The sequence below is a fragment of the Amyelois transitella genome, chromosome 5, assembly GCF_032362555.1.
Source record: "Amyelois transitella isolate CPQ chromosome 5, ilAmyTran1.1, whole genome shotgun sequence".
NCBI classification, from domain to species: Eukaryota; Metazoa; Arthropoda; class Insecta; order Lepidoptera; family Pyralidae; genus Amyelois; species Amyelois transitella.
The window spans coordinates 12,890,533-13,034,711 of NC_083508.1; the positions used below are offsets into that span (position 1 = coordinate 12,890,533).

At 36.8% G+C, this 144,179-nt stretch overlaps 5 protein-coding genes and 1 non-coding gene across 6 annotated transcripts; 5 read left to right on the plus strand and 1 right to left on the minus strand.

Annotated features, from left to right (window-relative positions):
* Window positions 1-706: 706 nt before the first annotated feature.
* LOC106139023 (uncharacterized) lies at window positions 707-52,284 on the plus strand. The gene is made up of 6 exons (XM_060944358.1): window positions 707-846; window positions 28,914-28,981; window positions 45,697-45,753; window positions 47,146-47,325; window positions 48,192-48,383; window positions 48,898-52,284. The coding sequence occupies exons 1-6, from the start codon at window positions 839-841 to the stop codon at window positions 51,126-51,128; spliced, it is 2,736 nt and encodes a 911-aa protein (XP_060800341.1). The 5' UTR covers window positions 707-838; the 3' UTR covers window positions 51,129-52,284.
* On the plus strand, window positions 21,161-21,242 carry Trnas-uga (transfer RNA serine (anticodon UGA)). The gene has a single exon. It is a non-coding gene; the product is annotated as a tRNA-Ser (tRNA).
* A 6,252-nt stretch (window positions 52,285-58,536) lies between the features above and the next one.
* Window positions 58,537-59,766, plus strand: LOC106139021 (uncharacterized). The gene is made up of 2 exons (XM_013340355.2): window positions 58,537-58,818; window positions 59,168-59,766. The coding sequence occupies exons 1-2, from the start codon at window positions 58,675-58,677 to the stop codon at window positions 59,309-59,311; spliced, it is 288 nt and encodes a 95-aa protein (XP_013195809.1). The 5' UTR covers window positions 58,537-58,674; the 3' UTR covers window positions 59,312-59,766.
* Window positions 59,767-70,988: 11,222 nt separating this feature from the next.
* LOC106139019 (uncharacterized) lies at window positions 70,989-82,923 on the plus strand. The gene is made up of 11 exons (XM_013340353.2): window positions 70,989-71,076; window positions 77,207-77,269; window positions 78,168-78,383; window positions 78,609-78,698; window positions 78,880-79,104; window positions 79,534-79,740; window positions 79,823-80,627; window positions 80,707-81,137; window positions 81,301-81,420; window positions 81,562-81,759; window positions 81,872-82,923. Exons 1-11 carry the CDS (start codon window positions 71,040-71,042, stop codon window positions 82,864-82,866), a joined length of 3,387 nt encoding a protein of 1,128 aa, XP_013195807.2. The 5' UTR covers window positions 70,989-71,039; the 3' UTR covers window positions 82,867-82,923.
* A 1,218-nt stretch (window positions 82,924-84,141) lies between these two features.
* LOC106139022 (rhomboid-related protein 2) lies at window positions 84,142-96,778 on the minus strand. Its single transcript, XM_013340356.2, has 6 exons — window positions 96,629-96,778; window positions 87,787-88,213; window positions 87,159-87,314; window positions 86,575-86,750; window positions 86,096-86,292; window positions 84,142-85,829 (listed from the first exon to the last, which is right to left on the minus strand). The coding sequence occupies exons 2-6, from the start codon at window positions 88,135-88,137 to the stop codon at window positions 85,723-85,725; spliced, it is 987 nt and encodes a 328-aa protein (XP_013195810.2). The 5' UTR covers window positions 88,138-88,213; window positions 96,629-96,778; the 3' UTR covers window positions 84,142-85,722.
* An 11,300-nt stretch (window positions 96,779-108,078) lies between these two features.
* On the plus strand, window positions 108,079-110,266 carry LOC106139018 (odorant receptor 10a). Its single transcript, XM_013340352.2, has 4 exons — window positions 108,079-108,205; window positions 108,703-108,871; window positions 109,228-109,439; window positions 109,620-110,266. The coding sequence occupies exons 1-4, from the start codon at window positions 108,079-108,081 to the stop codon at window positions 110,264-110,266; spliced, it is 1,155 nt and encodes a 384-aa protein (XP_013195806.2).
* The last annotated feature ends 33,913 nt before the right edge of the window (window positions 110,267-144,179 follow it).

A 144,179-nucleotide genomic window follows, 5' to 3' on the forward strand; every position in this document is an offset into this window, starting at 1 on the left:
AAGTACAATGATTGAGTACGTATGTAGTATGTGTGCCGTGTGGTTCCCGGCACTCCCGGTGGGATTCTTTTTTAGGCGATAGGCTAGCACCCTGTCACTATTTGAATCTCAATTCTATCATTAAGCCAAATAGCTGAACGTGGTCATTCAGTCTTTTCAAGACTATTGGCTCTGTCTACCCCGCAAGGGATATAGACGTGACCATATGTATGTATGTATGATTGAGTATGAATGGAATGTACGTGACTATATTAATGTGAGAAGTTACTATCAATAATGTGTCGTAACTAATATTAATTTGAAGTTTGTGGTCGGACACTCAAATTCTTCCACTGATTTCATATTACCTATGTATATGTTAGGTTAATGTTCTTCTGTTCTGTTGTTATTCTTAGCTAATCTCGTATAGGTTTTAATTTGAAGTCTCACTTAAAAAAATGTGATTTCATTCATAATGCAGATATTTGGAAAACGTTTTATTTTGAATTAATCTAATGCGCACGTAAATTAACTCATAATAACTAATTCCCAAAGATTACAATTAGACTGCTCAAATAGTCAATACCATATGAAAGCTATGCAAAACCAGTGCTAGCTAACAATCGACCCAAAAAGTGGTCAATCTAGCACATTGTATCTCGTATGATGATCATGTCGGCAGGCTGCAGTGCGCAGCTCGGGGGCGGAGCCCCGCGGCCGGCCGGCACTCCAGTCTCGACTCCCCGAGCGTGCGGTCGACATGGCGCTCCGTTGACGCGACTCGCGAAAATACGTGTCTGTGCTGTGACAAACCTTTCAATCAACATTACTCACTGCGCGGATATTTAATATCTGCAAGATGTACAGGTGAGTTTGTTTTTTTTTTTTTTAATTTTCCGCCGTGGAAGTTCAGTTATTTGCCAGCCCAAGGGAACTCTTTGGATGGTAGCCATGGCTACAGACTCGTGGGCGGTGTAGTCTCCCGTTTTCCGATCGAGCTATTTTATTTTGCTATTTTATGAAGATTTCCGTGCTTTTGTTATTTATTTATTCTTGTTTCCGTTCCGCTATTAAGGGATGATTTAAGCCTATATTCTGTTGGATTATAAGCAAACAAGCAACGACGTTACCAATAGTTTAAAGTGTTGTTATTAGAAATGAATTCGCTTTAAGTTTTTTAGTACTTACGATAACAGTACATACGATAAAATTGTAAATAATTTTTAGTTTTAATTTTTTATAAGATTATTAATTATATAATATATAGATGATTTATTAATTTCTTGCTAAAATTAATACTTACATACAATATAAATACCAAAAGCACTTAAATAATTCAAATAATTCTTAATGAAAACGATTAGGTTAATATTGTTAATGGGTTTTCAATTACGACACAGCTAACCGCAAACTATTTTACCGTTGTTCATATTACTTGCCATAATTAAAATATCAAGTTAAAATGTCATCTAATTAAATCATTAAAAATATTACACATAGGGTTAATCCTAATCCTATCCCGTCTAGGGTTAAACTTTATTATCTATTTAACGGGCATCCTTAAAATAAACTAAAATATTAAGCTTATCTATTAATAAATTTTGAGTTACTCTCCTTAAAAACCTATAGTTATTAACAATTATTATTAATGATTATTAACGATGTACGATTATGAAAACTGATCCCAATAGAATTATTTTATCATCATAATTTCGGCTCTAAGGTTCTCTACTGCTGAACATAGGGGAAAAGGGAGGTGGAAGTCATTGGAAGAGGCCTATGTTTAACAATTTGATTGATAGTTTTGATTTAAATGAGACAGTATTTACATTTAAGAATATGAGTTGAGACTTGTGAACGATAAATAAATATGATTCCCTATAATCAAACTTAGAAAATTTACTCAATTGGAACTTTCACATTGCATTATACTATTTACAAATATACGGATATTATTAAGTCGCTAGGTGACCACGGATCATTATTACATGATCCGAAACGACCGAGATAAAATAAAATAATAAATAAATTATATGCGCGTTTAATACCTGTGTTATTCACCTGATCTTTACCTCCCGAGATTCGTTTTTCGACATTTCTATCACCTCTTTGTCCAGTCTTTGGATGTTAGGGAAGATAAATAGATATTAGATAGAAATCTAGGAATGACTACTAGAGCAGTGTTCGCCTCGCTGGTCGGAGTCGAAGGCTGTGCCGCTTCGGCCGCGTGAAGAATGTTAATTAGTAACGCAATGACCTCAACTGAGTCCAATGCAACAGTCTGCACCGTCGTTAATTGCTGGTAAAATCATGATCATCATCTGTGTGATACATTTCGCTCGTTTTTCATACATTTTTTATTTCTTATCAAAAGCAAGCATTTTAAAGTACAAAGATTATCTACTATACAAAAAGAAAATTGTTCAAATTCAAAACTTTTATTCATTATTATGGGACACTTCAACATCGCTTAATAATTGTAATATCTTTTGGTTTCACAATATTGGTTGTCGTAAAATAAATTACTTAAAACTAAGTTTACTGCCGCTTCTTAAGCTTTTGATGTCTTCCGGTTACAGAGAAGAATATTTTTATAATTTTGGCATGTAGTGTCCAAACATTTTCAAGAAAGAACATGGTTGATATGACTTTACCAAAAAAAAAAAAATACTAAAAATGAGGAGGAACAGCGATACGATGAGAATGATAGCGACATTATATGCTCGTGTGCATATCGTATCGAATCGAGCCAGTTTTCCTTGGTATCGGAGGTCGAAAAAATTGCAGTCAAAGAAATATACTCCTGTCGCGTCATAGCCTCCATTGTGACGGGTTGGTGAATCATCACAACATCAGTGTTATCGCACAGGGATGTGGTAAAGATAATGTTCAGCTTTGAACTAAGCTGAGAGTTGAGTTTATAAGCTGTCATGCTGCTCTGAAAACGAAAAAATTGTGTTTACCTGCTGCGTCTCCCAGCATCGATTATAAAAGTCAAACAAGGAAGAGTCTTTTAAACTTGTGTTTCTTTTATAAGGAGAAAGTCATAGTAACCGGTTACTATCTGAATCTCAGTTCCTTCATTTAGCTATCAAGCTGAACGTGGAGTCTTTAAGACAATTGACTATTCCTTAAAGTATATATGTTTATGATATTGACTGTTTTCTGTATCATCTTTGCGTGTGATGTAATGATCCCAGATATTTTCTTTCCATCAATACAATTTGATACAAATTTTGCTTATAATATTCATCCCAATGATTCGAAATTGCAAATGTAACTTAGTAATTAGGTGCCGTATTGTTCCCGGCACCAATACAAAAAAAAAGGGGACCACTCCATCTCTTTCCCATGGATGTCGTAAAAGGCGACTAAGGGATAGGTTTATAAACTTAGGATTTCTCTTTTAGGCGATGGGTTAGCAACCTGTCACTATTTGAATCTCAGTTCTATCATTAAGCCAAATAGCTGAACGTGGCCATTCAGTCTTTTCAAGACTGTTGGCTCTGTCTACCCCGCAAGGGATATAGACGTGACCATATCTATGTATGTATGTATGTAACTTAGTAATTAAAATACAAATATGACTCATCGCCGTTTACCCCTCAACCTTGGATAGAGAAAGCTGAAAATTTTCACAACTTTGTCTTCGGCCACTATTTAAAGGTAAAAGCTATTTAAAACTGAAAGATCAGTCGGTTTTTCAATGTAATTAAGGATTCTTACAATAACTACATAAAACGGAACGTACTGCAAAACGAATTCGGCGAGCAGGATATCCATTCGTAATTACAATCAAATTTCTATTGTCTGTTTTTAAAAACGTGAGACCGACATTCCTTTCCACAAGCGCTGTTAAATTGATTATGTTGTCAATAGTGGAGCCACGTGCGTTGGCTTAGGCTCGGCCGCGGTCACCGCATCACGTCTCCGACTTAGAGACATGTCCAAACAGACAGAGCCCAAAGTTTTGGGGGTTTTTGATATTAAACTATTTCTTTGATTGACTGTTACAATCTTTAAGAAAAAAATCAGAGCAGTCTGTACTGCGTAGGCGCAGCGAAATGATCGCGCTGCAGGCTGAATTGCTCAAGCCACTCAGGGCCGCTAGAGGAGCGAACGATGCGCGAGCGCACATTGTATGCAGATCTGCACAATGACGAACTCGCAACATATAGATGCATTTATCTTTTATGGTATTATCGCAACTTGAAATGAATATGATAAAAATACAAATGTCTTTATTGTATTAGTTTTTGTAGGACTGAAGACTTGTTCAAAGTATAGGACAGGCTCTTATATATTTTGATTTTATAACTTCAAGTAATACTTGACACTGACGTGCTGTAAAAATATTTGGCCATTTTTAAGAGTGACTGTCTGCCAATAAGCCAAGTGTTTTTTCCTTATGTCGCCTCCTACGAATAAAACAGGATGTTGATCTATTCCAATTTGCCAGTAACGGTGAGCTGTCTATCAGTTATTTCTATTTTTTTGGTATAGTGTCCCATGTGATTAGCGTCTTATGTGACGTCCTTTAGATGGAAAAAGTAGCTAGGAGCTAAGATCTTACTTAACCATAATATGTCATGTCCCTATTCTAGTTAAATTTGACACGTAACGAAACTTTGTTATACAATTAAAATGGCAAAATTAGTGCGGTGGCGCGGCGAATATGAAGTGGACACGCGAACTCTTGCGCAACGTAATTGTTGGTGCGTCGTCGGCCGAATCGCGAGTGATCCACGTCAATAAATCCATTGGTGTTGCAAAATAACGTAAATACAGAAGAAGACTCATCGTAAGTCACGTACTCCATTGACAAAAGATGGTGGAAGAATTTGCATTGTTTATGAGTCGGACTTGAATTCCTGCACTTTGGTTACTCATCTTTCGGCTATTATTAGGACAATGGAGTCAATACAGTCTTGCTCAGAGCAAGTTCTGATAAAAGTATAGATAGAGGAACAAACTTGACTAAGAATTTATTTAGCAAACAACAAAGGATACATCTCTTACACATACTATTTTTTTACACTGTTATGTCTTTGCTTACAAATAAGTTAAAATTTAGGAGCGCACTTTAAGTACTTGGCACTCTAATTGGATAAAGATAAATTGTTGTCTCTATATCTGGCGCTTCACGGATTAATCTTTAAGGAGGATGAAATAAGAACAACGTTAGAAATATGTAGGTATATATATTAAATCGAGTCGATATAGTACCGTGAACTCGGCATGGAAACCACAATATTCTAAATCGCTTGCGAGTGTACATACTGCTAAGGTCCTAAAAGGAAACAGCCTTTGAGTTGGGTCCTTATTTAAAAACCTATTGTGTTTGAGTTACTTTCTTTTTTTCTGTTCAATAAAGATTTTAAAATATATCATAAATGTAATATTACATCGACAAGACAGTCTCTATATTATGCTACCTCTGTTTAATCGTTCTTGTGTTCCACACCTCTTGTTTGTATTTTGAGTGTGAGCGATGGTTGGTGTCGTAAGCCTGCAGCTCCTCGCCTTGCATGGTAATTCTGTCTCCTAGCAACAGCGCACCGGACACTGGCGCAAGCGCATCGTGCGCATTACGCGTGCGCGATAATGTACAGTCACGAGCGTTAATGGCCTTTTCTCATATGCAATGTTATGTGAACATGTCTGTACATGACCTATTAGTAAGCACGTATCACTTGATACAAACATACATATAATCAAGTATTTATACCTTACGGGATAGACCGAGCTAACAATCTCACTAAATACTACATTTATTATTTATTATTAAGGACGTCCTGGTAAAGGGTCAGGTCAAAAGTACCCGAAACCGCTGAGCTTGCATGAAGAGAGTTATGAATGTGGATGAAGCGAAGGAAATATGCAGAGATCGTGGCAAGTAGAAAGAGGTAGTCTCTGCCTACCCCTCCAGGAAAGAGGCGTGATTTTATGTATGTATGTATACTATATAAGATATTATAAAGCCCCCTTATTTTTTTTGTCTGCATTTATGCGCTAATCTCGGAAAGTTGTGGTCGGATTTTGTTCCTGTTTGAAATGTTGGGAAGAGAGTTTTCTGAAAAAAGTTTATGACTTTATATGCTACCCGTGGGAAGCCGGGGCGGGTCGCTAGTATGATAACATAAGGATGATTGGTATTGTGGAAGGATTATAGGGGAATTTATTTTTTATAAATATAGGCAACGCTGTTAGTGTACGCAACAAATATTTAAAGGCTCATTATAAATTGGCCATAAATGTGGTAGCACAATTTTCAATACTTATGAATTGTTATATATTTATTTACGTATTTACTCAATAGGAATTTCAATTTTAAACACACACACACACACATGAAATATAAAATTATAATGCTGAAGCAGTCTTCCTAACAACTATTACAAAAAGTTCAGCTATCTCTCGTAATAAAAGCAGCCTCGCCGAAGGCTGACTGATACCATGAGGTAATATTTCACGCACACAATCAGAATTGAGGACACAACCGTTCCACTCGGATGTCACGGTATGTTGCCGAGTAATTATACCACAATTATACAGACAGAAATAGACTCTGCGGGCGCAGATAACGAAAGAACCTCTTACGAATTTCGGCTATACGGGACTGTTATCTTTTTCAGTGAGGTACGGTAACAGGCATACTGATTTTTTCAAAAAAAATTAACAAAATATTAGCACGGCTAATGTTTCACTTTGATCATATAAGTTTTCAAGCTACGAATTAATCTTTAAGGTGAGAGCAGTATATATTTTTATTAGAAGAGGGATTTGCTAAACACTGCTGGAACTGTAAACACTAGAATTAACTCTCCGCATTTTTAGACTCCTATACATATAGGTAATTTGGGGATTTTAAAGGTAAATGTGCAATATTTGAGATTGCGTGCAACACAATACTCCTCATCTTAATGTCAGGCATGTTAAAGTCATACGCCCAAAAATACAAAGAGAACATTCTAATATGCTAACATTTTCTATTGGCCTACTTAACTAAGCCCAAAATCAGCTGGTCGTATAACAAATGTACCAACAGGAATGCGTGGCAGTTTGTTTGTGGATTTACCTGTCCGAGCCGCGTCAGCCCAGGAATGCGCTCGCAATTATGTTATCAATCGCTGGTGGGTTAACTGCAAAATAATGATGTTAAAGAAGGGTAGCTCTTGAGATAAAGATACAATTTTACGCATACATAAATATTTCACAATTTTTTTACGGGTACGTAAAACTTCTTCTAATCTTTTCTAGTATTGGTATCTAGCTTTCATATCTTCGCACCTATAATTCAATTCGATTATTATCATTTTAACGATATTTTATCTCAAAATTATTTCTTGATTCAACTTCTATAACAAAGTTCATCTACTTATTTATAATTATTAAGGCGATTTAAACCAACGTCTTGGCTAAGGGTCATTTCAAGAGTACCTAAAACCTGAATTTTAATAGGTACTACGAGAATTTTATAGAGAGAGTATTATGATATAGTTCAATTTTGGGAACTCATTATGTCATAGTCATAGGCAATGATCTAATTATTTCTCTTCATTTCTGGAGTGTCTGTTCCATGTTCTTTTTATTTTGAGTTGATCGTGTTTACGATTTGTTTTGGCGTCGGTTTAGCCTAGAGTTTGCTATTGTCTTCCTTGTTCATGTTAAGATTACAAATATTGGGTTACAGAAATGTAAATATATTAAATCGTAAAGGTTTTAGGATCGCCTATGTATCGCGTGAAAAATTTCATTCAAATTCGTTCATCAGATTTTCCGTAAAATAATAAAATGACATTAAAAGTTCTCACTTACTTATAGACTTTTGCATTTATAATATATAAATATAAATGCAAAAGACATAGACCTATAAATGATATAGAATATACTTATAAGGTTTCTTTACGTGTAAGTGAAACAGTACTTTCAATTGATTGATTTAATCTCTATTAGACCCAAAGCTATTCTGTTTGTTATTAAATTATATGTTAAGTTCGATAGTAAATGAAAATGAAACTTCAAATCATAACACCTATCCCAAATATCTGACCTTTTGAAACTTTTACTGTATTTGTCTGCAAGATGTTTTCACGTGACTCTTTATCTAGCGACAAAACTATTGTTTTTTGTATGTCAACACTTCAAGAAACAAAGTCACCGATATTTGCACAAAAACGGAGACAAATATTAGCGAATGAGGTCAAGTTCTTTCCGCGAGCGTCGTCCGCGAGTCACCGAGAGAGGTACAGTGGGCCTCACACAAATGGGTACCCCTACAGTACGAAGGGTACTTTTCTATGGTCCCATTGGAAAGTGTATTTTACAGTGAGCCCAAGTCATATATACCAAAGAATCTTTTCTGCTTGATTGCTTATCACCATAAGAGAAGCTCGTAGTGTTACGAGGAAATTCTCAGGAAACTGTGTGTGCAGCCATGACCCAAAAGGTTGGATTCCATGCCATAACCCAATCCAGAATTGTAGTCATAGTCCAGAGAGATTAGCATGCAGGAATTAACTCCTGGAGGACAATTTTAAAAAATATAAAGTACTGAAATTGCTTAAAATATTATGTTAATTTTATTGTCCCTTATTCTCTAACAAAGTGTGGAGATAGTGAAAAGTCCATATTCCGCTATCTTGAAGACGTTGTCTCGTTGCTGACTGTACCAGCTAATCAGCAGTGTGCTCTATCTTGAACAAAGCTGTCTGCAGCCAGCTATACTATGTTATGCTTCCTGGGTTCGTTCTTGGACTTTCAGAAAATACTAAGCCAATAACTAAAGAATGTGTGTAATGCCGGCGAAAACCATGTCTTAATTTTCGGCTTTAAGTTGACGTTCAAATGACAGTATTTTCTTCCTAGTTAATTTATACCGATGTAAATGAAAATTTTTTTTATTTAGATTTAGACAAAGAGTGAAACAATTTTCCAAAAGATACGGTAAGGTATGTTTAGAGCCAGATTGTGACCTAAATACGCACAGAATTTGAACATTGTTCAGAAATCTAAAATATTTGCTCTTCAAAGTACATATTTTGATGTTATTTTTTGGTGAAATAATTTATTTTATTTGTTGCGCAAAAAGTCATGGATGTGTTCAGATTACTTTTGTTTGTTTATTGTAAAGTTATCATACATTAGAAATGGTCTGCGGACATTTGTGTCGAACTGAATTAAATATTATCGCATTCGTCTGTGAAATATTAAAATTTTCCACGCGCGAAAACAGTTAAGTTACTACACGTTTATGTACTTTTATATAAGTTGTAAATATTGGCAACTAGTGACCCGCCCGGAGTTCGCATGGATAGCATTTTCAGATATAAACCTTCATCAGAAAACACTCTTTTCAACATTTCAAACAGGAACAAAATCCGTCCACAACTTTCCGAGATACATTTTACATTTCCGAAGCACATATATACCGACAGAGAAAATAGGGAGACGTACCGTAAGGGAGTAACTTAAAGTATAGTAAAAAGAATTTATATAATATAATAAATAACAAAAAACAAGAATATGAATAAGTAGGATGGTGTTCCCGAAAGGGTAATGCTGGCTGTAAACAATGTGCTACACAGCCATTTTACCGGGATTTTTTTAAGAGAGAGATTATATGGATTTTTTGTTCTACTAAATTTCATTGCGTGCTTTTAATTTGGCTTTAGACATAATTACGGAGGTTTCTTCTGACTGTACTGTGTATGATTATTATTTGAGTGCTGAAGATGACTGATTAACGATTGCATCCGGATTCACTCGACGTCTGTTATGACGAGGTCATTGGGTTACCGCTAGCTGTGACTCAGTCACCAGGGGCTTGAGTCTGATTTAATATTGGCTCAGTCAGGTTTTGTCTTGCGGAAATAAAGGTTTTGAAACATTATGCTATATGTTAAATTATATATTATTTATATTAACTTTGATGGCGCAATATATTATTATTATAACCTCGTGAAATAAATGAGATAAAATAAGTGAATTAAAGGCTATGAGCCATTAATCCATACAGATATACGAGGCTTTTCCATCTTTTCAAAACTGTTGGCTCTGTTTACCTAGTAAGAGATAAAGACGTCTTCTTCTTACGAAATTATTCAACAAGTTGGTTGTTCTATTCCAGCATATGTTTTTGATATTATAAATCATAAGAACTTTTTTTAATACCTATTCCGAAGGTTCACATCGTACCGACAAAATGATGTAGCGGGAGCGATGATTCGGCTCGACCGCCACCAAAGTGTGGCGCCATCTCTACGCCACTCGCCACAATGATAATGCAGGTAGGTAAACTCCTTACAACTGTTATGAGAATATTGAGAAAAAGGAATGGCGCTGTTATACATGAGTATTGTTTATGTACATTGCACAAGATATCTACGCGGAAACAATTGTAGGGAGATTCATACTATTTATTGATGCGGTGTGAACCGCACGGCATTCGTTCCCCAGACTTAGGTCCTAGTGGCAGCGCCGGCCGCTCATGAATCACTGACATACTTTTACTTGCCATACTAACCATACAAACAATTCATTTGCGTTTATTTACCTTCTCTCCTTGGCATGATTTACGGCTTCCGTCCCCAGCGGAGGTTCCGACGGTCCTCAAAATAAACTATGTTTAACATTCAGTTAATTGGCAGTCGGATGACTGGCGCATCTTGTCGATGCAACGTTGAATTCTTAAGACTCATCGTACCTAATGTAATTTTGACCTAGTATCACGTCTCACTTGTTAACGAACAACTTGATTAATGAACTAATGATTCCGGTACCTGTCAAATGAATAGAAATATCTTTATTGTGCGATTATAGAGATCTAGAACATTGGTAACGATGGTACCAGTAGTAATTTTTAAATGTGTCGCAGTGTTCAAATTTGTTCGTACAAATAGAATTACAAAATTAATTTAAAGATGTTGTAACTCAAATAAAATAAAAAATTTATTTGAGTGTAGAATTGGGATTGTTTTCGTTTAAATAAAATATTTGATTGTCAATTGATTCCTTACGGTGTGGGCAGAGATCGTAACCGCTGCATGACACGCGCGACGCCGTTTTTATCGCGCGCAAAATATTCATTTTTTCGCTTTTTATTACTACTTGTGACGAGACAGCGATAGCTTTTTGCGCCATGCTAAGGGGTCAGCAGATTTAGGTAGCTGGAAGTAGGTATAATTATGATCTAAAATAGGTTAGTTTATTCTGCAAAAGTCGTGGAGTTTAGCCAGTAGTCGCTGCGTGTAAAAATCTGATTGTATAAATGATCGTAGTCAAAGATTAACTTCAGGCTCTCTCTAAAGATGTAAATACACAATCAGGACTGGAAGAAATCCCTCACAGGGATAAGTCCGTCCTTGTACATCGTTATTTTTAATGTATTTTTATGTACTACTTAAAATATGTTATGTACAATAAAGTATTTACAAACGAACATAAAGATGATGGTGGACCTGTGCCCTGAAGCGTTAATACCTCAGACGTGCATCCAGGAACACGCCAAGATGATAGTGCGAGGGAGAGAGACTGTAATTTTCAATCTATACTTATTAAGTAACCTATTATTATTCATATTTATATAATTTTCTATTTTACAGTTATCGCACTACCCGTACATCCATCTCAGTTTGGTCCAAAGGTTCGACTGGCAGAGAATGCCTTGTGGCATTAAGTCCACCTGTTGTACATTTTACGTGCATGAAGTCTAAATAAATAAATAAATAAAGCTGAATAGTTTGTTTGTTTGTTTGAACGCGCTAATCTCAGAAACTACTTACGGTTCGAATTGAAATTTTTTTTTTGCGTCGAATAGACCATTTATCGAGGAAAGCTTTAGGCTATATAACATGACGCTGCGAGCAAAGAAATAATGGAATATGTGACAAAAAAGAGGAAAATGATTAATCCTTGAGTGCTTCAATAATGCCCATAAGAACTATTCCCCGCGGACGAAGTCGCCGGCAAAGCTAGTATAGTATAGAAGACTGTAGTCACCACATGTACTATGTGTTTTAATATGTGTTATTCAAGAGTGTGTTTTTCCACGTGAACGCTAGGAAGAGGAGTCAGAACAATGCCTCCGATTGATATCAAGTCTTAGCAATTTTTATGCTATTTCAGTCCAATCATCTGCATAGTTCCGTTAGATAACAATCCCAGATGATGAATGGCTTTGTATGACTTCTAGGTACATTAAAGTTTGAAGTTTATTTTGTATAGAACCAGAATCAATTCTTACCACTGAATTTACAATAGTAGTCCCTTGACGGTGACACTTTAAGCATACGAAAAAGTTAATTTAATTGTTAAAATAAAATAAAAAACCTTCGTAGCATTCGCGTAGCACCCTCTGCATACAGGGAAGACATCAACGCGCTCTAAATAATACATAGTTATCATCAAACATTGGACGTAGTTTTAACATTTATGAGTCTTACGCAGGTTAGTTTATGCATTAATTTAGTTTATTTTATATTTTGGTGTATTTTTTATTACATATAGTATCGTACATTTTCTCGAACTTACTTCGAGGCTAACTCAATCTGTATAATTTGACCCGTATATATCTATTCATATATAAATGACATTCTCAATTTGTAGGTCTGTTTATTATCAAAACTAGCCCAGCAGTTAGACAGTGAAAGCACACCAAACAAACAACAAATAAACAAACTCACTTTCGCATATATTATTAGTATGGATATGGATTCGCCGGCGACAGATTGGAAAGTAAAATTGTAACACCCTCACTTTCTCGCGTGCGTCCACGGCTCACATATAGAGGATACCATTTGCATATTTACTGCTGAGTTCAGAGCGACGGTGGTTGAGTGGTTAAGGCGCCTGAATAAAAAATGTGTGATACACAGATTCAAATTCTATTTACTTAGAGGTACACTCTTACAAATTATTGTACATAATAAATAAAAGAGTTTGCGACCAAAACAACCAACCATATTAATATACAGTAAGACACATTTTACGTCTTTATCCTACAAAGGGGTCGACAGAGCCAATAGTCACAAAGCTCAGCTAGATGTACTAAAACCAAAAGTTGGAAATATAATGCCTTTTGAATTTTACTAAAAATCTCATCATAATTCACGGTGTTGAGTCACTAACAGAAGACATATAAAAAAACTGTTGTATTTTTAAATATTAATAAAAATTAGCTTCCACTACAAATCCAAAAAAATAGTCAATATATTTTCGTGAAGTTTCGTCTACCCCGTTAAGAAAAAAGACGTGATTTAGTTCCGCTTATCTCACAAACTTGTCGTTGCTCAGTCACGTAAGCCTTATCTCCTGACTCATCGCCGCAGCTAAATAACCCAGTTCAGCTCATATGTGAGGCACGTCTGCGGAAGACGCGCAGCTTCGAGCCCAGGGTTTTCCTGGCTCTAGCTCGTCCTCCTACCAACTGTGATCAGCATACATCATGACCTATTGTTTATTAGAACTTCTATTTTCCTATTAGTTCTAAGACGTTTCGAATTTAGGTCAAGAGTACACGATGCCGTGTGGTTCCCGGCACCAATACAAATGAGAATAGGACCACTCCATCTCTTTCCCATGGATGTCGTAAAAGGCAACTAAGGGATAGGCTTACAAACTTGGGATTCTTTTTTAGGCGATGGGCTAGCAACCTGTCACTATTTGAATCTCAATTCTATCATTAAGCCAAATAGCTGAACGTGGCCATTCAGTCTTTTCAAGACTGTTGGCTCTGTCAACCCCGCAAGGGATATAGACGTGACCATATGTATGTATTTCACGATGCATGAAATGAGTTTGTTGTAAATATGAATGAAGCGGTGTAAATGTGGAATAAGGTCTGCAGGGACGTGAAATGAGAAAGAGGGAAAGTGGTGTGGCGTTTTGGTAAAACGTCGCAAGTAAGAATATAATAGAATAGAATTATTTCCAAAATTGGATACAATGTATCACTTATTGACGTCACATCACTTAAATTTAATTGTAACTACTACCGCTTCCAAAGCGCATGTGTAGAAGAAGCGGCGGAACAAGCTACACTGTAGCATACTAAGAGAGATGTGATAATTTAAAAATTGATAGAATATAGACAATATTTATTAGAACTAGTTTACCAAGTTATAGGTCGTGGGTTTAGCTATAGATATGAGATCCAGCAGGAAGTCGATAGAAGATATCGAGCTACTTAACTTGGAGAACGCTGTAGTAGTCCAAAGGCCAAAACCAGGTGCGCGTACGCGCTTTATAGAGCTCTTGGGCTGTGAAGAAGGGCGCCGGGGAGACCGAAGCGACACGACGTCACAGTGGAAATATGTAATTTCTGTACCTGGAGAGAGGTGCGCGCGCGCTTTGATGTACGTTTTGAAAATCGTACGTAGTAGAAGTAATTTAAACAAATAAATCAAGTATTTATTTGTGATGGGCTGAGTATAGGTCGAGAGATGAGGAAAACGTACAGTAACTTGAAATTCTGCGTGAGTTCGAACAAGGTCGCGGATCGACTGCCAAAGTATTGGCTGCTAGAGGTCTACACCTAAATAGTAACTATTACCATGTGCCGTGTGGTTCCCGGCACCATTAGAAAAAAGAATAGGACCGCTCCATCTCTTTCCCATGGATGTCGTAAAAGGCGACTAAGGGATAGGATAAACTTGGGATTCTTGGTTTAGGCGACATGCTAGCAAACTGTCACTATTTGAATCTCAATTCTATCATAAAGCGATACAGCTGAACGTGGCCTATCAGTCTTTTTAAGACTATTGGCTCTGTCTACCTCGCAAGGGATATAGACGTGACCATATGTATGTATGTATGTACCATACATATTATATTAGATAGAGTAAAAATAAATTAATAACATTTATATGGAGTTGGTTAACATTACGGATAAAATCTACATTACGATGAGTTCGCCATGTCATCATCGCAGACGCAGGCGCAGCGGGATTGTTAGCAAATGCTGATTTCACCAGGGAGACCGATGCGTGTCGGTCTTATCTGAAATCATTTTTTATTGAAATCTGGTGATTTATGAAACAACTGTACCATTTTTTTTTATTCGGGCCATGAAAAGCGGACACGACAAATGAAATAGATGTTTTCGATAAATGTTCTTGAGAGTATCCGAAACCGCCGTGCTTGTATGAAGTGAGTTATGAATGTAGATGAAGCGAAGGAAGTATGCAGATCTCATGGCAAGTGGAAAGATGTAGTTTCTGCCTACATGTTCTTTTGTAAATACATTCATATCATCACGTCTTTACCTCCTGCGGGGTAGACAGAGCCTTGAAGCGTTAACGTGGCCACGTTCAGTAAATTAAAGTATATACATATATGCGGTGTAGATAGAGCCCTCAGTGTTGAAAAACAGCTGTATGGCTTAGTGATGAAATTGAGATTCTAATTTTGAAGAAGAATCCGAAGTTTATTAGCCTTTTCCTTACGGTGAACTCGGGTAACTTTAGTCTTTTTTAAGGTAACATTGCCCCACGTATTTTTCGTTATTTTTCCCTTCAAGTACCTACTTTAATGATTATTTTTCTTTTGTATTTTATATCAGTAATTAATATTTCGACACTGATTACTACTTTTCTATCGATAATTTGATAGAAGTAATTAAAGAAATAGCGTGGATTAATGTTACCCTGAGAGGCCAAAGTTACCCGGATCGACTGTAGTCGCATTTTACGAAATCCATAGGTAGATATGGAGTGATCCTATTCTTAAGTTCCAGAAACCACACGACAATTAAAGTAGTTATCTTATATTACAGGCAAAGGTTGTAGTGTATACCTAATTTATCTAACGAATACTCGATAAAGTTTTATGCAAATCAAGAAACGTAAATAAAAAATCCGAACCGTGCCTTTCTCTCCTCGTGTTTTAATGAGTTTTTGACGACGGAACTGTATGTAAGACTCCAATCAACATAATGTAGGTTTCAGGCCGCGGTAACGGCCCGTGTACATAACGGATGATTTAATTGCAAAAATTTTTGGTGAGTCAGCGCTCACTGAGTCGCGCGTGCACCGATGCAACGTTGCCAAAATGGCGCTTACCTCATTGAGTCGTATTTTATAGTGAATTGCACTTTCTCGGGTTTTATATATATATACAATACAATCACGTGTGTTTCCCATTGGGATAGGCAGAGACTATGACGTCATTTGATTTGATTTGATTCATTTGACGTCAACCAATGTTGTGAAACCAAACGTTTTGACAATAATTAAGCGATATGAAGTATCCTATAATAATGAATAAAAATTTTGAATTTTATGGATTTCCACTTGCTACGATCCTTACAGACATCTCCCGCTTCCTCCACACTGATTATTCTTTTCATGCATATTCGACGATTACAGGTGTATTACCTACTCCTAATATCTCCCTTTTTCAAGACATATTTCATTATATTTTTTGCTCGGGTTATTTTTCAGTAAATTTTGCCCGTAATGCTTATAATTTTACCGCTAAATCAGTTTTGATGTTTGTGCGGATAGACGGAGTTAAAACCCGAGGTCAAACACACACACATAAAGTCACGTCTATATCCCTTGCGGGGCAAACAGAGCCAACATTCTTGAAAAGACTGATAGGCCATGTTCAGCTGTTTGGCATAATGATAGAATTGAGATTCAAATAGTGACAGGTTGCTAGCCTGTCTCCTAAGAAAAGGATACCATTTTTATTAGGCTATCCCTTAGTCACCTCTTACGACATCCACGGGAAAGAATGGAGTGGCCCTATGCTTTTTTGTATTGGTGCCGGGAACCACACGGCAAACAATAATATTTTTTTGGAATTCCCGCGAAAGCACAGAGCAAAAGACGATTCTGAGAAGAAATGAAGAAGCACTTTTCTCGATTAAAAATGTCTCAATGTTTTAGTGAAATTAGATTTGGAGATAGATATTGAAATGCCGGCTTTAGTACGATTGCAAGAACGCTGGATTGCGGCGAGATTATATCGCAGACTGTTTACGTAAGACCGCTTTGTGCGACGGCCGTTCTGAAAATGTTCATGCTGTTTAACTTCGACGTCTGTTCTGTGCATTGAGTGTGTTTGCTCACAGTCGGGATTCGATTTTTGAATAATCAAGTCTCAGGTTTCCCGCTTGGCGCTTGAGAGGAAATTGTACAGAGCGCGGAATGCCCTACTCTGCCGTGGTCTGCTTTGCTCGGTGGGAAATTATGATTTACTTCGGAGATGCCGCCGTGAAATGTCTGCGCGTGATGAGATTCGTGATTTAATTATAGATGGCAGTTGATAATATTAGGGCTTATTTTTATATTTTTTATATTTTATTGTACAAAATACAAACTGTATTTATACACAATAGGCGGATTTAGGTACCTTATGATTGACTTTGAATATTTGTCGATTCCATGTGGTGCGCCTATATTTTCATTACAAAGGGTGCTTACTATTAGGCGATGGACTGGCAACGTTTTTGATTCGGAGGTTGTATAAATGCTCCAATCTGTGGAAACTTTAATATCGCGATTTAGTTTTATCGCTGTTATTGGCTGACAGCGTCGCGCGATTGGGTGTTGTGACTTTTGGCGTACAGATGTCGCCACGGTATAATTACGTGACATGTGTTTTGTGCGGTATAGTTGTGGCGAAAACTCTACGCCACTCGCCACAACATCAAATCACACAACAACTGTCAGTCATCGCGAAGAAATTGACGCGCTCAACCAATAGCAGCGAAGAATCTAAGACGCGATTTCAAAGATTTCACGGATTGGAGCTATATATACAACCTCCGACACAACATCGTCGCAGCCGCGGCTCCCCAGGCATAACACCTAGCCTGGCGGAAGATCTTCCCTTTGGTGGCGGTCGAGCCGAATCATCGCTCCCGCTACATAGTCAAATTCAAATTCAAACTTTTATTTGCATAATATGAGTACAACAAGGTCTTAAATATTATGAATAACAGATCTTCATATTTACCCTTTCGGATGTTGCAAACATTTTTTATGTATTAGTAGACATACAAACTTATACATAGAGGTACCTACTTAGTATCACATTATAATTTTAAATCTAATTAGAATTGTTTAAACCTAGTATTGCACAATTTATTTTATTTTATACTGATTTCTGCTGGTTTATTATAAGTAGTTACTTATAATCGTGCGAAATAGTATATATAAGATGAGGAAAGCACTCAATATGATAGCATTTTCAATAGCATTTATGCTCATTGTAATGCCACGAAGACCTACTTTTCAGTCTTCCGAGACACCGAGGGGCCTGGCCGACATTTCACTCACGATTATTAGCACTTGCAATTTGTCTACCACGGCAGGCAGACTAGATAGAAAACTTTCTGAGTTATGTCTTGTATTTAAAAGTTAATGCCTATCCAAATTAAAATCAATTGACTCGCCTAAATCTAAAACAATACTTATTAAATGGATTGCAATGCATTGTGAAAGAAAACTGTTCTGTCAAAAGAAGTTTTAGATATGACCTAATTATTTAAAATGAATTAATCCATCATGATTTTTTTTTAAATACACCAACAGTTATCGAGTTATGTAGTCTGTTTAACTTTTATATAAAGTATAGAATTTCTTAAAGCCCTGAACATCAAGATCAGAATATCCTCTTCGGAGACTGCTTAATGTATCTAGTAATAAAAATACCAACGCTGTGATAATCGACTCGCAAAACTTACTAGCATATATTCGCATTATAACGAAATAAATTCCATCCCAATTCATCCCTGGGGCGTACTGGGCGAGTTCGGACGTATGTAGTACTTAGTTGGATGTACGGGTGCGATTTATAAAGAAGATAATGAGTCCAGGGCCGGACGGGGAGCCTCGTCTAGTTTTTGCGGGTATAATGAAGTCACGTACGCGGTTGAATACAGAGGAATTCGCTAGCATTACGCTGTGCGTCTCTGTGTACACGCCCTAATGGGATCACGTGAATTATTCATGAATTTTTATTTGAAAAATTCAACGCGAAAGATCGATTTAAGGTTTTAGGTTTACTTGAAACAGCTTACGAAGACTATAAGAATATGTATGTTGTAATATAGATATCAGACGTGGTATCTATAAGTGACTAACTTTGCCTAACGAGCTGTTTTGTCATGGAGGCATTTGTCTCTATCGATGAGTTACAGTAGATAAGACCCGCTTGTGCATAGCCCCTCAGGATGTGAAGAAATAATGTGGTCTCTTTATCTTTGAAAGGATACCATTTTAAAAATTCCAATTATTTTTCCAATTTTCCAGTGAGACTTGAACCCGGGACCCCTACATCACAAGGTAGAGATGTTACACGTTTAATAAAGTACAGAACAATTACGTATTCATCTCGGCCCTAGCAACAGCCAACCCATACCGATGTAATATAGTAGACTATGAGATGAAGGGAGAGATTATTACGCGATAACTATGTTGGTCTGTGTCGCTAGGGTTGTGGCTCTCTTGAAAATAATAGTACATACATACATATAGTCACGTCTATATCCCTTGCGGGGTAGACAGAGCCAACAATCTTGAAAAGACTGAATGGCCACGTTCAGCTATTTGGCTCAATGATAGAATTGAGATTCAAATAGTGACAGGTTGCTAGCCCATCGCCTAAAGAAGAATACCAAGTTTGTAAGCCTATCGCTTAGTCGCCTTCTACGACATCCATGGGAAAGAGATGGAGTGGTCCTATTCTTTTTTGTATTAGTGCCGGAAACCACACGGCACAGAAAACTGGCCTTTTGATAAAAATATGTCTGGTTGTGATGACATTCAAACATACATATAATCACATCTTACAGGGTATAGACAAAGTCATCAGTCTCGAAAAGACTGAAAGGCCAAGATAAGCTGTATGGTTCAATGATGGAATTAAGTCATGAGAAATTTTGTTTGCATTGCACCGTATTACCAACGTTAATTTAACGTGATCAACTGTTAAATCTTGAAGCAAAATTTAAGAAGTCTATTGTACAATTAACATGTAGGAAGTATAGTTATTAAGCTATTTATTCCTACAGAAGATAGAAGGAAAAAAGAGGAGAAAATAATCAGATTAAAATTACTATATTAATGAAAATAAAAATTAAGAATCTTTGACAATAAAAATATTTTCGGACATGTCTCTAACAAACAAAATAATGGCAACTGTTGCTATGGCGTATACCAAGAAGGTTGCCTACAAATATTTAGTATCTTGGTCATTATGACACACTTTTCTTCATGTATTTTTGAATAGTTTAACGTCAGCCCTGGGAACTAGTTTAAGTTGAACTAAGAAAAAAAAACTGACAAAAGAAGCGCATGCGATCATCGCCGCGCGCCGCTGCGCTGACTCAACTGTTTGGCTCTGTCTGGCCCTGTCTTTGTACAGCTAGCTCACAATCTGCTTTTATAATAGTGTTCTTTCTTTATCCTTTTATTCACAATTTAGTGACACACACTTATAAACTTGTAATTATTCTTGTAGGCGATGGTCTAGCAACCTGTCACTATTTGAATCTCAATTGCATCATGAAGCCATACAGTTGAATGTGGCCTCTCAGTACTTTCGAGACTGTTGGCTCTGTCCACCTCGCACGAGATACAGACGTCACTATATGTATATATGTGTTTAAACGCATAAAGTCAATAGTCACGAGACTCGTAGGCCACGTATGGAATTGAGATTCAGAGATGTTGAAATCAAGCTTGAAAGAATAATCCAAAGTTTCTTAAGATCTTTTTCTTAAATAAATGAACTTAAAATTTCTTCTTGGGATAATGTCCGTCATTATAAGTTATGTATTTTCATTATAACATGACAATTCTGTGCAATAAAGATGATACAAACAAACAAACAAAAACTGCGCAAGTGAGGAAGCAGCTGGTATATACTCACTTTTGTCTTTGCTTACTCACTTTGCAATAGACGTATGCGCAAAATTCCTTATTCCCCTTTTTCGATTTCCACGGGAAAGAGATGGAGTGATCCAATTCAAATGTGCCTATGTAACACGGAAATATGAAAGCGAAAGTAAACAGCTAAAAACAGGAACTGAACTACTCACCTAAAAAACTCTGAAAGCAGACCTTTTAGAGCAGTCGCGAACAATAACATTTCGATTACCAAAGAAACACTTGTATCAATAAAGTATAATTAAATAAGTAAGGTCTTCGTCTCTTTGTTCATCAGCTGCACAGCTGAGGTGTCCGAGTGGTTAAGGAGTTGGACTTGAAATCCAATGGGTTCTACCCGCGCAGGTTCGAATCCTGTCCTCAGCGATCAGTGAATTTGTTTTTGAAATTTATCTTTCATTATTTGATCCCTTAATGTGCAATTAAAACTACCTTTAAAATAAAGCCTAATTATTATTTAATTATAAGAGAAAGCTGAAATTTTGTTCCATAATGTGATAGCGGTGCTTAAAAAAGTCAGCAGACGATCTCATGTTATCAGATAGGAGTGCCTTTTTGACACCTTTATTACGCTTTTTCATTAAGGATATTTGGAATGGAAGGGTAGTCTAAGGGTAGACTAGCGTATATAGCTCACATTATTATTTGTCATTAAATTAATAACACTGAATTTCTTACTTATGTACATAAGCTTGTGTGCTAATCAATGCTCTTACGGTGAGGGAAAACACCATAAGGAAAGCTGCACATTCAGGCACATGGAGGATCCGATACCGGTTAGATTTACCTGCAAAGGTAGCGGAGGTCAAGAGCATTGATTAGTATAACTTATCAATACTAGCCCCTTTTAATTTGCGGCGTATGTGATTCGTATGCTCTTTGAATTTGCTTTATTATATTTGAAAATATAGTTTTTCTCAGTAATGCTATTGCTGAGAAAAACTATATTTTTATTACTCATCTCATGTGAAGATATATAAGTGTTGGAACGCAAATTACCTACGTGATGTTCTCAAGAATGTTATGAATAGCTGAGTCACGGTTTTGCTATCGTAACTTGGCGTGAGTGGCGTCACAAGCATTCCCTTCCCGGGAATGTGGCCTGAAGAGGCGGGAATTCTTGGGAAATACCGGCAAGATCTGAATTTGTAATAGCTGTTAATTCAGACACTATTCAATAGAGATTTCACATTAGGTTAACTTTAAAGAGGGTGAAGATTTCTAATGAATAGATAAAGTTCGAAATGATTTTCTAAGGAAAAGTTCTGCATGATGTACCTAAGCATAATGCATAATGTCCTGTTCTTCACGAGAATTTATTTGATTTTAATTTACAAAAATTGTTTTCCGGAGGATGTCCCAAAAAGTAGCTTATGTTGCTTTCAAATAAACTATATTTTGCACCAAGTTCCCACAAAATCTTTTGTAGATTTAGTGTAAAGAGACACAAATAAATTAGTTACTTTCTCATTTATAACATTAGTTTGAGGAATGATTAATGACATGTTATTGCGTGTATTAAGTATGTTAACGCCTAGCACAGTGCACAGTACGACCTGCCTCGGTCTCCTCCGCTCTGTGTCGCAATTCCCCGTCGTCGCCAAATCAATTTGTCGGAAATGTTTGCGACGCGAATGATAAATGTCCGAGATTCGACGTCTTTGGCGCCTTTTTACTCCGCCGCACGTCATGTTCCCAAAGATGGATCGTTGTGGGCTTGACAATTTATTGCTCTGATCGCATCTATTCGATGTTTTTTATTTACATATCTGGGACAACAAATAGGAATAACTCATTACTCAAATATTTTTTCCGAATACAGCTTTATCTTCGTAGCTTCACTAAGTAGTTGTTCAAAGATTGGACAAAGTACATGGTGCGCGTTTTTCTAAATCAACTTCTGTAGATTTAAATTTCTCCAACCTTTACCCCGAGTTCTTTTGTAGGAAATAACTGTGAATCTGTCAGTGCCGTGTGGTTCCCGGCACCAATATAAAAAAGAATAGGACCACTCCTCTCTTTCCCATGGATGTCGTAAAAGGCTAGGGCTAAAGGCTAAAGGCTAAGGGATAGGCTTACAAACTTGGGATTCTTTTTTAGGCGATGGGCTAACAACCTTTCACTATTTGAATCTCAATTCTATCATTTAACCAAATAGCTGAACGTGGCCATTCAGTCTTTTCAAGACTATTGGCACTGTCTACCCCGCAGGGGATATAGACGTGACCATATGTATGTATGTATGTATCTGTCAGTATAAACCAACTGTGTACACCAATTAATTAAGCCGACACGGCGCTTGCGGCTCGCGCTACGTTTTGAAACACATGGGATTTGTAAGGTTGCAAATTAAATTAATTTATAAGCAACTCCGGTAGTAGTTGTAGTTGTATGTTTGTTTTGTCATACTCAATTAATTGAGTTTGAATTTATTGTGTGTATGTTAAGAAATACATAAATGTGGAAAAATATATATTTGGTGCTTTGTATACATTTGTTTTTTCATTGTATTTTTTTACCAGAGCATACAGATTTTACTACCACTATTTCCTTATCTTATTTCCATCGTTAAGCGATGCAGCTAAACGTCGACTTCGAGTTTTGCAACCATCGACTCTGTCTATCCTGAAAGGAATAAAAAAGTTCCCTTATATGGCTTCTATTTTACGTTGAAATATATGTCAGTCACCTTATCCTACTATTATTATTAATGCGAAAGTTTGTATCAGAATGTCAGTATGGATGTTTGTTACTCTTTCACGCAAAAACTACTGAACCGATTACGATGAAATTTGGTATGTAGGTAACTGAAGACCCAAAATAACATATAGGCTACTTTTTATCCCGGAGTTCCCGCGGGGTTGATAGGGTTTCCATGCGGACGAAGTCGCGGGTGGCCTCTAGTTATATATATATATATATATATATATATATATATATATACGCGACGAGGTGTGTATGATCGACACATTCGGTTCACGCTCGTGAGACCCCAAGTCAATATTTGACTCCTGAATTTTGGCGGCCCATGAATAAAATATTAACTATTCGCAATGTTTGAACATACGAGTATGTGCTATATTATTATTTATTCAGGTATATTTTCACATCGAGTTCAAACAGTTATATATCCGGATTAAAATGAGTTCTGAGAACCAAAAATATCTGGTAATTACTACGGTCATACAAAATAATTAAAAATATACATTTGAATATCTACATTGAATATTTATAGATAGGTGATAACTATTTAAATTCTATCCTATTTTATATAATACTAGCTGTGCCCGCGACTTCGTTCGCGTGGAATTGTGATTTTGGGCATCATTGAAGCGCTCAAGGATGAATAATTTTTCCCGTTTTTTTCACATTTTCCATTATTTCTTTGCTCATAATAGTTGCAGCGTGATGTTATATAGCCTAAAGCCTTCCTAGATAAATGGTCTATTCAATACAAAAATAATTTTTCAATTCGCACCACTAGTTCCTGGGATTAGCGCGTTCAAACAAACAAACTCTTCAGCTTTATAATATTAGTATAGATTAAAAAAAGTTATTCTAAATGACAGACTAAAAAGATAATTATTTAAATTTTGACCCCTAGGAAGGGTTCCTATCACGCCGGGAAAATATACACATAAAATGTGTTTTTATTATAAGAAGTAGGTAAACAAAAGCAAATGAAGCTACAAGGGTCCAGAAGTATGAATATTGCTTTACAGCACATCCTAAGTTTTCCCTTTTGTTCATGATAATAAATTATTATTCAATTATAATTTTGTTATCATCAATTTCATGTGGTGTAAAAAAAGAAAAAAAATATTCTTTATTGCAGTAATCTTGGTTTCAATAATTATGCAAGGTCTTCCCAGTAAAATGTAAAACCATTGTGAATCAGTTGATATTTTTATAGTTTAGCATTGAAATGTTAAAACATTCCACTTTTTCATGCCCCGACATGATATAATACCCGCCGGTTGCATGTTGTCATGCCTGTGTTCGACGCAGCGAAGCCGCAGGTGCGAAATAACATTAGACACGTAACAATTACAGGCATTTTCAGGTCTTTGCCCCAGAACAGATCGATACATATAATAAAACAGTAAAAAAGACATTTCTGTACGTTAACATACATACATACATATAGTCACGTCTATATCCCTTGCGGGGTAGACAGAGCCATCAGTCTTGAAAAGAATGATAGGCCACGTTCAGTTTTTTGACTTGATGATGGAATTGAGATTCAAATAGTGACAGGTTGCTAGCCCATCGCCTGAAAGAAGAATCCCAAGTTTATAAACCTATACCTTAATCGCCTTTACGACATCCATGGGAAAGAGAAGAAGTGGTCCTATTCTTTTTTTATTTATACCACACGGCATGTTGACAATCCAACTAATATTAATATTATAATATTGTTTGTTGCCTCTTCACGCGTTATCTACTCAACAAATCTTCTCGAAATTTCTCGTTTATATAATTAACAGTCTGAAGAAGGAACTTTTGTTCCGGTAAAAGCTAGATATAGTTCCCGTGGGATTAGTGAAAAGCATTCTTTAGTAGGTATCGCTGAAGTCGCGCGGGCGAAGCTGCAGTCAAAAGCTAGTATCTACATAAAAACAAAACTAGGCGATGAAGAAACAGTTGTAGCATAAGAATTTGGAAAAAAAAACTCGGTCTATTTGTCTGTATGCTCGCTTAACTGGATGGATTTAAATAAAACGTTTTTTAATTCATACATACATATAGTCACGTCTATATTCAGCCAACAGTCTTGAAGAGACTGATAGGCCACGATCAGCTGTTGGGCTTTATGATATAATTGATATTCAAGATGACAGGTTGCTAGCCCACCTATTTTAATTAAAGGTATAATAGGTATTAGGCTTCGATAACAGATAGACTAGGCTATATATGATTTAGAAAACTTAAACACTTGTTGAACTATGATGGTACTAAACACGAGAAATGACACCCTAAAGAAAAATAATTTAGCCACGTGAACGAAGTCGCGGACATCGGCTAGTACTAAATGTTTGTTTTTGATTGCGGGTGAACAAACTTGCTGCTCCTGCGCCGCCGGGTGTAATCAGCAAAAAGCAGTTCTAATTTGGTCGCATTGTGGAGCCGTAAAAAAGTGATTGGGTCGGCATTCCTGGGTGTTGTCCCAGCGGCGAGGCGCCGGCGCACCGCTACTCTGCAGGGCTGTCAGTCTCGTGGAATTTACATGGAATGATTGGAATTACATTATTTTTTTTAGATTTTTTTAATTATTACAAAGTCACTGTTTTTATGTGCTCCTACTGAACCTGACTTGGGTTGTGCTCGTTCGCGTGCGAATTGTAAATAAATTAAATTCGTTTAGAAGAAAATTGTGCTAAAACACAAATATAAAATTTTCATTATTTTAGTATTACAAACTTAGCATGAAGTGATGGAGTGAAATTGAAACTAAAATTTGTTGCAGTGCTGACAAATTATCTTTGAACTTAAACTTTAGAAGTGGTTATTTTCGTGGTTTTATTGTCAACCCTATATCAATAAGAATTAAGTTTTGATCAGTAGGTCAACGCACCCCGCCCCGCGTATTGGCAGCTCAGCAATTTGCTTGGTCGGTTGTCCCGGTATATAGAATTCACACTTACAACCATAAGAACCACGCCATGAGATTTTTATTATAATAATATGTATGTAATGTATAAACCTGTACCATTCGCGGATGTCATACTACAAAGCTTGTGCATATTCTATTGAAGGTTTCGCGCTAAAGAATTCTTTAAAATTACACACATACATATATCACGCCTCTTTCCCGGAGGGGTAGGCAGAGACTTCATCTTTCCAATTGCCACGATCTCTGCATACTTCCTTCGCTTCATCCCCATCTTCATAACTCTTCATGCAAGCTCGGCGGTTAAAAAAGTTAAATTAATAATTATTCATGTAAAAAATATACATACTAATACACATTTTATCACGTCTTAATACTTTATGGGATTAAATAATGAAATTAAATTGTAGACTTACTTATATGGCAACACTTCAGTATCGTGCCGATTTTCTTTCTCGCGCGATTAACAGCTCATTCTGTCGCTGAGGCGGTATTGTCACTTTATTTGCATTTGCTAAATATAGGGGAAAATAATCTTAAATTCAGATTTTATTACTAATTTTTTTTTAATCAATCCTGTCTTTCTTAGGTACTTTTTAATATTCCCTTTTCTTACTGGACAGGGTTTTTGTTGCACATACATAAGTAGTATATAATTTTAGTGACACTAGTATTTAACTAGTCAACCGAGACAATAGCCGTTGAGCTGCGCACGAGTGAAAGGTATAGTGATTCTTAGAACCGTCGCCGGCCAGTGTCACATGCCAATGTTTGAACAGCCATCCATCATGTTATCATGTACCGTACAGTACGATAAAACAGATTTAGCTGTCTGCGATTTGAGCTTTTCGTTCGAGGTCAGAACTGGTCATTACGTTCATTTTATTTTACGTCATAGACATTTATTTAGTCGCCTTTTACTTTTATACGAAGGGATATAAAACAAGGATCTGACATACCTATCAACGCAAACTATTGAGGGGATTTCAGTTATTTTATACTAGTTTTAACGTGTAGCTTCGCCCAGCGTATTCGGAGTCACCTACAAAAGAATTAAGGTTTTTCCCAAAACCCACGGGAATTATATTCTTACCCCGGTATAAAAAGTTCCTTATGTCTTTCCCCAGAATCATAATTTTCAAAAAGTAACGCGTGAAGAGACAACAAACAACCAAATAAACTTACTTTCGCACAGATACATACTCGTATTAGACCTGTTATAATTCGAAAAATTATGTTTACAAATTTGAGCGAGCATAGAGTTAAACATGATTTATCAGTTGACAATAACACAACACTCTAAATAAGTCTCATTTAATACTCGTTTGTCACTACCAGTGCCCAGCTACTATACCACTAGGACTTTCTTTATTGCACACCGTAGCATAATTAATATAATTTGGATATCATAAACACATCATTGATTTATAAAATATTATGTAAAGTTTGGCTGCGTGCTTTTAATTAGAATGTTTGAGTTATTGTTGATTAGGTAAATTATTACCTTTAAAAACATGGTTACAAATACGACGAGTTAATTCCATTTTGTATACCTGGTTATCGAACAAGAAAAAAAAACCATGTTCGCATCTGTTTTTCAAAGCTAGTGTATGTATTTTTATCTTTACCTTCAATGTTTTACCTTGTCATCGCGTCAATTTCCACTCAACGGATGTCTCGTCTCGATTATTCATGATTGCGATTGGCAAAGAGTGTGTATCAGCTTTCACACGGAAGGCAACAATGCGATGGGCGCCGATTATCCTATTCGGGTCGTCCGATTGGAAAATAAGCTACTGGCAGTTTGACGGATGGCTGTGGCACGGATCCCTCGCTGGTCGGCTCATCTTATTGAAATGGATGGGTTTCCGACGCGGCCACTTTCACGAATTTGAAATGACAGGGGGCAGTTAGACCTAATTGAATTTTTCTTTTAGGTATATGTACTTAGTATGTATATGGTGAACGTGACTTTTGAGTCCTGATATTATTAATGATATTAATGATACATACATATAATCACGTCTATATCCCTTGCGGGGTAGGCAGAGCCAACAGTCTTGTAAAGACTGATAGGCTACGTTCAGCTATTTGGCTTTAAGATAGAATTATTATTAATGATGTGTTTGGTTTAATCTAAGTATGTTAAACTTTAAAATTTGTGAGATAATTTGGATGTTTGGTTGCCTCAAATATGTATATTGGCAGATAGGATAATTTTTATGCCAATTTGAACTAGGTTTTCAATAAATCAAACAATACTAATTTACAAAAAAAAATTGAGAAATAATAAAGAACTAGACAGGAATCCAGTGTCTAACCAAAAATGGAAAAAGCAGGCAATAAGCGACCTAATTGTTTAGGTACAAATATATCCTATATACGATTGATTATGAGCAAGCTAACTGATGTTCCGTTTGTTCCAGGCGTAGTGGCGCTATGTGGCGCGCCGGCTTCTTGGCTCTGAGTGGACTGTTAGCCGCTGCCTTAGCTGGTAAGTGCAGTTTTAGATCCCAGATAGAGGTGGAACTGCAGAGTAGAGAAAGTAATTGAGATACAGAACATATTATATTTACAATGAGAGGACATTGACTTCTCTCAATCTACAGTTTTTCTTCGGCACTATACTCAGAGTATTATGTATTTTACTAAGTCATCTGCTGCAAATTGTATAATATACTATATTTAGTGTTATTTATTTCATCCATTTTCGCGGCTCCACAGTGCACCCTCCGCTTTTGCTAAATTAACAACAAAAAATATCATATTACCGGTAGCGTATAAAAATTCTGTGAAAGAATGATTCACCGACCCTAAAGCCTATAAAATTCGAGAGGCTGCTTGTGACGTCACAGTTGGCTACGAACTGAGCGGGTTTTCCGGACAAACGGACAGACTTCTGCATCATAATGTGAATATTATAATCTGTGGTTTTTAGGGAAAACCCGGCGGGAAAATGATGGCATCTCATTATTGTGGTCACAGTTTTTAGGAAAAGAAAAAAAATAGTTTGACGTTAGTGCAATTTTGTATCATAAAAGCGTGTTTATAATTTTATATGAATTAAATTTGCTAAGTTTACTGGTAATTTTAAATAATTTACTTATTTCTGAAGAACAAAAATGTATATTTTATTTAATTTAAGAGTGCAGTAAATGACCTCTGCTATCAAAATCTGTTTATTATACATACATACATAAAATCACGCCTCTTTCCGGAGGGGTATTCAGAGACTACCTCTTTCCACTTGCCACGATCTCTGCATACTTCCTTCGTTTCATCCACATTTATAACTCTCTTCATGTAAGCTCGGCGGTTTCGGGTACTTTTGACCTGACCCTTTACCAGGACGTAAAATCAGTTTATTGGCGCGTAATAAAATTAAATATACTGTAGTGTGTGTACCTATAGGATTGAACACCTTTTATCGATTGAATTACCTGCTCTTGTTTACTTATATTTTGGTTTCGCCTCAAGAATAGAATATGATTTTATTTTTAAAATTGGATACAACATTTAAGTGATGTGGATATTAGATTTAAGTGATGTGACGTCAATAAGTGATACCTTGTATCCAATTTCGAAAATAAATCTATTCTATTCTATTCTATCTTTTCCCTGTTACCAGTTGCACCTCCCGCTTATACACTTCGCTGTGGGGTTTGCTAAAGATTATTAAAGACTCGAGATAGCTCAAGACTAAAATAAATGTATTTTTAATTCATCCTCATTATGTATTTATGTGACTCATTCGGAATTTTTGTTTAAAAGTTGTTACGTTTTATTTTAAATTCGTTTGTTGCATTTTAATGTTTTTGCATATTGCAGATTTGTTTAAATACCATGAGCTAATAGAAACATCTCAAACCTTTACCTATAAATTTGCGTGACTGAGACAAAATACGGGGTGTTTACAAAAGCCTACATATTATGAGTTAGATCAATGGCGTGGTAGATAACAAACAATAAGATTTAATCTGATTACCTTGCTAACATAATAACATCCCTTATCGGGGTATGTGGAGGCAAAAGTCCCGAAGGCTAAACATAACATAACATATAACCACGTCTATATCCTTTGCGGGGTAGATAGAGCCACTTTTAGCTGTTTGGCTTAATTAGTGCAGTGCTTGGGGAGTTTGACCTCGGACTCCAATTACAGTCCATGTATTAATGTGAGACCTTCTGCATTATGTTTTATACATAAATTACTAAAAAGTTTACCAATTTTTTTTCGTTGCTTTTTTGTTTTTCTTAATTTGACACTAATTTCAAGAAATTGTCAATTTTTTCCATTTTAAATCAAAATATTTTTATAAAATATTCATAATTTAAGTAAAATACATTTTAGAAAACATCTTTCATAGACACCAGGTAGTCAAAAAAGGGCCGTAGAAGCAAGGAGCAGTCAACAAATGTTACTGTAGTTTCTGAAGATATTGATGTACTAGTTCTATTAACTGCACTAACTCCAAACGACCGTGAAATTTATTTTCAAAAGCCACCTCGAGGAAATGTTGTACAGAAATTTTTTTCATCAAAAAGCTTAGAAAATACATTACCGAAATGTAAAGAGCATATTCTTTTCGTACACGCTTTCACTGGTTGCGATACAACGTCTGCTTTTTTCAATAGAGGCAAAATAAGTTCCTAAAAATTTCGAAAAATGCAAGAGTTTACATGGGGCTGCTGAAGTATTTAAAAATGTTGATGCAGATCCTGACAGAATTTTTGAAGCTGGCGTTGCATGTATTTTGGAATTATACAGTGCTCCCAAAAAAGTCCAAGATTTGAATATATTGAGGTTTAATTCTTTTCTAAAGGGTACAGCCAAAAAAACCGGTGTTCAATTGGCATCTCTTCCACCTACGTCTGATGCAGCGTTTGAACATTTGAAAAGAGTATATTTACAAGTGCAGATATGGTTAGGTAATAATATTTCTGTTGAAAATTGGGGTTGGAGGTACGTTTCTGATAAACTTGAACCAATACTGATGAAACAATCGCCAGCTCCAGATAATTTACTTAAAATATTATTTTGTAATTGTAAAAAAGGATGTGGTAATGCTTGCGGATGTCGAAAAAGTGGTTTATACTGCACTTCAGCGTGTTCACAGTGCAATGGTGACAGTTGTTTTAATGCATCTCCTGTCTTAAAAATAAGTGAAGTAGAAGAAAGTGACGAAAACGGAATAATTGAAGTTTAATCATTTTAAGCATGTATGAGAGGCGAACTAAATAATTTTTTTTTATAAACTTTTTTTTTACAATTATTGTTTCATACTATTACTCTTTAATATTATATAAAAGAAATGTATTTATAACACGATTTTTACACTACATTACTTAGTTGAGCTCGTAATGTATCATATTATATGCCTTAATTTATTTATTTTATTATTAAATAAAAAGCAACGATTTTTAATTGGTAAACATTTTAATATACCTTATCAACAATACAATCCAACAGGTTTCATAATAATTCGTTGACAGTAATTGGATTCCGAGCTTTTTCAATTCTAGATGCTTAAGGCACTCCACTAAATGATAAAATTGAGATTCAAATAGTGACCGGTTGCTAGCTCATCGCCTAGAAAAGAATCCCAAGTTTAAAAGGGATAGGTCCCTTAGTCGCCTTTTACGACATTTGTGGTAAAGAGATGGAGTGGTCCTATTCTTTCTTCTATTGCTGCCGGGAACTATACAGTACCCGGGAATCATATGACACCGAAGGCTTTATTTAGCTATATAGCTTAATAACGGAATTAAAGTTTAGAGATCATCTTACATATAATATAATTACTACAAGAATCTAAGCCAAACTGCAAGTTTCACTTTCATTAATGTGTTCCGAAACTTGGCATCATTTCAAAAGTAGCTCAGTAGGCGTTAGCAGGCTAGATGATACACTGTAGATAGAGAGACGGGTATGTCCATATCGATAAGACATTCCATCAGAGTCGAGATGTCAGCCGGTCGGTGGTGGACGTAACATGGTATGTAGCTAGCGTGCGCATCGAATGTGACATTCTATAATATATTTCTTTTTAAACTTCATGTTCTCCTTTGTCATTGCCAAATCTGACGGCCTCTGTGGCGCAGCGGTAGTACGCTTGTCTATGACACCGGAGGTCCCGGATTCGAATCCCGGCCAGGGCATGATGAGAAAAGAACTTTTTCTGATTGGCCTGGGTCTTGGATGTTTATCTTACTATTATATATAAGTATTTATTATACAATAAAGTATCGTTGAGTTAGTATATCGTAACACAAGTCTCGAACTTATTTTGAGGCTAACTCAATCTGTGTAATTTGTCCCGTATATATTTATTTAAAAAAAGTAATCGTGTAAAGTTAGTTCGTCTTTTTATTTTAATTTCTTACTATATTTTTAGTTGAAAGTAATTCAAAGTTTCAAAAGTATAGACGGTAGTGCTCATTTAGTAAAACTAGCAAAATAATAACGGAAATAATTTAGTATGCGATATCATACCTATTAGAACTTGATTCTACACGGTATCTTCTGTAGAAATAGGATCAAAGTGAAAAGTGAAATTGGAATGTCAACGCAAGAACAGCTTAATTGCAGGGTTGCTTTAATTAATACTTCGCTCCGCTCTCAAATTGTTACCTACAATTTGCTGAACAGCCGCGCCAAATTAGTAACACGAACTTTGGACGTTCTTTTATTTTTGAGTAGTACAAATAGTGCTGCTAATTTTATTATTATTAGACCTTTTGATTTACTTTCTTTGATTCCTTCCTGCATTGACAATTTGAAATTAATGTTTTTAGGTTTAGTTAATCTAATGTGACAATATGTTTAGCATGTATCCATGGAGTGTACTTTTAAGACTGGGCCTGATATTTTTGATGGCATATGAAGTTACAGGATAAGTTTTGTCAATATTTGATATAGCTATACACTCCACTACTTCCACTTTTGGCGGGAAATAAAGAGATGACGTAGACTGACGAAAATGATTATTTAGATTAGCGGTCATCCAGCGTCCAGTGGCAGCTACCTACCATGAAGCGGCCGGCTGAGTCATGCGAGGAATGTTGTTCGGCAAGCCATGCCCCACCCCCCACCCCCCTTCCCCCCGCCCGCTCGCTAGCGGACACATGGGAATTGCATGCTTATCTACATCTATGTGCCATTTCTGTCAGATCCCATTAGAGCCTCTCCCAAAGGCTCATCCTCACACATATCACGTTTTTACTCGGACGAGGTAGGCAGAGCCAATAGTCACTAGGCTAGTGGGCCTAATTTACTGAAATTCGGAGGCTGTAATAGGGAATGCTTTTTTGTTTAGCAATTGATATATCTTTGCAGGGGTCTATCAATCTATTGTAGATTATGACACATCCAACCGGTTGCCTGAATGTGCAGATTTTTTCTAGCTTTTTTCAATCGTAACAGCGTCGCTAAGCGAAGTGATGCCGCAGAAAACGGTAGGTATTTACTAGTGTAGATACACCCTTAGTTAGTTAATCTAGATACTATCTCTAATAGTTTTTATCGTTGTTTGTTCCCTCTCTGAATTATTCTTTTAACGACTTTGTCTTATACGGCGCAATGAAGAGTTTACGACGGTGTCAAATATTGATGACATTGTTATTTTCACCCTACTATGTTTTATGGCATAATTTCATCTTTCTTGATTTATATAATACTCAAATATAGTATGGTAGGTACCTTTATCAATCTTTATCTCATCTTTATTCTTAGTTTGCTGAAATTCTCTGTGATTCTATTTATCAAAACAATTTTTTATCTAGGTGTGAGAAGCTAAACCTTAAGAACATACTTGGCGGTTTAATATATATTTTTTTATATATTTGGGTGACCAATTGGTTACAATTATTAGCTTATAAATATTTAATAAGAACCAATTACAGGTCTTAATTTTTAATAAAAACAGTATAAAAATGAATTTTCATAAATATGAACGGAGAAATGGAGAAGGTCAAATATTTGTCGATCCGAAAATATAATGAAACTCACGTGGGCGAGACTGCGAGCATTAGACATAGCTATACAAACGAAAGACCTGTTAAGGACCCTACAAATATTGATACGAGTATCTTTTGCTTCGAATATGTCTATTTTCATCTGGTAGTCATGGTGGCGTCCCCGAGAGAGACTGTACCCCGCCCAGCGCCCGCCACTCCAATTCTGGGACGAGGGTCTGACGCCTTGACTTATCTAGTTCATTGGATTTAGAAGCGACATGTTATTATATACTCAAACATGTCCTTTTTGTTGGTTGTCAAAAGCTTGCCGCGGGCGAGCGATTTCTTGGGCAATACAATTTATAAATTTAATTTAATAAAATTTAATTGAATGGGTTTCTTTATAATAATTGATTATTTGTAGTTTACATAATCAAAGTATTTTAAGTGTATTTCGAGTTATTTTTGTATACAACTTCCAATACATAAAACATATATACTACTGCCATTTCAGAAAGTTAATCTTTAGGCTAAGATTCAATACCTCAAGACCTACTCATGACTTAACTGCTTAAGAGTGCCAACCTAGTAATTTAGTAGATTGAGGTCGCCCATTTCCAAAATTCGAACATAACTCGGTATGTATGTTTTTGTTCTTTAACGTAAATCGGGACAAGTCGTGAAAATCGCCTATGCGAGTCAACAGTCGCCAGCGCTTGCAGGATACAATTATGATAATTACCACGCGGATTCGCTAAGTACTATTTCTGCATGCCCTGTCACAGCTTCCAAGAAAACGTATGTATATCCATTACAAGTGTTACGTGTTGGGATTGCTGTTGATTGCCGATTAGGCAAGCGACGCGTGCGCAGACCGCCGGCGCCCGCCAGGTAATAACTAATTACCTTGGCTAATTTCCGCCATGTGTATTTTATGAGTTTCATTCAAACCAAACACAAAAAATTGAAATTATTTGCAATCAAGGATACGAACATTATTTTCTACATTTATAACGAAAAATAAAAAAATAGTGCCGTTTGGTTCCCGGCACCAATAAAAAAAAGAATAGGACCACTCCATCTTGTTCCCATGGATGTTGTAATAGGCGACTAAGGAATAGGCTTAAAAACTTAGGATTCTTCTTTTAGGCGACGGGCTAGCAACCTGTCACTATTTGAATCTCAATTCTAACATTAAGCCAAAAAGCTCAATGTGGCCTATCAGTATTTTCAAGACTGTTGGCTCTGTCTACCACGGAAGGGATATAGACGTGATTATATGTGTGTAATAAAAATATAAATATTCTTTCAATACTACATCATTTTGACATGGAAAAAAGCCTGGGTGACAATGGCATTCTGGATTGGGTGTTTCAGGTTTTTAAACAAAGCGGCACTAGTCCCACCCCCGCAGTCATTGCCAAGGGAATCTTACCCACATTGGATCATGGTAACACATGCAGTTACTTGAATGTGCAGATCTTGTTACGATGTTTTCGCGCACCTCTTAATTAATTTCCTTTATACTTATTTGAGGTTATATCTGATCTATTTTCATTAGTTTTACTAAGTTTTCACACGCTACGGACATACATACTATCACGCCTGCCTCTTATTGGGATAGACAGATACTATGATCCTAACGGACGTCTCTCTCTTTCTCGACACTTAGACTCTTTGCAAACATAACTTGATTACGTTCATTTCTAACATCTCCTTTAAACCATTTGCAATTTTAATAAATTTCTATAAGATAACGACGCAAAAACCTCTTCAAATATTAGTAACTAGCTGTACTCGCGACTTCGTCCGCGTGGAATAGTTATTTTGGGGATCATTGAAGCCCTTAAGGATGAAAAATATTCCCGTTTTTTTTCACATTTTCCATTATTTGTACGCTCCTAATAGTTGCAGCGTGATGTTATATAGCCTTAAGCGTTCCTAGATAAATGGTATATTCAATACAAAAACAATTTTTCAATTCGAACCAGTAGTTCCTGGGATTAGCGCGTTCAAACAAACAAACAAACTCTTCAGCTTCTTAGTATAGCGAAGACTGATGTTAGAATTCCACCATTAAGATTGAGAAAACCTCATTACACAATAAATGGACTTCCTCAAGAAGTACCTCTACCGGCTGTCGGGAAAATTCCCAACTCGACCTTTACGCCCTTCCTCGACGTTAATGTCTTTACCAGTTCTGTGTCGCCAGACTTAATATGTCTAGCCTGATTCATAGCTAAATACTTTCATAGTAATAAATAGGTGAAAGTGGCGTTGTAAGTGTGACTAACATACATACATGTAATCACGTCTATATCCCTTGTGGGATAGACAGAGCCAACTCTCTTGAAAAGACTGATAAGCCAAATACAGCTATTTTAGTGTGACTTCACTATATTGTATGTGTATTTTTATAATTGTACACTTGACCCACGACACTCGTAAAGATCTGAATCCTTCGCATCTCACCCCGAACCCGGATTACCTGTGTAAGCTTCGCTACGTTTTGATCTAATTCAATTTATCTATTTCTATTCAATTAACTGCTTGCTACACTTTGCACGAAAAGTTGGCTTACATTGTATAGTTTTTAGAAAAAGTTCATGCCTCCTAAAAAGGAAAGCAGACTGTTATCAGCACTTAAATAGTACGTCCTTACCTCTTAAGTGGTAGACAGAGCCAATGGTTTAAAACTTACTTATATTTTACTTGTATATGATTTTTACAACCATTGCAGTCGCCAGAACACCGATGTCTGAAAGAATATAATAAAAAAAAAATGTTTATGCCTATATATACCTACGCTTTGTGTTTAGCAAATAATTGAGCAGAACGCTTATCACATAGAAATGTCTATTTATTTATTTCCTCAAGTTTTCCTCCTACAAATTCAGATAAATGTTGTGATGTGGTTGGTTTGGTCATGTGGAGAGGACGAATGAAAGAAGGTTGATTAAGCAAATATACAAGGAGAGTGTGGATGGAAAAGTGGGAGTGGGAAGGCCTAGACGAACGTACCTTTATCAAATTAAGGACGTCCTGACAAAAGGTCAGGTCAAGAGTACCCGAAACCGCCGAACTTGCATGAAGTGAGTTATGAATGTGGATGAAGCGAAAGAAGTACATATACAGTAATTATGGCAAGCGGAAATGTAGACTCTGCCTACCCCTCCGGGAAAAGGTGTGATTTTACGTACCTATGTATGTTTGTGTGAAATTCAGATAAAAGAAAACGTGAATCATTATTATTGTAGCAATATATGTAAATTCTTGTTAATATTTACAAATGTGTGTCTTGTCTATCTGTAGGTACGTGTGCTCCTCAGTTCAGAGTTATCGGCCACTGGCTCCTAACAATACCCTTGTTTGCTGACGTGAGTCATTGCGATGATACCGATTGTCATAAACATGTACCTGTGTTGCTACTGGAGCGAACTGTTCAGTTTTCATGTATCAATCTTGGTTATTAAGATTATAATATAACTCATATTCAAATTCAACATTTTTAATTCTATATTATGAGATACTTCAATCATTTAATAACTGTCATATCTTTCGGTTTCACAATATTGGTTGACGTAAAATAAATTACTTAAACTTAGTTTACTGCCGCTTTCAAGCGTTAGTGCAAAAGAAGCGGTAACTGCAGCTTCTGCGGTTACTGCTTCTTTTGCATAAGCGGTTTTCTTCAATAATGTCAACTTCGAAATTATCCAAAATTAGAATAGAAATTTAGACGAGAGAATACATGCTCTGGTCATAGTCATGGGCTATGGTCATTATCCCTGAATCTTAACTTCATCATTGAGCCCTTCAACTAAACATGTCTAATTCTCTTCAACCCTTACAGAGATAATTTAGAGAGACAGATGGGACTATGAGACGCTGACTGAAATTTCATCCCTTTGTCGTAGAAATTAAACGCTCCTTTTTGATTCCAGTGGCTAAGATGTGGAATGAACTGCCTGCGTTTATATTATTCGATAAGTCCTGTCCGCGAACATTCAAACGTAGAATAAATGGGTATCCATTGGATAGGCATGTAAAATCTTCGTCTTCATCGTCACTTACCACCAGGTGGAGATGAAAGACAAATGCCTCATCCAATATTGAATATTTAGTTTATTTTTATTGTAAAATACAAATTGTTGACTGTATTGGATTTATACAAAAAGTATTATACATCATTAACCACTATAGAAAAAGTATTACACATCATTAACCACTAAGTATTCTCACATTACCGCTTGTAACTAGAATTTACCAAAGTATTCTTTTTCTGCAAAGTCATATAAAAGGTGCTCTCCTGGCATACAAACAGGGAAATGCCAAAACTCTGATATCGTAACAAGGGCGTAGGCCGCTATCGATCGTCCGTGGCAGCCCGTACCCGGCCCGCTCACCAGCCGCGCCGCGCCGTCTGTGCCCGTTCCATCACTGCTTCCGCACTGAACTTGGATTGCTCAGCGAAGGTCGCTGCGCCGATGGGCAGAGTTCATGGCTAACGGGTCGCCGATTTCAGGCGGTCTCCCTGTATTGTGGTACGGAGAGATGTGTTCGTTTTATTGGGAGCGGAAGGCTTCGAATTTTGACATTCAAATAATTTGTAGCTGTCCTGCGATGTTTTAACTCTTTGAAACTAGCTGGTTAGTAATCCAGGCATTTCAATGCAATAAATAAATAAATAATAAATAAATATAAATAAATATATACGGGACAAATTACACTGATTGAGTTAGCCTCGAAGTAAGTTCGAGACTTGTGTTACGAGATACTAACTCAACGATACTATATTTTATAATAAATACTTATATAGATAAACATCCAAGACCCAGGCCAATCAGAAAAAGTTCTTTTCTCATCATGCCCTGGCCGGGATTCGAACCCGGGACCTCCGGTGTCACAGACAAGCGTACTACCGCTGAGCCACAGAGGCCGTCAAAATCAATGGCGTGATTGGGCCTATACTTACCTTTATCTGTTTGATTCAAAATACTACAGATCGTTCGCGACTCCGACCGCGTAGAAAGAGACATCTCGGTAAACACATTGTCTAATAAAGAAACTGTAGACATATAAAAATACGTACATTTCTGTTTTGGAATATAACTTACCAATTAACGGGCTGTTGAAATTTCAACGCAATATAAAAAACGCAAATTGTTATCAGGGAAATCCATAACTTCTTACTTTACAATGGAGGCTTAATAATTTATTTTATGATTATTTATATTTGTAAACATATTAGTCACAAATAGAGAGAAGTCATCGAAATAGGTTTGTATAAATCAAACGAGGCTAAGTCCACATCACGTGAGGCTATAACGGTAGACGAAATGACTCACTCGTCACAACGCTATGTTTCCATTTAGCGATAGTCATAGTTTTAGTAAACATAAGACTAGTATTGCTAGGCTTTGATTGGTTGCCATCTAGCGATCTCGCACGCTTTGGTATCCGATTTACCGATATAATTGTCTATGATATGGTTCACTTTTGTATGTTTGTATTATGATGAAGCGAAGGAAGTATGCTGAGATCGTGGCAAGTGGCGAGAGGTAGTCTCTGCCTACCCCTCCGGGAAAGAGGCGTGATTTTATGTATGTATGTATTATTGTATTTAGGTGCCGTGTGCTTCCTGGTACCAATAAAAAAAAGTATAGGACCACCACTCCTTAATTTTTTCCAAAAATTTTACTAAAAGTTATGAATCTCCGAAAATCGTCACTCGTGTCGCGTGGTTGTGTGGTTCCCGGCACCAATACAAAAAAGAATAGGACCAATCCATCTCTTTCCCATGGACGTCGTAAAAGGCGACTAAGGCTTTTAAACTTGGGATTCTTTGTTAGGCGATGGGCTAGCAACCTGTCACTATTTGAATCTCAATTCTATCATTAAGCCAAATAGCTGAACGTGGCCATTCAGTCTATTCGAGACTATTGGCTCTGTCTACCCCGCAAGGGATATAGACGTGACCATATGTATGTATGTATGTATGTCGTCACTCGTTATTCATACATATAAAGCCAATGTCACTATATATACATAATTATAAAAGCCTCAATTTCACTCCACCACGCCCCAATATGCAACATTGTGTATGTAGGTCAGATATAAATGAAGATATATGGACAGACATACGAACATAACTAATTCAATGAATGCTTTGAGGACCGCCGGAACTTGGTAACTTGACACACTAACTTGTGACATTGTAGTGTGCATTCATTCATTTAATGCTAGCATTGTCAACTAGTTAATTTATGGACAATGGCGAAGATATTCTTAATAAATAAATATATACGGGATAAATTACACGGATTGAGTTAGCCTCAAAGTAAGTTCGAAACTTGTGTTACGAGATAGTAACTCAACTATACGATATTTTATAATAAATACTTATATAGATAAACATCCAAGACCCAGGCCAATCAGAAAAAGTTCTCTTCTCATCGTGCCCTGGCCAGGATTCGAACCTAGAACCTGCGGTGTCACAGACAAGCGTAATACCGCTGCGCCACATAGGCCGTCAAGGAAATATTAGAACTGTATTCAACAGTGAATGATTTGAGTTGATTGAACATGAGTGAGTCACTGCCCTGCCTCACCGGCTCCGCAGCGTGACTATGATCGCGTGACTGCAAACATTTACACCTATTTGTGTAAATTGGCACGATTTGAATTACAATAAAACCTGACCTCATGCGCTAATGCCTTTATCTAGTCACCATTTTTCAATTAAGGCTATATTTTTCAAGTATTGTATACATACATACATATAATCATGTCTGTATCCCTTGCGGGGTAGACAGAGCCAACAGACTTTAAAACACTGAAAGGCCACATTTAGCTGTTTGACTTAATGATGAATTGAGATTCAAATAGTGACAGGTTGCTAGCCTGTCGCCTTAAAAATGGCAAGTATATAAGCCAAGGAAAGAGATGCAGAGGGCCTATTCTGTTTTTTATTGGTGCCAGGAACCACACAGCCAGTTCAAGTATTGTAAATTAGTATGTCAGAAAATAACTTCTTATTTTGTTTTTAATGTCTAATTAACTTGTTCTTGTGACAAAGCAAACGTATGTTTACGTTTACATGTCGGTCAGAAAATATTCTATGAAACAAAAATATTCCTAAACAGGTTGGCTACAAATATAAGCCAAAGAATTAAATTTCCTTTCACCTGTCTGGTTTCTGAAATTTAAGCTTTCATACGACCTTAGATGATATAAAAGCAGAAATCCTTCATTTTCTATGTATGCAGTTTTTATCAAACGACACCGTCCAATCGAAATTTCGCTCAAAATGCACCTTGCCCTATTTTAAAATAAAAAAAAACTTGAATATATGATTTGTGCGATAAATTTAAACTTGCTTTGTTTCGAACAAGAAATAGTTAACTTACTATTACACAAGACGATTATGTCACATTTCGCCGGCGCGGCGCCGCGTACACTTATCATTCGGGAGAGGGCGGCGAGCCTCGTGTGTGACTCGCATGCGACTACAATTCGTATGCGACTTGCATCCGGCGTTGTACGAGTCGCCCGCTTGTTAATTGTCCCTTACACCACGTTTATACATTAGTTGCCATGCAAATATATTGTGAAGCAGTTGTCTTGTATAATTATATATAGTATATATACGTATGTTGTGACTACACAATATTTTAGGTCCTTTGAGCCGGATAAAAAACAATGTTACGACCCGCTGCTGACCTGCACAACTTCGGTTGCTTTTTTTTATTATTGACAGCATGAATAATTTAAAATATCTAAGCAAAGAAAAATTAAGCAATTGATTAAAAAAAAATAATGCATTGGTAACTTTGCATGTTCTGTCATTTCTTTCTACAGTCGTCATTTGTTTTCTATCAAATTACTTTAGCTCCAATGACGTTTTGTGGCGCGTTGGTTAGTTGGAGTATATCGAATGTCTATTATTCACTGACAAAAAAGTAGAAAATTCCCAAATATTTACACAAAACGTAGCTCTATGATAGCAAACGTGGCGCATTATAAATACATCGTCACATGACCCGTGACGTAATTGTGCAGCAGACTAGCACCCTCTTTTTATTAAAAAAAACTCAAGTGAAAAACGGGGACAATATCCCTTTCATCGGGAAACATGATGAAAAAGAAAAGGGACGGGAATGGGGAACATGGAAACAAATTTCCGAGCACTCCGAGTGTATTCAGCGAGATTCGTAGCATAAATCAAAGGAGAGCGTAATGGCGGACGGACGAGAAATAGCTTCGCATTATTTATTCCTTTTTCGTGTGAAGGGTACCTCTCTAGGGTTGCCAAATCAAAAATCAAAAATTTACCAAAAAAAATATAATTAAGATGAATGTGATTGGAAAAAAAATATTGTGGTTGTCAATTGCTTTGCATTGCGCGCAGTTTTTTAAAATGTGTATGAGTGTGTGTGTGTGAAATAAAAAAAAAATTATGAAGGAAATATATACGAAATTATTAATATCTTTGCGCTGGAATAAAAGATGATGATTACACTGCCAAGACGTTTTTGTTTTCTTATTTTAAATTACCTATGGAACTTTTTGCTATTCAAAATCGGGAATTTTCTTTTATTACGATCTCTGAAATATTGATTGCATAACCGTTAAGGAAAGGATATAAACTTTGTACTCTGTAAAACATCTGATTAAGTCTTTATCTTAAAACTTATACAAACATTACACGTGTCTTAGTCTAAAAAAGTATACATAGAAGGACTGTTGCCATATAGTTTCTTGAGGACATACTACAAAGTCACCCTGACTGTTCAACAAAACAGCATGACAGAATTTCATCTGAGCTGAAGCACCCACTTGACCGCCACCCCTCTTAACCCTCCTGAGCTCTCCACTTTTGGGGATCAAACGTGTCCCTCTAATAACAACTCTCTTATTATCCCGCTAAGGAGGAGAAACAAAAAGTGTCAAAAGTAAACTTTCACTGGTATTGGTCTTGATTTGCTACGCCCGTTTCGTTTTTAAATTATATGACAAATCACACAAATTAAGCTAGTCCTAAATTATACCCATTTTTGCCTATAAGCAAGCAAGTGCCGTGTGGTTCCATGCACCAATAGAAAAAAGGACTACTCCATCTCTTTCCCATGGATTACATAAAAGGCGACTAATGGATTATAAACTTGGGATTCCTCTTTTAGGCGATGGGCTAGCAACTTATCACTATCTGAATCTCAATTTCCATTCAGTTTTAATTCAAGTTCTACTTACAACGCAAGGGTTATAGACGTGTCTATTAGGTATGTTTTAATTAAATCTTTTTACGTAACATATGTATTTTTTTCTCATATTATTCAGACATTCTGCTTGTAATCAATGATACTTTACTTCCAATAGGCTCTGCAGGCCACAACCGCGTAGTAATGATCCGCAGTAATTGCCTCGCAATGTTTTGATCGTCCATTCTCGAATTATTATGCCATTACTCGTGTGGAGTACAGTTGCTTATAATTTGTTTAAAATAGAAACACAGGCAGATAATTTTTATCATATAGCGACATAAAAATAACACAAAAGCTACAATACAATAGAATAGATCTAAATTGGATACAAGGTATCACTTATTGATGTCACATAACTAATAATGGAATTGAAATTCAAATACTGACAGGTTGCTAAATTATCGCTGCAAGAAGAATTCCAAATTAATAAGCCTATCCCTAAGTCGCCTTTTGCGCCATCCATGATGAAGATATGTAGTGGTCCTATTCGTAGGTGCCGGAAACCACACGGCACATTTATATACATATAATAATATTGGAAGTGGAAAACTATTCACAAGATCCTGAATCATGATTCATGTAATAAAGTAATTCAAAATTCAAATTCAAAATTTTTATTCATTATTATAGGATACTTCGTATCGCTTAATAATTGTCAAATAAATTACTTAAAACTAAGTTTACTGCCGCTTCCAAGGCGTCAGTGCAGAAGAAGCGGTAACAAACTGCACTGCAGCATTTTCTTCAACAACGTCAACTTCACTGGTCGATCTGATCGAGATATAATGTCTACTGGATTATTTCTTAGCGGTAAAAAAATTGCGATTAATCCGGATACTGACAATTATATCTCGTTGACTGTACCGCGTGTTTTACGAGAGGTCGTTTACAGGAGTTTGCGGGCTGTATAAGCTGTATTGGATCATTATTACACTTTCGTGTAATGCGACCTTCGCTGCTGTAAAAGACAGCCTGCTCGCTCGTAAAGCCTGGTTTTGGATCGTAATTTGTTTCACTTTTTGTTTTTGTTTTGTTAATATGACAGATCATATTAGATATTATGTGTCAGAATACATATGGATCTGATCCAAGACCAGGACGTACCACCATACGGCACTATATTCCTTGCGGGGAAGACAGAGCCAACTGTCTTCAAAAGACTGATTGGCCACGTTCAGTTTGGCTTAATGATAGAGTTGAGATCCAAATAGTGACAGGTTGCTATGTTATCAATCATCCCAAGTTATTGAGCATATCCCTTAGTCACCTTTTATGAGATCTATGGGAAAGAGATGAAGTGGTCCTATTCTTTCTTTGTCTATTGGTGCCGGTAAACAGTGCATTTATTTAGGACATGGCTTCTTACATAAGAGAACAGAGATGTGAATGACAGGACGAAGAGTTTAGGAGTGAAGCATGTAAATAGAATAGATGATAATTTACTTCTTATTATTCTTCTACAAATGTACTGGGAAACTAGTATAGATGAGATACATACATATCATCACGCCTGTTTCCCATTGGGGTAGGCAGAGACTATGGAATTCCACTTGCTTATATTCACTTCACTTCACTTGAATATAGATGAGATGATGACAAAAATATTGCATCCTACACAATATTGTTTATCACGATAAGAAAGATCAGTATGTTATTGATTTTCAGCATAACATACATACATACAAATAATCACGTCTATATCCCTTGCGGGGTAGACAGAGCCAACAGTCTTGTAAAGACTGATAGGCCACGTTCAGCTATTTGGCTTTAAGATAGAATTGAGATTCAAATAGTGACAGGTTGCTAGCCCATCGCCTAAAAGAGGAATCCCAAGTTTATAAGCCTAACCCTTAGTCGCCTTTCCGTGGGAAAGAGATGGAGTGGTCCTATTCTTTTTTTTGTAATGGTACCGGGAACCACACGGCACATTTTCAGCATAACTTTTATACAAATAATATATTTTTTTAACAATTTGTATTTTCTATTTCAGGTCCACTTGGTCCGCTTCCGACAAACATAACGAGTTTGGAACTAGGCATCAAAGAAGGTGGGTCCATAGTCCAGTTTTAGATCATAGGTACACTATCATCATCTAAATCATGTTTGATGATCATTGCAATGCTTCATTATTCCACACGAGGCGGATAGAGCCTCATTTATTACACCTGGTTGCCGCATAATTTTTAACATGTTTTTAATGATCATACATACAAAACATACATATAGTCACGTCTATATCTCTTGCGGGGTAGATAGAGCCAACAAACAAGGCCACGTTTAGCTGATTGGCTGAATGATAGAATTGAGATTCCAATAGTGACAGTTTTCCGGAAGAAGTTTATAAGCCTATCCCTTAATCGCCTCTTACCACATCCTTGGAAAGGAGATGGAGTGGTCCAATTCTTTATTTTTCTATTTGTGCCAGGAACCATACGGCGATAATCATTTATAACCGATAGAATACAACAACAACAATTATTATTATTTTAAAATTAAATTATCGTTATTTTAAAGTACCCGGATGTACTCGGGTGTAATTTGACACCTCAAAAGACATCAGTACCTAAAAAAATCAAAATGGCCGCCGAGGATAACCAATATAAAACTCCAGTTAATGTTTAAGCAGAATCAAACTGTAAGTGCATGTATTTTGTATTCAACGCAATGCAATATTTGCATACAATTTGTATGTAAATATATCTGAACTATGACACCGCTACACCTTGATTGCGATGCAAATGCAATAGTCACTATTTTCATAATGTTTCTTCTAGGATCACTATATTGTTTTTTTTTTAATTTAACTTGAGCCTTCACAAACATCTGTCCAATTATTAGTTAAGAGTTTTCCGGCTTGTACAACGTTATGGCGTTATTTTCTTCATCATTTTTCCGATACATTACTCGCAAATATTTTATTTCAGGCACGTAGAGAGCTAATTGGCAACAAATTTATCTCTAAGAGCCACTTTCTTTTGCCGTTACGCACCCATTGTAGGCACAGAATCCATACCCTTAATCATTCATTCGTTCATATAATCACGTCTATCCCTTGTGGGGTAGACAGAGCCGGTAGTTTTCAAAGGCTGATGGGCCACGTTTAGCTGTTAGGCTTGATAATAGTATTGAAATTCAAATAGTGACAGGTTGCTAGCCACCAAGATTTCAAATTTTCTTGTTTTAAGCATGCCGTTGTTTGTTATCGAAAATATTGTCAATATTATTATATCAAAATGTCAGTCTTCTTTGGGACTATTCGTTCTGTTTGTCCCGTGAGGATTAAAGAAGTTATTTAATATAATGTACCTAAGTATCGTCCCCGCTACCCCCATATACGTCGGCAGCTAAACGACAGAACTGACATCATTCATTAGTTTCTGAACAATTAAATTATTTTGAATTCCATCATTGACAATTATGTTATTCTGTAAAATTCCAGGGAGTTGCTCGGTGGGCGACGTGGTCTACATGCCGGGCGATGAGTTCGTGGGCTCCAGCCCGTGTGAGAGGTGCAGCTGCGACGGTGGCGCCATCCACTGTGCCAAGCAGCGCTGCGAACCCAGGCCCGGGTGCAAGGCGCTGCATAGACCTGACCATTGCTGTCCTACCTACCAATGCGGTTAGTTTCATATATTTAGTTTTAAATGGTCGAGTGTATTTCTGGCAAAGAGACGGTGGTCGAATAGTTAAGGCATACGAATGAAAACTACATACGTACAGTCACGTCCACAACCCTTGCGAGGTAGACTGCCTGTCCCTTAGGCGCCTTTTACCACATCCATGGGAAAGAGATGGAGTTGACCTATTTCTTTTTGTATTGGTGCCGGGAACCAAACGGCCCCGAATAAAAACTGATGAACAGAATCAGATTTTATGAGTTTTTCTAAGTTATGGTGATTGCTTATCCATACTCTTGTAACTAGAGAAAATATTATAAATAAATAATAAATATATACGGGACAAATTACACTGATTGAGTTAGCCTCGAAGTAAGCTCGAGACTTGTGTTACGAGATACTAACTCAACGATACTATATTTTATAATAAATACTTATATAGATAAACATCCAAGACCCAGGCCAATCAGAAAAAGTTCTTTTCTCATCATGCCCTGGCCGGGATTCGAACCCGGGACCTCCGGTGTCACAGACAAGCGTACTACCGCTGAGCCACAGAGGCCGTCAAATATTGTCCGGAAACCTACACAATCAAGGTACGTTACTATGATCAAATAGTTAAGGTAAGATAACCTTGTGTTGTTGGTCAGATGGGAGTCGCTGCGTATTAAAGCCTGACAAAATCGGCTAAAATTTTGTCAGGTAAGTGACAACACACAACATGTTGTCACAACCGAGACTAACGCCCGACGGATGTTGTTGAAAATTATACTGAAAATGCCTAACCCGAATAAATGTATTTCTTCATGACATCACTTTATTATAACTACTGAATATTGAGTGTAATTAAATCTTCTTTACATCACAGAATGCGAGCAAGAAGGTCGAGTGTACGGTAACGGTGAGAAGTTGGTAGACCCTGCAGACCCATGCCGCGTGTGCTACTGCCAGGGTGGGGAGGTGGTCTGCCGCAGGATCGCCTGCTTCGTCAGGGATGACTGCCAGCCCAGGCTGGTGCCGGGCCGATGCTGTCCAGAGTATGATAACTGTCCGCTCAGAGGTGGGTACCTTTTTGCTATTTTTACGTTTCTTTGAAAGTCTACACGTTATACGTTAAGATGATCTGGAAGTCGTAGATAACAGATTCAGACGACTATTCGGCGATGACTTTGGCTTAACGCTATTAAAGGGGGAAAATATATCAAGATCAAGATAAAATCAAGGAAGACAACTTCGTATACTTATCTCATATTTTTATAACAAAGGTTTTATTTTATCTAAAAGATTTAACTAATACTTTTGAGCTCTTTTGATAGTATTTTATGTTATTTTTTTTATTTCCTGCAAACGACAAAATCAATGATCAACTAAGTTATAATTACCGTTACTGATCTGCTTTTCAAACGGTGAAAATTTTATGTGCGAAGCGATAGGAGAAATAAAGTGTGAAAAAAGTAACATTGATATGTGTTATATAGCATTATGTGATATATTAAAAGACATCAAATGCTTGGTTATTTCAAGTTTTTGGTTGTACAATATTTGTGTATTTATTTGATAAATGTTAATTTCAGGTGTTACTTCTATTCCTGGAATGGCGCCAACAATATCAAGCACCCCAGAAACAAGTGAGGTTCCTGCTCCCGTTGTGCCTAAAGAAAATATTGAGCAAAAGATTACTATCAAGGAAATTACGCCCGTGTCAGAAATTCCAGTCATCACAGAAGTAAAAATAAAAGAAATCTTGCCTTCTCCAAGCATAGAAGTCGCAGAATATTCTTCATCGAAATCTCCGTTAATTCCAAGAGAAGCCACTACTGAAAAAATTGCTACATTGAAATTAGAATCGACCGAGACCCCTGTAGTAATCGAAATTCACAAAACATCTGTACCTGCTGTAATTTCTTCTGTGGCACCTGAAATAACTTCAGCCAGCGAAAGCCTATCTGTGAGCAAAAATGATGATGCAAATCCTTCTAAAATAAGTCTGTCTACGCAAGATTCTATTAACAGTGAGATCTATCCATCCAACTTGCCCAGTCTTGCAACCCTGATATCATCTTCTTCTTCTGCAGCATCGGAGACACCAGAGCCTATATTTACCAAATCACCCATCATTATAGAAGAGGAAGAAGCACCGATTGATCATAATCCTGCATTCCCTCCTTTGCCTGATGATTTGTCCGTTCTAGCTAATCACGATGATGAAATTGTTTCTGAACAAAATATGGATAGTGATCATGTATCTAGCGTTCAAGAAGCTGAAAATTTTGCGTTTAGTACAACATCTAGTCACGCTCCATTAACAAAAGAAATTCAAACAACCACGCAATTTGTAGATACGTCTACAGCATATGAGAAAACTTCTGAAGAAAATAAAGAATTAACAAGTATACGAACTGAATTAACGAGCACTGCAACGCCGATCGTAAAAGAAAATTCTATGCTTAATCTCAGATCTGCTATACCAACTGAAATTTTAAATTCACCTTCGTTTGTACCTGAAGAGATAACAGGTGAATTAGACGAAATAGAATCAACAACGACTAGTCAATCGGAACCTATTGCTTCTACATCGGCATTTGTTGCTACTTCTACCACAGCCAGTAATAATATTGGGGCATTTATTACTACTGTTAGTACGAATGAACTTAAAAATTTATCAACCTATTCTTCAACTTCTGATGATATATCAACATCAATAACAACGACTTCTACTGTTAAACCAGAAGAAGTGACCTCTTCTACTGAGAGATCGAAAATTTTACAAGAACAGACTACGAGTTCTATAGTTAGATCAAATATTGCTACTGAAGTAACATCTCATACTGAAATTAGTTCATTGCCTGTTGAAACTAGTGACCAAAATCCTCATGAAGCCCCAGACAATATTGTTAAAGATAAAATTGACGTATCTACATTAGGTACCACACCTGTAGATGATGTATCACCAACTAAAATATTCAGTATTGAACCAGAAGTTATAACTGTATCTAAAACAAACCATGCAGCTACTGATAATCTGTCAACGGAAATAATAGAAACAACAGAGTTTGTTTTGACAACATTTGGTTCATCTGAAAGTGCCACAGATGCAGTAGAATTGATAAAAATATCACCGGATACGGAAAAAAGCGCCGCTTTCATCGAACCTGCTGTAGAAACGAAGAAAAATAGCGTATTGACAGATCTTATTAATTTGGTAGGTGACGTCGCTTCGATCAGTGACCATACAGACGAAACAGTAGATACTGCGAGAGCCACAGCTGCGTCTACTGTTTCGGGGAGCATATCTGATTCAGAAGAACTAATACCCGTCAACGCTGGTTACAAGAGCAAAAATAGAAATTGGAATCTAAACTCAATCACTGAGATTCCGCCAAAAAGTAAAAATCAAGCGGCAATTACTAAACAAAAAGTAATTGAGATTGAAGATGAAGATGAAACGGAGAGTATTACAGACCATTCTCCCCCAAACGACAGGGTTGAGCCGACGACGCGACGACCAATCATTGATAATGTTACTGATGACATGGTAGCGGACAAAACTAACAAAACTGACATTGAAATTATAAAGCAAACTTATGTGCCGACAGCTGGTAGTCGTCCTACTAAAGTAGTACTGAAACAAGAGAAGTCTACGCAGGATACATCAATGAAAACTAATCCTACATCGTCGCCCATAGTAGATACAACTGCTGATCTGAAAGTTTCTGCACCCAGCGAAGTGGCGTCCGTTGGAACTCCTTCTGAAGTCAGTGAGAGGAGAGAATCTCTTACGAGTACTGCAAGTTCTGCGCAGTGAGAACCTAAAATACTTCAATGTCGATGGAACCTCAGCTAATTAGCATTTGTAGTGAATAAGTTTCGTTCTTGAAACTGTAAGTTTACGTAGAGACTATTAGTTTTATGAGTTATTATACGATAGCCCTATCGTGAAACGTTAATTGTATTCCTTGTCAATTCCTACCCCTCCATGGAAATAACTTCCTCGGGGTTTAATTATTACTCGTAAGTAGACGGCCGGCAACGACCGGTCTTATCCAATGTGTATTAAATGGACAAATTGTTAATAATACAAACTTACGGTAAGGGCGCGTGATTAGAGGTTGGGCGCTCACGCGTCGATCGCATGTGTCAAAGTGTAGAGATTAGTCCATAGCTCTGTGTTAGGACGTAAGTTATTTATTTGTTTAGTGAGAGAATCATGAGTGATCGATATGTAAGCAACTAAGCTAGTCACCGGGGCGCCTCGCCGCGGGCGTCCCTCGCCGCGTTGCCATTATACTAGCTACGTATATAAAGACATGACAAACAGACATTGCCCTCGGCATCCCATAGTTTTAATTCATGAGGTGGACGATGAACAAACCGCCGCGATGCGCGTCGGTCGCAACTAACAAAATTTGGTACAAATCGAATTTGATATATCAACCTTATGAATATACATTTAGGGGTAGTTTTAGAGTAATGAATGTGATCGCACATATGTCTATTTATTGCACTTGATGGCGGTGTACCGGATGGGGTCTGATTGGAAGGTCGTGGTCGTGGAAGGGCGCGTGTATTTCGGTCCGGTACAAGTGGAGGGTATTACTTATATTAAATCTAATTTGAATTTCTTATGCTTCAGTCGGTTTAGATTGCTCAGTTGACCATTCTTGCCCATATTTTTTGTACCAGTACCTTTATACACGCGCAAACGAAGGCTCAATGTAGTGTAAGTTATTTATTGTACTACATCGACAAGGGTGTCTGTGAATGGGTCATTTCAAATTTTGAAATCTCTACAAGAAAATTGAGGGGCAGAATCAGAATAATCTGATTGAATTTATCAGTAGAGACTTTATTCCTTTACTTTTACAGTATTTACCTAAATACGTGAATGTTACTACGTCAATATTGCATCATTACCTTTGTTGACGTTTATGTCAAATTTGTTTAATACTGGATTTGATTAAAACCTATTTTACAGAGTACAATAGGCTATGTAAACATTTTAGTGTTACAGACATAATTTGCTTATACGGATATTTAGTAGCCTTTTGACAGCTTGATAAGATTTGGTTGTGGTTAGTAATGGTGCATTCATAGAAATGCCATATTGACAATATATTAATGAGGCGTCGCCGCCTTCCATCGCACGAAGTTTTCTGCATAATTGTAAAGCTATCAAAAAAAAACTCAGAATTGATTTCTTAATGTAAATTTAATTTTAACATTTTGTGAAGTAATAACTTAGAATTCTATGGATGCACCATTACCCATACTTAGTTATGTTTTCGTAGGCCCATCTATAGACATCGACTGCATCTTGTACTGCGCTGTGCGCTTGCGCCTGTTCGCTGCGGCTTCTTGCTCCGGAAGACTGTCTCTTTTCCCGGGCAATAAGCGCATGTGCTATTTAAACTGTATTATTTAATTTTATTGTTTTTTTTTACAAATAAAAAAAACTAGACTGAATGTTGTTGGACTGTTTTATTTCATTTCCTTAAACGACCTTTAGTGTAATTCAATTAAATGTTTTCAAAAGTCGAACTTATATTAGGCTTAGTTAATGAAATATACTGGACCGATTTTGATTAAAGACTCCGTGTCTTGTTCTGTATTAATCACAAAGAGATGGGAACAATAAGACATATTACTTTCAGTATGATTCAGTTATTAACTCAATTTCAGTTTACAAAAATTTTCGGTTCCGAAGGAATATATAGAAAAAATGTGGATAAACGTAAAATATTGGACTTGGTTACCTAAAATTATTGGAAGGAAAAAGTAAATTCTCAGCGCCTGTCAGATAATAAAGTGCAATGTCCGTTTGAAACAACATTGAAATCGTCGACTCTACTGCAGTACTCAGTGCCGAAACCTGAAACTGTACTGTACTACATACATATTCACGTATATATCCCTTGCGAGGTAGATAGAGCCAACAGTCTCGAAAAGACTGAGGGCCATGTCCAGCTGTTTCGCTTCATGATAGAATCGAAATTCAAATGGTAAGGTTGCTAGCTCACCTCCCACTAGAGGAATCCCAAGTTTATAAGCCTATCCCTACTGTATTCTCTCTCTCATCTCTGTGTATTCCTTCGCACCCTCCACTATATCGCTTCGCGGCTCGGATTCTGCCTTAATATTTAAAATATATAAGCACATTCCAACAATTGAGTATCTCTAATCTTTATCTATATTATCATAGGCTCGTCTTGTCGTCCAGGAAAAGTAGAAGGCACGAGACCGTGCTGGGAGGTCAGCTGCGCATTGGACCGACTAAATAAAGTCTATTGTGGGCAAGTCTATTAGCCAGTGCAGTAGCATAACATCGAGCAGAGAAAAATGGCCAAGCATCGTGTGGAGCACTTCATCTGCGTCCACTCTCAAAGGCTTTATAATGTTATCACAATAAAAATACTTATTTCGAATACAATTCAGCGGAATGGCGAATACCATTGTGTGTTCATTAGCGGTGCACAGAGATGCGCACGAGTGTTGCAATCGCGGCCGTGACTCGTTGCGCAAGCGCAGTCGGCGTGCTGCCTGACCCCTGATCCGCGAGCTGGGAGGCTTACAGAAAATAGTTTAATTTGACTAGGCAAGGTGGCTATGTAGTAGTCGAACGGTTAAGATGTCCGAATGAAAAAGCGTGATAACATGTAGGTGTAGGTTCTTAATCTACCGTGGTCAAGTTATTTTTGAGACAGTGTTTTGTTTGCTCTTACGGCGAGGGAAAAGATTTTGAGGAAATCTGCACATTCAACAAATAGGTTAGGTCCGCTTGGCTTGGGAATGGTTGCCTTGAGTTGAGTCACTTCGTATAAAAACCTGCCTTACCAATCCAGAATCATGGTTAGTGTGTACCCCTGGATCCTCTCCAGAGAAGAGAGGATATAACCTGGACTGGAGAGTAGATAGGTACTTCAGAGAGAAATGAAAAAAAATAGCTCAATTCTTTCACTTCTAGAGACTTACCGTCACAAATAAACAATCTTGGAGTAATCACCCATTGGAAAGGGGTTTGGGTCATTGCCTCGATAATGTCCCACGTACGATACAGACAAAACATCCGCTCTTTCCCTCGTACGAGTATAATATAATCTCTATTATTTGCAACACGCAGGGTTGTTTACAAACAACGTGTTTGTTTTCAGTATGTTTACTAAGTATGTCAGTACTTGGATTATCATTTATTCATCCATATAATCACGACTATATCCCTTGCGGAGTAGACAGAGCTAGGAATCTTGAGAGACTGATACCTAGGCTACGTTCAGCTGTTTGGCTTAATGATGCAATTGAGATTCATATAGGTCAAATAGTGACAGGTTGCTAGTCCGTCGCCTAAAAGAAGAATCCCAAGTTTATAAGCATTTTCCTTAATCGCCTTTTACGTCGTTCATGGGAAAGAGATGGATTGGTCCGATCCTTTTTTATATTGGTGCCGAGAACCACACGGCACTTTGCGTAATCAGATACCAGATATTCCACACGTCTCTTCCTCACGCCACGGTGCGTTACGGTGTGTACGGAAGCGGATACTAGCGGCGTTTCCAGCTTGTTGACATCGCTAATCATGTCAGTCATTAATTACGTAATTAATTGCACCGGTTGCGATGTGTGGGAATCATTTACGGTATGTATATACTGCAACTGATGATAAGATCAAAAGTTTGTTATGTATAGTATCCAAAAAGTGCCGTGTGGTTCCCGACACCAATAGAAAAAAGAATAGGACCACTCCATCTCTTTCCCATAGATGTCGTAAAAGGCGACTTAGGGATAGATTTATAAACTTGAGGTTCTTTTTTTAGGCGATGGTCTAGCAACCGGTCACTATTTGAATCGTAATTCTATCATTAAGCCTTACATTTACAATGTGGCTTTGAATTTATACTCATAAAATAATATAATATACATACATACATATGGCCACGTCTAAATCCCTTGCGGGGTAGACAGAGCCAACAGTCTGAAAAGACTGATAGGCCACGTTCAGCTATTTGGCTTAACGATATAATCATAAAATAGTTAATATTGACAGCATATTGCTAATGAATTTAGACAACCATATAAATAATCGTCATGTCTTTGAGGGGTAATTAGGCCATCAGTTGCCAAATAGTCAGTGCAATGACAACGCTATCATTGTAGTGTCAGCGTATTGTAATCCATGACCAGTGCGAGCCCTATAAGGCTCGGGGCACGCGGTCGAGGGCAGGCCTCACTTTCAGTACCTCACATGTAAGTGCAAACGTCGATGTTTCAAAACATACATACATAAAATCACGCCTCTTTCCCGAAGGGGTAGGCTGAGACTACCTCTTTCCATTTGCCACGATCTCTGCATAATTCCTTCGCTTCATCCACATTCATAACTCTCTGCATGCAAGCTCGGCCTGACCCTTTGTTTTAATATGCATAATAAAAGTTACCGATCAATTTATCAGGCGGTAAAACTTCTTTTTCGGCGATGGGCCAATAACGTGTCACTATTCGAATCTTAATTTTATCCCTTTAGTGCCGTGTGGGAACCACTAGTACAAAAAAGAAAAGGACCACTCCATCTCTTTCCCATGGATGTCGTAAAAGGCGACTAAGGGATAGGCTTATAAACTTGGGTTTCTTCTTTTAGGCGATGGGCTAGCAACCTGTCACTATTTGAATCTCAATTCTATTATTAAGCCAAATAGCTGAGCGTGGCCTATCAGTCTTTTCAAGACTGTTGGCTTTGTCTACCCCACAAGGGATATAGACGTGACCATATGTATGTATGTATGTATGAAAGAAAGCCATCAGTTGCCTCCCATTTAATTCCCAAAAACCTGCCCTAGCTACGCCTTACGCCTTACCTAGCTACGCCTAAAGTTAAAAAATGCTATCGGGAACACATCGAGAGACGGTATAAACATTATCTGTGTACACATTCATACCGTCTTTTGTGTAAATTTTATTAGTGTTAAGATGTTTATAAACATTGGATTCCTTGAATGGTATTTCCGAGAGACTATGAGAGTGTGTAAAACATTCACTGTAAACATTGTTATTAATATTTTTATAGGAAAAACCATTTTTAAAACTGCTTTTTTAAAGTACTAACCTCGGTTTTAAATTAATTATTATCAACCTTCACGGAATACCAACTTGGATCTATAACCATATATAAAGGTAAGTATTTCGAAAATTGTTGAGATGATTTTGCTGTCTACCCCGCAAGGGATATAGACGTGATTATATGTATGCATGTAACTATAGTATTAATAAAAAAATAAGATTCTTATATATGTATCTCACAAAATAAAAGATAATAGAGAGTTTGGATTCTTAAACAACCATACATCTTAAAATTGGCCAAGTTTGAACGGAAGCCATTCATTGTCAGGAATTATTTGTTCTCGTTGATTCATTAAAATATTACCAGAGCTCAACATTCGTTGTAGAATAAGGCTGCATTAATGATGACGATTCATTTGGCACTAGGCAGCCTCCGATCAAGCCGAAAATCATGTTTGGGAGGCCTTTACTATTATCTATATAAGCAATGCTGAAAGAATTTAAATTACCTACACTTATTATACGAGTATACCTATATATTATATTTACATAATGTTATATACACTTTAATAATCCCTCATTTGACGCTTCGTTTTCTTCATTCTTTAAAATCTCTGTGGATGCTGTTTTTAAAGTCACTACACTAAATTCTTCAAGTAAATTCTCTCTTACAAGCAATGACTTTGAACGTTAATCAAAATCTATAGATACTAATATTATAAAGCTGACGAGTTTGTTTGTTTGTTTGAACGCGCTAATCTCTGGAACTACTGGTTCGAATTGAACAAATATTTTTGTGTTGAATAGACCATTTATCGAGGAAGGCTTTAAGCTACATAACATCACGCTGCAACTATTAGGAGCGAAAAAATAATGGAAAATGTGAAAAAAACGGGAGAAATTATTCATCCTTGAGGGCTTCAATGATGCCCAAAATAACTTTTCCACAAGGACGAAGTCGCGGGCACAGCTAGTATTTTATAAATCATGATTCTTGTTGTGCTATTTCGTGATTCGCCTTTACATTACGCATTTGTACATGACTAGGTTAATAATTCAGAAATAGTTGACAAATATAAGAATATGAATTTCATTTTTGATCTTAAGTTAAGATTTGAACATTTGATGGGAGTCCCATAAGTGTGGAGCCACTAGCACAGCGAGCGGTACGCAAAGATATATTAATCATAAATTCATATGTATATCTTTTGGAGAGTACTTACCTCTTTCACAAAAGAAAAGTAGATATTCAGAGTTTTCCATGTTTTCACTAAAAACACAGATCTAATACTCATAAGGCTAGCATTCCTAGTCAAATAAAAAAGTAGGTATCTTCAGAAACTTACTGTATTAACCTTTAGAGGAGATAACCTAAATGTAGTATGACATCTTCTCACTGAACGCTACTTTATATATCTATATATAATCGGGCTATACTTACATATCAAAGATATTCAAAAAACCATATGATAAGCACATCTCATAGCCCCATAAAGATCACCAGGATTGCGCAGGCTTTGGTGAAAGTGGTGCGGAGGGGGGCGGTTATATGAGGCGGGACGGTGCGCGCGCGCCGCACTCAACACCACAGGTGAGGACCATTGTTTATACCCTGGTTTCCTATAGCGGGGTCTACTGCGCGATAATTTTGTCTTATTTAAATATCGAACATGTTAAAAAAAAGGGACTGTCATTGTTGATCATTATTCAAAATTCAATTTAGAATTAATTCGGCGCGATGGTTTTATGTTGTTTTCAAATATCGAACAAGTTCAAAAAGAAAAAAAAGGACTGTCAAAGGTGATAACAAACTTAGTTTCCAAATTCGATTTTGAACATGTTCGTTGTTTAAAATTTGACTGTTGATTCATAAGTGAAATGTGTTAGTGGTCAAAATGTGATCGTGAGTGAACGTTTGATATGTAGTTAACTCTGCGTTTATGTAACATTGTTTAGATCATGCGCGGTTCGAGAAAGCTCTTATCATTAGCATACAAACTTTCCGTTTAAGTGTTATAAATTGTTTCAATTTAATGTGTGTAACAAATCTTAAGAATTTTCGGCTTTTTGTAGACTATTTTAAACCACATGTTATATTTTATACCACACAGAATAGAAACTTGAAAATATATAATCGATTTGTAAAGTTATATCACCTAAATATTTTACATATAAAAATATCACCACTTAAACTGTTACTATAACCTTCATGTGACTAATCATCTTGAGAATTCCCTTCAACACCTAACTCATCCTTATTCTCTCAGACTCGTGACCACGGTACAGTGACCTGAAGATCAGCCATGCAGTCGTTCCTGGTGTGCCTGTTGGTGGCGGTGGCGGTGGCGGCAGCAGCCCCGCAGCGGGAGGGAGCCGCCTTCACCAAGGAGGCCATTAAGCAGGCCCAGAACACTTTCCTTATCCCCAAGGACGCTGAAATTCAGAAAGTGAGTACAGCAAAACCGGTCAAGCAATCAAACAAAATAAATCCAAAATTAATAAAATTTGTTTGAGGCAAGTTGATTCAATACAATCTTGATGCTTCCTTGTAGAAGAATGCGGAATCTCTGAGAAAAAAAAGATGAATAACAAAGCGCACCTATAACAATTACGAAAAATTACAAAAATATTTTGGCGTTTTAAATATTTAATAAAATTTTATTTCAACGGATTATAATATATATATATATATCTGTGTGTTTTTCATAAACTTTCGTTCAAACTGTCACATTTCTTTTGTTGTCTCGCAGAAATCCGCGAGCTGATTCTCATTATTTTTTTCTTTCTATATTCTAGGTCCAAGAAGGTATCGAACTGGCAGCCTACGAGTCCATCCCTGGAAATCAGAGAATCAATCTCTTCGAGATCTTGGGCGACCAGCTTCCTTCTGAAGTGATCAACAACCTGCAGGGCCAGATTGACCAGGTCGGAAGACAGTAATTCACCAGGAAGATAGCCACCAGTAACGGAATCAGATCCTACTATGTAGGGCAGTTGTTCATTTGCCGCCGAAATTTGATTCGTATCGGTCAATTCAAAATTAAGAAGAGTGAAGTAATTTTTAAAATAGGAGATGGCCAGTAATTGAACATAAAAAATAAATTTGAAAGAGAATAAACTTTCGAAGGGATTTATCAATATCTAAATTTGAAATAAGAATATAAAGTTTAACAAAAAAATAATTTTGAAAAAAGAATGTTCTAGCTTTGAACAAAATTAAAAATATTACGGATATGGCGTATGTATGTAGATGTGTCATCAAAGAGAAGGCCCGTTACTGGTGCAACGGCGGAGACGCGGTCGTCTGTTAGTATTAATTTATTGGTTGTGCAATGTGCAGTACAAGGCAGTGAATGTGATATTGTGTAACATCTCTTACTTTTATATGTTTGTACATAAGTTAAAAATAAAATGTTCAAATATTGATGTTTGTTTTGGCTTCACTAAAGTTAAGATTCTCATATTTTGCATGAGTGTAGTTCCACAATAAGATATATTTCACACACTACTTCACAAAATTCCTCTTATACCTAATAGAGTTCTTTTGTTTTCTCTTTTAGTCATTTTCTTATCTTTTTATATGAAAAATACACAATTAAAAAATGAAAGCGTAAAATAGTTAATATTTTAGTATAGTTTGATTTTTCCCGGATTTCTTAGCATTTATTTATTTAGGCACATAAAAAAAAACTAAATATTTCACGTCTTAAAATATTTCAAAACTAAAAATCTTATCTCCTAAATCTAAAACCAGCCACTATAAAATTAGAATCAAACCAAACATTCGGTGATCATAACGATAACGTGTGACATAACACGCTTATCCGAGCTAAATATTCATGAAATGTCGAAAGCCTTAATATAAGCGATACATCGGCAAATCCGGGTGTGAAGTTACGTCATTTGTTGCCACAGAGCAAATAATGAGCGCTTCTCGCTGTACAACTTGAAAAACTAGATTGTAGTTCACAAAGCGAAAAATTAAAAAAATAAACAACTTCTCTTTTGGAAGATGAGATAATTGAATATAACAACGATAAATTCGAAAGTTTCTAAGGATGTTCGGATGTGTGTTGTTACTATTTCACGCAAAATCTACAAGATGAATTTCGATGAAATGTACTTAATACTAAGGACACGAGTAGAATATAATCTGGAGCACATACGGTACTTTCTACACTAAAATTTCCACGGGAGCGAAGCCCAGGGGTGCAGCTACATTAAAGATAAGTAAGAAGATGATTCAGGAGTCGATGACAGGAAGACGAACCGACCACCGCCTGCCTTCATTGCTAGCAATCGAAAAAAATTGAAAAGCCTTCCGTTGTACGGCTTAATGATGGAATTGGGAATCTATATACTTTTACGCATCAAAAGCGTAGATACATACCTTACAGACTAACTTACTTTAATTTGATATGATGCGCTGTCGTTTACAAATAAAACCACTAAAGCCTTCGTCACACGTACGTTACAAGTTACGTGACCGTTACGACATCGGAACTGCCTCGAATCATAATCGCTTGATACTTTTGGAGAAAGTAGATTTGCTAAATAAAGATAGATAAATTTTGTTTGACAGTTTGATATACTTATCACAAATTATTTGGTCACAAGTAATCGACAAAGTCCTGGTAAATGGTCAGGTCAAGAGTACCCAAAATTGACGAGCTTGCATGAAGAGACTTATGAATCGAAAGAAGCGAAAGAAGTAGGTATGCACAAACAATGATCCCGGCAACAGACTTGCATTTAGTTTATAACTGTGTCCAAATAGGTTGTGTAATAGACAATGAAATGGTAGACGTTGACGTTTCATAAGGGCTAGTTACTGATCGGGCAACTGATCTGGGACATAAGAACGTAATGAGAGAAGATAAGGTAATTATTTTGCAATGTCTAATCTTTTATTTATATATTTATGTACATCAAGGAAAATAAGAATATAACTTAAAATAAAGAGAAATTTAGTACAATTTATGCTCAATAACTAGCGTCTTAGAAAAGAAAATAAGGAAAACAAAGCAAATTATGTAGCGCAAATATACCCTCTGCTAAACAAACTATTGTCAAAAAGTTCTGGTAAAAAGTCAGGTTAAAAATGTTATTGTGAACATTTCTTAAAATTTAAAGAGGGATGGTGGCAAATGGAAAGATAATTTTAACAGCTTGTTGTATTAAAGAAAATAGTATCGCCTACACGCTAACTCTTAGCAATGACGAATTTAGTAGTGATGAACGAATATTTATTTGGGAGTAATCTCATGGAATTACAATAATAAACATAACATAATGATGATGATGAATAAAAACAAAGAATAGGACCACTTCATCTCGTTCCGATGGATGTCGTAAAAGGCGACTAAAGAATATATGTGCATAGGGGCGTGTTGGTCCCGACATTAATGTATGGGAGTGAAAGTTGGGTATAGCAAAAGAAGCACGAAAGCAGAATAAATGCAGTGGAAATGAGAGCTTTAAGGAATATGATGGGTGTGAAATTGAGTGACCGGATATGGAACAGCGTGATAAGGGAATGTTGTGATGTGAAAGAAGATGTAGTTACAGGAATAGAAAAGGGTATCTATGTTAAGATGGTTTGGTCATGTGGAGAGGATGAGTGAAAGCAGGTTAACTAAGCAGATATACAAGGAGAGTGTGGAGGGAAAGGTCGTAGTGGGAAGACCTAGACAAACGTATCTTGATCAAATTAAGGATGTCCTGGTAAAGGGTCAGGTCAAGAGTACCCGAAACCGCCGAGCTTGCATGAAGAGAGTTATGAATGTGGATGAAGCGAAGGAAGTATGCAGAGATCGTGGCAAGTGGAAAGATGTAATCTCTGCCCACCCCTCCGGGAAAGAGGCGTGATTTTTATGTATGTATGTACATACATACATACATAAAAATCACGCCTCTTCAATCTCCAATCTCTCAAAATCGATCTCTTCAATCTGTGTAATTTATCCTGTAAATATACATATATATACAGGATAAATTACACAGATTGAGTTAGCCTCGAAGTAAGTTCGAGACTTTTGTTAACAACAATTCTATATTTTATAATAAATACTTACCTATATAGATAAACATCCAAGACCCAGACCAATCAGAAAAAGTTCTTTTCTCATCATACCCTGACTGGGATTCGAACCCGGGACCTTTGGTGTCACAGACAAGCGCACTACCGCTGCGACACAGAGGCCGTCTATATAATATAGGCATTATTACTGGCCATTTCATACAAAGTTGTGGATAATTGCGTTAATCGGCGTGAGATTGAGACTGCACATAAAACTTTTCTTTGTTGATTAGCGAATCTGGGTCAGACAGACAGACACACCGGCGGAAACTGTTAATTAATTAAATGAAACTAATCAGAGAGGAACACCTTAGAAGTACTACCTTATGGGAGGCCATGCGCGCTGCGTACGCGCAGGGCTTTGAGGTAATAACCATGCAGAGTCCAAGGGTTATTTATTTAGGGTTGTAAAAGGCAACTAAGGAATAGGCTTGTAAACTTGGGATTCTTCTCTTAGGCGATGGGCTAGCGACCTGCCACTATTTAAATTTCAATTCTGACATAAAGCCAAACAGCTGAACGTGGCCTATGAGTATTTTCAAGACTGTTGGTCAGTCTTCCCCGCAAGGGATGTAGAAGTGATTATATGTATGCACGTTTCCTAATAAATTCCCTCAAATAAAAACTTACATTCTCAAATTTCCTATAATATATATCCATAATAACCTAGGAAATCATTATGATTTCCTAGGTCAGGTCGAGAGTACCCGACAACGAGACCGTTGCTTGTATAAAAAGAGTTTGAATGTGGATGAAGTGAAAGATGTATACAGAGATCTTTGTAAGTGGAAAAATATTTGTGATCATGATAGCCAGATAAGTTATCACCAGTCACATCTGTCACATCTTAATATGTAGTCTCAGTCTAAGTATCCCTCCGGGAAAGATCCGATTTTGTGTATGAATGTATGTACGATTTCCTGGCAGGAAGTCAGCGCTCTCTGCGTATACGCACTCAGTACGCCGTACCGGGAACTAACGGCGGCGGGTCTGTGTCTAAGCGTAATTACTTTTTAATTAAAACAAAAAGTATTGTTGTAATAGACCCGGTAATAAGACTAAGTGTCGCGGCTGCATTGCTGCTGCCATTGGCTTCTCACTTTGTTGCAAATATTTCGCTTTTACGGTGTTCCTGTGGTTTCTAACCGTTTGTTTTTTGTATGTTTCTCGGATTACTTTGAATTGATATCTTGTCCTATAAGATTCAAAGGCGCAAGAACGAAAATAAGAGACAAAGTAATCTTTTCTGAACGTGCCGAGGATCTGGTAGGTCGGTCAGAATAACACCAGGTTTTTGGATGTTCAAGGCGTCTTGTCTCGTTGTTGTCTTGGTCGAAATTAGGTTGTCCTTTTTTTCATTAATATGTCAGTCAGTTTTGTTCATCTTAAGGTCAAGTTAAAGTGTCTGTCTGTCCATGGAGGCTGAACGGCTGCTGCAGTATGTTTTCCTAATTACTTTGAATTGATATCTTGTCCAATAAGATGTCCAAAAGCGCAAGCACGAAAAGATAGGCAAAGTCATATTTTCGTAAAATAAATATGAAACGAATCTAACTATTGGCTAGTTTATTCAGCTTTAAGACAAGTGATTGGTTCAAGTCCCAATAACAGACAATCTGCATAGTCAATTAAAGAAAGGATCAGTTCATGATCAGTTCTGAAGGAGGTAGTTTTTAAATATATAGAGAAAACGGAGCGTAACAGTTACTGCAACATACTATGAAGGTTTGAGCTACTTACATGTTTGGGTTCAAAAGAAATTATTTTGAGCACACTGCAATGCAATCCAAACTTTTTGACTGCGATGTAACCACGAATAAGGAGTAGGTCCTAAGCATAGATCGCGAAAGTTGGTAAGATTGTATGGATATTTGTGTTTGTTACTCTTTCTCGCAAAAACTATTTAACGTTTTTTGATGAAAGTTAGTACACGGAGAGAATATAACTTAATATAACACATTTCCCAAGAGAGCGATACACCGGGTCGCAGTTAATTCTTCTAGTAATTAGTTGTGCAGAAGTGCAAATGCGGCCCGCATGCATACATGTTTGTTCATGTGAAAATATGACATAATGACTGATTCACTTATATGTATGTATTTAAAATATTGTGGAAGCGATGGCTGTGGGTTCTAATTTAGATTTTCTACATTATGTTCGTATAAGTTATCAGTCACGGTTTTAAACAATATGACAGATTTAGAAAAACCTCCCGCATGCGCATTTAGAACTTCTTAGACACTCATTTTCATTTAAAGATGAGCTCATATGTAATGAATGTAATAGTCAAAAGTTTTAAATCTACGTATCGTTACAATTTCTACACACTGCGCATGTACGGCGACATCTCAAACGTCACACGCCGCCAGCCTATCACAGCGCGTATGCTTAATAGCTATCCTACTAATATTATAAATGCGAAAGTTTGTAAGTATGTCAGGATGGCAGTATGGATGTTTGTTACTCTTTCACGCAAAAACTACTGTACTGATTACGATAAAATTTGGTATGCAGGTAGCTGAAGACCCAGAATAACATATAGGCTACTTTTTATCCCGGGATTCCCGCGGGATTGATTCCACGCGGACGAAGTCGCGGGCGGCCTTTAGTATTTAATATTTCACGGATTGGAGCACAAATACAACTTCCGACTTAACATCGTCGGAGCCGCGGTTCCCCAGGCATTACACCTTTGTGGCGGTCAATAACGAATTACTATAAAAAGTACTATATTTTTCCTAAGTGACGAATGAATATCTCAAGCGAAGCCGCCTACTAGCACTAGTCCACGAAGAGGTAAACAGTAGGAATGTGAAAAAAAATCGATTATGGAAAAAATCGATTTAAAATCGATTTTTTTTAAGTAAAAATCGATTTTATTACGTGATTTTTTTAAAATTAATAATCGATTAAAAATCGATTTTTATAATCATACAATAAATGCACTCCGAAATTACGTTTTTGTCTTCTGGCTTGGAGCCCGGAACGCGAACTGCCAAAGAATACTATCATAGCTCCATAATATTACATTAACGCCATCTTTGCATTCTTTCTGTGCTCTTAAAACAGTTTAGATGATTAATTTACTTTATAGACGGGCTCTGTGGCGCAGCGGTAGTACGCTTGTCTGTGACACCTGAGGTCCCGGGTTCGAATCCCGGTCAGGGCATGATGTGAAAAGAACTTTTTCTGATTGGCTTGGGTCTTGGATGTTTATCTATATAAGTATTTATTAAAAAATTATAGTATCGTTGAGTTAGCATCTCCTAACACAAGTCTCGAACTTACTTCGAGGCAAACTTAATCTGTGTAATTTGTCTCGTATACATTTATATTTATTTATTTATTTAATCAAACATTCTCTAGATGGAATTAGTCGATGAACAGTATTTTACCGACATTCGGTTGATATTTTATTCATTATTCGTTGCTGAAACTTCATTTTTCAAACTTGATTGTTAAAAACTTTAATTTGTGTTGATTATATAAGAACTTACTGTTTCTATTGTTTATTTTTAATGAATAAATCTATTGATATAATTTATATGGCGTTTATTTTGACATAAATTGAAAAATTAGGAAAAATCTATCAATATAATAAAATCGATTATTTTCTTAAGAAAAATCGATTATTTGTTAATCGATTTTTCATACTTAAAAAATAAATCGATTATATAAAAATCGATTTTTTATCAGCAATGTCACATCCCTAGTAAACAGTAATCGCGAGCCACACTCGGCCGAGACCGCTCCGCCGTTTTTGCGTTACCTTCTCTGGAAATAAGATAATTATCATCACATACTTAATTATAGCGATGCCGCTGGCGCGCCGCCTGCCCCAGGGCTGCCGGTGTGGAGGGACACTAATAATATCAATTTTCCAGGCCGTTTTGTAGGTAATCTGTAACATTATGTTGTTACACTAGCAGTTAGCAGGGACGAGTTACGACGAGGGTAGTAAACGTTTCCACACATAGGTAAAGTGAGATGAATGGGCTGAAATTAAATAAATCAAATTTATTCTTTCATTAGTCCTGGTGAAATAATTGAGGGCGGTGTAATAAAGTTTTGACGGATATAGAATAGAATCTTTATTTGCTTTTGATAAGGGTTTACAAAGGGTGTAGCATTGAACATATTATCTCCTGATCTGCCATTAATTTTAGCATGCAAATAGTACAACATTACACATAGACAGACAGTAAGATAAGAATAGTAGACAGAGCCAACAGTCATCAAAAGACTGAAAGGCCACGTACAGCGTAATTATAGAATTAAGATTCAAATAGTGACAGGTTGCTAGCCCATCGCCTAAAAAGCGAACCCCAAGTATATCCCTTACTCGCTTTTTACAACATCCATGGGAAAAAGGTGGAGTGGTCCTATTCGTGTTTCTATTGGTATCGGGAACCACATTAATCACTGTCTTCATACAAGCTCGTCAAGAGAGAGGTGAACGTGAATGAAGCAAAAGAAGTGTGAATGGATCGTAGCGAAAAGATGTGGACTTGACCTACTACCCCTCTGGGGTGGAAGTGTATGTATGCTATGTATGTATTATGTTTAAACATTTATTTATCCTGCTCTGCGCCAACGCCAATATCCTGTTTGGTTTCCTTCCACCCAAAGGTTGATTGGGTGAGACTGCATTAAGGATAAGTCCGCCTCTGTACCATCTCTATCTGCTTTGTGCTGTTTTGTATGTTTTACTCTTATGGTGCAATAAAGAGTTTTATCTATCTATCTATGCTCATAAAGGAGCCTGAAGTGCTCTCTTCAGATGGGATCTCGCGGCAGCCCTGAGCCACGGGCAGGCGGCGGCGTGTGTCCACGCATTGCGCGACTGCCAAACACTTTTTATGTCATCGGGTACTCCGAGATACTAAACTACCACCTGAACTGTTAGCAACCACATCGCTTGCATTGTGAGGCAAATAGCCAAGCTTGGACTTATGATATTATGGAAAATTTTGCGTCGTCGTTTCCAGAATCGTGATCAAAGATGGACGGCGGGCAGACTAGAAAGACAACCAGGACTGAGGTCTTCTCGCGCCCTTCTTCAGAGCCCGGGAGCCTTATATAAGCGCGCGCTCGCGCCCCGGGCCCCCGCCTTTTGACTACTTCAGCGCTCTTCAAGTTAAGTAGTTAGCTATCCTCTGACGGCTTCTTGCTGGATCTCGTGACTATAGCTAAACCCACGCCTTTTAAAATATTTTCAAATGTAGCCGTAATAAAGGTTGTAGTTATTCTATAGATCTTGATATTATTTCTCATTACTTAACGTCACAGCCACACGTTTATACATTCAGTCAGAAAAGTATCGGGAATGGATTATTTATTTATAGTTCCAAATTCAAATTTTTGTTTTTTTTGTTGTTGTTAGATTGGCACAACTGTTTTCCATTTTGGCGCGGAGTTTGAGTTGCATCTGTTGTTTACATTAAATACAGTGCTATTTTTAGTTATATCATATCTAGTGTGTATTGCTAATTTCATAATGGATAAAAACATCGAACAAAGAGTTTGTCTTAAATTTTGCATTGCCAATGGAATATCGTGTTCGGAGTCACTGAAAATGTTACAGAAGGCTTACGGTGAATCGACTTTATCAAAAACTCGTGCTCATGAGTGGTACAAAGCGTTCAAAAGCGGTCGAGATGTGATGGAAGATTTGCCTCGCTCTGGTAGGCCATCAACGTCTGCAATTGAAGTTAACATCGCAAAAGTGAAGGAAATAGTGACTGAAAATCCTCATTCAACTTTGAGAGAGATAGCCACCGAACTTTCTGTATCTCACGAGTCGATCCGTACCATTTTAACTAATAATTTGGGTATGAAACATGTTGCCGCTCGGCTAGTCCCAAAAGACCTGAATTTTTTTCAAAAACTCAATCGCATGAGGGTCGCTGAGGACATGCTAGAACGAGTCAATTCCGACCCAACATTCATGAAACGCATTGTTACTGGTGACGAGACGTGGGTTTACGAGTTTGACATGCAAACAAGTCAACAAGCTTCGGAGTGGCGCCTTCCAACTGAACCGAAACCGAAAAAACCACGCCAAAGTCGTTCAAAAGTCAAAGTCATGTTGACTGTTTTCTTTGACTATCGCGGTGTTGTGCACTCGGAATTCATGCCGGAAGGTCAAACGGTAAATAAGGAATATTATTTGAGTGTTATGCGGCGTTTAAGAGAGCAAATCCGACGAAAAAGGCCAGATTTGTGGAAAGAAAATTTTGCACCATGATAATGCACCTTCGCACAAGGCCATCATTGTGAACGAATTTTTAACCAAACACTCAACAAATACCATCGAGCAACCACCATATTCACCAGATATGGCTCCAGCCGACTTTTTTCTTTTTCCTAAACTCAAATTACCACTTCGTGGCACCCGTTTTCAATCGGTAGAAGACATAAAAGAGAATACGCGGCGAGAACTGACCTCAATTCCGGAAACAGCGTTTAAAAAATGTTTTGATGATTGGATTATTCGTTGGCGTAAGTGTATCGTTTCTAAAGGAGCATATTTTGAAGGTGATAAAATAAATTTGGATGAATAACAAACAGTTTGTGTATTATTGATCTTTTCCTGCTACTTTCTTGACAGAGTAGTATGTGGTTTCAGGTTTTTAATATAGGACCACTCCATATCTTTCTCATGGATGTTGTAAAAGACAATTAAGACAAAAAGCACTTTAACAAGTGCTAACTTTTAACAAATCTATACAAGATCCAGACTGATTTCACAGATAGTGAGTGACAGTAGGGTGGTGACCTATCATTAAACTAATATTAATTTTATAGGACTCCTCCGTAGTTACTTTAGCGGACGGAGAAAGAGCCGGAATCATTTTTATTTCATGTCAAAAACCTGAGCACTAAATAAACCGTGTTTCTGTCACCTGTTAGTTCTACATTACCTCTTGGACGTGACATGACTAAGCGGTTTTACTTGACCAATAACACAGACCTCTTGTGGGGGAGCAAAGGTTAGAAGCTCATTTATAACTAGACTTGCCCGTAGCCTCACCCGCGTTGAGAAAATTTTCTTTTTCCTGGCAAAAATCTCGATTACATTTTACCCGGAAATTCTCTGCAGTCTGGGGAGTGCATTTAAACTATGATCCTGGAAAATCTACTCACTTTCGTCTTTCACAAAGTTACTTAATACTTACATATAGTTTACATACATAAGTATATCTAGCTGTTAATATATACTCCAAATAAATAAAACGGGAATCTCAAACCTTAGTGGTTTCGCTATGCTAAGTTAATACCTACTTAATGTTTTGTAAGATCTTTCATACAATAATAAAAAAAAATAAAAATAAAAAATAACAAAGAACCTGCGACGGAACTGGTCCAGCTTAGACTTCAACATAATATCACTATAATGCGGAAAAAAGCAGTAATACACAATTGCTTTGTTGAGTGAGGTTTAAGGGAACATTATTCTTATTGAAGGGGACGTCGAATCTTCATCTTCCTGAAGTTTCTTTCTTCATCTTTCTTTCTGCGGAAATTCGACAAGGAACCGACTCGGAGTTCCTTGTCGAGAAAATAAAACAAATATATAAAAGTTTAACATACATAAGTATATTATAGTAAGCTATAAATATAAACTCCAAATAAATACATAAGTATAATAGAAGTTAGACGACCTCTATGGCGCAGAGGTAGTGTGTGCCTGTCTGTGCCACAGTTCGAATCCCGGCCAGGGCCTGATGAGAAACGAGCTTTATCTGAGTGGCCTGGGACTTGGATGTTTATTTATACTTATAAGTATTTATTATACATATACCTTTGAGTTAGTATCTCGTAACACAAGTCTCCAACTTACTTCGAGGCTGACTTAATCTGTGTAATTTGTCCCGTATGTATTTATTTTATTTATTGTATTATATAATTGAAATATCTTTCCTCACTGAGCGCTCATTTCATTTCAATATCGTAAAGTATCCTGAACCCTTATGTGATTCCTGATGTGTTGTTTTATATTAAGTTGTATTAAAAGGTTGTAATCCCATGAACAGCTGAGAGGACAGTGACCGCTTGCCATGGAGGCATTAGTGTACTCAACACATGTCTATGTGTACTCTTTAATTAGATAAGACATCAAGTCCATCGAATCATAACTGCGGACATACAATTTTGATTGCATATCGTAATTTAATTGCCTCACGATAATAAGGTAGAACCTTCATCGGCAGGCTGTTTGCATTCAAACTTTCTTAATTGATATTTATCAGAATATAACTTAATGTTCTGATATAACTTTTAAGACTGCAAAGCCTACTACAAAGGTAACATGTATACGAGTAAACAAGCAATGAAATCATAGAAATGAAGCAGTACTGAAAAGAAAATGGATCTGCGACCACAGAGTTTAATAACTACAGTCGTCAATCCCCTTCAGTATTTCCGTTGATCTTGAACCCAAGAGCACTTGCCATCTCTAAACTTAAAGCTCTTTGGTTCCCCATAACCCATGGCTTCACTACGTCGTTTTGAAGATCAGTATAGCGCGGAACGCCGTCGGCGCCGCCCGCTCGCCGTCTCCCGCCGCCCGCCGCCGCCGCAGCCGCCATGCTGCTCGTCCTGGCGCTCGCCGCCGCATGCGCAGGTCTGTGCGATGCAAATCCCGGTCGACGACCCCAGTGATATATGCGAAGGATACGCGCCTATATGACCAGACCACTTTTATTGCCTTCCAACTCATTTTCGAGATCAATTTATGGGTTTGTCTGAGACGGTTTGGGATCGCCAGGTACTGTATTGTGTAGTAAGAGGTTTCTGTGGGATCTTTAGAGGCGGTAAATCTCAATGTTTTGTTGTAGTGTTTCTGAAGCATCTTCGAAGTTGTGGCCGTTTTTAAATCCTTGCATCAGATAATAGTTTTATGATCTCTACGATACAGAAATCCTTGTTTCTTTACATATTTTAAAATGTGTAGATTTTATCTTTATTTTTTTTTATTACTGGGAGAAGTAACAATATCAAGCAATTATATTAAAGCAAAATAGTATTTTTATGGCTACTTAAATAACGTTTATTCTACCCTTATTTCTGTCTAGGTGTGAATTTGCTCAAATATAATAAACCTAAGAATCTGATACATGATCCGTATAAAACGAAATCAATTCAAAATCTTCATTATTGTTTTCGAGAAAAATAACATAATTCAAATACTACGTTCACCCGAGATAATATGCGTTTTTCGGGCTGATGTTATATGTCATTTTAATTTTGACTAAAAATTTGCTAGCTAATTTCACAGAAACGTTAAATAAATGATACTTTTTTGTTTGCGGGTGAAGTTCATGACATAATCTTGTGACAAATAATAATCTTCTACAGTTTTTTTATTTCCAATACAGCTGTTTTAGTTGTATCAGACATAAACCACGTTTAACTTCTAGAATAAGTGCAATTAACTTATTCAGTACATTTTTGTGATAAATGTAGCATGAAAACTTATCTATGTTTTACTTTAAAAAAAATATTACAAAATTTTACCCCACTTTTTATACGAACATAAAATGAACATTAACCTTTTGAAATAATTTGATAAAGTTTTATTATAATATCCTTAGAAAATTAAAAGCTTCGCCGGCAGCTTTGGTTTGCACGCTGCAAAGCGTTACGTTTGAAAGAGTTCAACGCGCGATCAATAGCGAGTTATTGCTGATACCGATTTGTAAGACTAATTGGCCATAATATCGAAGTCTACTATTTTTATTAAATTATTCACTATTTCTTAATTAATATAGCTTTTACGCTTTACTGTGAAAGTGAGAGTTTAGAAAATAATTACTCAAAAAGGGGTTACCACTGCTGAAATATTTTGCTAACCAATCCAAGCGAAATCACATAAATACTTACGCAATTTTCGCAATGAAAAGAAAGAACAAACAAAAAATATATAATTTCAAAAACCAATAAAGCATACAACACTTTGTATAACTGAAATAAAGTGCATTAAACGTGACCTCCGGCTTAAAATGCGACTATAGCGCTGATTTTATTACCTCGCAAGGTATACACATTATGTAAATTACTGAAAATGCTAACCGAGAAAAGACTAGAGAAACATCAAACTATTTAACCGTACCAGTGACCTTTCTCCTAAACTGGTGGCCCGGTTCAGTGCCTCAAAGACGCGCCGGCTCCATTCAGTAAACGCCAAGTAAAGGACACTTTTCTAAGACATTAGCATGACCTACTGCTTGCTACATCATTGACAGCTGACTCACAGTTTGTAAGAATGTGTTATAAATATTCGTGATCTGTGTAAACTATTACATACATACATACATATAGTCACGTCTATATCCCTTACGGGGTAGACAGCGCCAATAGTCCCGAAAAAACTACTTGAATTTTCGTTTGCAGTTTTATATAATACTAGCTGTGCCCGCAACTTAGCGCTCGTGGAATAGTTATTATATGATAGGTATCATTGAAGCCCTCAAGGAAGAATAATTTTCCCCGTTTTTTTTTCACATTTTCCATTATTTCTTTGTTCCGTATAGTTGCAGCGTGATGTTCTATAACCTAGAGCCTTCCTCGATAAATGGTCTATTCAATACTAATAATCAAAAAATGATTTTTCAATTCGAACTAAACAAACTCTTAAGCTTTATAATATTAGTATAGATATTTTTTATTTATTTTTCACAGCATTCTCGTTTCAATGTTAGAGGAGGAGTTTTTTATATCTAGGATTCGGTTATAAAATTATAAACGGATTTTTATAAAAACGGGGCTAATGAATGGACATCAGATTCCGAATTATTACTATTTCAGTATAACTTATTATGAAAATACTAGTATTTCCTACTGCACGAAGTCAATGATATGACCTTAACATCAGCGAGAGAGTCAATATTTATTTATGTGGGAAACTGGCGCCCACCGGCGGAAAACATTACAATACAATAAATGGCGGAGGTTGACCACCTCTCTTCCCACGACATTGCCCGAGAACACATTAACTGGATGACCAAACTGAGAAGCCCACACGGTTATTCACTATTTAAACATTAATTAATTGCAATAAGTAATGGTGAACAGTGAAATAAGAAGGACATCATTTTCGCAAAAATTCAGCAGCAATTTAATTCCGCAAATTAAAAGCAATGTAAAACTAGGTTTACCAAACACGTACTATTGTAAAGTACTGAGAACCACGAGGCACAAAAATAATTGAGAGCGGAATCTTATCAATCTTAAATCTGGCAAATAAAGTTTATTTAAAAACCTTACTCTGTAAAAAGTATTTTAATTTTAAATCGAGAATTTATTATTTTAACTGATTTTATAAGCAGCAATACTGGATCTATTGTTCGGTATGCATATTTTAAATTTCCTCATAAATTAATGGCATAAGTGGTCGAACTAGAAATGGCACAAAAGCCGTCATTCATAAAACAGAATTCCGTAGTTCTGTGTGTCGATAATGTATGCAAATGCGAGGGTCCGCTATCCACCTGTGGCATTCTCATTCTTCTTCAAATGTAGACTCTCGCTAAAAGTGTTAAGAACGTATTTTCAAATCGTTTTAGATGGAAGACATGTATGTTTGCTTGTTTAGAATAGGTAAACGGAGGCAAGTGTCGTTTGTTGCCATAACCGTCGCTAGATTTGATTCAACTACGATATTTGTTTATTTGACATGTAAAATGAAACCTATAAAATAATCTGCTCTTACGTCGAAGGAAAATGACGTGAACTTTTAGGCAACTGGATGTGTAACCATGATCCAATTATATAGGTTTGGGTTTTCTGGAAAGGCTGCGGATCTGATAGGTGTCGCTTGGGGTAACCTGACTAACCCAATGCAGTGCACAAAGGCGGAAATATTGTAAAAGTATTTTGTGTACCAAGCCGCGGTAAACAGCTTGTACTTTAATTATTTATTTTTACATTAGTATGAAGATTAAGTATAAAAGCACAAGTGAGTTTGTTTGTTAGAATGCTGCAGTGCAGTTTGTTACCGCTTCTTCTGCACTGACGCCTTGGAAGCGGCAGTAAACTTAGTTTTTAAGTAATTCATTTGACGTCAACAAAGTTGTTAAACCATACGACAATTATTAAGCGATATAATAATATCCTATAATAATGAATAAAAAATTTTGAATTTTGAATTTTTTTTTTTGAATTTGAGATCTTCACGCTCGTTTGTTTGTTATCTACTGAACTTGAATATTTTGTTGGAGCTTCATGAAATTTCACGTTTGTATAATTTTAAACATATTACAATATTATTACAAGTTAAAACTAAATATAATTCAACCGTATCTAAAAAAAAGAACATAAATAAAAAACCTGTATTATTTTGTTGAGCTGTGGGCAACAGCTAGTTTCACATAAGTTTTCCAACTGCACGTACTGTCACTCGATACCTCGCAAACTCTGCAATCATGTTTGTTTTGTTATTAAGATTATACCCGTTTGCTGAGTATTTCCTTTCCACCATCCACACACCGCGCTGTTTATAGGTTTAGTGTTTGTCATTACGCAACTTGGCAGTTGTTATATGGAAATTAATGTTTGAATTTATGTGTGTATTAGTGCGTTGACCACAGTGCCCACCCAGCCGCTGAGTGGAATTGCTCTTGAATTATTTATATGTAAGGGAAAGATGGTTTTATTTAATTCTTACGTCTTATTCTCAAAGGATATATGTATACATTTCTTTCATCAGTGTATTCTCTATAAACGTCTTAATTGTTGTATCAGATTTTCTCATTTTCAGCATCTAACATTAAGTATTTAACTTTTAAGTTGCATCAACCTATGAACCTCTCCCATAAACATTTGTACCAAGGACATGCAGCAGGAGCGATGATTTGACTCGACCGCCACCAAGGGGAAGATCTTCCGCCAGGCTAGGTGTGATACCTGGGGAACCGCGGCTCCGATGATGTCGAGTCGGAGATTCTATGTGATGCTCCAATCTGTGAAATCTTTACTTGCGCGATTTAGACGCATCGCTGTTATTGGCTGATAGCATCGCGTGGCTGTTGTGACTTGTGGTGTAGAGATGTCTATTTCTGTAAAAAAAAAATATCAAGATTAGTTCAGTAATTTTTGATTGGTAAAAACAAAAGTAAAATACTTTTCTTTACATAAAATTAGTAAATCTACATTGATAAGAGTTAATTACTACGAAAAATGTACCGTTAGTGGGTGGGAATGTCTGAGTGTGACCAGACAATGGCGGGGTCATCGAATGGGGTCCGAAGTGGAGCGGAAGCCCCCCGGGCCCTGGGAACCATTGTCCGGGTACTGTTACGCTGGACGGCGACCTGGGAATCGGGGGACGAGATATTATTGGTTTATGAAATTTTTATTCTAATTTAGTTCGGTGTTAAAGATTTGTACAATTTGCACATCCTCTTGTGTTCATTTCGATCTCTATGGTTTTATATATTCTTTTTAAAGGTTTACATGAGCACACATACTGGTTGCTGCGACATATCGCAAATGTGAGTAGCTATCTGTAGCAGGCAGCAGGTCGCAGCGACCTGACCTGACTTGACCACAGGCCACCCACCGCCACGGCCCCGCGATTGCGAGTTTACGATTATTCCTTTATAAAGATGAACGCAGAATATACCGTGCCTCACGCACTGCACGAGTAGTCCTTACATTGATGTGAACGCATGAGTTTAGGTCTACTAAGATTTGCACTCGCTTCGCTCGCTAGGTCAGCAATAATAGTTTTGGATACACATGGTTTTTAGATAATTAAGCCGGGATGTAAAAATAAAATAATGTGTGTTGGTAAAAATAAAGAAAACTACTACTAAAAAAAACCTTAACTTTAATTGCGTCTTAATATCATTGTTGTGAAAATTAACAAAAGACGGTCGTAATTTTTGGTCTCTTAAAATTATTACTTTTTTGTAAGCAGCCAGTGCGTTAATTAAACTATACATTTTTAAAACAGATGTGACTTCATATTTCAAAAAATTCGATCTGTTATACTTTTTTTTACGTAAATTAGTTAAATATAACATGATGATTTTAAAAGCGGAACAAAGTGACAAAAATAGCATTTACATAAATATTATATATCAAACGATAATATTGCTAACGTTTAAGCACTAATAACAGGTAAAGTATGTTGTTAGTCTGTTTGTAGTGTTGGGTACCGGTGCGGCAGACTGGCCGGCTACTTTTTGTCGCTTCGCGGTCACGTGACGGGGTGGATCCGATTCACGTCGTTCACACGGCATCCTTATTTCGCCCGGTATATTTTATATGTCATTGAGTTGAGTTGCTAGTGCTGGCAGGAAGAAAAAAAACAAAAACATTTGGTTTCTTTTATTTTTGCTTTTTTTTTCTGGACTTAACTTCGTTTCAAGCAAAGACGTTGTTAATACCGGTTACAAGTTGTACACATACGATGTATTTATATGTATGTGCCAAACCTACATTAGGTACAACGTGATGTTAGGTTAGTATACAATATCAGTCTGCCTTGTTTTTCTGACATTATCTTATTGTTCATATTTTATTTGTATATTTTAAGCAAAGATTGGCTTAAATTAATTTTTTGCTACGTCTGTCGAACATTAATTCCCACTCTCAGACTTATCAAATAGTATCACTTTTGGTATCTAAAAATTTGTAAGGCGCTTATCCTAAACATTTTCACTGGGTCATTTTAATCACAAATTTTAATGTGTTTGAAATATTTGTTTTCATTTTTTACTTATTATTGTGTTGTCTTTTCTCATTTTCAGAAGTATACGGAGACAGCTCTATCAGTTCATACAAACAAAAGGATAGAATCCTCCGAGCAATAGGTAATTAAAATATTTACAACTTGCTTCTGAACGCAGCACTCTCGCGATGAACTAAAATTCCCGTTTCCGTGGGAAATATATAAAAAAAAACATATTTCCATACGTAGCGTGACGCTGACCAAAAGTAGCGTAACAAGCAGACAGACTTTCGCATTTAAAATATTAGTATTTGATTTGCCTAGGTTAAAGTCAATGACCAGGGATCAAAAGTCAAGAATCCAGGCAAAATTCTTGAAATTTGTTGCTTTGTTCTCTTACACTGATTGACATCGTTATTGTTACAGACTGATAGGAATTTTTGTGAACTAGTTAAAGTTTAGACAATGACGCCATCCGACGAAAGAATTCAGGTGGGGTCATAGCTCTGACGGCCTCTGTGGCGCAGCGGTAGTACGCTTGTCTGTGACACCGGAGGTCCCGGGTTCGAATCCCGGCCAGGGCATTATGAGAAAAGAACTTTTTCTGATTGACCTGGGTCTTGGATGTTTATCTATATAAGTACTTATTATAAAATATAGTATCGTTGAGTTAGTATCTCGTAACACAAGTCTCGAACTTACTTCGAGGGTAACTCAATCAGTGTAATTTGTCCCGTATATATTTATTTATTTATTTATTATAGCTTTTACTCTAAATTCCGAAAATTGTACGTGTACGCCTTCTTGACTTGGTAAATTCGAGGTGAAATTCGAAATGGTAAGGTCGAATTAAAAAGTAACTCTGCTCTGTAATTCGAGAGCAATGCACTGCGATTCGGCTCGTATAAATGCAAGATTAGCAGAGCCAAGGGTTGTTGATGGAGTAGCTGGCTAAGTATTTCCACTTGCCACGATCCCGACACAGTTTGAACCGTAATAGGCGGTTGAAGGAAGTTAAAACTAGTGTAAAATGCTTCCAGGCACTCCGGACCTTCCCCACAGCTGCCTGTACGAAGGGCGCTGGTTCACCGACGGCTCCGTGGTGACCACGCACGAGGCCTGCCTGCGGTGCGTGTGCGCGCGAGGAGCGCTCGCGTGCCGTCGCCGCGCCTGCGCAGTTCTGCCGGACCCTCCGCCCAAGAGATGTCACGTGCTGCATAGGAGGGGCGCGTGCTGTCCAGAGCTGCACTGCCCTAGTAAGTTCAATCTTTCATCTGAGTATACTTTTTTATTTCTCCTAGCGTAAAACGCGGTTATATCCTGAACTCTCTGGAGAGAAGCCCGTCTTAGAAGGATTCAAAGAAAAGCCGAGGTAGAAAATTAATGTTACTTACATTCAAAACTCGTCGTCTTATACATTTTGCCTGATATGTTTTACCAGATTCGACGAAATATATAATGAGGTTATCTTGTAATTGCAGATAGTGTGACGTTGATGGAACATGGTGCTTCAGCTAGATTTGAAAACGATGATTTCTCCGACATTGCTACACCCGCTTCCACAGCTCATGGTAAGTTTATTCATGCTTCATTCAATTCACTACCCCATTTATAACCCAATGATTCGTGATTGGAAGGGAGCAAATTTTAGAATAAGAGCTATACAAATAAATCTCATAAAAACCTATTCCGAAGTGCATAACCTAAATTGAAAGATTAATTTGTAACTGATAATCATTTGAGTGTTTCCAGCGTGCGTGGAGGGGGGGACGGTGTACTCGGCGGGGTCTGCCATGGAGTCCACGACGGCCTGCGAGCAGTGCTTCTGCCTGGGGGGAGCCAGGAGGTGCGTGAGGCCAAGATGTCTGCCGCCGCCGCCAGGGTGCCGCGCGAGGCCATCAGCTGGAGCCTGCTGCCCGCAGCGCTACTACTGTGACCATGTCAGCACGAAACCACCAGAACGGAAGCATTTACATGGTAATTTATACAAAGGTATTCTCATAATTGCCACCTTGACTGGCTGCATCGTCCTCACCGCACCGTCTCTTCGTAATATTGAACCAAGGAGATTCAAAGTTGATCCAGTTTTGATTTCTGGTAAATACCAATTTTAGACTTACTGTATCTTTCATTCAAGGGAACTATTTTAGTATACAATCGCGTGTCGGGCTGAATTCAAATAACGCGGAAATATTTTTTCTTTTTTTAACTTTTCGCTCCAGATTTCTTTGGAAAGAAACAGATTTATGAGCTCGGTCAAAAAAAGAGGGGTTTTAAAAGCCACTTTAATAGCGCAATTAACGCTCTTAGTGCTATAAATTAACATCGTGTCAATTAAATTAACCTGTTGCGATGTTATTGTAGTACCTATATAATAAATACAACATATTTTAAATGTAATTTCAGACTGTGAAATAAAAGGAAATTGGGTATCGGAAGGCGAGCGAGTGGTATCAGCAGAAGAGAGCGGAAACTGCACCCGATGTTTCTGTCTGCGAGGGGCGGTGTTATGCCAGCCGCTGGCGTGTGCGCCGCCCTTGTTGGGCTGCAAGCCGTTGCTGAGACCTGGTCAATGCTGTCCCCATCAATACCACTGTGATCACACCCAGCAAGGTTAGACTAAAACAAAAACAATTTAAATACAAATAGCAATAACATTATTTTTTTTATATACAAACCTATTAAAAAATTCCAGATATTGCAACACCCCACTTACATCTTCTATCAGATAATGCTTTAATAACAACAAGGAGTAACGATCGATCAATTCATCCCTCAAAACATACCGAAGTTGAAACTACTACCAAAGCTGTCACGACAACAACAAATACTACTAAGGAATTTCCAACGACTGTAAAAGAAGACACGAAAACCAGTCCAATACCTACAACAAAAGTAAAGAGGAAGACAAATGAGCCACCACCAGCTACTTCTAATAATAAGCAAGTAAATAATGTTACTACTACAACCAAAAGTGTGAAATTGACAACGCGAAACCCGCCATCCACAATACCATTAACCACTCTTGTAGAAGACATAACAACAGAAGAACCGACAGAAAAACCTTCAATGGAGCAAGCAGAAGGAACAGTAAAGATCATGATAAACGGTACAATCAATTGTACAGCTGAACTGTCATCGACATCAATACCTTTGAATATTTCAGCAAACGATACAGAGAAAATTATGAAGGAATCTATGCCTCGGATTCCAGATATCGAAAGAATGGATGTGGAAGCCCAGACTACATATCCCAATGATATAATCACAGATAGAAATGCCGCCGGTGGATTTGATGAAAATGAATCATTTGTCATAAATGTCACGAGTTCATTAAGAACAAACACAAGTTTAACCACTTTAAGACCCGTTGTGTCAACCTTTTCTAAAATTTCAATTCCTGAATTATTATCAGAGACAAATAATTCTAAGAAAACGAAAGGTGATTACGATTACGACTATACCGAACCTACATTACCACCATCACTTCCTAATCTTAAGTGAGTACTTAATATCAAATAATAATAATTAATTATCTTGTTTACGGGCAGTTTATGAAATTATTATTTTTAATTCCAGAATAATTCCATTTGTAGCAGCAGACGCAGTAGTTGATGATGATGTCTCATCGAAAGATTCAATACCATTTCCGATCTTAGAAAGAGAAGATAAATTTCCAGTGTATTATCCTTCCGTTGAATCTAAAGGGCCAACTTATGCAAATCGAAGGGCAGATAAATATCCACCAACCCAGTACCCTGTATTTGTTTCTGAGAAAATGGATTCGTATCCAACATCGTCTCTGGATATAGATTTATCTAATTCTGCTTATCCTACTGGTCATGATTTGCTAACATCACTGCAAGATTATGCAGTTTCAACATCCATAGAAAAGCACAATTTGGATATCAACAATTTAAAAAAAGTAACAACCAAACCAATTTCGAGTACTACCTTCGCAATCAAAACTCCTGCTGTGAATCTATTTTCACCGCCAGTTGAGACTGAAGGTAATTCAATTGATAATAAATCTACTGACTAATAATGCAAAAGTAAAAATGAACTTTTTCGAACTAATATTTTTGGACTGAGGAGTATCAGTTTAGTATTTTATTTATTTTATTTCTTAATTTTTTTTCCATTGCACAATACATTTAACTGTTTATTTTCTAGGTGGTTTTGTTCCAAAAGGTCCAGGCATAATAGATGAGTACTACGCAGTATACCCAAGCACTAAAACCCCTCCTTCATTGCCACATCTCACTACGTCTATGCAGTTGGATATTACTAAAGGTATAAAAACTATTTACACAGATGATTTTTATAAATCTAAATATGAGTATAAACTTAGCAACGTAGCCCATTAATTTCTGTATCGGCATCACTTGTGCATTTTTCATTTGATCGAATAACTTCAAAAACTTGTTATTTTAGAACATGAATGTGTAACCGGCGACGGCCGTCACATCCCTGAGGGTGATTCCGTCAATTTGGCATGTTCAATTTGCACATGTGCATGGAGTGAGCTCCACTGCTCCCCACGACCTTGTCCAACGTCACCGGGCTGTAAGAGAAAGCCCGCCAGCATCAGTTCCGTGGATTTGTGCTGCGGAGAACTTGTTTGTGACAAAGGTGTGTTTTGATATGACTACGCTTTTATTAATGAGATTTTTCAATGTAAATATTAATTTTAAACCAAAATAATTGTAATCATTTTTAACTTTCCCGATTTTATTTGATTCAGACAACACAACAACGCCGCAAGTTTCTACGACTACGGAAAAGCTTAACATATCTTCAGCATTTCCTGAAAACAATAGTGATGTCCAGAAAAATATAGCTCTAAATAACAAGATTGAACTAATCAACAATACCGTAAAAAGTATTGATAAGAAAACAACTGTTAATAATACGCAAGATAATGTTACTATTAAAAATATCACAAATATTGAAGAATTTGCTAAAGTTACAAACGTTACTGAAAAGTCACCCACTCTTTCTACGACATCAAAAGTAGTCTTAACGACTATGAAACCTACGCAGGCGGAAGTTAATGAAACAAAAAATTACTCTCAGGAATATGAGGAAGAGGAGGAAGATGAAGGATATTTTTTCGGAAACGTCTTGAAGTATATACTTAGCGATAACTACGATACTACGATTGCACCATATAAGAAGAAAGCTTCTACTCTGGTTACCAAAACACCTGATATAACAAAGCCAACAACTCCTTTCATAACAACGACTACCAAGAAATTATCACCGAAACCAACGATAGCCCCATTCGTTCCCATGCCTCATCACCACATCCCATATGCACCACCAAAGAAAACGTTTCAACCGAACACAGTAAATCGAATTGACCATTTAGTTCTCGGAGAAGCGACAGCGATCAAACGAACCACTCCACGGCCAATAACAACGTCCTTAAAACCGAAGATCAGCTCTTATAAGCCATTTAACCTAAGCAGAGTGACAACACAAAGACCTATTGTCACAACGAGATTTACAGAAAGTACGAAAAAAGAAGAACCAGCTGTTCAATATACACCAGCTATTGTTTCTAAACAGCCTCCTAGCGGAGTTCCCGGGTTAGGTCCCGGCCTTTTAAAACTGGCCGGTTGCAATATTTACGGCAGAATGTACAGAGTTGGAAGAATTATAGCTGAGTTGTCTACTCCATGCCAAGAGTGCTGGTGTTCGGAGATCGGCGTGCAGTGCAAGCAGCTGGCGTGCTGAGAATAAAAGACTTCAATTTCGCCAGTACCTAGCCAAATTAATTTCATGCTGTATCCAAAAGCCGATCGAAGAAAGCCGATCGAAGATTTCTTTTGCTGGCTTCTGATTTGAAGAGTTCACTGTTTGAACCGAACCAAATACGAGGTGGTGGCTGAAACTCAATCTGGTCAAGCGTAATACAATATGTGCAGTGCACATTTACTAACTTTAAAATAAAATAGATTTTACTCGTAGAAGCAGCAATTTATGATTAATACTTAATTTATTTAATAGATATATCATCCATAAACGAAAACGATATAGGTACTGGTTATATTTGCATTTATTATACAGGGCGTGATGTGTGCGTGTGATATGAGTGCAAGTACCGAATATTGATTGCCCGATAAAGTCACATCCATAGTTTTGATCTCATTTTCATTATCTGAATATTATAGAGCATTGCCGTGATTATATAATACCCAGGCCATACAGCCATTGTCGCTTGCACGTAGAATATTATTTGAAGTTATGAACGAATAGGTAAACGAGCAAGTGTTTGGCTTGTTCGCGATTTAAACACTTCATTAAGTCACTTTTCTTGTAAAAGCAAGCATGTGTAAGTACAATATTTGATCAAGTAACTTAATACTCATGAAACGTCGAATGGCCATCGTATTATTTTTAGTAATCCGTTGATATTATTATCAAAGTAAGATGTCTGCCTGTTTTCCGTAACACATTAATTGTGATGAGCGAATGCATGAAGCTATTACCTACTTGCCTCAGTATTGAATAAATTTAGGATTAAGAGTGTGTGCTTACATTATTCAACTCGATTTGATACAAAGGATATCTAATCTGGTTAGGCAAAATTAAATTCTTAGTATGATGATTATTATACTAAAATTATTGTTATAGAAAATCATATTTGAATTGTGCAAAGTCTATAAACAGAAATTATTATGAAATAAAAATTATTGTCATAAAAACTGTAATTTCAGCAAAGGTCAAGACTAAAAGTAAGAAATTAAATGAAAAATTATTTCACTTGAAATTTTCTGTATATCGAGCATCTGTTGAAAACAACTCGAGTAGAGTAGGTAAGCTTTAATAGTATTAGTATGTACGAATATTTTCATAAGAAATAAATTATTTTTACACATCAGCATTTTATTATTGAAAATCTAATAATTTCATGAAATTTTGTGGTCAGATCGGTTGAAAATCCTTGGCAATTATGTGCACACGGCACTTCCATTACGGTAAGGTATTAAAAAGGCATAATCACTTTATAATAATTTAATATCGCAAGAAGATCACAAGAAGCGTTTCCAAAAATGGAAACAGAGTCAAAAGCATTTCTACTGCAGTGTTACAAACAGCATATGGAGCAAGTTAATGAAACATTGTATATTTGAATATAACAATTTCTATATATGTTGATACACATTTACGTTTATATATATATATTATGTTAGTGCAAAGACAAAGAAGTTTAAATATTAAGGTATTTACAGATATTTGACCGTTTCCATACCCGAAATGAATTAATGATATGTATATTCATCTAACTGTATATATTTAAAAAATAAATCATATGTGTGAATTTACTTCTGAAATTCATTGCTTCAGTTGTATGTAGTCATTATTGAAAACTAAGCATGACATAATTTTGATAGATATAAGGATTCTGAGATGTAAATTGACCATTGTTAACATGACCAGAGGAAAATAATTTGTCCTCATCAATTAATGAAACAATACCTTAATGTTAATAACAATCAATGAAATAGTTATAAGAAATGCTTGTTTTCGAATTGGCTCAAATAGTACGCATGTGTTAAGTTATTAAGATAATATTGAGCACCAAACGGATCTGATTAAGATCAACCTTGACGTTAGTATCAATTTTCGCGCAACTACTTACAAGAAATTAGAGGAGTCACAAAATATATTTAGTTGTTCACAACACAAACTTAATCTACTATGACACAAACTTTACAAAGTCCTTACAATAAATCACCAGCCGTAACAAAATAATGTTTTGATTCAAAACAACTTGATGATTTCATAGAAATCGTTATTAATGAGACAATATATCTTACTATAATATGACTTATTACTATATTTTGACATTACTACAGTAAACAGAGTATACCTTAATTCATTTAATAACATTGACTTAAGTAAGGGTGTTATCAATCCCATAAATGTAGGCACCGATAATTATGGTATTCTTTTTCAATACAAAAAAGTTTAAAAATTCAATGATACAAATTATTCAATTGAGTATGCCAGATACCATGATTTAAAAATATACTATAACTTAGATATTATAGTAACAAATATCAAAGAAACAGATAATTCCTGATTCGTTTTAAAGTCCTTAGGTACGGTAGGTACTTATTTTGTACAATTCAATAGTAATAAATTCCAAAAGGAAGACAAGTAGGAATAGAATTATTGTGGAACTATATTTAGAATTCATCCATGTTTACACTCTAAATAAGCTCTTTTCGTGGTTGAGAACTATGAGGTGATTATGATAGAATCTCAATTCTATTAGAAATGGCTGCAGGACGGAAATTCTGAAAGCACATTTCCTAGAAAGTTTAGATACAGTAAAATTCAATTCAAATTACCCTTACATGATTGTATAACATCCTATCCTGTTTTCTCAACGGATTTAAAGGGCTCTAATCTAAGAATTTTTTACTGCATGAGCAGTATTTGTGGTTTTCGTCATCCCCGTCAGTTAGTCATAGAACCTAACTAACGAGACGTGTGTGTGATTCTCTTGTTCTCTTGTTTCTATAAAGCGCAAGATTCTTGTCCAATTGACATGTAACGATGCAGTTATCCATCACTTTCTTACTATCTCGTGTAGTACAAGCCGGCCGAAATCACAGCCGCTGTTAAAATAGTTGCGGAGAATGCTCGAAATAGACGAATATAGGTTTTGTCTTCATTATCTTTGTCAGCTGTAACAAAAAAAAAGAAATTTTCTAATAAAAAACTACGTCGATGTACATAACTATTCATCACACTTCCTAACATATGGCGTGATACTAAGCAAACCGACGTTTAATGCACTTTAAGATTTTTGCAAAACCCCAGTACCTCTATAATACCATTTTCAAATTGACTATTGATTTTTAACAAATTTAAGAAACACATTTAAATATAAATAATAATAAATTAATTCATTTCATTTTTTATTTATTTCCGATGACGTTAGTATTCTTACCTTTAAAAATGATAAAAGCAAGTGGTATCCCAATAGCGGCACCCAACACATGGGACGACCAGGCCACATTGTCCTGCTGCGAGCGGAGCGCCCCGGGGCTGGTGATGGGCCCTCGCATCAGCGCCCAGCAGGTCTCCGAAGCGCCGAGGACGATCACGCTCAGCGGCCGGAACCACCACAGAGGTATGTGGCCAAACCTGGGGGTAAATATTCGCATAAGTCTTTGGATATGATACAGGAAACAATATTCCTAAAGGTTTGCCAAAATTCGAAGAATATTTGATAAACTTCATGTCATAAAACAAAATTGATTTTTCATTTAATTTAAGTTAAAAACTGATCAGATAAAACCTCTGACCAACTTTATGGCCAATAAAAGTGCTCTATGTGTAAATGTCAACTCATCATCATTGTAGGAGACTGAGCAAATGTGCCGTCATGTACATTTGCCAGTTAAATAATCAAGAACGTCAACTTACTTGAGACAGACATTGGGTAGATGGGCCGTTAGCAGGGCGTACACGGCTGCAGATGCGCCCACCACCCTCACTTCGGGCTGCAGTAACCCAGCGCCGATCCCGCCAGCCACGACACCACCCACCCACACGCACATCACTCGCCACCACGATTGCTCGTACTCTAGCCGCCAGCCGACCTGGTAACAATAAAAATAGTAATTTGAATTTCCATAGTGAATTTAGGCTGAAGGTTAGAAATGTATGAATAGCATGAAGGGGAAAAAATACTCTTAATTAAGGAGAGGCAAGTAACAGGGAAAAACATTATGGAATCAACAAACTATGCATGCATGCACGCAAAGAAAGAAATAAAGCAAACAGATGAGATAATACAGATAAAACAGTAGCACGAAAAGAAAACATGCATTCAACAATATTAAAAATGCATTAAACAATGCATTTTTGATCTTGAACTAATACACGTTAAAAGACTAATATTAACAGATAAAAGTGAGGATATTGAAAATGTCAATGATACCTGAAATGATTCTTAGACACAACGATCATACAATTATGGTTGACATTGAAACATGATATCAACTCACAGCCATAGCGACAACGGCATTCAAGGCGAGATGGACAGCATTAGCGTGCACCAAGCCGTAGGTGACCAGCCGCCACGGCTGGTGCCACCACTCCCGCCCAGGAGTCCACTCCAGCCATTCGCGGCAGTCTTCAGGCACGAACAGGTGGATACTCACCTAAGACATAAAAATGTTTGAGATAATTTATTAGATCTCCAAAAATGGGAACTGCCGGGAACCACATGGAACCAATACAAAAAAGAATAGGACCACTCTATCTTTCCCATGGATGTCGTAAAAGACGACTAAGGGATAGGCTTACAAACTTGGGATTCTTTTTTAGGCGATGGGCTAGCAACCTGTCACTATTTGAATCTCAATTCTATCATTAAGCGGAATAGCTGAACGTGGCCATTCAGTCTTTTCAAGACTGTTGGCTCTGTCTACCCCACAAGGGATATGACCTGACCATATGTATGTATGTACGCATCTCAAAAAGAGGCTATTATGTAACAGGGTAAGAGGACTATCATGATGCTTATAATAACTATATCTTAGCAAATATGTTGTCCAAAATATTGATATGAAAAAATTATAAGTCGCAGACATCGTAGTGACTGATCATAGAAAAAAAGGAAATGATTCTCACCAAGATCATGATCATGGAGAATGTAAAACATGGCGGCTTGATAGCATTTATTATTTTGTCTTTGGTCTTCTCAAACTTTGATATGCTCTTTGGTTTATATTTTACTTTATTATCTTTCTCTCTGCTGATACTTAGAGCCACTTCATGAGGCTTAGTTTTAAGAGGCGTGAAGTTCGCGGGATGGAGAAGACATTTTTCTTCTGCTTCGTTGGTGCGAGTGGTACGGCCTTCTTCGTCTTCTAGCCAAGCTCGAGCTGGTGAAGATTCCTCTGGCAGAACCCTTCGACATTGATGAATAGGTACTGCTTCGGGGTTCAGCCGTTGGGACTCGCACTCCACTTTCGGAGTCATGATGTGGGATCCAGTTCATCATACTCCGAACTCAGGGAGGAGACAAATGGACGCTATACCATGTCGAACGAAGTTTCTGAAATGAGATGTTTTACCTGAATATCCAGAATATATACGTGTGCAGACTGCAGGAAAATTCGCGTGATGTCTGAATTTGTAATGGTATTCCCGAAGCTGAGCAGGAAATAATAACTTCATGATAATTGATTTACTAGTAATTATAAAATTTAAGTATTTCACTCATAATTTTACAACCAAATAAATTTAAGCTACCTATCTGAATACGACGAGTGAGTCAGTGATCAATGTAAAGTTGTACACTGAAATCAGATCTTGGCGGGACGAGGTGGACATCCGTAATTGCTTAAGACGTCTTTTTGATATCAATCCATGGTGAAGTAAAACTAGTAAAGTTTATTACGGTATCCACACTATTGCCGTGTGGTTCCCGGCACCAATACAGAAAAGAATAGGACCACTCCATCTCTTTCCCATGGATGTCGTAAAAGGCGACTAAGGGATAGGCTTATAAATTTGGGATTCCTCTTTTAGGCGATGGGCTAGCAACCTGACACTATTTGAATCTCAATTCAATCACTAAGCCAAACAGCTGAGCGTAGCCTATCAGTCTTTTCAAGACTGTTGGCTCTGTCTACTCCGCAATGGATATAAACGTAACCATATGTATGTTTCCACACTATTCATTACAGAGTAAACAAATATGCAAATGTCTGTCCGATTTTGAAGAAATTTCTTATGAATTCAGTTCATAACCAGAGGTTAAAGAAAGTCTTCTTATCTCTTGGAATTATATGAATTGTAGTACAGAATAATATATTTTACTATAAACTAGTATAACTATATTATAGAACAGTAACATGGGGATTCACGTGTTATCTAGCAGGAAACTAGACATTGCATAATAAATTGTCTATTTTATTTATGAAGCAGACACCACAAAGCTATTTATATTACTGAACACTAATTACATAATAATATGATAACAATGAATCGTGAGTGTGATCTGTGTGACAGACAGAGAGAGGTTGGATTATTGTGTTACTAGCTTTTGCGTGGAGCTATGCTCCCGTAGGAAAAAAATGTAGCCTATGTCACTCCTGAAGATCTGTGTCATATCAATTTCGTGAAAATCAGTCCAGTACTTTTAAGTTTACGTTTTACGTTACAAACATACAAAACACAAATCTATTCTCTTTATTAATAGAGTGGAAAAAAAAATGCTTTGAAAGAATCCAGGGCAGATTGGAATTGTAATAGTTTTACTTCCCAGACCTATGTACTTCTTTTTTCATGAATGTTGACAAGGCTTTAACGTCATCTATCTCTCTTTATCACTGTGGTTAATCGAAAATGCAAAAAGAGAGGCAAGTCTTTCATGGACGCACCCACAGGCTGCCTCTGAACACAAATCCGGAGTGCGATTCAGAAAAAATTAAAAACACATTTATTATTCGCCTGGGTCTTTGACATTTGTCCGTATTAATCTATAAGTTTCGTGAAGAAAGAAAATAAGTAATCCTTAACACAAGTCTCGAATTTGTTCGCACGTAAATTTGTTTATTTTATTTTCACTTTAGATTCCTTATTTAATGATTTAGGTGTATATTAATGAATATGATGCTGGTAGCGATAAAAAATTGTATTAGACTGTTAAAGCTAATCACGAGGAAGGCTTGTTAAATCTCAAATCAATCATTAAGCTATAAAGCTGAATGTTTCAGTCATTTCGAGACTGTTTATCACCCTGTGAGGGATAGATATATGTGTTTTCTCTCGAGTAAACGTAGGCCTTAGTATTTCTTAGTTTTATCATAATTCGTACATTAAGTCCCACATTATAATTTCAATATTATCTTGCGAGTTCTGAATGAACGCTATGATAAACTACGCAGAACTTTCATCGTAAATCACTGTCTGTCTCTAAATATTGTTATCAGTTTGCTACAAAAATAATTATTTACTTACTATTTTTTCACATGTCTGGGATTTTCTTTTTTAGGACTCCTTTGTTCAGGTCTACTTCCGTATAAGGAGGAATTGGAAAAAAATAAGATTAATAAAAATAATTGAAATAAAGCAGTCTTTTACTAATAATAATTCATTTCCCTACAGAAATTTAAGGATAATTGTGATAATCGCAGGCACAAGATTGGAAATGCGACATGCGCCATTTTGACATCCGTGTCAGTTATTTCAGTTAGTCGTTTTAAAATTAAAAAAAGCTGAAGATAACATAATTAAGTACCTAGATAATTTAAGGAAGATACTTACGAGGTTGGAAATAGTATATACCTACTTAATTTCAAATGAAGAAAAATGAGGTTGTATGTCAAAAATATTCTGTAGCGTGAGCGACGATTAGGGCTCTACCGCCACAAAGGGAAGATCTTCCGCTAGGCTAGGTGTTATGCCTGTCTGTTGTTATATATATGTGTTATACTATTATTATCGCGATTGTGTTTAGCATACGCGCTGTGTTTGGCTGGTGGCGTGTGACGTTAGTGATGTCGCCACAGATCTATTAAATCTCAGGCCTTGCTCAGCTCAGGCGAAGGTAAACATTAAATTGTTTCCGAAGAAAGCCCTCAGGAAAACGATATTGACAAGTTTAAAAAATATAACGGAGACTTTTTAAATCTATAATTTTAATTGCAAAGCACCTATGTGTTCAAAACTTAGAAAAAAAAACAGTTTTTGTATTAAAACTTGTACGTGATAAAAAAGCACGTGTCACAGGAGCGCAGTCGCAAGCAGATCATAATAATATCATAATAAATACGATAGCAACAGCTTAGTATGCAAAACGAGACGCCTCGGCGCCTTGTCTGCAGTAGTTGGCTGCCAAGATCTGACAACGCGTGGAGGTCTGATGCTATCTGAAGGTCACGTCCACCTGACACAGGTGCACAGCTGATTGTTACCTCTCATTTTGGGTGTATTATTGAAACTTATTAGGTAGGAGATGGTCGAGCCAAAAAGTAGTTGCCATGAGAGGTGAGGATGCAACCGGGACGAGATAAAATAAACTTTACAAAATTTTAATAAAAAGGCCTTTCGTTATCTTCACGATCTTTTATTAAGCGTGAGATCTGGATATAATTTATATTGAAAGTAATTCCTCTGTGACAAATGCCCAGGTTCAAGCGGACAAAGCCGAAGAATAGAAATAGCTATAGATATAAATAGACCTAAAATGAATTATTATCACGTTCAACAACTACGTACAATTTTTGGAATATCCCCGTTACTCCGAGTATCTAGTTCAGTTTGGTTATTGATTAAACTATTAATAATTACGATACGGTCAGTTGACTCACCTCAGACTATTCATAGCTGCAGTTGCCGAGAAATAGTGCACAGACGGCGAGACAACCAGGAAAAGGTCAAGTTTACACGCTATACTTGTAACCGCAGTAAAAATAACTTGTTACAAATTAACTGAAATTTTAAATTTTTGAATACCACGAATGTAGAGTAAGTATGCGCTTGCGCAGGTGTAAGTTAAGAATGAGCATCACAGTGGCGACACCCGCCTAAAACTACCTGGATTCCTAGGTATTAGGTATAAGGGTAAGAGCGATTAAGTTTTCGCTTAAGAAGCAATTACTATTGTTCATTATTTATACCTGTAGAGTGGACTGCAATGACTAATTTTTAAGTACAATGTTAGTACGGTACAGTCGGAATAATATAAATGTTAAATTTTTGTATTCGTGCTCTCACTTACAGATCACAGATTTTCGTGAGAGTGATTGATAAGGCTTCAGCTTAAAAAAAATGTAAGTACTAACATGATACTACTAACGTAATAAAACTGTTTTGTCCCGTAAGTATATATATAACATACCTACAATCACGTCTACATCCCTTGCGGTTTGGACAGAGCCAACCGCCTTGAATAGACTCCAAAGGTCACGTTTGATTTGAATTGAGATAAAAAATAGCGACAGGTTTCTAGCCCATCACCTACAAAAAAATTCCAAAATGACTAACCCTATCCCTTAGTCGCCTTTTATGACATCTTTGGGAAATATGTATATGGACTCCTCCATTTTTATTCTAAAGTGCCGGAAAACCACACGGCACCCGGCATTTCTAGTTATTTACGGAGGTAACTTGTTTTTTAAGACAGAAAGTGGATCGTTTGTACAGAAAGCATAGGCGAGTAATCAATCCCCTGTAAAATTCTATTTCGAGACGAAGTGTTTACGTTTACAAATAAATACTACACGGCCAGATGTTTTCATTCTCCATTTTGAAGAGGTGAATGTTACAACTTAATCTATATTAAATTTAGTTTATATCCCTTGTGAAATAGACAGGGCCAACAGTTTTGAAAAGACTGGTAGGCCAAGTTCAGGTCTTGACTTAATGATAGAATTGAGATTGAATAGTGACAGGTTGCTAGCCCATCGCCTAAAAGAAGAATCTCAAATTTATAAGCCTATCCCTTATACGCCTTTTACTTATATATTATTTTAATCTAAATTTTCCTTTCAAATAAGAAATACCCATTTAGCAACTGGTTGCGAAACTCATTTGCCAAAGCGGAAAAAGTAATTTTTGTTGGTATATATTGGTAATTGCGTATAAAGAATAAGAAAGCCTACATCGCAACCAACGGCCCCAATAAAAATTCCTTTTTCACAACCGGTTGCGAATCTGATTTGTCACGGCGACCGAAAGGTAAATTTGGTTGTATGTAAATTGTGCCCTATCTGGCAAAAGCCAGTGCTAGTATATAATTTACCTGAACCAATGCACATAATGCATTATACTCGTATATGATATAATACCTACAGATTTTTCCTCGTGTTCGTGCAGACATGTGTCGAATCATAAATTCCCAATTAATTACAAGTACCAATCGAACTGATAGCAGTTAGTTGGTAATTAAGCTATTTATAATTATTGTCACCTCAATAATAGAATTCAATGTAAGTATTTAATTTGTTTACTAATATTGCAGGGATTCCTAATATTACAAGTTGGTCGCGGAAAATGGACATTTGTTAAATATTTCTTGGTAATGTTGTGTTTACAAATACAGATGGGATTACAAATGGAATTTCTGCACATTCTCAGAACAGAATTAATCGCAAATCAATCATGTCATGTGTTATTTTGGCAGAGAAGAATAAAATCTAGATTGCTAGTGAGTCCTGTTAATAGCATTGGAATGGACAAAAGATGCATCAAAGTAAAACAAACTAGCGGAAACGTGTGTGATCGAACATAAGCAAAATTAAGTAAAGTAAGTGAATTAAGTAGATAAGTGACGATAAGGAACAGATAATAATAAATACGGGAAAGATAACACAGATTGAGTTAGCCTCGAAGTAAGTTCGAGACTTGTTTTACGAGAAACTAACTCGAGGGCACTATATTTTAATATATACGCTAAAAAGATAAACATCCAACAGCCAGGCCAATCTGAGAAAAATCATTTCTCATCATGCCCTGGCCGGGATTAGAACCCGGTATCTCTAGTATCACAGACAAGCACACTACCGCTGCGCCACTAATACAGAAGAGACGTACAGAAGAGAGATAGACAATAAAGTGACAGGAATAGAAAAGAGAATCCTTTGATGGTTAAATAACTTAACATACCTACATTCAAGGCGAGTATAAAGCCTAGCCAGTTGTATTTCTCAAAGTATCAACATACATACATATAATCACGTCCATATCCCCTGCGGGGCAGACATAGCCAGCAGTCTTGAACAGACTGATATGCCACGTTCAGCTGTATGGCTTAACGATAGAATTGAGATTCAAATAGTGACAGGTTGCTAAAAGAAGAAGCCTTTTACGACATCCATGGGAACGAGATGGAGTGGTCCTATTCTTTTTTTATAGGTGCCGGGAGCCACACGGCACCAATAAATATAATTATCAATGTTATCAAAAATTATTTGTGGTCTAAAACAACCCCGTCTGAAGCCGGTGGCGGCAGTCGTTGAACTATCGATTCCCGCGCGTGCGTCAAGTGGCCGCCCGCCGGGTGCGGGCTGCGGGTTCGGTTGTCGGCGATGACATTATAAGCCAGACAGTTTTTAACAATATCATCTATTTTTGGACAAACTTCACAAAAAAAAAGGAGTCATAAAATAAAATTATTTTTCAATCTCACTGACGGATTTACAATCCGGTCAATTTAGCCGTAAAAAATTTACCCTACTCGTATTGAAAAAAAATCTTACAAATGTAAAAATTTTCACACTATTTCATGGTTTATGAACCATAAACCATGAAATAGTGTGAAAATTTTTATGGAGATGGTTACGGTAACCGCTTGACAATCGCATCGCACAGACGTGAGAATCCTTCATTTCAGCGACATTATACTAGCTTTAATAATTCTGTGGAGATTAGTCATTGGTTTTCTACTTCTACATAACAATATATTCTGTTCCTACATAAATTTAACTCCATTGTAATAAAAATAAACAAACACTTTCAATCTTCCTAATACACAATCGTTGCGTTGCTTCGTCAAACACCTCTACTATAAGGTTGCCCTTATTAAGGTTAATCACCCGTAATGAAAAGCTAATGGGCAGTCACACACACGCTGGTTTTCGTGCGCGCGGAAATGGCCGTGTTTGCTTGCCGACTAAATTAACCCTTTGGTGCGACACGCGGCACAGAAAGTCCCAAGGGACCCATCGTTGATTACTGCTGTTTTTTTTTTTGTAACATTTGATGTATTTGCTATGGTGAATTCGGTAATAGTAGACAATATGTAGGAGAACCGCGTAAGCTTGTGCGGTTACGTCTCTTGGAAGTTTAAAAAAGGAACAAGTAAAAGAAATTCTGGACAGGCGTTATGAAAAATTATATAAAATTAAAAAAAAATAATAATATTACGATAGTGCTGTAAAGGTTTAATAGAGGCGAGCAAAGCTGCCGGTAAAAGCAAGTTTCCAGAAAATATAACAACTCTCGTTATCCTCAGGCAGCAAGGCATATAAACTACGAAGTAAATATTGCAGATAAAGATAAGATTTTGATAATTAATTAAATTATTTTTATTATTTGCTGCATGATAAGATTACCTTTGATATACTTAAAGTAAAGATTAGTTCGTCTGCACATCTTAACTAACTATATAATTTTTTATTACACAAAGCCATTGTTATAACAAACAGTAGATAGTGAAAGTTTCTTCTTATCACTCTAAACTACAAACGTGTTAATAATAACATACATACATATAATCACTTCTATATCCCTTGCGGGGAAGACAGAGCCAACGGTCTTAAAAAGACTGATAGGCCACGTTCAGCTGTTTTGGCTTAATGATAGAAATTGAGATTCATATAGTTGTCGACAGGTTGCAAGCCCATAGCCTAAAAAAAGAATCCCAAGTTTGTAATGCTATCCCTTAGTCGCCTTTTACGACAACCATGGGAAAGAGATGGAGTGGTCCTATTCTTTTTTGTATTGGTGCCGGGAACCACTCGGTACTAATAACCATTTAAGATTTAATTAACTGACTAACATTATAGTGCACAGGAGACTAGATTTAGGGATTAGAATTTTGGCATGTAGTTTTCGTTAAGATGCTTGGAGGTGAACTAACAGATTATTTCCTGTTACACCACCGGGTTCGGAAATTAACAAGAAATTAGTTTTACGCGGGTGACAGAGCCTGCCCTGTTCAGATATTAATTTTAAGTCCAGTTCCTTAATATTCTTAAAATTTGTTTAACATATAAGCACCTTGATTACATTAAATAATAGGTTATTGTTTGAAATAGAATTGTGTCTAACAGATATCAATAAAATTAGGTTTTCGTGACCCTTATTTCTTTATTTCGGTCAAAAAACTGTCTAGTCACCGCACAACAGGTGGTTTCCCTTGTAATCGATGGTGGGCCAGAGTTCATAGATTTAATCGGTGTCCCCGAATTTTTGTATGGAGGGCATTGTTATACTATATTAAAGCCAGGCCCGTGCTAACAAACACATTATTACATTCATACATACATACATACATACATAAAATCACGCCTCTTTCCCGGAGGGGTAGGCAGAGACTACCTCTTTCCACTTGCCACGATCTCTGCATACTTATTGAAGACATTAAAAAAAATTAATTGTTAGTTAATTAGTATTAGTCTATAACTACATATTACATTCAAATTTATTAAATACGGTGACCGGCATAGTTTTTTAGTTCGTAGTCCGATAGAGGTGAACAATGAAATTTGTTTCGTAGGTAAAAATGAATTTTAAGCTCAATTATTCCTTTTGTTAAAATTAGTGTGGGCTCAATAATTTCTTTTCTTAAAATCGGTGCCGTGTGTTTACCGGCACCAATCATTAAGCCAAACAGCTGAACGTGGTCTTTCAGTCTTTTCAATAATTTAATGGCTCTGTCTACCCCGCAAAGGATACAAACGTGACTATATGTATGTATGTATGTACTACATAAAAAACCAGATTAGATACGATAACTTACCAGTAAATTCCAAAGATGATCCTATTAAACTCACACACGTCACGTCAAACCGCAAAATGTTTACAAAACACAGAGCGCGTCCGTTCCCTGCCAAGATATAATGAACAATTCACTAGAGGCAGTGCATCGTATACCTAATCGCGCGTTATCAGTGTATCAGATGCGACGTGCCTCTGCGCTGATAACAAACAGCTGACTGCCGAATGCGTGGAGGGTTAAATGTTATCACGCTTTCAGTGAAACGTATGAAGGAATGTATGTATGTATGTATAGATTTGCCGTGTGGTTCCCGGCATCAACAGAAAAAAGAATAGGACTATTCCATCTCCTTCCCATGGATGTCGTAAAATGCGACTAAGGGATAGGCTTATAAACTTGGGATTCTTCTTTTAGACCATGGGCTAGCGACTTATCACTTTTGAATCTCACTTCTTTTATTAAGCTAAACGCCCATCAGTCTTTGCAAGACTGTTGGCTCTGTCTACCACGCAAGGGATATAGACGTGATTATATGTATGTATGTATGCTATTTTACGACTGTCAAGAAGATGATGTCACATTGTCAATTCGTCATTGGGCTTATCACATGCTCGGTCATGTCTGATAAAAACAAAATGGCGATCTTTACCCTTACAACTTGTCTTGATAGAGACATCAGTAGAATACGTAACTCCACTACTAAGTAGTTATAATTGCTCCACACTGTATTATGTTTTTATAAACTAGTTAATTAGCGACACGTGTTTGTAAATAATTAGTTTTTTTTACACGAGTATGCCAAACGAACGACCTTACAGGTCATATAGTCTTTCTTCAATGTTATATGTCATATTTAGACACTTCATTCCCATCACTATCATAACAATATTTGTTAACTTTGGTTTAGAAAGTGGCCGAAGGGAATTTCCTTTATCATAGTGGATTATCTGTGTGTTTATACTTGCACACATTCATACATACATATTTAGCTAGGTGCCATGTCTTGGAAAATTCTTGTTTACTTTATTTTCACCCTTTTTTACCTAAAATAATTTCTCCATACAAGATGGTTGCTAGGCAACGTTGTTTTTTTTAATGTCATTTGAAACCATTGACAATATAAATCACTGACGTGAATAATTTCTGTGTAAGTAATCCAAGTTTGAAACTGTAAAAAAAACCTCGCGATCGGTTTTAACGACGGAGGTGGGTAAGATTAAGTGGGTCCTGGTAAGTAAAGGGTCAGGTCAAAAGTACCCGAAACCGCCGAGCTTGCATGAAGAGAGTTATGAATGTGGATGAAGCGAAGGAAGTATGCAGAGATCGTGGTAAGTGGAAAGAGGTAGTCTCTGCCTACCCCTCCGGGAAAGAAGCGTGATTTTATGTATGTGGGTAAGATTCGATAGTTAGATTTTTTTATTTTTACTAGCTTAGTTTTTGACATCCAGCTAGCACCGCTCGGTTAACCAGGTTCTAATTTTTAAATGTCACGGAGTTTACAACAAAACTTTACGCCTTTTTCTGTTATCAATTCATAATCATAACAATGTTTGTTATTTTTTGTCCGAACAATATGATTTGTTATTGTTCAAAGTATATTTAAACTGAAAACAATCCAAATCAGATTACCAGCAGGTTATCAGGATAACCTCCATAACGGATTCAACACAACATTCTATTTATAATTTATGGATGAAGTGTAGTTAAAATTGATAGTCTATTGAACAAAAGTTAGAAATATTTTTTCCTTCTTTCACCGAAAGTATTGAATTATTGCAAAATAATTTTAAACACTTTCGTCATAATATACCACTTTGGATTATGCCGCAAATAGAGATCTTTCTTTAAAAAAATTAAGGCACTACCGCTGAACTCATTTTTTGAAATTTTTTTATGCATATAGGCCCGAGCTCAAACATAAACTATTTTTATTTTCAAAATTACCTGATTAACAAAATATGTTCTTTAATATTAGAAATGCGTTTTGCCACGCAGTGACTATGTCACCCCCGTAAGGTTAACAAACAAAAGAAAAAATAGAAGGTTCAAGTAATTACCCTCAGAGAATTACATACGTCATGACACAATTTGACTAGGCACTTATCACACTCTGATAACGGATCAGCCAAAAGACTACGGCACCTACCCACTACGGCGGAGTGCCTCGTTGCAAAGATGTTAAAAGTAACCTTCCTACGCCAACGAAATGGCGGCTAAACAACTAGTACATAATAAAATTGATACGAGTGATATCCATCTCCACGATAGAGCTATTAGAATACCACTCAAACCAGTGTGGTAATGTATTTGGCAGTAAAATGTATTAGCGAGTCGTTTACTCCCGCCGCGGTGACGCACACGCCCAATGGACCTCGGATATTGGCCAGAGATCGCAATAAATCTATAGTTATCCTCAAAATACTCACAGGAAATTGATAGAACTCGTGAATGGTGTTGTGATAATGAGGTAGCACAGAACACTGAACAAACATCCGCCCAATCACATTGCTGCTGTTGAATAGAGAATAGTATGAGATAGGCATAATATATTTTGATTGGATAACCAATAAATATGATTTTTGAGTTTTTGTGTTAAATTGTCTGGAACTTTGCCGTGTGGCTCTCGGAAACCAATAGAAAATTATAGCACAACTCGATCTCTTTCCCATGTACCTATGTCATAAATGGGGACTAAGAGATAGACTTATAAACTTGGGATTCTTCTTTAGGCTAGCAACCTGTCACTATTTGAATCTGAATTCTATCATTAAGTCAAATAGCTGAACGTGGCCTAGCAGTCTTTTAGAGACTTTTAGCTCTGTCTACCTCGCAATATAGACGTGATTATATTATGTATGTACAAACAATTTCCCTCCACGTAACTCTCTTCCCCGATACATACAAATTGGGAATTTTCAAGGTGGCACCACCTTAGGCCATATCTGCCGCTGGGCAGATTGAAGTCAAACTCAGTTATATTTAAAAAAGGGATACTGATCATATGTATCATAGACTAAATGGGACGATCATCAACCAAAGAACATGTTTTTTCTCAAAATCGTTTAAGTACCTGGAGTTTTATATATATGTATATTTAACGTGACGTGTGGTGCCCGGCACCAATACAAAAAAGAATAGGACCACTCCATCTCTTTCCCATGGATGTCGTAAAAGGCGACTAAGGGATAGGCTTACGAACTTGGGATTCTTTTTTAGGCGATGGGCTAGCAACCTTTCGCTAATTGAATCTCAATTCTATTGTTAAGCCAAATAGCTGAACGTGGCCAATCAGTCTTTTCAAGACGAAGATTGTGAATAATTCTACTGAAGTCAATATCCAGCGTTTACTCTGCTTTTTGTTGTGACCTTCATTATGGTTCAAATTAGTTGTGTAAAAACAAGGAAAAGGGGATATCGAACGTTAATCCCTTATATATTATTATGTGTTTGTATATTATTATGATATGCAATGAATGCAGCTGGAGTTCCTGGCACCATGCGACAAGAGCACTCCATTTTTTCAGATTAAGTATTAATTATTTTATTTTCTTTTTTTTTGATTATATTTAATGTTAAGTTTATTTTATTTAGTATGTAATATATATTATGAATTGATTTAATTGACCGACGAAACCCGTGACGAATAGACGTGCTTTATGTACACGCCACCTTTGATATCTATAGATTTTCAAATTAAGCTTCTCTTTACTAACATAATTAAACTTTTCGTGCCAAAGTCAGTCTCGGGGCAGAGCTTTGTGTAATTTACATAACTAATATAGGTAAAAGGTAAACTAATACAATGGAAAGAATCTTTTACAGGATTCTATACTTTTTAGGTATTGATTTGTCTTTGAGATTGTTAATCAGCTATCTGTCTTTACATCACCTACTTTTAAAAATGTATAAAAAGTAAATAGTATTTTGTATCTTTTACTAAATAACTACGCGACCAACACGGCCTTTTCCCCTCGTGTCGTGCCAATTGCATAATTATCTGTGTTTAAACTATTTTAGCCAAATTTTATCATAAACAACGTTTCGCAAAACGTTAAAAACACATGCAAAGTTTACGCTTAATAATGATAAGAACACAAAAGACGGTGAGACCCTAATGGGCCCAAAAAAATTAAAATTGGCTCAATTTTAATGTATCTAGAATCTACACTACAAATATCACAAAATCACCAAAAATCCGTACCTAGAGCAAATTGATTTTGTAAAGCAAAAACTAATTTCAATTTCAACCACATTGCTGAAAGGAATATAACCAACCATTATAACTGCAACTTACAAGTATAGCTTGCATCACTGCATTGACTATAACCTGTCCGTCCACATCACGCAGTCATACCTGCGTTTCACCACGAACCTCACCTTTGCCGTCCATCACTACACATTCTCCATTATCTATATCACTCTCACCACACTTCATCTACCCCATAGCGGGTTTGTTCACAATTTTAACGAGTGTCTATAACTGTTTACTGTTTACAAATAGTGTAGGGCGGCGTTGGGCGGGCGGCGAGCGCAGGGCGGCGACTGCGGGGTCGACGAACGAAGTTGCTAGGCAACGCTGCACTTGCCACAGATTATCGAGTTTACAGAATATATGTATCTCATGTTACGGTTTTTATCTCTTGCGAGAGACAAAGCGAATAGTGTTTGTGATGCGTTTTTTGGAATATCAATTTAATATATCATCACTACATAGTATAAAACAAAGTCGCCCATTTTGTCTGTAGTCCCTTCGTATGCATAAAACTTTAAAACTACGCAACGGATTTTGATGCGGTTTTCACTAATAGAAAGAGTATTTTCTCCGACAGGTTTTTATATATAATTGAAATACATGCCGTGTGGTTCCCGGCACTATTACAAAAAAGAATAGGACCACTCCATCTCTTTCCCATGGATGTCGTAAAAGGCGACTAAGGGATAGGCTTATAAACTTAGGATTCCTCTTTTAGGCGATGGGCTAGCAACCTGTCACTATTTGAATCTCGGTTCTATCATTAAGCCAAATAGCTGAACGTGGCCATTCAGTCTTTTCAAGACTGTTGGCTCTGTCTACCCCGCAAGGGATATAGACGTGATCATATGTATGTATGTATGTATGTTGAAATACATTGAAACTATATTAGCTGAGTTATAGCGATTTATGTCCAAGAAGTCAGAAAAAAAATCTAATTGAAGATTGCATTTGTGCGTGCGCCGCTTATACCGTTGGATACAAGTAAGAACAATGTATAGCAAAAACATTGGTCTTTATTAGTTCTACAAAAAAGTCCGCGATGACATATATCCAGCTTTTTTATTTAAGTCACAAAAACTACTTTTCTGTATTAAAAAAACATTTAATTCGTTGGGTGATGTTTAACTGGTGATATAACCAATAATACATATATCCTTATCAAAATAAGTAAATTCATCATCACGAGCATTTAATTTAGATTATTTTTGCAGTTTACAGTGTGTTATTTAGACATATAGTTTAGGAGATATCACGATATTAGTATTGCAGCACGGTACGGGCCGGCCGCGGCGGCGGGGGCAGCGTCCCTATAAAAACGGTACATAAAAAATAAATAATATTAAAAAGTAGGTACTACGACTTTGATCTATACATATAAGACAAAAAAAATCTGTACATTACTTAAATATTTTTTTCAAAAACTGATAGGGGGGGCGATCAAAGAAGAGTCACAGAAACCAAAAAACATTTTAATATTTTAAACGCGGTTAAGGGAAAGAGAAGTTATTGTGAATTGAAAATTAGTATCCAATATGTGTTGGTGCGTTGACTGTATTTGTCGTAGTAGCGGGATACACGCAAACGAAGTTGCGCGGGTCAGCTAGTATATATATATATATATATTTTAATAATTTACACAGAAATCGCATATCTTTTTTTAATTACTAAAATCTGCGTAAAACTAACAACCTTAGTGATTTTAGCACTCAAGTTTTTAGGATTTAAGGGCTTGATACTCCTAACAGCCTTTACCGAAAAATTGCAAAAGGACGCCTTGGACTTAACTTTTAACATTGCGAGCAACGTAAACCCGCGGTCGGATGTTACCCGAGCCTCAGAGAAGACGACTTCTTACAGGTACAGTTCTCAGGCGAGCTAGCGCGACTTTCGCTGACGGCAGTCGGTCAAGGCTGCCTGTATGACCGCACCTTGCCTTTATGACTTACCCTTCACACGGTCTCTTGATCCGCTGACTCATGTCATCTCAGAAAAATAAGGTTTTCCGTCGCGAAGTACTGTATTGCTGGAAACCTTTTTATGCGTTTGGTGAAAAGAGTTTTTAGTTAAAATTAATTGATATTTCGATTTATAAAAAGAAGAAATTATGTTTGCTAGTTAGTGTAGCTTGAAGTATACTTCGAAATCTTAAATTTGGTCTAGTTATTATTTAAGAACAAAATAATATTACAGCTATATTACCACTACTAATTAATAATGAATAAAAAGAGAAAAGAAACTCGTTATTATTTATATATTGTGAAGTCCCTGTAAATCGTTTACCCACGACAACGTGGCCAGAAGGCTGGTTACATTGCCACGTTTTGTCTAGTCCAATTTTCATATAAATTTCTTAATACATATACTAACACTGTCAAATCCTAAATGTTGCACTTGAAAACTGTCGCTGTGACCGCACAGACAAACAATTACATTTACGGGGTAGACAATGCAATTAGTCCCGAAAACGGCACGATCAGCCGGTTGGCTTTTTATGATTGAATTATTTAGATGTGACTTGGCTTGCTAGCTTTAATCTTAACAAAAATAATTATCATATTAAAAGGTTTAGACAGTTTAATCTCCCTCTACTTATCTAGGCTTTGAAGCCAGAGTCTGGTTTCCGACCTTTATTTATTTCCAGCCATATTCATTTTTGTACGGATCACGCCATCTATTGAATACGAAAAAACTTAAATAGTTCGTTTCACATTTTCATCGTGAATTTTCTCGTCAATAGTTCCGCCGATTGCCGACAGAGAGCGTTACTACAGTCTGGCGTTAAATTAGTAAATGGCAGATAGATGTCGCTAGTAGTAGTACGACACAACCAGTAGGAAGAGATTATTATTATTCAAGTGAAGTGTAAGGTTCTCTACTATCTCAATGACCTTGAGAGCCTAGGATTTCCCACACCCTACCTTACCTACCCCTGTCGTTTATTACAAAGATTTAGCCATCTGTCGGATTTCGCCTGTACTAAGACTTATTTATATCTATATATATAAAACTCTTCCGTTACTGAGTGACTGACTGACAGACAACGCACAGTCGAAACTACTGGTCGTAGACAGCTGAAATTTGGAATGTAGGTTCCTTGGGATATGTAGGGGAGCACTAAGAAAGGATTTTTGGAAATTCAACCCCCAAGGGGGGGAAAAGGGGTAAAAACGTTTCTATGAAAAATCTTATTCCTTGGGTTTATAAACTTGAAACTTGGCATGAACACGTACATAGGCAAGTAAATATGTTTGACATTATAAGTTTTTTCAAACTACCCTCCAATCGTGATTTAGGGGGTGCGATTGGGTGACTGATTTATTAACGCACAGCCGAAACCGCTCGGTATAGGAGTCTGAGATTTTGAACAGAGGTTCCTTTAGTAACATAAGTGAGCACTAAGAAGGGATTTTTGAAATGTCAACCCCCAAGAGGGGGAAACGGGATAAACTGAGCCGGGGCTGCGGGAAAGTTCTAACGAGATACCGTGGCCCCGGAACGCAAAGGGCAACTGAAGGAACGAGGTGGGTTTTAGTCAGTAAAAGTCTGACACTCCCTTCCGTTCCACCCAGAGCGGGAGAGGTCATTTGATGATTTCCCATCCTTAAAAAAAAAAGACTTTGTATGACAACTTTCTACTAATATTATAAAGAGGAACAATCTATGTTTTTATATGTTTGTTTGTTTACACATGTAATCGATAAACTCCGAAACTACTGAATCGATTTCAAACATTCACCATTAGAAAGCTACATCATCCCTGAGTAACACAGGCTATATTTAATTCCAGTTGTAACAAGATTTCAGCCTGTGGAAGAAAAAGCCCTGTCGAGATCATTAAAAAACGCTATATATAACCGAATTACACGTGGGCGAAGCCGCGGGCGGAAAGCTAGTACATACATATGGTCACGTCTATATCCCTTGCGAGGTAGACAGAGTCAATAACTTATTTTATGCTTATAAAAATACTTGAGTTAGGTACGACATCTATTGATAACTTTATAAACCAGGATAGATAAATGTAGACCAGGAGCTAGCGTATATTGTAACTTTTTTTACTTTAAATAAAACAATCTACTGAGAAAACTGTACTGTAGACTCTACCCTTTACCAGGACGTCCTGGTAAAGGGTCAGGTCAAAAGTACCCGAAACCGCCGAGCTTGCATGAAGAGAGTTATGAATGTGGATGAAGCGAAGTAAGTATGCAGAGATCGTAGCAAGTGGAAAGAGGTAGTCTCTGCCTACCCCTCCGGGAAAGAGGCGTGATTTTATGTATGTATGTAAATAAAACAAGAGCGAAAATGTTTCTAGAGCCCCTTTAATGCAGACCGGGGACAGACAGAATTGCATAGTTCATTATTATTAGATCTCATTTCCGATGCTCAGCTGGATATACAAGACGAACCAACAACGCACAAGACTAATAGAGTGTACTAACACCATGTTAACGACGTGACGGTCAGTGTCACAAGATGACTGAGATTCAGAAAATTGTCTTCAACTTCTATCGAGTGGAAGTAGTGTCCGTTCATCCTAACAAATAGTTTCGTCGCAAATCTTCCTGCAGTTTTCACCATCACTAAATGTTTGTGTCAGTCGAAATTTTGTAACTTTCTATTAATCTTGTTTTTGTACAACAAATTAAACAATTTCAAGTTACGCAATTGTTTCAGAATAAAATTTGTTATTTTTTATACTAGTCGTATCGAGAGCTGCGGTAGGGGCGACGAAGAGAGCACCGCGCGGGGTAGGCAGAGCACTCTAGATTAGCCCAATCTGCGTCCGACACGCGCCCGCGATGGGAGATATTATTTAAAAAACATAAATTGTTCCTTTCATACTACTTATTGATCAAAAGATATAGGAAGCAGTAATAATCGTTTAAAGACATAATAAGATAATGAAATGTTATGTGCCCGCGTTGAACGTGACGTCCTATTCAGCTCAAAGATTGAACATTATGAAGCATCGCCCTTCCACTAAAGTAGGTTAAATTACACTAATGACGATGAAAATTAATGAACAGCACATTTATAACTTGCCAGTCTCAGTAGACAGTGAAGAGGATATATTCGTTTCAAAATATTTGTCACTCTGTCAAAGAAGATTGACTGCTTCATCATCACGTCAGTGCTTCCTGCAGCTAAGCTGCGACGCGCTCGAGTGCGCACGCGCAGATCGTTTGCGTCCCTAGCCACGTGGCCGCCGACCCGCACCGATCAATGCTCATTATGATCCATGGGGATGTTTGCAATATAATATGATTCATAAGACTTATACAGGGTGACTACTGTGGGATGAAGCGTCTGAACAGACCTTCAAAACGTGAACCCACCACAAGAGAAAATATAAATGTTTCCTGTTTGCCAAATCAGATTTACGAAAAGCGAAGGTTTTACTGCGCAAAGTAACAGAAAGAAAGTATAATTTGTACATCACTATAATTTCATAACATATAAATATTATATCTAATAATTGGTTTAGTAAATGCCGGGGCGATATTAGTTTAAGTATCTGTAGAATTTGGTGCGGTGGTCAAGGACTACGACCAATTAAAACGAAAAATTACCGCTTAACACCCCTTTATTAAAAAATTTGAAGAATGAAGATATTATTATTTCAGACTAGGTTTTACCCGCGACTTCGTCCGCATTAGGTTTGAACCTCATCCACGGGATTTGCTGATTCCAAGTTCCTGAAATTAAATATTGCTGAGTCACTGCCTTTGTTAATATTTTTGCAAATGTATTTAATAGCGCGTATTGAACTGCAAGCCTCGACGTTTGAATGATGATGATGAGGACAGGTGATGTGAAGCGGACAATGATTGCAGTACCTTATACTACCCAATTATTTTCCGCAGTAAAGTAACTGCCGTTTCGGTTTTCGGTACCACATGGACCATGAATCATACATACATACATATGGTCACGTATATGTCCCTTGCGGGGTAGACAGAGCCAACAGTCTTGAAAAGACTGATCGGTCACGCTCAGCTATTTGGCTTAATGATAGAAACGAGATTCAAATAGTGACAGGTTGCTAGCCTATCGCCTAAAAAAAGAATCCCAAGTTTGTAAGCCTATCCCTTAATGTCTTTTACGACATCCATGGGAAAGAGATGATGAACCAGGAATCATATTTTTGATAATAATGTTATGAAGTGTCTCAAGTGTGACCAGGCACTATTACGATCTGGTATTTCAGCACTTGTCTTATTGGTCAGGTCTTAATTAACTTTCAACCACACTGAAGCGCATAACATCCCCAATAATTTTCCCCTTGGTAGTAACAGTCATCAGCGTTTTATCTTTGAGTCTAGAAACCTTCGCCACAATATCATGTCATCTTTGGTAATTTAGGAGTGAAAGCGATCAGACTCCCCGGAAAATAATTTTTCCCATGGCGTTGTTTTTCCGGGGTCAAAAGTAACTCATGTTCTTTTTTAAGTCTCACACTAGGTATATCTTTACCAAATTTCATTTAAATCTGTTTAGTAGGCCCACCAGTATTGTTCCGTGGAAATGCATCATTTTCCCGCGGTAAAAAGTAGCCTATGTCCTTTCTTGGGTATTAAAATATATCCATACTAAATTACGTGCAAATTGGTTCAGTAGTTTAGGCGTGATTAAGTAACAAACAGATAGAGTTACTTTGGCATTTATAATATTAGTATGGATTAAGATATTATACAAGATGGTTCAGTCTATTATGAGCAAAGAATCTTTGCCTATATTGTATCCGGTCACGTTGCTAAATGCTCAGTTGTGAGAGTGCTCTGTCTAGGCAGACTAGTGTTCTAAACTGCGCTTTAGTGATTTGCCTTCTTAAGAAATGGCCGGAGCACTTTTCTACTCAATTTATTCATCATGACCCGGCGGAGTGCTGTCTGCTGTTAAACAAAACTTTAATTTGGTTTATAAAGTTTGTCTTGAGCATGAACATCTTATAAATATTAAGTTGTTGGCTTATATCACGCCCTTGTCACAATTTTTAAAATGTATACTTAACAGACATTTTCTTCCATAAATTATTACTTAAATTATAAAAGAACACTCGTGTCTCAAAAAACACAAATATCTACGATTGATTCAGTATTATTCAATGTTATAATTAACGCTACCTAACGAGGTATAAATTGACACCTACGTTGCATACTAGGTCACTCCAACCCTTCAATACACCATCGCGCTCCGAGCCGCTCGGTCTTTCAAAATGGTTTTCGGAAGGATTAAAGAAAACTTAAATATCCTTAAGAACAATTCATGCGAGACTCTATTTTTGATAATTAATTACATGCCGACAATTGCAGGATATTCTTTTTTCCAGAACAAGATATCTGGTTCGTATAATCTAGTATTACGATCATTATTTAAGTCACATTAATTAATTCTTCATAAATTACTTACTGAAATAAATCATAATTTTACTATTTCAAAATGAATGACTTCCTATGTTAATTCAATTATAACAAACTAGAGGCCGCCCGCGACTTCGTCCGCATGGAAACCCTATCAATCCCGCGGGAACTCTGGGATAAAAAGTAGCCTATGTGTTATTTTGGGTCTTCAGCTACCAACATACCAAATTTCATGGTAATCGGTTCAGTAGTTTTTGCGTGAAAGAGTAACAAACATCCATACAAACTTTCGCCTTTATAATAGTAGTAGGAGGAAGTAGGATGTACGACGATTACTGTATTTTCGAAATACCGTAACAGTGGAACTGAACATACGCGTCCCACGGAAAACACTTCAGTCGCCTCTGATTACCTTTGAACAAAATCAAGTGTATATTTTTGGAATTTTACTTAAATTGTAATAACACAATATGTTTCAGTGTTGTTTTGGTTTGTGCATATTTCTTTAGCGCTCTATATTTATATTTTGGGAACCATTATGTACAACATGTATTACGCTAAAGGAGTTGCGGATTACATTAACAGTTTCTTCAGCATATCAATTTTATTATTAACTCTTAATGGAGATTGGTGGTCATTAACTAAAAGGTATGTTTGTATTGTTTTTGATCATGGTCTTTATACTTTTGGTTCTGGTGCAAAATAATAAGTCACAATACAAAGTCAATAAAAAAAATTTGTATCGAAATCGCAATTTAGATGACAGATAATGTTTTATGCCGAGTCCCATTGGCGATAGGTTTTTAAACGTTTGTTTATTATCCGTGAGTACACAATAAAGTCACGCGAATCTTGATCAAACGAACCATGAATAGATTATCGATTATTTATTTTTATTTCTCGTTGTAAATTTTAATGAAATTTCTTATTTCAATTTGAGTTCAAAAATATATAGTAGTACAGTCTTTAGTAGAAGTACGATACAGTCTTTTGAATGTCTCTAGGTCGAGCATTCAAGATGCTCTGAGACTTGTAAAGAAGAATGACGACCTGGTGCGACAGTCCGGAAGATTTGCTGACGAGCATGCCGGCATGATGAAGATCATAAAATGGATTATACTGACCTGCTTCACCTTCCATTTCGTTAACGACGTTCTTATTTTTTCAACAGTCAGAGTCATAACTACTACTGAAATTACTATCACTTCTTGCACTGGTAAGTTATTAAGTGTTAGCATACTGTTAGTCAGTGATGTGATTGTCCTTAATTCTTCATTATTTTTATGAATTTTCAAATAACGATCAATCAAATCAATATGGAATTAATTCTGGAAATAATTAATTAGTAGAAAGGACAAAGATGAGCAAACAACAGATAACATTCCGCATATTTCAGGTTTGAGGCCTCTCTCAGGCAGTCCCAACATGGCGATATGCAAATCTATGCTGACGTTCCAAGAGTTGACAGGCATCATCGTGGTGGCCACGTACGACGCCATGGTGATCCTGTTCACCTCGCACTCCACCGCCATGTACGACCTGCTGCGGCTCGACATCGCCAGCATCCGGCAGCTGGAGCCCTCGGACCCTGACGGAGATCTCACGATATCTAAGCGCCTACGAGAGACTATTTATCGCCACACTCTCATTCTAGACACTGTTAGTCTATTACAAACCATGTACAGTCTCCCTATTGGTGTAGACTTCGCAAACTATGCAGTATCTGTCATGCTTTTTTTTGTAGTACCACTAGACATCTGTTTAAAATTTGGTCCTCTTGTAGCTCATAATTTACTTGTTTTCTTCTTATACTGTCTATTAGGACAGAAACTCAATACGGCGGCAGAAAATGTGGAAATGGCTATTTACGATTGTGGTTGGGAGAGGTTCAGTCTCAAACATCGTAAACTGGTATTGTTCATGTTGATACGGTCGCAAAAGCCCGTTATGTTATACGCGGCTAAAGTTGTGCCGATTCGACTTTATACATTTGCTTACACTATGCAGATGATCTACAAATTTGTTGCCATATTTAAATTATAAATGTTTAACTTATAATTGCTTATAATGAGTATTGGCTACCCAGTAAGAGATGAAAGTGGCATTTAAGTATGAAATAATAAAAAATAAGCTTTATACATACGTAAACAAACACAAAACCCTTTTCTTTCCTTAAAACTTCTGCTTCAAATCTTTCATACCTATCTTTTTAATACAGAATCACAGTGGAACTCAATTGAATATTGTTCCTCGAAGTGGAAAGAACAACAAACAACCTTTGGATAAGCCGGCGGCTGGCAACCGATTGCTTTTCAGGCAAAACCCATTGCTATATATACAAGTTTTATTTATCTTACCTTTATTGTTCTTTTTGCGTGAAACTTTTACTCGGGACTTCCTCCTCCTCGTTCTTTATTACAGGATGAGAATTGGTTACGTAGTAGTTTGCAATGGTGGAAAGTGAAAGTACACTATGTGACAGGAAAGAAAAGAGAATACTTGGAACAAGTATCTTCATCCTGGCTTTAGTCCCGGTTGCATCCTCACTACTCTGGAGAGGAGCCCGGGGTATGTCTTTAAGCATGGACCCTGGATTTAGGTTTTAACACGAAGTTGCTCCCATCTGACCTCCGCAACCTATGCAGGTATAACTAACCCGTCTTGGATCCACAATGATTACCTACACATCCAGTTTCCTGAATGTGCAGGTTTCCTCACATAGTTTTCTCTCACCGTCAGAGCATCGGTTAGTATTTAAACGAATGTACATAATTTTCGAAAATAGAGATTCGTACATGGCCGAGATGGGATTTGAACCTGTCTTCTGCGCATCACGCAATTTTAGAGGGCACCTTACCAATCCAACTTTTAAAGTAAGTAGTTACATCAAGTAAAAAGGATGAATTAAAGCAGGATAACTAATTATATCAGGCTAGTGTAAATGGTAATGTCGAACGTATCTTTGTCAAACCGAGAACGTTCTGGGGAAAGGTCAGGTCAAGAGTTAAAGATTGATAAATGTGTACCCCTTATTTATACAAAGAAGAACTATGGAGGGGTCAGGTTTCTCTGCTTTTCATTGTACCGATTAGACCTCTTAAAACAAGGTAAGTCAGACCGAAATAATGTATTATTGAAAGCACCATTATTCGCCATTTTCCTTCCATTAATTGAATTAATAAACAACAGTTAAAACAGAAATCATTTGAAACCGAATGTAAACAGCGTTTTCGGCAAAAATGTTAATGTTAAAATCTCCCCAGGTTTATTTAAAGTCGCCCACGAGTTATCTAAAACGGATTTCTTGCCAATAATATTTATATTGAAACCTGCGCTAGCAACATTTTAGTTGGAAATATCTGGAAATACATAAAAGTTGGGTTCAAGCTACCAGTACACTACGTCGAAGCGGGTTGTTTTGTTTCCTAATGCCCGCAAGCATTTATACTTTTCTTTTCTTTCAGTAGAAAAGGCTCTGCACCAAGTTTCCATTACATTCTCGTGGCAAAACCCCTTTACATCTATTCTGAAGTCAGTTCGCTTGTCTGTGACACCGGAGGTCCCGGGTTCGAATCCCGGCCAGGGCATGATGAGAAAAGAACTTTTTCTGATTGCCCTGGGCCTTGGATGTTTATCTATATAAGTATTTATTATAAAATATAGTATCGTTGAGTTAGTATCTCGTAACACAAGTCTCGAACTTACTTCGAGGCTAACTCAATCTATGTAATTTGTCCCGTATATATTTATTTATTATGATAAACCTACAAAACGATATGTTTTCGTCGTTCTGAAAATCAAACCCGTGACCTCGTAAATCGGTAAGCACTGAATCAGTTTTTTTTTTAAATGAAACCACAAATTTCAGGGCCATTACTACTTTATTTATATCAGTTTTTATTTCGTCGGCAGGAAGCCGGCAATATAAACGGTAGTGTTGAAACCACTTGTTTTGCCGATTTCCTGGCTGTTTTACCAAAATATTTTGACGTAAACATTTGCTGTATTTAGATTTAGTCGGGAACGTTGTGATCGCTCGGTTCTCACCTGCCAGTTTTCTGCTGAATTTGAATGATCCTATCAATTTGACGGTCTGTTTGCTGTTTTGGTGTATCTGTCTGAACTAAATAAATAAATATATACGGGACAAATTACACTGATTGAGTTAGCCTCGAAGTAAGTTCGAGACTTGTGTTACGAGATACTAACTCGACGATACTGTATTTTATAATAAATACTTACCTATATAGATAAACATCCAAGACCCAGGCCAATCAGAAAAAGGTCTTTTCTCATCATGCCCTGTCCGGGATTCGAACCCGGGACCTCTGGTGTCACAGACAAGCGTACTACCGCTGCGCCACAGAGGCCGTCAGAACTGTACTTATCTGGCACTGTTTCTTTGCAAAAGGCAGGTAAAGCAGCATTAAAATCATATCTTTATTAAAATATGACCCCGACAATACGACTTTTTAAGTTAATGGTTAAAACAAAAAATAATTTTCAATATCGATACATCATTGGCCTTGTGATCGTTTAACAAATATACAGTCTCAGTGACATCCTTCTTCATTTCTGAAGTCGTTAAAATTTAATGTAATCTATAGAAGTTTGCCGTGTGGTTCCCGGCACCAATACAAAAAGAATAAGACCACTCCATCTCTTTACCATGGATGTCGTAAAAGGCGACTAAGGGATCGGCTTACAAACTCGGGATTCTTCTTTTAGGTCATGGGCTAGCAATCTCTCACTATTTGAATTTAAATTCTATCATTAAGCCAAACAGCTGAACGTGGCCTATCAGTCTTTTCACGACTGTTGGCTCTGTCTACCCCGCAAGGGATGTAGACGTGATTATATGTATATATGTTTAAATGTAACTTTTCGAATAACTAATGTATTATGCAACATATCCCATGAATTTACCATAGCACGATATTATTGGGACAGCTCATGTAGTCTGTAAATAAACATCTGTAACGTAATCCCGCCGGACGCTAATTGCCGCTAATCACCGCGAACTGTTTGTCTGTTTGTTGCTCCAGTTTCATACACCCACCCACAGCCGATGAGTTGAATACTACAATGAACACTAGACAGACATTTACATTGTGTATTAACTAAAGAACTTTCCTTAGTTTATATGTAAACAAAATGCTTAAATCCCGGTCAGGGCATGATGAGAAAAGAACTTTTTCTGATTGGCCTGGGTCTTGAATGTTTATCTATGGAAGGAATTATTATAAAATATAGTATCGTTGAGTAAGTATATCGTAACACAAGTCTGGAACTTACTTCGAGGCTAACTCAATATGGGTAATTTGTCCTGTATATTTTTATTTATTATTTATTTATGTAACAACAAATGCAACTAAAACTCTACTCTTCGTGTACTAATTTAGAACTTTATATTTACATTAAAACAATTACAAAACATTAAAATACAATCGGGTCTTAAACATACATACATATGGTCACGTCCATATTCCATGCGGGGTAGACAAAGCCAACAGTCTTAAAGAATATCGGGTCTATGTTAACAATTGCTCTTTTACTCATCTTACGATCGTCACTTTTTTATTTTCGTCGTTCTATTTTATTTGTGGCCAGTTAGAAACATAAAAGGTTGCTTGCTCCCAGACAATTGTTGAACATTAGAGACACTAAAACAATTTCCCTGACAAGCGCTACTAATGATAAAGCTGACATGTGCCGTGGGCAGTGATCACAGTAATTCTGTTAAGTCTAGTCTAGCGGCTATATTGGACTTGGAGGAGGCAAATACAGAGAAAATACATCAAATTTTGATAAATTTCTACTGCTTACATAGTTTAATAGTAAAGATGTTTGGTCAACGATCCGAACGACGTGAGTCCTCAATAAATTTTGCTATTATTTCCACACTTTATAAAGAAAGTTTGCGGGTTAGTTTATAAGAAAAATTACGGGATTGGCCGTTGTATTTTATGGCACCTATTGCATTTGTATCATTTAAAATTATAAGCAATACATATATACATACACATGGTTACGTCAATATCCCTTACGGGGTAGACAGAGCCAACAGTCTTGAAAAGACTGAATGGCCCCGTTCTGCTACTTGGCTTAATGATAGAATTGAGATTCGAATAGTGACAGATTGCTAGCCCATCGTCTAAAAAATAACCCCAAGTTTGTAAGCCTATCCCTTAGTCACCTTTTACGACATCCATGGGAAAGAGATGGAGTAGTCCAATTCTTATATGTATTGGTGCCGGGAACCACACGGCACATTTACGATCAAAATTGTATGAAATTTGAATAACTGCAATTTGATTTGATTCAGCGTACTCTCGCCTGTACTCCAGCCTCCACCGCACCTGGCTTCTAAACAGGTTACCTGCTCACTAACAACGTTTATCGGAACTTAGTTATCGCTTCCGGATGTACGTGCTAATATCGGATCGCAAGTTAACCAACCTGTATCACATCCTGTTATCTAAACATGGAATTTTGCTTGGAATCTCGTGAATTCTCTGAGTCTCAGAGTAACAAGTTTAAGTGCATTGGTTTAACGCAGTACTCGTAGAATAATAAAAAATATGACAGTGGGTCCGAAGAACATGCTAATATTTAACTCCATTTACATACATTTTTTTGTTTTTATTTTTTTTGTTTTTTGGACAAATTACACTGATTGAGTTAGCCTCGAAGTAAGATCGAGACTTGTATTACGAGACACATACATTTAGTAACGTCTATATCTCTTGCGGGGTAGATAACGCCAATATTCTCGAATAGAGTAAAAAGCCACGTTCAGAAGTATGGCTTCTAGAAGTATCTCAAGTTTATAAGCCCATCTCTTAGTCGCCTATTTGGAAAGATATGGAATGGTTCTTCTTAAATGACGCAAACCACACCGAACTCCATTTAGGCACATATATTTTGGACAAATTATTAATTTACCTTCGTATAAGATGCGGGCGTTGACTTACGCGCAAAAGTGATGTTCACGTGAGTGAATAATTGAGCGACTCGCTAAGTGAACTCGTCAAATATTCAGCGACTCTGACTTGGCAAATTAGCCGAGTTCCTACAGGCTTTAGGAAGTACCTCATGAGTTCTCATTAACTAAGTATCTTGCCATTTCATTATTAAAATCACTGAGGAAATTGCGTTCTGATGGTATTTATTTAGGCCGGCCGAAATTAAAAGATTTCTTTTCTGTTTTTATAAGGAAATTTAGGTACTTTTTTGACGGCCTCTGTGGCGCAGCGGTAGTGCGCTTGTCTGTGTCACCGGAGGTCCCGGGTTCGAATCCCGGCCAGGGCATGATGAGAAACGAACTTTCTCTGATTGGCCTGGGTCTTGGATGTTTATCTATATATAGTACGTATTTATTATAAAATATAGTATCGTTGAGTTAGTATCTCTTAACACAAGTTTCGAACTTACTTCGAGGCTAACGCAATCTGTAATTTGTCAAAAAAAAAAAAAAAACTTAATTAACATTTGATTATAAAGTTATTCGGAGTTCAATAGCCTGTTTTGCCTCTGATGTGATTAACATATTGTTATTGAACCAAAAGCTATGCCTATGTGCCTATGTCCAGATGCAATGTAGTATTTTTGTCTCAAGGTTGAAATGTTCTACCGTAATCGGAAACTATTACAGTATTATTATACACGATTTGAACTCACGAGTTAGTATCAAAAGGCCACGAAGGCTACTCTATACATCGCTACTAATTTATTTTATTTATTTATTTACTCGCGACCTGGGTTTTGCACGGGTAACACTTATGCTAGATTAAAGATACAAGATACCTTTATCAGTTCACAACTTGCGGAAATTAGTACATGTAGCAGACAGAAAAAATAGGGGGACTTTACTAAGCAGGAGCACAAACACAGATATTGTAGTGCATAGGCGCTACTTATTTCAATAGAACTCTGTGGCGACTTCTCTACGCTGCAAATCACGAAACAGTATCAAGTAAAAACAGCGAAAAATCTAAATCGCGCAAGAAAAGATTTCACTTGGAGCATATGTACAACCTCCGACACAACATCGTCGTAGCCGCGGTTCTCCAGGCATCACGCCTAGCCTGGCAGATCTTCCCTTTGGTGGTGGTAGAGCGGAACTATCGCTCCCGCTATAAAAGTAAAGACAAGAAGTCACTCCCGCCTACCCTTTGAAACTATTCCAGGGGAACCCATCCTACATCGGATAATAATTATGCATCCAGTCTTATTCCCTAAGTCACCTGTTATCTAGAAGAAGAAGATAGTTATTCTTAATAGCCAGGAAACACTGCAGGCTTTTTCATCAGTTCCCGCATTATTTCGTTTTCTATTTTTCCTTCATTTAATCTCATTCTCTTCATTTAATTTCTACGTATCCTCATTACATACAGGTCTCCGGAAATGAATGTTTGTAAATCGGTACATGACAATGAACAGCGGCGACGTAAATCTTGTCGGGTCGAATATCACAGTCAGTAATGGGAAAATATATAACATTTTATGTACAGTCAATGACAGACATCATGATTCTCTCGTTCTTAAAAACCAACACATAATGTCAAGTTTATTTGTCGTTGATTATACTTACCTATAGTAGTTTTCTCTGTTGGAAACTGTATCTCCCAGTATCATAGGTTGGTATTTATTTCAAAGAATATATTATTTTTACGATAACTCTAAGAATATTGCTATTCTTTATGAATACTACTTTTGTTACTTGCATACTGTCTAAAAGTATTTTCAGTTTTCTCAGTGCCTTTACGATATTATGCGAAATGGTCACGTCTTACCTAATGTATGCAAAATGTCTTTAGCTATGTAAAAAAACTTTATTTTTTTATTCTCCTCGTTGTTTTGACACTTGATGTAGACCAAGTGCCAGACCATGACTTGTATGCCTTGGAGAGATAAAAAAATTATTCCCGATTTATAACCGATTCCCGGAATGCTAGGGTTATATCATACATGACGTCAAACCTATGATATATTAACGCTCAGATATTTCGAGGGCGCGACGAGAGTTAGCGGGATAATTTGTATACAAAAGTTGATTTATTGATTGGACGATATTTTTGGATCACGTTGTGACTGTTTCATTTATTTCGTCGACAAGTTAAAAACTCTGAGTTTAATAAACTTCAAGCTTAAAATTGTAATCTTTGAATTAAACATTTTTTTGCATTCTTGCGCCGCTTAGGCACAGGGGCGTTCACAGCGAAAGATTTATATATACCGATATGCTGGTATAGTTTTTAAGTCATATTATACATATCCCTTTCCTTAGCAAATTCGGCACACAATCTTGCTGGAAACCTTGTTATAGTTATATTATACTCTAGTTTATTATCAAATCAACGCTTTCTAAACTTGCCTGGTTATCCAACCATTCTAGGAAACCAGGGCAGACCAGACCTCTTCGAAACTCTTTTAATTCTTAATATTTTTAACCTGTAAGGAATAAATGTGCCGTGTGGTTCCCGGTACCAATACAAAAAAGAATAGGACCACTCCATCTCTTTCCCATGGAAGTCGTAAAAGGCGACTAATGGACAGGCTTACAAACTTGGGATTCTTTTTAGGCGATGGGCTAGCAACCTGTTACTATTTGAATCTCAATTCTATCATAAAGCCTATTAGCTGAACGTGGTCATTCAGTCTTTTCTATTATATATTCGGGATATAGACGTTATCATATGTATGTATGTATGTAAGGAATAAAAACGAGATTAATGTGTTCCTTTTAGCGAGACACCGCTCATGTCTCTCTGCCTACTTGCCACTTAGATATTTATTAACGTAAGTAAGTACCCACGTCTATCACCCAAGCCCGCACGCACTGAATAAATAATACCTGAACAAACTTGGTAAAAACAAAGTTCAACAAGTCTTGTGTTGCCTATTTAAATAAGAATTACTTTAATTAAAGTGATTACATAACATTCAAGTGATGAAGTGACTTCATAATTGACATTAACCTAATTTGATGAGAGAAGGCATGTTAAGGTCCGCTGTACTTGCCGTGACCTGAAAAGATTGCAAAGTTATAAGCTCCACTCCTTATTTTAAGACCATCATCTCTACATTTAGTTAATAGATGAATACTTAAAATCTCTTCTCCTCTGTGTCCGTTCCATAAGGAAAAATAACGTGATATTGGTATGTGTGTGTATTAAACTGAAGAAACAAATTTGAACTTACAGTAATGTTTTAGGTCCCAAGTAATTATATATGCGAAAGTAATTTGTTTCCTCTTTACGCGTTATCTACTGAACCAGTCTTCTTGAAAATTCACGTATATGTAAGAGTCTGGAGAAGGACATACGATACCTATCATCCCGGTAAAAACTGTAGTTCCCGTGAGATTTACGAAAAACTTGCCTTCTTTTGCAAGCGGTGCTAAGTTCGCGCGAGCGAAGCTGCGGGCTAGTTATTTATACGTTTTCTTTTACGTTCCTCATTATTCAACAGAACTATAAATAAAACTAAATATGAGCACCGCAACGTTTCAATACATCTGAGAGCACATCAACAGTCATTCTTCTTGCAGAGTGCGGGATAAATCACATTTAAAGTCAACACATAAATTCAATCCTTTGGGAGTATAAAGAGTAGGAGTAATTTTAAACACATTAACGTTGTACTCATAAATAGAGAACAAATTCTACAACTTTTGAACTGAACAGTATAAGAATGTATGTGAATATGTTGTTAATTTATTAAAATAGTTCTAGTCATGTAGGTACTTATACTGTAACACGTAGTAGCACGTTGGTGTTCTAGTTATCACAATGAATTGTGATTATTTATTTGTATATTTATGTACATCAAAGATAAAAATAAGAATAAAACTTAAACTTAAAAAAAAATTTAGTACAAGGGCACTACATATGTATTTCTAGAGAAATTTCATCGAGTAGGCTGACGACAGGATTACGTTGGTCAGGCTTAGATACTTACAACAGCAAAAATACTAACATGCCCACAGACAGGATTTCTAGCATAATATTAACGTTATATTTTATCATCGCCAATATTGAAATAAATTTTTTTACAAATAAATTTATAACTCAATATTTCGAAGATATTTTGAAGTCAATAATTAAGATATTATTTTATTACTTATAAATAACGATAGTCTGTTTATATCAACAAAATAAAAAATAAAATACTCCCAAATCAATCCTCCCTGTTATCCCGAATACTCGTAAATCGAGAAAGCGCCACGGCTCTTATTGACTGCAGGAAAGAAAGCGCTAATAAATCTTTAATTAACAATCCTAATTGACGCTTGCCGGATGCCGTAATACAATTTCCTTCGTAAGCCCAAGCGAACCAGGGGTCTATTCACGAATGTTGAAAAATCTTCTATCTCCTTAATATCGCCCTATTTTTCTGGCAGTGAATGACCAGACCGTCTCATAATTGAGGACCTGAATTCAGATTAAAAGCAGTAGCGTCTGCTATTTTGAAAACAAAAATTTAACAATAAAGGTAAACTAAGTATCTGGTAACGTTGGAAGGCCGAAAAGAACGTACCTTGGTCATATCGAGAACATGCTGGTGCCTAAACCGGCGTGCTGATATGAAAAGTTTCTTGAATTAGAAGTACATAGAGTTCACGGCAAATGGAAAGTAAATTAAATCTCGTCAAAGCAAAATAAAATATCCTTTTCCTGTTACTCTAATAAGAAGAAAATAAAATTTTGATTATCGAGTCTATTCCTAACCTATTAAACTTATCTTACTTGTTGTGAAGTCTGGTAATAATGTGGGTAATAAAACTGCTCTCCACCTTAAATTAATCCCGCATTCTTGAGGTGACAGCTTCGGAATGTAGTGCAATTATACTGGGAGATATTCCCTCACCACATTCCGTCAGTGTTTCCAACTTGTTGCTTTCCGCGTTAAATGTGGCGCTTTTTCGCCACGTCGGTGTTGTAAAGTTTGAAGCTTAGCGCCTATTTTAAGTAATCTGGCGCTGAAAAGATTTTGGGGAGCTTATAAGGGATTCGAGGTAAAATACCGAAGAAGCGAGCAAAATTAAAAGAAGATGGTTTAACGCAAATTACTAGAAATTTTGTATAAAAGTTTTAGGATGACATTACTTTTTTGCCTGGCTGTCGGCTCTGTCTCCACCGCAAGGGATATAGACATGACGTTGTTTGTATGTATGTACGTAATCCTGATGATAATTGTGCTTGTGCCTGTTTTTGGCAATCTGACTTATTTGTGGGAGCAATTTAGCGCCTTTTCATAGGTAACAGTTGGCAACAGTGCATTCCGTTGCAGTTGCTGGCGACGACAACTGCGACTGAGCGGTCAGTGAGGCGAGACGGTCGCGCGGTCACAAAGACACGCAGTCATCATTACGAGCTATAGACTTTTAAATTTAGAATCGGCTATAAAATTACAATAAGAATTATGCCTAGGTTAGGAAACAAATTTAAAATTGCATATAGTACGCCATTTAAGAATAAGGAAAATCAGTTATAACCAATAGTAGACATACTAGCCGCAAAGACCACGTTAAGCTGGATATCGTTATTATTGAGATTTAGAGATAGTTAGCCCATCTTTTCAAAAGCTCATGAACTTGGGATTCTTCTGGGGTAAATGCCAGCTTCACACAACTCTATGTTTTTTTTTCGTATCAAACCAGCGCTAAATAATATTAATTTAATATACAAATAATTTCTTATCATTGCCCCTTCACCTTTTCTATTATTTTCTAAACTCTGTGGCCACTACAGTCAATGGAGCGGTTCACACGCCAACACTAGTGAGAGTTTGACATTAACCGACTTTGTAGAGGAAGTGTCCTTCCTGTTCATTCGCTGCCTTGGAAAGTAACCCATTCGAAGAATTTCGTTGCAAAGTGTGTCTATTGATCAATAATTCAGAACGGCGTATTTTACTAGTAGCTAGTGGGATTTTCCATCTTGCAAATACTCACTTTTCATTAACTAGAAACTGTAACGCTGTAAATAAATAAATCCATTTATCGCTTATCAGGATCAGATTCTCAACACCTTTCGAATCACAAAATCATCTTTGTTATCCACGAAGTCATTCAACAATATCTCTTTCTGTTTCTGTTGTTTACAACTTTCAAACAAAGTAATTTTAAATTGGATGGACATGATGAAAAAATTATCGATATAAGTGCTCTAGATTCTACAACTGGATGATGACAATGATCTAGATTTCCCTCTTTTGATTTCCCTTTGATCCTGTCTGCGGCCGACGAGAGCCACATCTGTGGCCCACTGCGCCACTAACATTGTTTACAGTTTACAGGAATAGTGCCCAGAACTGTCTGATCTCGACCAACATACAATAACTAACGAGTGAGTGAATTATAAAGGTCAATTTTTTTATGTGGAACATCTTTCCGCTGTTCTGCACTTGTGGTGTCCTAGTTTGCAGCAGTTATTTTATTAAGAGGAACGAATATGTTTATAATAACAGAAAAGGCTTGCCTTAAAATTTTGTAACTCATTACTTGTGTTTTTTATTATGTTAAATGTTGTTTATTCTGTTTTTCTTTTTCTTATGGTGCAATAAAGAGTCTATGTATCTATCTTTATGCTTTTAATTAACGGGAAAAACGGGTAGTTAATGCCTATTCGGCATTCTTTTTAGTCACAATTTTGAACCTTTCACATCTTCACTAAGTTTCTTGCAAACTCTTCCTAGGTTGAACTGGATTGTATGAGAAAAAGCAAAAAAGAAATGGCAGATTGAAGAAGATTTTAGGAGCTCTGCACTACTCGAAGAAAACTTCATAAAAATAGGATATGCACATAAAAAAATTACCAAGTAAACAAAAAGGGCTTCGTTTGCATAAACAATATTAAAATATGCAAATAATAAGACAAAACAAATTGGGACGCTAAGACTTTAAAAGCCCAAAGTAAATCCCAGACAGCCTTGAAGCTGCCGACGATATTGATTCCCTTCACTACAGGTTTATATACTTATACTTACACGTATGGCTGCAGGAAGTTCGGAAAGTTGACCGTGTAGGTCCAGTCCAGATAATGGCCACCTTGTCGCAAATTAATAAAGAAATTTTATTTTGAGACAAAACGGCCTCGTTTTGTCTACCTGTCCCTATTTGAATCTCAATTCCATCAATGAGTCAAACAGCTGGACGAAGCCTTTCAGCCTTTACGAAGATGAACATATACATATGCAAAAAAAAGTTAGAATATCCTAAGCAAAGATTACTAGAACTACTAACGTGAATAAAATTACTAAAGAAGTGAGGTAAGAATTAGATTGTAAATAGTTTACCAGAACATTCTAAGGGAGTGTTTGGTCTTTGTGAAGGCATTCGTCTTATCAAGATGATTGCAATAGGATTTACTATAATGTAAAATTATGCATTGACGTCATAGAACTTTAGAAAAGGATCAAAGGTGTTTATTTAAGACTCGCGATGTGTATAAACCACAGCTGAAATAGACACATGTTTATCCGACGATTAGGCATTTCCAAGATCTGGGGCTGTTCTGAGAGCTCATTCTGAATACGATTTATTGAATTCAGTTACAAATCAGTTGGAAATTGCCTTCACAACCGTATCTGCAAGTCAACTACGTAACCAAACCCACCTTGGTAATTTTATGGGGCAATAAAAAATTTACTGTATATAAAAAATGTCATCATCATCCCCCTAGCCTTAATCCCAATTGCATTTTTACCACCCTGGGAAAGAAGGAAAATTTATATGAAATTGTTTTCTTTATATAATATAAAATAGTGTGTTAACAAACAAGTAACGACAATCTACAAATAAATAGCTACCTCGGCGAGACCTCAAGTAGAAGGGCATGCCATCGTCAGATAAGATGAAATGTGTGTGTGTGTGTGTCTCAAAACTGAAGATGCTGCGGACCAGACAAAGGAGTAAGATATATAAATATTTTGAGTTTGAGTCGGAAAGCGAACTGGCCCAGAAGCGAAATAACTCGTACATACTCGTATGCGGAGAGTGTGACTTAGAAAACCATAAATGAGAGAAAGAGATGTAAATAATAACAAAAATAACTGTAACTGTCCAAAGATAATGCAAATACAATATATGCAAAACTGTATCTATTTAAGATCGTAGTTTCCTGAAAATTGCGTTGATCGCCTCGCATTGCCGACTGTACTCGTTGACGTACAAACAACATTTTATTATTAGAATAACGAACGCCTTGCTTTCGCATTTTCTCATAACTGGGTTTGACAAGTCAATTGTTGAGCTGTTGCTTTTGTTTCGATGTCTCCTGCAAATAGCCACGTCTTATGTAATCATTGCATAAAAATATATAATTTTAACAGAGCATGGAACATATTGAATGTTTAGTTGTAGTTCGATGTATAGCTGGTATAACTTTCGGGCACTGCATTCCGCCTTCATCTAAGCTCCACAATTTATTATATTATTGACCTCTTAACTTGACTTTCCACTAGAACCTTCATATGATCATGTTAAGTTTGTCTAGTCCCATTTCAACATTTATTATTTATCTGTCCAGTTGACCTATATTTATTCATCCTCATAACCAAACGACCTAAGCATTTCCTTCCCCAAAATACATCCATAGAAATTCATGGACCCAGACAGGTGTGGTCTCGTTTTCTGTTCCACTCGACGCTCGAGAGGTATGCAGTGAGTAATGTAGAGGTATAGTACGTCCATTATTGACTCGCCCCGACTCGACCCAGTCTGTAGATTGCGCATTTTAGGAATTTACGACTCCGTCGATGGTTCCCCGCCGTTTGACCCCGCTCATTTTATGACAGGTTTACTTTGCAAAAGGATATATAATACGTTCACAATTTTGAATTTACTATACTATATATTATATGTTTTGGTATTTCAGATCAGAAAAGACAGTTTAAAATCCTCATAAACTCTGTTGTGACAAAGTTACGTAGACATTCATTTATATAATAACGTCTCAATCCCTCGCGGGGTAAACAGAGCAAACTATTTTGAAATGACTAACAGGCCACGACCGGCTGTTTGGCTTAATGATAAAATTGAAATTCAAATAGTGACAAGTTGCTAGCTCATCGTATAAAAGAAGAATCAGAAGTTTATAAGCATATCCCTTAGTCGCCTTTTACGACATTCATAGAAAAAAGATCGAGTGGTCCTATTCCTTTTTATTGCCGGGAACCACACGGCATTATGTAGACATTTCAACCTCATGTCCAATCTATAAATATCGAAGGTCGGTAGGGACTCAAATTAAGATCATTATTTATTTTTAAACTGAATTCCGCCGGTTGACATTTACCGACCGTAAACTAGCCGGCCTTCCTCTAATTGAGACAAGTTCAAGTTCGGACGAGGCAGGGAGACGAGACGCTATCTCTTTTCTCAAATCTCTCATGGTTACGAGACAGAAGAGAAATCGATGCAAAGACACAGCGTGAACATATCCCTTGTGGGGTAGACAGAGCCAACAGTCTTGAAGAGACTGATAGGCCACGTTCAGCTGTTTGGCTTTATAATAGAATTGAGATTTAAGTAGTGACAGGTTGCTAGCCCATCGCCTAAATGAAGAATCCCAAGTTTATAAGCCTATCCCTTGGTCGCTTTTTACGACATCTACGGGAAAGAGATGGAGTAGTCCTAATCTTTTCTCTCTTGGGTCCGGGAGCCACTACACGGCACCACACACAGCGGGAAATATAGAAAAAACCACCAAAATATTTGCACGAAGTATCTTTGGTTCTAAGGGGTAATTTAATTATAGACTACACCATATACTACAAATGACATCCACTTCACATTTACAACTCTCTTCCTGCAAACTCATCGTTGAAAGGGATTTTTGACCTGACCTATCGCATGCACACAATTATACCCATTAGTATTTATGTGCTAAAACAGTGTTACTAGTATTTACTCTTCTATGTTATTCATACCTTGGGCTCTATGAGGTATTTACTCATGAGATCATAGACTTGATAACTTATCGACCCGGCAGACTGTCCTCAATCAATCTATTGAACTGCGATACACATCAGATTCCAGCAAATTGGGATCGCATCGAAGGTTGACTTCCGCGTTCCTTGCTCAATACTGAAAGGGAAGGACGTTATATTAGATTAGTTTCTAAATAAGTTACTGTGTACATCCGTAACAATTGTTTGGACCGTGATAAAATAAGAAATAGACATGGAAAATATCCAGAAAACATGTTCTATTCGAGATTATTGATTTCAATCAAGGAAAATTTGCCGCGTGGTTCCCAGAACTTTAGAATACATTTGACGACAACTCGACACTTTTACCTTGGTACAGACTCCGTCTCCTTCTCATATTGTTGTAAATGGTCACTAAAGGATAAGCTGATAAAGTTGGGATTCTTATTTATCGTATACCCCAAAAGGGAAAAAAACGTGATGAATGTGTATATGTACATATGTATATGCTACATGATCGCCCAGACACGAGTCATAGTAAACAGGCGAGTAATTTACTTCTGTATGTCATTATTTTCAATTACAAATAACATAAATAAACAACGCAAAATAACATCTTTAGAAGTCAAGTAAATTGCGATAGAATGATAATAATTACACAGAGCAATTGAAGAATAATTAGTGTGATTCATATTGTGTCGGATGACTACTTCATATACTCGTAAATAAATAAATATATACGGGACAGAAAACACAGATTGAGTTGGCCTCGGAGTAAGTTCGAGATTTGTGTTACGAGATACCAACTCAACGATAATTTATTTTACAATGAATACTTATATAGTGTTTGTTACAGAACTATTTGTTGATCTTTGACGGAACTTGATTGGATATAAATTAAAACTGCACTTTCAGAAATAACTCACTGAACTTATATTTTTAGTATTTGATTTATACATTAGGTATTAACATCCATGACATTATAAAAAGTGAACTAGGTAAATACATTTAACATTGTAACATACGCGCTTCTCTCTTTTTAAATATTTTGTTCATGATTCTATTTTTGTTCTTTTTTTTTTAGTGGCCAGCAGTACCACTTTCAAATTACTGTACATATAGATAAACATCCAAGGACTTTAAGAAGGCAGTTTAAACTTTTTTTTTAATATGTTTTTGTGACAAGTTGTCATTTATTAGAAAAACCTGGCCGTGTACACAGCACATCATCCTCCTGACCTAAGTTCCGGTTACATCCACATTGGGTCATAATATACATCTGAAGATGCAGGTATCCCTTACGATTTTTTAACCATTTCTTTACCGTCACAAATAGAAAAAAGAATACGACCACTCTACTCTATCTCTTTCCCATGGATGTTGTAAAAGGCGACTAAGGGATAGCCTTATAAACTTGGAATTCTTTTTTTAGACGACAGACTCGCAACCTGTTAACAAGCAACTATATATGAATCTCAATTCTATCAGTAGGCCAAACGTAGCCAGGCCAAGTAGCTGAACGTGGCCTATCAGTATTTTCAAGACTGTTGGCTTTGTCTACCCCCCAAGAGATATAGACGTGATTATATGTATGTATGTATTTTTTTCTAGTACAATTTTATTATTTTTCGTGTTCCCCGGTGGCTGACACGTACGACACCTGTTTCAATCTCAAAGAAAAGTGTCTAAGATACTAAACAAGCCTTTGAAGTATACAAATTGAATTTCTGATGAAATAACTGACGAGTATACATAATACAAAGCCTTACGTAAGTATGTAATGTTATTTCCAAATAAGTATTTTAAGAGTTTTCATGATCAAAGATTTTACACTTACCCAATATTTTCGCATAATATATTGGGAGGTGTTTTTTTTTACAGTACTTTTTACTATGTGATCCAGTCTCTCTGAATGTGGACTTTCAGTCTTTTAAATACCATTGTATGTATGTCACTATGTGTATGGAAATAATTTATAGAGAACATAAAACGTCATCTTAATCTCTTCAGACATAATCATACTACAATTTCGCGTTTATATTATTAGTTGGGAAGTTTAGAAGGGTCATGTTCCTAATCACCGCGCCACCTCCCACCCTTATCAGTTCATGTTGTGTTCACAACGTGAAATATTGTGTAAACAAATGACAAAACGAGGTTTACACGCAATATTATGTCGGCGTTAGGACAAACAGACAAACAGCTGCCCCGGCGTGATAGTAGTCGCGGGCAACGCGACGCTCATTAGCGGGATAACAGGTTATTAATCCTTTTTTATTACTCTCAGTATTAACACCTTCAAGTTTAGATGGGTCAAGTTGATCTGTAATACCTCGCAAATTCCTCGAAATGGGCCAGGTATAGTATTACTGTCAAAATAAAACCTTTTTATGTTTTATATGTAAAAAAATATTAGATAGAACGCAACTAAAAAAGTGACGATCGTCAGACGAGTTGAAGAGCAATTAATAACATATAAGTCCGATTGTATTTAATATAAAATATAATTGCTGAACTAAAACGGAACGAAACGAACTTTTATTTTTGTAGCTTAAAAAGTTAACGAAGAATTTAATAAAAAAGTTATTTTTCTTCAAACACTAAAAAGCCAAACAGTTGATTTTAACATGTTACAAAAACGCAAGTAGGTATCATTTGGCGTTTGATCTTGGCATCAATCCGTGAGCGTTCACCGCTGACAGTCAACAGTTTTCTCGTCAAATATATGAAACAAACGGAGAGCAATGTACTTTACCACAATATTAAAGATTTATGCGGGACGAGATGATTTTGTTTGCTTAGCGGTTTAAGTACTCGTACTTATAACTTTGCGTATTTTTTATTACGAAATGAGCCATTTATTTAATAATACCAGTGCGCAGTTGATTCTCTCTTCATGTTTATATATTAAAAGAAAGTTTTATTTTTAATTTGAGTAAGTTCGACTTAAATCTGACTGGTGGAAAGCAAGATGATAAGTCTTAGGTAATAAGTAAAAGTGAATGAATTTAATTACCTATTTAAATAAAATTTAACATTCGTATAGTTAATTCAATGTAAATTAAGTATATATACTTTATCGTAAATAGCCTTATCGAGAAATGGGAATAACATAAGACTTGATGGTCTACGCCGAGTGTATACGCTAAATTATCATATTTTTACATGCCTGTGTAAGGGGGCACGCCACAAAATCTTCTTCCTCACCTCTCTGGAGAAGAGAAAGACAGATTTCTACACGAAGTGACTCCCGTCTGATGTCCGCAACCTTTGCAGGGGAACCTGACCCATATCGGGTCATAATAAAAGCTGCACTTCATAATTCAGATTATTCATCAATACAGAATGATCATCAGCTATTATCTCCTCCAACTACCATCTGCTTGGTTCGAAACCACGGCTTTGCGACAGCCATTATGTGCCGTTAGCGGAGCCCTGGAGCGCGGCCACCCGCACCGAGACATCGCACACCTGCCTTCCGGCCCGAGACGGCTTCCAAACCGTTACGGTTTTTATATTTCAACTAATTACGCGATTTAACTGTACAGACGAATCGATGATGCGTTGAAAAACAATAAAGTCATCTTTTGTGCTGTGAAAAGGTGAAAATAGCTGTATTTTTTAAAATATTTTTCTGATGAATATGTCCCAAATTATTGTTATATCCCAAAATATAGGAGGCAAGAAAATAAATATTAATAAATTAAGCTTAATTTGTTTTTCAAAATACCTTTTTTTTCTAATTTATTGTCTTGTTAACATCACTGTACAGTACAGTTCCGATCACACTTTCGTAAATAACTAAAACAAAAAGAACAACTAAGTAACTGCTCCTGAAGTATTGCGAATAGAAATTATGCTTTATATATACTTCGTTTGTTACGCAGTTTTCAATATGTAAGTATTATTGAAGTCACAATAGAAAACAAATTACATGCGCACCAAATCTTATATCTGGTAGAACAACCTTAATTTGGTAAAACCTTATATCTGGTAGAGAATGCCAAACGGCATTAAGTCCGCCTTTGGTACATTTTTGTTTTGTTCAATAAATTTTTAAATAAATATATCTTTTCAAAAAACATGACACCAATATTGACAACAACGGGTTCGTTCGTTTCATACAAACAGAAAAAAAGAGACGTTTATCTTAAAAAATAATAATTTCTTTCATCGAAATCTAATAATAATTTGGCAGTGACGGTGGACCCGTTAGCGGTCATCGCTTCAATTCCAGGCGCCACAACAACCGCCTCCCGAAAATGAGCTCCTGCGGGAAGACTGGTCCGACCTACTGCAGCAATGTGCTTGTGATAGCGAGATCAAAGCGGAGGAAACATTCAGTAAATAAAAATGTTTCTTTCTTTAAACACAGGGATGTGAAACTGTTAGAGTATTGAATTGACTACATTATAAAAAAAATACATACATATAGTCACGTCTATATTCCTTACGGGGTAGACAGAGTATTGAAAAGACTGATTGCCTACGTTCAGCTGTTTGGCTTAATAGTAGAATTGGGATTAAAATAGGGGCAGGTAGCCTATTGCCTAAAATAATAATCCCAACTTTATAAGCCTATTCCATAGTCGCCTTTACGACATCCATGGGAAAGAGACGGAGTGGTCCTATTCTTTTTTTTTATTGGTGCCGGGAACCACACGGCACTGAACTATATAAATTTTCGTTCGTTGTAACCATTAGTTTACATTAACACGTGATCATCATGTTAACGAAGGCTGGTAATCCATTAATATCTGTTTGCTTTGCCAATCTGCCTGATTGAGTTTAGCTTTAATTGGATCCCCGGGTGCGGGGTGCGGGGCGCGGGGCGCGGGCGGGGTGGACAAAGCCTCAGCTGCTCCCAATTAATCTCATTGTCCGTAAAAGCCTTTCGTCACGTGGAAAAGAGCTGCGTTGTAAACAAACAAATGACACTACAGCTGAACGTGGCATTTCAGACTTGGCTCTGTCTACCCCGTAGGAAATTAATATGTGATTAAGTATTAGGTATATTTGTATGTGAATGAAAGTCAAACGTCCAAATTCTGCTCTAAGATTATGCCAGTGGGCACCTTTACGAATTTTATTAAAAATGCGTGATGGCGCATAAAGGCACAGGTTCAAATACCACCTCGGCCATGCTAACTTTTTATCCCGGAGTTGCGGGGTCGATAGGGTTTCCATGCGGACGAAGTCGCGGGTGGCCACTAGTTCATAATAAATATATTTCATGCTGAACAGTTGCTAAGTGTGAATTAAAATATCAGTAACTGAGATCTAAATTTGTAGTCGCGATAAATCAACGCCACGCGAAGCTTTATAAACCTACTATCGCGTAAAATATATTACATTTCTTATTTATTACATCCACTATATATAACAGCGGTAACGAAGTTTTCGCACGTCACGATGTAAATCACTGTTTATATTTAGAGTTCATAACCAGAGTTTGGGGCCTATCGGCAAATGGGGGTCATAATAAATACTAATTCTTAGGCGAGGCTAGCAAATCTGTCACTATTTGAATCTCAATTCTATCATTAAGCCAAACAGTTGAACTTGGAATATAAGTTGTTTCAGGACTGTTGGCTCTGTATACCCCGAAAGGGATATAGACGTGACTATATGTATGTATGTAAGTGAAATAAGTATACGAGTATTGTGGAAAATTAAAAGATTTATCTCAGTTAATCTTTCCTGAAAATACCGAGTTTTTATTCACGTAAATAAATAAATAATCCTACTAATATTATCCATGCGAAAGTTTGTGAGTATGTCAGTATGGATGTTTGTTACTCTTTCACGAAAAAACTACTGAACCAATTAAGATAAAATTGGTATGTAGGTAGCTGAAGACCCAGAATAACATATAGGCTACTTTTTATCCCGGAGTTCCCGCGGGATTGATTCCACGCGCACGAAGGCGCGGACGGGCTCTAGTACATATATAAGTTTATCATCACACTGTCTATCTACTATCATCTTCTGACGTTTGTCCTGGTTCCGTCATTCCTAAGGGCGGAGTCCAGGATATATCCAACACCACGATGCCAAATTGTAGAAATCAATTAGTCTCATCTGACTCACTCTTACCTAACAAAGGAACTTTAAGTATATTTAAAAAATAAAAGAGTCATATTCCAAAACTTTTACAATAACACAGCAACTTAACACGTTGCATAGGTTTAAAACGTCAATAAACCCGTTCGTTGTCGGGTAATTAGTTCACTTGTTAATTTGTGCATGTGTGTGTTAAATGCTAATGATGAACTGCTGGAGAAAGCTGGAAACTAAAGACGACTTCATCAAAAGTGCTCATAATTTGTCGGAGTACGTTCGTCGGTATAGAATCGTTTGATGACTCAACACAGCTATTTGTAGAGGCGTTAAATACACTGACGTTACAACATCCCACTACATAATTAGTTACTATCATCTGGTTAAGCCGTAGAGGACTTATTTGCAGAGAACAAAGTGTTCTGTGAAACGGATGAAAGCTACCTCTGTTGGGAACGTTTGCTGTTACCAAAAATTACTGATCGTTATTTTATTTTCTTCTTCCGAATCATATTCTTGTGGCTGGATGTCATGAACACCAAAACCTGCTCTTGTCACGAACGAAGCAAAATTTTATACAGTAATTTTATTTTCTACAGTTATTTTAAGACAGTTATGGAATATTTTCGGATACGAGTAATACATGCACTAATATGATAGCAGGTAAATTTGTTTCTTTATCTATATCACGTCTATATAATTTGCGGGGTAGACAGACACAACATTCTTGAGAAGAACTGATAGGCCACGTTCAGGTGTTTCGCTTAATAATAGAGTTGAGATTCAAATAGTAACAGGTTGCTAGCCCATCGTCTGAAATCGAATTTAAGGTTTATATTTAGCCTGTACATTAGTCGCCTTTTTCAACATCCATAGGAAAGAGATGGAGTGGTCCTAATCTATAATATTTAAAAATCTAATTAAATTTCCTTATCTTATGAATATATCTATAATATTAAGTCATCTTCATCTTATCATTCATATAATAATCGATAAGCCAAATAAAGCTTTGAATCCCTGTGTTATACCTTCTCTGCGGACGCCCTGTTCTCGAGGCAATTTGTATCGTCCCACGAAAACCGTTCCGTTCCCGGCGCAATTACAAAAATGTTTCGTATTGTTTGCCTCAGAATCGTAAATTCCACTTTTATTAATGTTTGATCAAGAGATGCGAAGTTTTTCATTCGTGAGTCACCCGCGGAGAGGTTAAAATTATTACGCCGATGCTCAAACAAAGCCGATTGGATTTGCTTGGGAAAAACAAGCGGTCTGTGATGAAGGTTGCTGTAAACACTATGATTGGATCGAATTTGAAATTTTCCATGGGGAATAGGGAACGCAGCGAACACAATGTTGGAAGTATTGCAGGACGGCGCCGAAGCCGCCTCGTTCGTCATCACTTAACACTAGAGAACTGAAAAATAGTAAAACAAAATATATTTGGCACATGGAATTGTAATGGAGCTATTTTTTATCCGTCTATTTATGACTGTTATATTATTTTGTAACTGGGCTTTATTTGAATTTAGGATTTTTTTGAGAAGAACATTTCATTTCAATATTAATATTCAAAATGTTGAATCAAGTTTCTTAGAACTTTTATAAATTCAAAGTTTCCATGCATGTGAGGAACGCTTACCTAATGTCTAATAACAAAAGGATCTACATATTTTTCTTATCGGAACAAACATTTTCTCTACTGAATTATCGTTACTTCATATATAGAAAATTTCGTCTTGTAGTAAAACCCCAACCTATTACAATCCACTAAGTAGGTAGCTACAGTAGGTCACCTACACAATTTTGGCACCATTACGTTGTAAAAGTACCTAAATACCTTTTTTGGCGATACTTCTTTACTAAGTGGAGTGAAACGTGAACGAAAAAGCTCAGAACACACACGCGGAGAGCTTTTACTTAAATACCTTATCTGAAAGCACGTGCGATTGTTTAGTGCTAACACAAGCAGCACTCTAGCCTTAATTAACGAGAATAAGTGTGAAATAAATTCATTAAAATAAAGGCATTCATTAAAGTTTTCTGTAGCGAAGTCTAAACGTACTGTATAGTAAACATTTTGTAAATTCCATTATTATAGGAGAAGATTAAATAAGTATTATAACGAGGACGTAATTAAAGTTTACCTCCGTAAAGAAAATCGAGACGAGCCCAGTATTTAAAAATTTACATAAAAATTATAGCCAATTTGTGAAACACATGAACTTGCTAATAAGGAATTGCTGTACATCCATACATATGTAAGGTCATAATGTGTTCCCGTTAAATACACGTATGTATATATGTTCATTCATCTCGTTTTAATTAAAACCTAATTAACACAAAACTTCTTAACCTTTCAGCCCACTTTAATAAATAAGTTGCCCTTGAACTTGTCATGTTTCCAAAGTATTCGAGCGCCGCCATTACCGCCCGCAAAGTGCTGCGCGCTTTCCTGATGGAGCGAATTTGATTAAAGCCGAGTTTTACCAAAACATACGCAAGAAGCTATTCTTAAACTTCCTAAAACCGTTTTTCGGTAAGGTATATAAAACTGTTTTCTTCGGTAGCTTACGCCCACGACTTTTTCGTCATATGTTTTGTTCTTAAGCGTTTAAGATAAACTTTTATTTTTCTATATATTGAAAAGCGCGACTCTTTTCTCTAAGTAATGTACAAAAGTTTGATTACCAAGCGATCATCTTAAGATAGGGAAAAAGATTGTGAAAAATATTGCACATTCAGGTGTACCCAAATACCTAACTGAATGTGTATTTAGGTTATCTCGATCCGATATGGGAGTCTGGGTTGAGTGAAAATACATTTTTTTCGAAAACTATAGTTGTTATTGAAAACTTTGCTTTATTAAGATATTTTTAATTAACAGCGCCTGTATTTTGCAGAACACAGAAATTAACGTGCTATAAAGCACAGAGCGCATTATGTCGCTACATTCTGCAACAGACGTCTGCCTGCATCACAAGCGGCTAGACCTGGAGTTTAACGAAGTGATAAATTCTTACGAGTACGCTCTTGTCGTGCCGCTGTTTAGAAGTAGCTACACGCTAACTAAACCGACCATAGTTTACGTTGTGAAGTACATTATTATGATTGGATTTTCTTATTTATAATTTCTATGAAATAAGATCATAAACGATTTATTTATAAACAGAATAAATTCTTATTTTTGTTTCGGTTGAAAGGAATAAACTAAAAGTTTAGCACAGCCATAGACTAGACCTTCATGAACGATATATGAAGTAATTTTATTCCTGGATATTTGGTTCATTACCTAAATAATCTTTCTTCGTCACCAAAAACTTCTTTGACCAAGACGTCACACGTCTTGGTCAAAGAAGTTTTTGGTATGTCATTACTATGTAATTTTAACAAAATATTATATACTTACAATACGTTAAGTTCTATCTAATACGGTTGCGAATATCAGATAAGAGTAGCTTCGTGTAAAAACCTGACTTACACAATCCAGGATCCATGGTCAAAGGCATACCCGGGCTCCTCTACAAAAATTATGAGGCTGTAACCGGGACTAAAGGCCAGGAGGTAGAGGAAAACGATTATGTTAAATAGTGACATACATACACACATATTATTACGTCTATATCGCCTCCGGGGTAGACCGTACCAACAGTCCTGAAAAGACCGAAAAGCCACGAATGTATATTGATGATATGATGGAATTGAGATAAATAGTGACAGGATTGCTAGCCCATCGCCTACGAGATAATTTTCAATTTTATTAGCCTATCCCTTAGTCGCCTTTTACGACGTCCATGGGAAAGAAATGACAGGGCCAGTGTAACAAAATACAAAAAGCATCGTATTGCAGTTAATGAGCAGCGCTGTCAGTCAGTGTCGTCGGCCGCTGATCAGCTGTTCATGGGCTAACTAGACAGCTGTATAAATAGCACAGCTCATTAGTGCAGTTCAGAAATAAAAAAGCGATTTTTATATCTGTATAAAATGTGTACGAACCTTTTTCATTAAATATACAGGCCACTAAGAACTTCAAATTAAAAAAAGAGACAGTGCGTAATTCGATTGTCATTGTCAATTTTTGGCGTTTTTTGTTCTGTTGTTGGAGGTTACTGATAATTTTCATGTTCTTTAAGATTTCATAATATAATGTTACTTTATTTTAACCAACGCAGTGTTTATTTTCATCCCGGCAATAATCTTTAATAAACAATATCAATACTTTACCTTGTTTGTTTGTTATATCTTTATTGCACAGAAGTTTACATAGTTAAGAGAAATAAAACGCATGCGTAAAACAACTTTTCCCCGGAGGGGTAGGCAGAGATTACATCTTTCCACTTGCCTAGTTTTCTGCATACGTCTTTCGCTTCATCCACATTCATAACTCTCTCTCTCTCTGTCTGACCTTTTGCCAAGACATCATTAATTTCATCAAGGTGCGTTCGTCTAGGCCTACCCACTCCTACCTTTCCATCCACACTGTCCTTGTATATTTACTTAGTCAACCTGCTTTCAATAATTAAATACGCTAATAAATTATACAGACATTAAAATATTCTGTTAAATACATACATTTTTTATGATTAAAAAAAAACATTAAAAACCTTCTTTGATCATAAAACAAAGGGTTAATGTAATTGTACGTCGTTATTAAAAGTGCGTCTTAATTAACAAAGAAGTCAAAGAAACCTCACTGAAAAGATAATACTGAGATTAAAACAAACAGATACCATTTTTTTAATAGAAACGAAATGAAATGTAGTTATTTAAATTCGCCAGACGTCAGAGTAAGATTAAGACGTCATTTGAAATATTATATCAACACTTAACTTTATTACTTTTGTGACGTGTGCTTTCCGGCACTCTAGAATACGAATAAGAAGTGCCGTGTGGCATTCTTAGAAAAAAGAATAGGACCACTCTATCTCTTTCTCATGAATGTCGTAAAAGGCGACTAAGGGAAAGGCTTATAAACTTGGGATTCTTTAAGGCGATGGGCTCGCAACCTGTCACTTTATATAAATCTCAATTCTATCATTACGCCAAACAGCTAAACTGTTGGCTCTGTCTGCCCCCAAGGGATATAGACGGGACTATATGTATGAATGTATGTATGTAGAATACGACTACTCCATTTATTTCCCATAGATGTCGTATAAGGCGAGTAAGGGCATACGCACATGAATCTAGCGCAGCTCTTGCGATATGGGTTATCCTAAACAACGAATTAAGGCTGAAATGTGGTTCTTTAGACTGATCTCCAGCTGATTCTTACCACCACAGATTAAAAATATTAACCCTCGTCAGAAAACCCTCTTTCCAACATTTCTAACAGAAATAAAATCCGTCCACAACTTACCGAGATTAGAGGATATAATACCGACAGAGAAAAAAGGATCTACGACAGATAATACGAGTATGTAGTGTTTAAGAAATGATCAAATTTATTCAATATATTCCAATATCCGCTGTGTGATATCAATTTCCTCCAGTCAAATAATTTCAACTATGTTTTGAAGGTTGATTACACTTTCAAAGTGGAATAAACCGTTTTGAGCACATAATATGTCGTCGTACTGTTTCGTATCTAGTTACGCCCTTTTTGGGAAGATAAATATATAAATATTTAAGTATGAACGAGACAAATTAAACAAATTTAGTTAATAGTTGTCACGATCTATGCATTCTTGTTTAACTTCATCCACATTCATAACTCTCTTCATGCAAGCTCGGCAGTTTCTGTACTCTTGATCAGAACTAGGAAGTGTTATCGAAGTAAGTTTGTTTGTTTGTTACCTCTTAATGCGTTCTCTACTGAATTAATCTTCTTGAAATTTCTTGTATATATAATTAAGAGTCTGGATAAAGTAATATACCTTTCATCCCTGTAAAAACTATAGTTCCCGTAGGATTTTCGAAAAACCTATTCTTTTGCAGATGGCGCTTAATTCGTGTCGGCGAAGCTGCCGGTAGAAGCTAGTGCTATGTTAAGACATTGTTTAAAAATATCTAACATACTGTGTTATGAGTTTCATAGCAATTTTCTTCTCATGGAGTGTCACATATCGCACGCTCCAGGCATGCAGCTTGCGTGACTAGCGAGCTCCGTCTCTCTCTGTCTCGTGCGGTTGATAAGAGACGCAAGACCCTGAGAATGCAGTCTCCGCTCATTGCAGTCTATTAATTCTGCAGGGGTATAGCCTCGGTGAGTGATGAGTTGATCATGAATTGGTCACGCATCTCACATTCCAATACAGGGTAGAGTCCACAGGAGTCTAGAATTAGACGTGACCTATTATGCAATAAAAGCTACAAGTGCAACTGACGTACTTGCTTGGCTAATTGCATGCAGTCTTTGGCGAAGATATTTCAAAGCGCAATTATCTTTTTCTGTAATATTTATTTTAGTTTCATAAGTATTTTTATTTATTTATATATTTAATGTACATCAAGGAAAAAGTAAAACATAGAACTTAAACTTTAAAGAGAAATTCAGTACATTTTATTTACATTTTAGAAATAAGTATTCTTTTAAAGCTGCTGTCATTTCACTTATCCAAACTTATATTATTAACAGAAATATTTATATATTTGTTTCATGTTTTTAACCAATAAACTCCAAAATTACTTGGCTGATTTTGATGAAAACTTTAAAGACTAAGACTCGATAGAACAGATCTATTACGCCTTTCGCATAACAGTTTTGAAAACACGGAAAGTTAGTCTAAACTACGCAAACTGAAAATAAACAATCACATTGAAATAATAATTAACATTATAAGTCGGTAATAATAAAGTTGCTCAATATTATTTCTTGAAATCTTTGAAGGCATTATTATATTATTAAAGCTCTCCCCGAGTATTCTGATAAAGCTCTATTAGAACCGCGTTGCGAGGCGTCTCACTCCCACTTAAAGCCTCAATTTTTGTAGATTAAAATAACGTATTTTTTTTCGTTTTATGCCTGTTGCGTCACTTAAGTCAAATAGAATTTTATAATTTTAATTATGTTTCAGTAAGTTATTGTCGTGGTGATGGAGAATCACAAATTGCTATAAAAAAGAGGAAACTGCAACAAATGCTCGTAAAATTATACGCATTTGGTTGGGCACATTGTCCTACGACGAAATCGAGGATATTTTAAACATAGAAAGCCAATTTCAGTCATAGTTTTCGAACCCATTCTTTTTTAAATATACTTGATTTTATATAACATATAATGTAAGATATATTTTGTGAATTGATATTTTTTCTTTTTGTAATAATTCGAGACCAATGTCTACGAATTAAAATTTAATCTTAGTTATAATCTTTTCTGTTAATTAGGCTTCCTCGATACAGGCTTGCCTAGTGAGGAAGTCACTATGTCTCTTTAGTTTGTAAGTGCCCTCTGCAATATACATATGTGTACAGTTTTATAAAAATGTATCTATGTACTTCATTGTATTTGCAGCAATTAAATCATTTTTCATTTTTTTCATTTTTCATTTCAAGTACTACTAACTAAGTACTCAGTTCAAATGTCGTTATGTAATTTCGTAGCCTATAGAGCCAACAGTTTTTACAACTCTTACCTTCAAGGGTCGAGTGTCACGTTGTAACTGCGGGTCCTTCATCACGGCTGTATACCTTATAAATAAATATATACGACACAGATTGAGTTGACCTCGAAGTAAGTTCGAGAGTTGTGTTACGAGATACCAACTCAACGATACTATATGCCATAATAAATATTTATATAATTAACATCCATAACCCAGGCCACTCACAGAAATTTAGTTTCTCATCATGCCCTGGCCGGGATTCGAACCCGAGACCTCTGAGTCACACACAAACGCACTACCGCTTCACTACAGAGGCCGTTAAATAAAAATAATAAATAAAATGTTGGAAAATTTTCCAAGTTAATCCCAAATCAAACGTTTACACTTAGGAGGAAACTTAGGAAAAGTTTGGACGTCCTCGCTCCCGAAGGAACACCCGGTCAATTTTGCCTTTCCCCCCATAAAACATGGAGTAAACAGGCCAGATCGGGATTAAGCAAGTTCATGCGAAGGACATCTGCAATATTGATGAGATGAGATGAGGGTGGGGCTTTGTAACTTGTTTGTGCATATTCTGAACCACCGATGTAAATAATACAAATACGCTAGACAGTATTTCTGGAAAGCACAGTCGTCTAGTGCAAGTTTCCATGCTGGTCTGGTAATGAAAAGACATACGGTGTGCCAGCCGCATCTCTACCCATGGATGTCGTAAGAGGCGACTAACGAATGGGCTTATAAACTCGGGATTCTTATTTTAGGCGATGGGTGATGATGGTGATTATATGAGTAAAACAATGAATAATTGGCTAGCAACCTGTGACTATTGAATCTCAATTTAGCCATACAGGTGAAAATGGACAATTTTAGTCTTTTCAAAACTGATAGCTCAATCTATTCAGTAAGGAAAAGATACGTGATTCATGTAAAATAACAGATAGATAGATAAAACTCTTTATAGCACCATAAGAGTAAAACATAGAAAACAACAGATATATGTAGATGGTCAAAGGCGGACTTATCGCTAATGCAATCTCTTCCAGTCAACCTTTAGGTGGAAGGAAACCAAAAATAATATCATTATTTAGTTTAAACTATTGCTCTCTTACATTTTTCCGAAATTTGAAAACTTGGATATGATGTAGAAATCGGCTGGATTTTAGGCAATGTCCACAGGATGGGTCCATTGTCATAAAACTCAAGGGCTACTCGCTCCAGTGTCGTGTAACATTCGAGGTCAGTGCTCCTGCCTGGCCGACTGACCGGCATCCTGTTTGTCACGGCTCAAGGCGACCCCGAAGGACCACCATTATGACTGCCGATGGCCAATTACCGCCCTCGCGTGAATTAACGCTACAATTAGCTGCATCACTACTACCAAGAATTTCTCACAGACATAGGTTTGGCTAGATACCGTCTTTTGAATGCTTATCTACAGCGGGGGAAAACATCGTGAGGAAATCTGTTTAATAAATTGGATATGTTTTTTTTAAAGGACAAATTACATCTTCGTTCTTCGTTCTAGGTGTTTATGCACCTTGGGATGTGGGTTCGAGGGGTACAACATCAGCAAAAAGCGAAAACGAGGAGTTCTGGAATAGTGTAAGAGAAGTATTGAAAGTTACCAAGCCAAATGAGAAGATTATTATGTTAGGTGATTTTAATGGATGGGTGGGTGTAAAGCGTGATGGATATGAAAAGGTGCTTGGTGCGTTTGGTGACGAAAAGGTGAATGATAATGGAAGAAGTGTATTAGAAATTTGTCTAGAGTGGGATCTTTTTGTGTCGAACTCAATGTTTCAACATAAAGAGATCCACACCTACACAAGAGTGGAAGGTATTTTAAAAAGTATGATAGACTTTGTGATTGTAGATGAAAGATTGAAGAACAAAGTGCTGGATACCCGTGCATATCGCGGTGCTGGCATTGACTCGGACCATTTACTGGTGATATCCCGGATAAGGGGTATCTTCAATCGCTGGCGGCACAGGGTAAGGGAGCAAACCAGCGCTTTGGAAAGAGTAAAAGTAGAAAATTTGCAAGATATGGATGTAGGTAAGAAGTATATTAATAGACTGAAGGATGAATTTGAAGATTTAGAGGAAATGAGCGATATTGAAGATGGATGGAAGGAATTTAAAGAAAGAATTGTGAAAGTAGCTGTTGAAGTGTGTGGTGTAAGTAGAAGAAGGAAAGGAAAAAATCACAAAAATGCGTGGATGAGTAAAGATGTGCAAGAACTTGTGCGATTAAAGAAGAAAGCATGGCTGGATTTGTTAGCAGCAAAAGCTAACTTAAGAATGCAAGAGGTTATAGATGAAGATGTGAATGAAGCACGTAAGGAATATAAGAAAATGAAAGATTTGGTTAAGAAAGCTGTGATTAGAAAGAAAGAAGAGTATAAAGAGGATTTTGATAAAAGGCTATCAGAAGACTTTCAGTCAAATCTGAAAGTATTCTGGAAATCCGTAAGGTCAGCCCGAGGAAATACTATAACCAGAGAGCTGACTAGGATCAGATGCCAGGATGGTAGCGTTGTGAAAGGAGAAGAATGTGTACTAAAGATATGGAAGGACTATTTTGAAAGTTTATTTGAAAAAAAGGAAGGAAATAAGAAAGATTTCTGCTATAGCGAAGAAAAAGAGAATGAGATGGAAGGCGAAATTGAAATGTTCGAAATTGTGGAAGCACTTAAGAGTATGAAAGCGGGAAAGGCTGCTGGGTGTGATAGAGTGTCGGTCGAGATGCTTAAAGCAGGAAAAGGCGTAGTAGCTAGTCAGTTGTACTGCCTTTTCAATTTGTGTTGGAGAAGCGGCCGAGTACCAAAAGATTGGTGTAAGGCTGTTATCGTGCCACTTTACAAAGGAAAAGGGTCACAGCTGGACTGCAAAAATTATCGTGGTATAAGCCTGCTTAGCGTCGTCGGCAAATTGTATGCTAAGGTATTGATTAATAGAGTCAGGAATGAAACTGATGACAAAATATGGGATGCTCAAGCGGGATTTCGAAAGGGAATGGGATGTACTGATCAGGTCTTTTCCTTGCGGTGCATAGCCGAAAAGTTTTTGGCCAAGAGTCAAAAAGTCTATTGCACATTCGTAGATCTGGAAAAGGCCTATGACAGAGTTGAGAGGAATGAATTGTGGTCAGCACTTTCTATGCATGGGGTGAGCAGTCTCTTAATACGAGCACTGAAATCCTTATATGAGGATTCGAGTGCTTGTGTCAGGATAAACGGAGCGCACACTGAGTGGTTTAAGATTGAGAAAGGCGTTAGGCAAGGATGTGTTGCGTCACCGTGGCTGTTCAACCTATTTATGGATAGCTGTTTGACAGATTTGAAAGAGTCTAAAAGTGGATTAAGGATGAATGATTTACTCGTCAAATGTCTGCTCTATGCCGACGATCAGGTTATACTGGCGTCATCAGCGGAGGAGTTACAGGAGATGGTAAACTGTATGCATGAAGCTTTAAAAGAGAAAGGAATGAAAGTGAACGTAAGTAAAACTAAAACACTGGTTTTTGAAATGGAGAAAGAAATGACAGCATGTAATATTTTGATTGGAGGAGAAAAAGTGGAGCAAGTGAAAGAGTTTGTATATCTAGGATCAAAGTTTACATCAGATGGCAAGTATGATAGTGATATTGAAAGGAGAGTGAACGCGGGGAACATGGTGAATGGAGCTTTGCATGCCTTTATGAGCAGTCAGAAACTATCCAAAAAGGCTCGACTGGCTGTGCACAGGGGCGTGTTGGTCCCGACATTAATGTATGGGAGTGAAAGTTGGGTATGGCAAAAGAAGCATGAAAGCAGAATAAATGCAGTGGAAATGAGAGCGTTAAGGAGTATGATGGGTGTGAAATTGAGTGACAGGATAAGGAACAGCGTGATAAGGGAATGTTGTGATGTGAAAGAAGATATAGTTACAGGAATAGAAAAGGGTATGTTAAGATGGTTCGGTCATGTGGAGAGGATGAATGAAAGCAGGTTGACTAAGCAGATATACAAGGAGAGTGTGGAGGGAAAGGTCGGAGTGGGAAGACCTAGACGAACGTATCTTGATCAAATTAAGGACGTCCTGGTAAAGGGTCAGGTCAAAAGTACCCGAAACCGCCGAGCTTGTATGAAGAGAGTTATGAATGTGGACGAAGCGAAAGAAGTATGCAGAGATCGTGGCAAGTGGAAAGAGGTAGTCTCTGCCTACCCCTCCGGGAAAGAGGCGTGATTTTATGTATGTATGTATGTATGTACAAATTACACAGATTGAGTTAGCCTCGAAGTAAGTTCGAGACTTACGTTACAAGATACTTACCCAACGAGACTATATTTTATAATAAATACTTATATAGATAAACATCCAAGACCCGGGCAATCAGAAAAAAAAATTCTCATCATACCCTGGCCGGGATTCGAACCCGGGACCACAGATGTAGGCTGCGCCACAGAGGCCAAATGTTACCATGATCGAAGCCGAGGTATATTTGCCTCCAGGGCCGGTCCAGATCCGGCGGTAATCGCTTCTAACCTAGCCAACTTAGGAGTATGAACAAAAATAGGCCCCGAGGAAGATTCAACTGAGACTTACGCTAGGAAGCTTATTGAATGAATTTTGTAGCACGATGCATATACAATAGGTCCTCTCCATCGTGTGAAGATTGGAACCATTCGTGGGCTACCTACCACAACAGTTAATAAGCATTCCCCTTGATTGTTTAAATAGATCTGCGCGGGAATAGAAGCACTGACAGGGTCTAGCAATCTAGCTACATCTGTGTCTTCTTATCAGTTGGTTGTTCTTGAGATCCACGCTTCAATGAGACGGTGCACTTGAACTTGAACGCGAGGCTATTCCGAAATCGTGCCCTAATTGGATGAATTTCTTTGATAATTAATTGAAAGTGTCAAATGAAGTAAGTAAAAAGAAAGTTTAGGCTATGGGCTAGCAACCTATCACTACATGAATCCCAATTCTATCATTGAGCCAAACAGCTGAACGTGGCCTATCACTCTTTTTACTAGCTCTGTCTACCCCGCGAGGTATATTGACGTGATTGTATGTATGAATGCACGTTCATTAGAAGTAAGTGATGTGTTAATTTGATTATGCGAACATGCTGACTGAAAGTATTTGAATTAAACATACACAAACATAAATGACATGATTCTTTTTTCTTATAACATGACTAGGTATAATAACACCTCACTGATTGTATTTTGATGTAATGACCAAGTAATTTTATGTTCAAATTTATCAGTTAACTTTATATCTCAAACGCGGAAAGCAGAAATGAGAGAGTTTATATCCAGGAAATGACCTAATGATCTCTCGAAATTCAAAGAATAGGTGTATCAAAATGCACAGCTTTCAACTTTCAATTTTGCCCTCACATAACGCAATCCCTATCGATTACGTGCAGA

Coding starts and splice junctions, on each gene's coding strand:
- LOC106139023 (XM_060944358.1), top strand. Junction 45,754..47,145: donor GGAACTAGGCATCAAAGAAG/GTGGGTCCATAG, acceptor GTAAAATTCCAG/GGAGTTGCTCGGTGGGCGAC. Junction 47,326..48,191: donor CTGTCCTACCTACCAATGCG/GTTAGTTTCATA, acceptor TTTACATCACAG/AATGCGAGCAAGAAGGTCGA.
- LOC106139021 (XM_013340355.2), top strand. CDS start 58,675: ATGCAGTCGTTCCTGGTGTGCCTGTTGGTGGCGGTGGCGGTGGCGGCA. Junction 58,819..59,167: donor AGGACGCTGAAATTCAGAAA/GTGAGTACAGCA, acceptor TCTATATTCTAG/GTCCAAGAAGGTATCGAACT.
- LOC106139019 (XM_013340353.2), top strand. CDS start 71,040: ATGCTGCTCGTCCTGGCGCTCGCCGCCGCATGCGCAG. Junction 78,699..78,879: donor ACCCGCTTCCACAGCTCATG/GTAAGTTTATTC, acceptor GAGTGTTTCCAG/CGTGCGTGGAGGGGGGGACG. Junction 81,138..81,300: donor ACCGCCAGTTGAGACTGAAG/GTAATTCAATTG, acceptor TTTATTTTCTAG/GTGGTTTTGTTCCAAAAGGT.
- LOC106139022 (XM_013340356.2), bottom strand. CDS start 88,137: ATGACTCCGAAAGTGGAGTGCGAGTCCCAACGGCTGAACCCCGAAGCA. Junction 86,751..87,158: donor ATGCCGTTGTCGCTATGGCT/GTGAGTTGATAT, acceptor TATTGTTACCAG/GTCGGCTGGCGGCTAGAGTA. Junction 86,293..86,574: donor CTACCCAATGTCTGTCTCAA/GTAAGTTGACGT, acceptor ATTTACCCCCAG/GTTTGGCCACATACCTCTGT.
- LOC106139018 (XM_013340352.2), top strand. CDS start 108,079: ATGGTTTTCGGAAGGATTAAAGAAAACTTAAATATCCTTAAGAACAAT. Junction 108,206..108,702: donor TTTCCAGAACAAGATATCTG/GTTCGTATAATC, acceptor AATATGTTTCAG/TGTTGTTTTGGTTTGTGCAT. Junction 109,440..109,619: donor TACTATCACTTCTTGCACTG/GTAAGTTATTAA, acceptor CGCATATTTCAG/GTTTGAGGCCTCTCTCAGGC.